This window comes from Periophthalmus magnuspinnatus, chromosome 10 (assembly GCF_009829125.3).
Source record: "Periophthalmus magnuspinnatus isolate fPerMag1 chromosome 10, fPerMag1.2.pri, whole genome shotgun sequence".
NCBI lineage: Eukaryota > Metazoa > Chordata > Actinopteri > Gobiiformes > Gobiidae > Periophthalmus > Periophthalmus magnuspinnatus.
In genome coordinates, this window is record NC_047135.1 from 26847462 (window position 1) to 26991640 (window position 144179).

Here is a 144179-nt window from a genome sequence, read left to right on the forward strand (position 1 = left end):
CCGTTGGAGTTATGTTCCACTGTGGCCCTGACTGTAATGGGTGTATGTTATCTAAAATGTATCTGGTTTGAACTGGATTTCAAGGTTAAGGATACATAGGCGTGGACCTCAACTTGTCTACACGGCTGTGGAATTTACATTTGTTTTTGGTTAAAATAGCTGAATTGGTATGGTAGAATAGTCCCTCTAGCGTGTCCGGGGAAGACCCTGGAGGGACTATGTCTCTCGGTTGGCCTGGGAACGCTTTGGGGTCTTACCGGAGGAGCTGGAGAACGTCTCTGGGGTGAGGGAAGTCTGGGAGTCCCTGCTTAGACTGCTGCCCCCGCGACCCGGCCCCGGATAAACAGAAGAAAATGGATGGATGGTATGGTAGAATAGAAAGTCCCTCTAGTTAGCTTTTTGTCATTGCAGCATGTTATTATAATTCTATGAAGATGCCGGTAAGACTTTATTATCCCTGTCAACCTGTCACTGAGCAAAATCCTGTGTCTGTCAAACAACTAAATTAAGTGCAATAGTTTAGATATATTTTGTATTTGATTTTGGGTTTATTTTAGCACAAAAAAGTCCTATCCACTGCCTGGGTACCTGCTAACTAGTCCCGGAAAGTTCTCATTTTGCACTTTTCAAAATAATGACAGAGGTAGGATCCTTTTTCACCAATTATTCTGGTACAATGAAGATAGGACAAAATGAAGAGCCCTGGTGAAAACAGTAATGCAAAATACATGTAGTGTAGATAGGGTATAGGTTATTTTTTTTTGCATCCAAGTTCATGGAGTATAAAACAATATTGACAACACTGACAGCATTAACAGCGATAAACGTCCCAAGAATAACACAGATACGAGCCCGGTGGCAGCATCTCCACAATGGTCCCGGGACTAGCTGGGCATGTTTACGTTGGCTTTAAGTTTGCTGCACTGTAGCTTCGGGACTGGGGTTACGTGCTTCCGGGCAACCAAATAAATATTTACAACAATAAAAACAGTGAATAATGAATGCTAGTTGTACAGATGCTGAAATATTGTTATTTACAGTGAACCCAGATTGTTTAATAAATGTGCAAGTGCTATACAATAAATTACAGTGTTAAAATGACGTGCTGGCAACACTTACGGTACTCTTATAATGTATTGATTGTATTATTATATTAAATTGTAATTGTATTTAAAATTGTCCCATTGCATCAGCAGCACATTGTATTGCTAAATCTGATTGCGATTTAAATTGTGGATTGTTATTTTAAATGACTTTGTTCAGCTTTTGTATAACAGTTCTGTTGTTGTGTCCTTAGGCAAGACAGTTCACCCATCTTGCCTAGTATAAACGTGGTGTGTGCGGTCGGTGAGGCCGATGGCACAGTCGGCCTAACCTAGTCCCGCTGTGGTTATAATAGTAGCTTACCACCGAGTGTGGAGTGAATGAAAGGCTTTATATAAATCCAATGCATTACTTACTAAATGCAACTGTTATTAACTACACATTTTTACTTTTCCGTCCACTTTTTCAATCACTGTGCTCATATATTTATTTGTTTAATGTTACGCTAATCCATAAGTAGCATTGAGAATTCTTCCGGAAGCATTTGTAACTAATAAACTCGCTGTCATCTAAAACCAAGTTAACAGAGATAATAATTAGAAAACGACGTAACCCAGATTGATAGAAAATGTGCATTTCCACTGCACATTTATGGACTGTGTTTTCTGAGCAGCCCTCACAAGTCACCTCTTATCAATATACTCAATCATTAAGTGTTATTATTGGACACTTTTAGCTTGGCTGGAACTACGTGTGAAATCCTATATACTCCTAAAGCTTGCGTATTCCCAGTGAGACCGCCGTGCATGCGACTGAACGGAAATGTCTGACACCACTTTTGGACAGCGACATCAGAACGATCGTTTTTTGTCATTCGTTGGAGTATTTGAAAATGGCCCATTGTGGAGTTGTGGTGCGAGTGTTTGCTGACGGATTCCATAGTGATGTCTTGTTTAGCCTCACAATAAAAGTAAACAACAAAGCTAGCCAAAAAGAACAAGAGAGCTCCAATAGAATCACGAGGGGATTGTAAGAAGATGGATGATATGTGACAGACTGTTGGATACATGACAACGCAAGCAGAGACTTTGCTTCTGACACGGTTTCCAAATGCTAAGTTCCACGAAACTGCCCAATTTTTAAATAAGCTTCATTTTGGACTTTAGTAACCTGCCAGGGAGCTTAAAGATGCATTGTGGAACTTTTTTTGGTGGAGGTGAACGCAAGTGACATCACCAAGCCTATTTAAGGGTCAGATCTGTGGAGAGATGAGCATGCTCATAGTAACAATAGAAGCTTCTTGTGCATTTTTTAGAACAATAGAAACATGTGTATTTGAATAAATGCAAAATGGATATGTTTAATGACATATTGTGAAACATTTCAGGCAAAGCAATATTATTATCAGTTGTGGAGATTTGTAGTAGTAGTAGTAGTAAAAGTAGTAAAGCACTGTACTTAAGTAAATTTACAGTGAGTACTTTTTACTTTACTACATTTGAGAGCAGTATCTGTACTTTCTACTCCACTCCATTATTTAACTGGACTGAAAAGTAAACAGTACTTTTCATATGATTTGAGAGGTTATTTTTACTTTTTACCCTAAAAGTACATTGTTAAATGGGTACTTTCATACTTTTACTCAGTAAATTTTTTTTCATGTGATATTTTTACTTTTGTATCTGTACTTAAGTAACAAAATTGAGTACTTCATCCACCACTGATTATGTGTCGTAATGACTGACAGGGGGATCAAAGAGACAGGACTTGGGGAAAGGTTTAACAATATTTATTCACAGTTTTTAAATGTGCAAATGAAGGTAGATAGAGCGTAGACAGAGCGTGGTCCAGGGGTAAAGCGTCAGCAGCCAGGGTCAGAGACGAAGTGAGCAGTACCCGTACCATCTTCTGACCCAGTAGAGATGGACTGGGTCAGAAGATGTGAGGTTTGTACCGGTCATGGAGAGCTGAGTCGGAGACAGAGGAGCTGAGCGGGTCCGGGGAGCGGGATCTGACGAGGAGCAAAAATATCCAACTTAGAACGAGTAACAAAACGCAAAAACATGAAACTGAACAAAGCAGAGTTGTACCACGGTGGATACGCGAACGATCTGGCGCTGAGTGTCAGGTCCTGGCTCCCTTTGTCCTCCCCAGGTGCAGCTTGATTGCTAATTAGATGCAGGTGTGGACGGTAGGAGCCCAAATCTCCGCCCAGCTCCAGGCTCAGACACAGAAGGGAGGGGGAAAACAGTACAACAAAAGGCAGGACAGACTGGGATTTTGACATTGTTATTAACCATAGAGAAGCAAGTGGCAGACTCTTTACCAGATATGTTACATAGTATGCTTTTAACTTACGGTGAGTGTCTTTGTGTTTGTTAAGTGGGTTTTATTGGGCAGAACTATATGCAGCTTTAAATGGCGGTGAGGAATAGGGAGCGACATGGCCATCCTGCAGCACAATCTTATAACAATTATTATTATATCATATCGTCAGTGGCTCAAGCGATAGATGACATACCAAATAACTGCAACCTCTGATAATTGCTAATTCCGAGCGTTCATATCTCTACTTCAATTGGATATGATTCAAATCCCTTTATTTAGCCAAATGGGTCACTGTAGGAGCCAACAGAAATGCCATTTCTTGGAATAGAATTACACCAATCCATAAACTAGTGATGATGTGAGAAGTGTCCTACAAAAGTGTCCTTAAATCTGTCGTAATACTGCAAGCTAAAATTTACACCACTGAATAACAACAGCAACTAGCAACCAAAAGTTACAGAAGTTGCAGTTCTAATGATGGTACAAATGGTCAAGGTTGGTGTTACAACCAGGAACTCATTTAGGAGCCAGAGCAGAACTAACAGTGTTCAGAGTTGACGAAAATGTGTGAAAGTGGTCATAGGGGCAGGTAACCAGGAAATATGCTGCCTCCAGCTGGTCTCGAAGGACAGAATGGACTATTTCACTAGTAAAAAAAAAACCATAATACTGTTCACTTTAAGTGCCAAACTGAAGTTAATATTTGTATTAAAGGCCAGATAACAGCTCTTCAATTTGACATTTAATGCAGACCTATTATGCAAAATACATTTTTTTGAGTGTTTAATTGTAGATATAGTTGTTTCCCCTTCTCATTCTGCCGCTTGAAGTTGTTTTTGGAGTGATTCATGCATGTTTAAGTAATCTTTTTTTTCCTGTATTCAAGATTTCATTGCTCCGATCAACCCCCGTTTTCACCTCCACTGGCATACGCCCTCTGCTCTGTGCTTACTTCATTCTCCAATTATATTTTCTTAATCTGTGATATGCGTAGGATTTGGCGTTGTCAGTTTCCAGGACACAACATTATAAGAGATTAGAAAACAGCATAATATGGGCCCTTTAAGATTTCATGTATGTTTTCATCTCGGTCAAAGTTCATCTCATCTATGTTCTTGTGAAACGTTAAGGATAAAATTCATTTTCTCTGCCAAACCATAAAAATCTGTCTGTCCATTAGCTTGAATACAAAACAGTGCAGTGTAATCAGTTTAGCAGATTTGTAAAATGATACGCAGGAAGCACCACAGCTTGAAGGGAAATGAATTTGAAAGGAAGCAACGCAAGGCAAGTTTATTTGTACAGCACAATCCCTACACAGAGTAATTCCAAGTGAAGTGTTTTACAGAATAAGAAAGACATTAAAATCCCAATACAAGCAAATCAAAGCAAAAATAATCATCATAAAATTAACATTAAAAGAGAAGAGTGCAGAAAAAAAATCTTTCAGTCACATATGCACGTTTCTTCTTGAGTTAGTCTGTAGATTTCATATTGTGATGCTTTTTATTGTAATTTAAATATGTATTAATCTTTTAATTGAACAAGTCAGTTAAATGTCTTTTTTATTGTTTATTTGACAGATTAACAGCTCAGTTATCTGATGCAAGTATCACAGTGTTTATAGCCTTGGCTAATTCGTAAAAGACCAGTCCAGAGAAGGGCTTTAAAAGCTGTTCAAATTTCACAGAAAAACAGAGGGATTATTTGTAGAAAAAGCAACAGACACAGTGAAGAAAATATCAAAATATCACACACTCATGTTTCACTCTTTGTCAGCCCCCTCACTCCACCCTGTCCCCAATACTCTCTCTCCACCTCTCTCCCCCCTACCCTCCATACTTTACCCTTTCTTCCCCCCTTTTTTCCATACTCTCACCTTTTCTCCCCCTTCGCCCCATACTCTCTCCCCACCTCTCTCCTCCCTGCCCCCACACTCTCTTTTTCACACACACAATTTACCCCTGCTCTCTCATACTCCCCCCATCCCGCCATACCCCCATACTCTCTCCCCCCTTTGCCCCCATACTCTCTCTTTCCCCCTCTCCCTCCCCTTTGCTCCTCATACTCTTGCTCTCCCTCTTTCTTCTTCCAGCCTCCCATACTCTTTCGCCTCCTCTATTTCCTTGCCCCCTAAAGTCTCTCTCTCTCCCCCTAGCCTCCCCATAGTCCCCATACTCTCTCCCCACCTTTCTCCCCCTGCCCCATAGTCTCTCTCTTCTTCTCTCCCCCCTTTTACCCCATACTTTCTCTTCCCCTTTCTCCCTCCAGCCCACCCATACTCTCTCTCCCCCCTTTGCTCCCTATACTCTCTCCCTCTACCCCCCTCTCCCTTTCACACACACAATTTACACATGGTGACATTGCTGCTGTTGCAAAAGTCAGGATTTTGTCTGTTTTTTGTTGTTTTTTTAAGTCAGGAGGCCTGTTATAATGCACATAATTCATGCAATATCTTAAAATACCACAATAATTACTATAAAACAAAACATAGCTACCAAATATCAAACAAAAACTATCTATGACCTATTGACCTTACTCTGCCCCGCCCACTTTTGCCTCTATGGTTGTAGTGTACAGAGCAAAATTTGCAAAATATCGAAAACATATCATCGTTTCTTTGGCCTTTGGAAACATTTCAGGATACAACCTCACTACAAAGCTTCACCTCCAAGCTGACAGCCCTGACCCCCACTCCTCTCCAACCCCCATAATTGCACAGCCCTTGTACCCTCCACCCAAAATGGCTTCTGTCCAAAACAATGCTATTTTGGTGCTTTTGGAGACCCTGTAATTGAAGTGGGCTGGTAAGTGATAGAGGCGGAGTAGTACTCATCTCTCTGTCTGATGGATTAGACGTATGACCAGCGTGGTATATGAGATGGAGGAGAAGGAAAATAACATATTTCGCTCAAAACTGTTGCTATGATCTGGTTCATACAACTTCTCGAAAAGAAGCGTGAGACAAATGTTAAGTGAGTTTAGTAAGAACATAAGAATTAACGTACTTGTGCAGGGAGAGACCTCACACAAAAGCAGTAACGGCTTGTTTGTCTACGTATTTATTTTCCAAATGTATCGAAATATGTTATTGCTCTTCTAAGCTGATTTGAGGGATACACCTGACATCTTCTGATCAAAGCATCAGACACTGCACTTTGACTAGAGCCATTTTAAGTCAATTCTGATACCATGTCTGTCTCTAATTATATATGTATGTCTGGCTACGGTCACTGAATACAGCAATGTGATTGGCTGATTTGTGTTAGGCCTGTATGCAAAAATCTCTTCCCACCTTTATGCAAGAAGCTGCCAAGAAGCTGCATGCAAACAGTGGTACGTACAGCAGTCAGACACACACACATAACCACATTATGTCTTATGACGGTCCCCAACGTGACCTGTTACCAACACTGTGTTTTTGTCCAATGTTTCTCCCTGGAGTATATTCTCTCTGTCTCCACACTCCATCCTCTGGTCCGTCATTATTGTTTTTTTTTATATAAAGGACGTAAAATGGTTCAAACATCGCTGCTTGTGTCCTCTCAGTTCGTTGTTGCGTTGGGACGACCACACCGCTGCAGTGAATGGAGGCGTTATCGTTATATCCAAAGTTTCGTGTCAGAGATTCAGGTCCAGTCGGGAGTGCGCTCAGGGATCCGGAGATGTCCACCTTTTTGTGACCTATAGGTTAGAGATTGATGTGAGAAACTGGAGCACTGACAGAAAACCCATCCAAAAACCTGAAAACATAGAAAAGATCAGGTTGAAATGCCAAACTGGGAACCTTTTTGCTGTAAGGCGACTCTGATATGACCCGATTGCTTTGTTCCGTCCATGACACTATAAATAACACCTTCCTTAGATACACACTTGTCTTGTTCTTGTGAATAACAGGTTGTCTGTCAGAAGGACACCTGAGAAGATCAGAACATAGTACACCTTTGGATAGTGTTGAACAGCCTCATAAACAGGCCTATCTCTTAAGTCCCAGCTCTGAACTATCATCCATCCCCGCTGGTTCAAAGAGACACCTATGCCTCTCTATAACTCATGCACGCCCACATCAGACAGTGCGTGTGCAGCAGACAAAGACAAATGAGGAGTCTGGGGTGTTCCTCCTCCCCCCACCCATCTGCACCCCCGCTGTGGCACCCTACCTCCACGGTCAAAACAACCCACTCATCCCGCTATAACAAGTCTACAATGGCTTTCATCTGCGGCCCGGGGAGGTATAGATGTGACGAGGGGAGGCCAAGGGTTCACGGAGGTTTGTTGGGGGATTTCGGGATGGGGGTGCGGTGTGGTGCGGTGGGGTGGGGGGTGTCAGTAGCGTTGCATCCGTTCGCCGTCATGAAATATGTATAGACGCCATGCCGTAGACGGGACATAATTGATCCGGTAGACGGCATTAGCCCGGCACCTGTGAACCCCGCCCCCCCCATCACAAGTACAGATCCCGCCCTCAGTGTTAACGAGAAGGAGCGAGAGACAGAGAGGGGGAGGGAGATGAATGATGTAGACACGCCCAGTAGCTCAGGGGTATAGTAGTGGTAATAATTTTATGTCAGCGTTAGCAAGCAGCTATTAGCATGTTTTGAAAGCTGGGTGAAGGAACTGAACTGGGGAAACAATTTGAGGAGTGGAATTTGAAGTGGAAAATTGAGTGTTTCAGTTTGTTAGGCCTCAAAATAAAATTTGGATGAGAACAAAAACTGGAAGAGTTGGATATTATATTTGAAAGCTAAAATCGGAAATGAATAAATGTAAAAATCTATACATATATGTGAAATAATGGGGGAAAAAGTAAATGCACTTGTTTCAACTTTTTAATATCTCTTATGCTTGTTTGGACTTTGGTTCTAGCGGGACAAGACACTCTGCATCCTTGACAGGTGATACAGAAAAAACAGATATGTACATGGGCCTACAAAAAAAGCTGAACATACGCACAACTGAATAAGCAACTGATTAAAGTGAGAGTGTGTAACTTTCTGGAGATGGAAAGTTAACCTCATTATTCCATGGAGATACAAGTTAAAACCATACTTAGGAACATTCTCCATGCAGTTTTATGCCATAATTTGAAGTATCATTGTCAAAAAAAAAACATTTCCATGGAAACAAGCAGAAGGAATCTTCTCCAGGCCAAATAAGAATTAGGTTTGTGGAGATGCAAGCCTGCTCATGGTAAAGATGCATTTTTTTTTATTTTTTTGGCTGCAATAAAAACCTCCATAATAACCTCCATAATGAAAACAAAACAAAACAAAAAAAGACTAAAAGTTACATACTATGCCTTTAACAACAGCAAATAAATGTAACAGAAGTTGCAGTCTTAGCCACAAAACGAATGATAAAAGTTCCAAATTCATTTACAAGTCATTTACAAAGTACCAGAGCGTGAACTGTGATTAAAAATGGTCTAGTCAGAGCTGAGAAAACGTGTCAAAGTAGAAAGTAATGCAGGTAACCATGTCATGTTCTTGACTGAATGCATAGACTGTTTATATAAAGGGACATTGCTAACCTGCTAATCGCCGTGTTCCAAATAGGAAGTAAGCATGGGTGGTTCCAGCTCCATCGACGCTGGCTCCAGTTCACTTTCTATTATGACATATTTTTATTTTATTTTGATTATTTATGAAACTGTCACCCCTCTCTCTGTAACTGCTGCTGTCAGACTCATTATTTTGGTCTTAAAATGTTCATATTAACCAGCTCTACATTGTGAATTGTGGTATTCTTATTTCGTTATTGTGTCCGTAATCAAGATATGAACATTAATAACAGACAAATCAGATGCCTTTTTCACCCAAGGTCACTCCTGCCAGCGTTAGCAACAGGTTTAATTGACAGTGTTGCTAAGCGCCCACTCCCAACTAAACGGGGGGGAAGGGTCGTTAACTTCAACAGCCTCGCTCTTTTTAGCGGCTATGATGCTCGTGGTCGGAATTCCAAAAATAGAACTTCAAATTGGCCCCTATAACTGCTAGCCTCGATAAGCTTCACTTGACTGGAGCCGAACGCTATGGGTGACGTCACGCTCACTTAGTCCCGTTCTTTATACAGTCTATGATTGAGTGTCAGTGAAAATATGATTCATCTTTGATCTTCTGCTCAAACTTCATTATTGGTGAATCAGGCACAGTAATAAAATGACATTTGAAATCACACCGTTTCCATAGCGTGTCTTGCACATCTTATTGCGGTGACATATATAAAAATGCAGATATCCAAATCAGAATAAGTTTGCTGGTTATTGACATTTTCTCAATTTTGATCATATTGAGAATGACATTTCCATGCAGACAGAAAGCCGTTTATGCATATCCGATAAACCACAATATGCCACTTTATGATTGCACCATCATATTTGCACAGGTGGCTGCAGTGTTTAAATTGTATAACAGCTTTTTGATATCTCATATAATCTCTGCAGCTCTAACTGGAGTTGTTTGCCTCCCCGTGTACTCACAAAAATGGCATAATTTTGTTCCTTTGTTACAGCGGAATTAAAAAGCTTTAGAATTCAGCCAACGTGTTTGCTGTTTTCCGGCAAAGTTGTTACCCAAGAGAACGCTTTGCAAATCTCATAAAAGCAAGTTTATTTCACAACATGACCAAAACAATATTTCAGGTGTTGAAAGTAGTTTATTTGGAACTTAACTGTAGAGACATATCTTCAGATGGGTTCAACAGAAATTGGTAGGTTTTTAAAACTAAACGTAGGATCATTTGTTGGCAGGTACTTAGCCTAAGTGTGTATTAAAGGGGAATGGAAAAGTTCACCAGTCGTCTTCTAACAATTGACTCCAAACTTTTATGATTATAACATCTTAAAGGTGCTGTACCAGATTTTTGCTGTCTTAAAAATGTGGAAAAAACAGAACTAGAACTTTTTAGCATAAACCGCATATATCTCCATGGAGGATGTTCTGAAGTATGGGTTTCTATTTCTATGGAATGAAAAAATCGTCAATGGTCATATTTTTACATAGCACTGTTCCACCTTAATGGCAGACTTTACATCAAGAAACCACTCACCCATTCACACACACATTCATATACCGGTGTACACAGACACTGGAGGCGCGGTGGGTTAAGCGTCTTCAGTCAGTCAGTCAGTGGATCTGACCGCTCAACCAATAATGTTTGCGTCGAGAGTGAGATTTGAACTGCCAACCTTCGGATCAGTGGACAAACCATAGACTGTATATATAAATGGACATGGCTAACCTGCTAGCTGCTGCATTCCAAATAGGAAGCCATCATGGGCGTGCTTCCAGCTCCATCCACTCTGGCTCCAATTCACTTTACATAGAAAAATTGTCGGCCCTCTCTCTGTAACTGCTGCAGTTCATTTTGGTCTTAAAATGTTTGTATTAATCTGCTCTACAGGATCCTTTTGTTTTGCTTTTTTGTCCGTGAATCAATATATGAACATTAATAACAGAAAAATCAGGTACCTTTTTTTTCTTCTGATAAAGTTAGCAACAGTTTATGATTGACAGCATTGCTATTTGGTTGCTATGGTACTCACGGTCAGAACTTGGCTCCAGATTCGCCCGTATAACCGCTAGCCTCGATAAGCTCCATTTGGCTGGAGCTGAACACAGTCCACTTCTTCATTTAGTCTATAGGACAAACAGTCTACAAACTGAGCTAGTCACCCGGAATCATGCAAGTGACATGCCACCTCCAGAAAGTTACATACTGTACCTGTAATAATACCTTAGCTCTGCTCCTATGTCTGCATCTATGCCTATTTAAACCTTGTATAACATTCTGACTTCCTGAACACTTAGAACATGTAGAATTCTTATAAAGTTATGTTTAAATATTGCTGCGCCCCTTTCCTTCTCTGACCAAATCCTAATCTACTTTGGTAATTGACTTTTTCCTGCTTTCCAGTAGAGTTAAAATGACTGTGTACCCATTTACTAAATCCTCACCAACCCCATGCAGAGTTAGGAATGTAATCCTATACATAATTTTGTGGAGCCGGCATACACGCTGCCTACTGTTCCTATGTAGCAGTCTCTTTCTGACAGCTCCTGGTGCAGTAGCCTTAATTACACTGAACAGGGTACATTTTGTTCCCACTGGGGGCCAATGTGTAGACATGGGGTTGAAAATGTCCCAACCAACCCCCAAAACCAGATGATATAGTACATTTCGGAAGTGTCTAACAAAACACAATTAATTCAATTCAAACTACTCATTTACATTTTAATATGGTCACAGTGCTACTTATTACCCTTTCCCAAATGAATTCAGTAGTCATTTATGTAAGCGCATAATTGAAAAGCCAGACAGAGGTGCTTATTCAGAATTAAGATGCCAGTTGAGCTTAATATATGATTCACACAATACATTTTGAATTGTTCTCAAGCAGTACCACGAAAGGTATTTTAGCTACCTTTACTCAGTCACTATGGAAACCTATGGGAGCGTGGTTTGATCTGGAAAAACTCAGAGTGAGCTTTATGTATAGAAATGTCGATAATGAGCTGGGTATTGGACAATAAGCCTGGATTTCAGCAGTTTTCTCAAGAATAGCACATATGTAGACAAAGCATTTTATAGCAACTTATGGTTAAAAAAAAAAGAGTACTGCCATCACAACTGAATCTGAGTAGCTAGTGCCTAAACCTGCATACATAGAGCACTCAAAATTTATCTGATTCACAGTATATGAACAGGCAAAGTCTCACGTGAAAGCTCAGAAACGTCAGAATTCACTCACTGAGCTACAGAGGCTGCACTAGCACTGAGTAATGATTGGCTGCATTCGCCAGGGTTTTATTTAGTGAGGATTCAGATCAAAGAGAGTCATTTTAGGTTCAAACCAGAGACTAGACTGTATATATAAATGGACATAGCTAACACACTAGCAGGTTTTCAAATAGGAAGTTCCAGCTCCATTGACTCTGACTCCAATTCACTTTACATTGAAACATTGGCGCCCTTTTCTCTGTAATTGCTACAGTGAGCCTCGTCATTTTGGTCTTAAAATGTTCGTGTTAACCTGCTCTACATGATCCTGGTGTTTATGTTCCACTATTTTGTCCGTAAAAGACAAAGAAAGATATAAACATTCATAACTATCAAATTAGGCTCCTTCTTTCCCTGAGATTGCTCCCGCTAGCGTTAGTAACAGGTTTGATTGACAGCGTTGCTAAAGGGGCCTCGCTCCGGATTGGCTCTTTGGTTGCTATGATACTCGAGGTCAGGATTTCAAATATGTAGCTGGGCTTCAAATTTGCCTCTACCTCTAGCCTCGATGGGCTTCATTTGACTAGAGCCGAACGCTAAGGGTGACGTCACACTCTTAGTCCACACTTAGTCCTCTTCTTTGGTCTATGGTTCAAACCAGCTGGATTTCAATATTGAAACTGGTATCCTAAATGAGAGATTGGATAATGATTTTGAGAACCATAACCCCAAATTATTAGATAAACAAGTTGGACGATGTTTTTGTAAATAAGAATAAATCAGTATTACAGTTGTTCTCAGTAAAAGCTATATTTGATTTGAACGTGTACCTTGTATCTGGGGACACAGGAAAGTTACGCATATGAAAATTAAAATCAAAATGTTTCATACAGCCCCTTTCGATGAACTACCAGTATTTTCTGTCAAATTTAATTCTATCATTATTGAATTCCAAATAAAATATAACGCCTTCTCCTTAGAGTCAAAATAGACTTTGAAATGTTAATGTGTTTCAAATGACAACACTGAAACAAAACTGAGCTCACTCTGTCGTCTTTAACATATAACTGATGTGCCAAATCACTTCATCGCAAATAAAAGATTGTATCGTTCCCTCATTACCTCAGAGCAGCCTTTTGTGTCACCTCTTGTGCCGTGACTATCGGCCCTGTGGGGGAGGGCATGTGTGCAAAATGTGCTGCGTGTATGGCCCACTGCTGAGAGGATATTGATTGGCTCAAAAATTATGGAACCCCCCGGAGTCCGCACGGGGCTGTTGCTATGCTGCAGAACTCAATTTGAGACCACTGTTAATTATTAATAAGGATTTTTTAATAGGACTCATAACAAATGTCACTGAACACACTTATTAAAAACCGTACGGGAAAGAGAGCAGCTGCTACACGGCGCGTTTTGCTCCTCGCTGAGAGGCAGTAGATTATATTTATGGTATCCGCTGGGACACAACAAAGTAAAGAGCCAAAACAACTTTGTACAAACAGTCTACATTGCTTCGAGTTTGGAGGGGCAGAAAGAGATATTGCACAAATTACTTTTATATTACTATTTCATACAATTCTTCCAGGGTATATTACTAAGAACAATTCAACGTCAAAAAGGTAACCAGAAGGAATCACTTACAGCCCTGAAATCAATGTTTAGTCATTTCAGCCTTGATATTCAAAGGTTAGGATTGAATCAACATTATGCAAATCCTTCAAAAGGCCAAAAACTCTAAAGGTTCTTCGCTTATTCTTGTTGTTTGCTTCTCCAAATCTTGTTTCCATGTCCATATGGCTCATCAGGGCAGATAGACTGATTGATAAAATTAAGTCAAATTGGACAAGTAAGGTACACTTTATTGTCCCTGTTGAGAAAAAGTTCCTCTGCATTTGACCCATCCTTCAGTGCTGCTGGGGTAATCTGACCCATCTCCAGATCATGAGCTAGTCTTGATGAGAACTACTTTAGCAGAAAGAGTTGATCTAGTGTGAATTTTTGGAGTTGATAAGGGAAAATGCACAGAAAGGCCTTCTCATTCAGTCAAAATTCATTTCCGATGACGTGAAATATTGGGGCTATGTCTCACGGCTGACCTGGGAACGCCTTAGGGTCCCACCGGAGAAGCTGGAGAACATGTCTGATGGGGGGGAAGTCTGGGAGTCCCTGCTTAGACTCCTGCCCCCGCAACCCAGCAATGGATAAGCGGAAGAAAATGGATGGATGTGTGAAATATAAAGCATTAAAAGTTAGATGCTTGAATACGGTGACTCTTGAATCAGAAAAGAGTTGTGAGTCTGTGGGCCTAATGTTTCTAAGGGTCTCACAACCCTCTGTGCAGCTGGATAACAGACACAATATTTGCACATATAGCCATAAAGCACAAATATGGTCTATGTTATTTCCCCACTGTGGCACGAATAAATGTTTATCTTATCTCACTTGCCGTTTCCAGGATGCTGTAATCCCTTATGTCTTCCAAACTCCTTCAAGTTAAAAAACATATATACCAGTTTGTTTTATTTATTAGAGCATCAATACACTTTACCACCGCAGTATTTAACTACTAATTAGTAAATATTAAAATAGGAAGAGGTAGGAGTAGGAATTAAAAGGGCATGAACAGAACATAGCGTGGGCTGGCTCATTTGGGTACCTTTCTTTTCTGTAAACACTGCAGTTCGGCTTTATGTTGTTGTCCATTACAGCCTGTGGTGGGGGGGGGGGGGGGGGGGGGGATATAGATTCTTCTGCTCTCATTGGTCATTTGTTTGACCACGCTGGCTAACACTAAATGGGGTGACGATGTGCAACAAAGCTAACCGGGGACGCGAGTGGGTGGACTGAGAGCCTGCTGCAGCCCTTACCTTGTTGACGTGACTCATTAACGTGAGCAGTTTTGAGTGGGGGTAAGGTACAACAATAAGCAAAATGCCAAATACAAATGCTATGGACTGCCTCTGTAAGCATTTTATGAGGAAGGTGATGTAACATGTTCATAATTAGCCTATACGTTTAATGCAAAATCGCTTTTTATTTTTGCTTTCCACTATGTTATAACATTGTTCCCTCATTAGGAACATGCCTGAAGAGGTTTGAGATGCCATCTGTGCATGTTTCAGTCATTTATCGATCTCTCCCTTCTTACGATTACCTGTAAGATTCTGTTCAATGCTCAGCTCACAAGCCTACGTCATCCATGATCTCACACGACAATTCTCCATAAATATACAAAGGCATGATACAAAACTGTACTCAACAAACCTGATGCAATGTGCAGTAGTTTCATTAGTGTGATCATGCGGATTGTGTTGTAGTAGAGCTCTGAAGGGGGAGTGAGTTAACGTTACTGATTCCCTGACAGTAAAACACCATATAATCAGATGCAGAGAGTACACAGCACATTTAGTTTCACCTCAAGAGCTGCTTATGCAATATATATGAGACAAATTTTGCTCAAATACATGGAAAAAAATACCAATATTGCGCAAAAATTGCCTCTTGTGAGTTTTACGCCATGTTGGAATGTTGTTACCTCATCAAAAACATACCCGGAGTTGCGTTTCATTCACACATGTTTGAGTAACCCTTTATTATTAGTCTGTCTATGTATCCAAAACTCATGAAGTTTGTAGTTTTCATCTTAACAGCTGCCTTATATCTTTTGTTCAATAGCGATTGAAAATTCCAGGTCTAAAATGATCCAAATAATTCTAATGGAGGTGTGGGAAGTTTGAAAACATACTGAAGCACTTGCCTGTATTACCACATGACATTACAAGTTGGAACAGAGTGTTTTCAGCCTAAATTTGCAGGGTTTGTGCCAACTCCTGGTATATTTTTGATGAGGAAACAACATTATAACATGCATACATACAAACATCAGAGAATGGCATAATATGGACCCTTTAAAAGTACCTTAAAATGTTCTATTATCCTTTGTAACCTACATTAAGATGTTTTGAATTCTAAACATTTGCTACAGTGTGTCCCACTTGCTTCTACTTGCAGGGGTGTAGCAACAAATTCTGGGCCCTGGACACAAATCATGATGGAGGGCCCACACTACATGTCGCTCATTATTGACTGTATGAGGGGCCCCTCTCTGCACTGGGCCCTGTGTCAACATTACCTTTTATCCCCCAGTTTGACACCCCCGTTACTTGGCAAACCTGCTTAACGTTGTTTATTTCTGTGATTGGAGATAAAAATATAGTAGAAGCAGCTATGTTACTGCATTTCATAATTATAGTCACTCTGCTGCATGTTTACTACACATCTATACTCACCGTGCCAAGAACAACTTTGGTAGGCTACATGGCACTATACTTTGCTTTCAGTATAAAATTCTTGTATAAAGCTTTTCACTATTACATTTTTTGTAGTTAGATCTTCAGTTGCAGCTTATCGGGGCTAGAGGTTACAGGGCAAATTTGGAACCAAGCTCCATATTTGGAATTCTAACCGCAAGTATCATAGCAACCAAAGAGCCAATCTGGATGAAGCTTTGGAAGCTAACGCCTACTTAGCAACACTGTCAATCAAACCTATTGGTAACGCTAGCGGGCATGACCTCTGGGAAAGAAGGCAGCTGATTTGTCTCTTATTAATGTTCATATCTTGCGTTACCAGCACTATAGCGAATCAAAAAGAACATGGTACCTAGCAGTTTAGCTATGTGCATTTATATATACAGTACATGGTGGCTTTTTACAATCTAATTCCGTATTTGATGTACATAGTAAACTTCGGCAAATGTGGTTTTGATCTGAAATTTGGCTTATACATTAAAAGCAAAATGACTGAAAATCTTGTGAGTGTTCTGTGAGGCAACCGCCACAACATCAAGCAATTTTATGTCATTATTTTGCTCCAAAATGTGCCTTCCATCTGCTTAATCTCGATAAATGCAGTCAGTGTTGATAACGACAACTGCTGCGACTTCTTACCCGATCTGACCTTCATATATAACTGCTTGTTGAATAGTGTTCAGTGAATAAATTGTTTGTGGTCCTTCTCTTTGGCACAAAAAGTTCTAAATAATGATACATTTCATAACGCTCATTATACAAAAATATCTAACTCAAACTGTGGAAAGTATGAAGGAGGACTATATGTGTTGTGTAAGATTGGTGGTTCAACCTTAAAGCTACAATCTCTGAGTTTATTTATTTAATTTTTTCCAGTAGATGACAGATGTGAAACCTGTTCCCTTTTCCCTCACTTGGCCTTTGTTTAAGCTCACCTAATATGCTCTCTGGTCTGGTTTTGTCAGGCCAAAGCTGAAACACTATAAGACGGCAGTAACGTAGATAGCATCTAGTGGTGATATGTGAGAATACAACAGGGGAGTGTTGGCTAATATAATTACACACTGGAATTTAAGCAGTCACTGAGCATCATCACATCAACAAATCCCCAACAAACTATTAATTAACGGATGAATTTACTGCATTGTATTGAATTATACTAGTATTAGATGTAAGAAATCCTATTGACCTTATTCCGCTCCACCCACTTTTGCTGTAAATGCTACTAAACTGCAAATTGTTTGTGGTAGCACTTCCGGTTAAGCACACAAGGTCTGCTCTTTTCCTCGTCAAAACTGCTAAGGTTGCAATCCGGGCTATTACACACACCGATAATCAGTTACATACAATTTTATACATGTATGATTTTAATGTGGAGTTAGGGGATTTGAGTATAGAACCAGGCATCAACGTGAACTGCATACTCATCTTCTTTTTTTTCGTGCCTTGTCTTTTTATTACATATTCATTTGAGCAGGTATCGATGCTAAAAAAGCCACATTTACAGGACAGAAATGAACCTTTCCTGAATAGCTTTAGAATGATCTTGAGCTGTATCAGAACAAGTATAAGACATCGCCTAGTATTCCATGGACCACTATGGAACCTACCTGGACCACTGAGGGACCGGATGGTGACATAAAAGAAAGTACTACGATTAAATGCTTAAATCACACGAGTACCAAGTCTATTCCTTTGTATCTGAATCGAGTTTGAAATTTTAGCACTGTGACAAAACGCTATACCATTTTCGCCTTTTTGTTGTAAAATTGGATGTACGTAATCCGCGGTTCAGATACTTGAGAATACACGGACACAACTGTTAACATGTAGCGCTCATTGCTATCAGAAGAACTACGGTGATCTGCTGTCTTTCGCTCCATGCTGACAACTCACTCGCCATTACCATTCACTCCATATGATAATTGCAAACCATTTTCAATCACAATACTGGGTTCTTATCATACTCTCTAGTCCTTTGCAATGTTCCACAAGCCTTTTCCCATTTGACACATTGTTCCAGACTAGGATCAACACATACGGTCTTGAACCCAATTGCCACCCCCTCTTCTCAGGATCTCCAACGCATGTGGCTAGTGATTTTAAATGAATGGGAGTGAGTGGTTGTTTCATGCGTTTCTATTTATATGTTAATCTATACGCAGACCTTGGTTGTGAGTGTGAGCGGTTGGCGCGGAAGTCGGTTACGCACGAATCTGGATGTATTGTGATGCCTGTACGGTTAGCTTACGCAATCACGTGGCATCGCAACCATCCATCATTCTCAAGGTTCAAGATCGCTCTCTATTAGGGCTGATTTAGAATAGGTATCGAATTGTGATTTTTCTGACAAGCATTGTGATTGTGATTAGATTTGGACGTTAAGATTTGGTAATAGGTTCTGTTTACATGTTACACTCATCCAGAAGAATTGATAAAAACACTGAAATATGTGACAAACTAACATAACAACCTCATTGCAGAACATGTTTCCACTACCACGATGAACTACTTACCTGACCAACCAGAAACACATGCTTTGGCAAAACTTAACAAAGACGTGTTGGTGTGGAAGCGGATCCTGTCTCCCTGATTTCAGACGGACGTGATCAGAGAAACACATGGTCCGTTCGTGTCAAAACAAACAAAACTTACACATGAAAAAAGGAGGAAAATAACGCAGAACACTGAGAAACAGCATGGATTTCTGCAGAATCAACAATCAAAGCACTTATTTTGTTCTGAATGTTACGAGATTTTACAGCTTTTTATATACTACAAATTAGCAGCTGTGATTGGAGTGAAGGTTTAGTCCAACTCGAGACCTTTCTGGGTTTGAACAGAATGTAGAAGGGACTGGCTGGCCAAGCAAATACGTTACAAGGTTAGCAGTTCTTACGCCAAATAAGACATGATATTTTGTTGTTTTGACCGAAATTAAGATACTTAAAAAGGTGCAACCCTTGTGATTTGCTAATTGTGTCCCTTAAAATAGCTAGTTCAGTTTGATTGCAATGGATCTTGCAGTCTTCTAAACAAATGGGAAGGTTTAGGGCTGCAGGTAAACAAAAAAAAAATCAGCTGAATAAACCAAGCTCCAAGGCCAGGCTTTGTTGTCATAAATTCAAAAGATGGAGTAAAAATCTACCCCAAAGTGATGGACTATACTTTCTCCCCATTCACTTGGACACAAACTCCAAATGGCCGACTCGCAACGAGAAGAACCAACAAGTGATATTTCATTGTGTGGAAATGTAAACACTAGCAAGCGCATAGCCAGTGAAGGGTGGCGTGATAGATGGAGCCATTGTCCAAGAGAAAGCAGTGAGGAGAGGACTGGGAGTTAGGTTGTTTCCAGAGGAGAAATACAATGTGTTTTTTAAAAGGTGTCAAGTAAAGTAAGAAGCTTTTTTTGTTGGGTTTTTTACAGGGCAATGTGTAAAAGATATTGGATGGCGTTGTCTTGCCAATCCACTAGTCCAACAAATACAGGAAGGCCGTAAAGGTAAATGTAAACTCGGAGCCTTCAGAGACGACATTGCCTTGTATTTGAATTATCCCAGAAAAATACAACAATTTGAAGGAGAACAATATAGATTTTTATAGTCATATATTATAATGTTGGCACTTAATGACAATAAATGATTTTTTTTTTTCAGGAAATGACAATATACCTAAGTCCTTTTTAAAATGCAATAGCAATAAAGTTCATTTTAACAAGGCCGTTCAATCCCTTTTATTAGAGATATTAGCTTCCACATTATTCAAACACAGGCTAAATGTTGAAAGAGCTTAGTGAAATCAAAATGCTTGTTAACCTTTTTAACCCTTTTATCTAGTCCCAGAGAAAAGGACAAAGACTATTTCCACCAGAGACCCAATTACTAACAATGACCTTGCTTACTTATCTAGTTAAAGTGAGGTATACACAACTTTATTCTTTTAACAGGGTACATTCTGTTACTCCTCCCATGGATATTGTAAAATCAGATCTTAGCATTCGAATTAGACTGCTCTGTGCTGTCTGAAACTAATTATAAATTGTGTTATTCTCAGAGAATCAGGACATACAGTCTTAGCATACTAATTTCAAAAGAAAATATTATTCTGTCAACTTAGCAAAAGTTTTAGGATGAATACATTTCACCACTCATCCAAGAGCCTTCTTCAATTAGCATGCTAATGTTTGTTAGCATTACTGTGAGAGCAAAACTCCGCTCTGGTCTCTGATAGACAGAAATGCTTATAAACTCATTGTGGTGAATAATTAGGATTCTCAGAACGAAATGAGGTAAATTTAAAGTTAAGCTACACTTTGTTGTCAACTTAGGGAAATTTGTCCTCTGCATTTGACCCATCCTTCAATGCCACTGGAGCATCTCTTCAGGAGCAGTGCAGTGCTCGGGGACCCATCTCTGCAGTGTTGTCGCTAGGCTTGGTCAGGACTACCTTAGTTGAAAACTAAAATCTGCTAATGAAGCTTTAAGACAACAGCAGCTCATAAATCAGACGTCTTTGTGTAAACCCCAAATGCACTCTCTTAATTACAGCACTTGGCTAAATTATCTTTTTACAAGGTGACATAAAAAGCGAACTGTGTTACATAACCAATATTGAAGCCATTTGCACAGCATCCCCAGTACTCCTCAGAATTTTTCTAGGTCAGTCGAGTTATTAAAAATGCATCACACGCTGCAAATTGGATATATGTTGAGCATAAGGATTTTAAGTTAATCCAAATCTAACCTGACCGTGAAAGCACTACTAAGCCTTTCTCAATAGAAGCATCTGGCCCCAAGTGGCCCGCTGACCTGGCCATTCACGTCCGGTCTCCTCTGGCTGACTGCACTGGCTCCTAATGAGGTCAAAACTCCTGCTCCACTGCTCTCCTCTCCAAACTTGTGCAAGCTAGCGCAGCAGGCTAAAAGCAAACATACAATTGCTATCACGGGCTGGGGCTAAGAGGATCGAGGTGCTCTGCGGAGGGCTTTTCGGTCTCGTATTGTCCGGGAATCATGGGTGCTAATGAGGGAGAGGAGGGAGAGGGGCAAGGGGAGTCCCGCAGTTGTAAAAGTCACGCCTTGGTTGTTCTGAAAAGAGTTGCATATAGCGAATAGCACAGTAACCAGTCGTTTGGATCCTGCTGGCAGAATGAAAAATGGGCATCTTAGTCGGCAACTGTTTTAATCCGGTGCTGCTGCGATGTGGAGCGTGAAGTTTGGCGCTGGTGCGTATTAGCAGTCTGGAAAATGGCAAACAATGAGCTATTTGCAGGAGTGGGTGGAACTTAGTTATATTTACTTGAGTAATTTTTGAATAAATTGCGTTAAGGGTAGTTTTAAGATGCCATACTTTTACTTCTATTTGAGTAATATTTAGTTTTAGACAACAATATGTAGAGAGGCACTATGCGATTTTTCTGGTGGAGAGTCCGCTACATACTTGCCTCCATGGAGAAGTTATCACTTTGCCTGGAATGTTCCATGGTATGACATTAAACATATCCATCTAGCATTTATTCCTTATGGGTGTTTCCAATGCTAAAAATACAATAATTATTTCTGTAAACGGGGGCGACTCTCCGCAGATCTGAATTGTAATGTAGCATAGTGCTGTTACCTGCTTGTCTCCTTTGTGATAGATAGGTTTAATCAATACTGTGGGACATTACAGACAAATCAATAGCATTTCCATGGAGACAAGCAGGTGGCAGATCCTTCAATAGAAATGTTACGCAGTGCACTTATAAAGTTTTTGGTTACTTTTCCCACTGTAAGTCTAAACTCGAACAAAATATATGAACAACATTTGTATTTGCATATGAATATATATATATATTTTTTTTTCTTTATGTCCTTCCCATTACATTAACTCAGATTTAAGTTTCTCCAAATCGTTTTTGACTATTGACTATTTGGGTCATTACTTTGTACTTCTACTTTTGACTACTCTTCCCACCTCTGTCTATTTGTCATTCAAGACAAATTACCTATCAGAAAACACAAAGCTAATATGTTGAAAAACACTGAAATAGCCAAAAATCCATCTACAGTGTTGGCCGAAATCTTATTAAGATCAATTTCTAGCATACAAGATTTTTAAGCCAGATGGATAAACTGGCTCCCAATATAATTCAAGCCATCTGAGTTCACATGTGTTTCTTTAGATGTTTTGGACCGATGTCTCTGTCCAACTACTAGGTGAGCTGTACATACCACCAATACAAGATTTATTCAAAAGAAGAAGTATTACAGGAAACACAGCAATTAAAGAACTTGGTCAATTTAGGGCTAAAGCAAAGCAAGTTTATTTCTATAGCACAATTTGTACACAATGTAAGTGCTTTACAGAATAAAAAAAGACATTAAAATCACAATACGACAAATCGAAACATAAATAATCACAAATAATCATCATAAGATTTTTTTAAAAATCCTTTCAGTCATATGCACAGCTAAACAGCTAGAGGCCTGTCTCTCTCACATCTTCAGGAAGACTGTTCTGGGTTTTAGCTGCATAAAACTGAAATGCTGATTCCCCATGTTTAGTCCTGACTCTGTGCACCAGTAGGAGGCCAGTCCCTGAAGTCAAGATGGTTCATATGGCACTAACATGTCGGAGATGTACTTTAATGCTAGGCCATGGAGAGACTTGCAGAGCTGCTTTAAAGTCTATTCTCTGAGCTACAGGAAGCCAGTACAGAAACCTGAGCACAAAACTTATGTGCTCGTACTTCCTGGTTCTAGTCAGGACCCGAGCAGCAGCGTTCTGGATGTACTGCAGCTGTCTTAATGCTCATTTGGAGAGGCCAGTGAGCAGGCCATTACAGTAGTCTAACTTACTGGAGACAAATGCATGGATAAGTGTCTTCGAGTCTGGTTTTGACAGTTTACCTTTGATTTTTGCAATGTTTTTTAGATGGTAAAAAGCTGCAGATGGTATTGATTTGATGTGGCTGTTAAAGTTCAAGTCTGAGTCCATTATTATCCCAGATTTCTAGCCTTTGATTTGAAGGTTTTAGAGTGAGACTGGAGGTGACTACTAACACTACTAACATGGTGCTATAATTGACTTCTACTACTGGACATGAGATGTGCTAAGCTGACGTCCTGTTCAGATTTATTACAAGCTGGTTTTAGTTGTAGAATTTGGCAACCCAAACTGAGGAGCTCATTCTGCTTTCTGATTGGATGATTCCCTCGAAAACCAAATGTAAACAAATAACTTGTAAATCATGTAAAACGGTTTGTAACTGTGAAAAATATTGAGTGTATTAGATGAGTTCTTAAAGCAAATTGAAGTATTTGCGAATGTTTATCTCCCACCGTGTACGGCCTGGAGCAGTGTCAACATAACCTCCAGATGCTCTCTTAGTTAGCGCTGCAGATGGCGTTCTCAGATGTAAACAGCCCGTTAGCTATACACAGAAGTTAGCGGTTTTGTCCTGTTCCACCTTCAAGTTCTCAGTACACAGAGGTGAATATGTGGCATCCACCAGAACATGACAAGAACAAAGGTGCACTATGTAACTTTTCTGGCTGAGGTCTAGCAGAGTTATTGCGTTGCATGTTGTGATGAGCTATTGTAATGTTTCAATCTCATATCAAGTACTACTATGGCAAGTATCGCAATGTTAATCTAATACCAATACCAATAAGCTTCTTCATATGTCTTTGTTTGATTTTTTTCAGATAACAAAATATATATATATATATATATATATATATATATATATATATATATATATATATATATATATATATATATATATATATATATATATATATACACAAATACATTTAAATATAAGCAATATATTTAGTTTTATATTTTTGGGAGAAATTTTAATATTTTTAGCATGAGAGTCCCCTCCTTAAAACGCCACCTTAACGTGGTGGAGGGGTTTGAGTGCCCAAATGATCCTGGGAGCTATGTTGTCGGGGGCTTCATGCCCCTGGTCCAGGGAGATGGGACAGACTAAGAGCGGTTCAGAAGCCCCTTATGAAAAGAGAAAAATCAAGGCTAGCTACGTCGCCCGGACCGGCGTTACCGGGGCCCCACCCTGGAGCCAGGCCTGGGGTGGGTGCTCGACAGCGAGCGTCTGGTGGCCAGGCTTCTCCCCACGGGGCCCGGCCGGGCTCAGCCCGAAGGAGTGAAGTGGGGCCGTCCTCATGTGGACCCACCACCCAAACAGCAGTGCAGAGTACCCGGCCTTCTTGGAGTCCCTGGGAGGGGCACTAGACAGTGCACCGACTGGGGACTCCGTTGTTCTCCTGGGGGACTTAAACGCCCATGTGGGTAACGACAGTGACACCTGGAGGGGCGTGATTGGGAAGAATGGCCTCCCTGATCTGAACCCGAGTGGTGTTTTACTATTGGACGTCTGTGCTAGTCACAGTTTGTCCATAACAAACACCATGTTCGAGCACAAGGGTGTCCATCGGTGCACATGGCACCAGGACACTCTAGGTCGGAGGTCGATGATTGACTTTGTTGTCGTGTCATCTGATCTCTGGCCGCGTGTCTTGGACACTCGGGTGAAGAGAGGGGCTGAGCTGTCAACTGATCACCACATGGTGGTGAGTTGGATCCGCTGGCGGAGGAGGAAGCCGGACAGACCTGGCAGGCCCAAGCACATTGTGAGGGTCTGCTGGACTCCGAGTGGGCCATGTTCTCCACCTCTATTGTCGATGCGGCCCCTCGTAGTTCTGGTCGTAAGGTCTGCGGTGCTTGTCGCGGCAGCAATCCCCGAACCCGGTGGTGGACACTGGAAGTAAGGGATGCCATCAAGCTGAAGAAGGAGTCTTATACAGCCTTGTTGGCTCGTGGGACTCCTGAGGCAGCCGATGAGTACAGGCGGGCCAAGCGTGCTGCGGCTCGTGCGGTCACAGAGGCAAAAACTCGAAGTTGGGAGGAATTTGGGGAGGCCATGGAGGAGGATTATTGGACGGCCTCAAAGAAATTCTGGCAAACCGTCCGACGCCTCAGGAGGGGGAAGCAGTGCTTCACCAACACTGTTTACAGTGCGGGTGGAGAGCTGCTGACCTCGACTGGGGATGTTGTTGGGCGGTTGAAGGAATACTTTGAGGATCTTCTCAATCCCACCGTCACATCTTCCGAGGAGGAAGCAGAGACTGGGGACCCGGAGGCGGACTCAACCATCACCCTGGCTGAAGTCACTGAGGTGGTTGGCAAGCTCCTCGGTGGCAAGGCTCCGGGGGTGGACGAGATCTGATACCTCAAGTCTCTGGATGTTGTGGGACTGTCTTGGCTGACAAGTCTGCAACATCGCGTGGCGGTCGGGGACAGTACCTGTGGAATGGCAGACCGGGGTGGTGGTCCCTCTGTATAAGAAGGGGGACCGGAGGGTGTGTTCCAATTACAGGGGAATCACACTCCTCAGCCTTCCCGGTAAGGTCTATTCCAGGGTACTGGAGAGGAGAATCTGACCGATAGTCGAACCTCGGATTCAGGAGGAGCAGTGTGGTTTTCGTCCTGGTCGTGGAACACTGGACCAGCTCTATACTCTCCATCGGGTCCTCGAGGGTTCATGGGAGTTTGCCCAACCAGTCCACATGTGTTTTGTGGATCTGGAGAAGGCATCCGACCATGTCCCTCACGGTGTCCTTTGGGGGGTGCTCTGGGAGTATGGGGTCCGGGGCTCTTTGCTAAGGGCTGTCCGGTCCCTGTATGACCGGAGCAGAAGCTGTGTTCATTGCCGGCAGTAAGTCAGACCTGTTCCCAGTGCATGTTGGACTCCGCCAGGGCTGCCCTTTGTCACCGGTTCTGTTCATTATATTTATGGACAGAATTTCTAGGCGCAGCCAGGGGCCGGAGGGGGTCTGGTTTGGGAACCACAGGATTTCATCTCTGCTGTTTGCGGATGATGTTGTCCTGATGGCTTCTTCGAGCCAGGACCTGCAGCAGGCACTGGGGCGGTTTGCAGCCGAGTATGAAGTGACTGGGATGAGAATCAGCTCCTCCAAATCCGAGGCCATGGTTCTCGACCGGAAAAAGGTGGTTTGCCCTCTCCGGGTGGGTGGTGAGTCTCTGCCCCAAGTGGAGGAGTTCAAGTATCTCGGGGTCTTGTTCACGAGTGAGGCAAGGATGGAGCGTGAGATTGACAGGCGGATCGGTGCAGCGTCTAGAGGCATCTCAGACCCGGAGCGGTTTGTGGAACCAAGTGAAGATCTCATGATGGACTCAGGAGCAGAGGACCTTATGTTTTGATGGACTGGATGCTGTTCCTGATCGTTAAGCGTGGTTTATTCTGCTATTGACTTAATTGTGGGCCAAATGTGTATTATGTGTAATCATTAGTATTAGCTAATGCCAATCTGTGCCCCCCGACCACCATCAATTATTTACGCACACACCACTTGGGTGAAGTGTCTTGCCTAAGGACACAATGACAGAAGTTGGTCGGGGACTCGATCCTCCAACCTCAGTCACAGAATGACTGTCACACTGTCACATGTGTATTTTTAGTTTCCAGTGTGTTTGTTTACTGTTTGCAGTGTGTGGTTTGTAAATATATATTTATTTTGACCCATACCACTTGTTTTGACTATATTTTATATACAAATACACATTTTATATTGTGTTTTGATATGATATTTAAATGTACAGTAATAGAGCAGCTGTGCAGATACAGATTCCTCTCAGTGTGTGTTGGTCATTGACTGTCACTAGTTCATGAGTTGTAAAAATCAAATGATGGTGTCATATACTGAAAAAGAGTTACCGGACTGTCTCCCAGACACAGTAGGACAATCTCACTCAGTGCACAAAGCTTCACACAATGGCTTATGCTCATAATACAAGTCAGAGCTTTATCATAAAAATGTTAAGTGTGTTTTCAACATTGGAGTTTACAGTTGTCTTGGTTTGGTTGGAAGCTCATGTTTTGCCATAGTTAAAATTAAATATTTATACTTCCAATAGCATTAACATACTACACAGGTCATGAGCAAGATTTTTGTCATTTTCGTTGTATAAGTGGCTAAAGCACTTAATTAAAAGTCTTATAACAGAAATGTAAATGTGGTAATTTGATTCTTTTAATAAACCATTTAACTTGGATGGATGCGATGCAGCATGACCACAGTGCACAGGTCTGATGTCGCTCACAGTGGTCCATGGGACCGCTCAGGGAGTTTGTGTGTTTGCTCAGACTCGTGAAAAATTAGAGGGAACATTGCTTGTTACCCTCCATTAGAACAGTTACATAGTGCATCTTTAGCTTGAACTACACTATCTTAGCCCGATCTTTCTTGTATAGCATGTAAGCAAATAAACCATAACTGTTTTGAGAATGCAATAACTAGCCACCAGTGTAATTTTTGGTTGCTGTTTTGTATCAGAGCTGCGATTAACATTTTTTAAGCTTTTTTTAACGCCAAATCTACCATGGATCTGGATTTGTATTTCATCAACATCTACATTTGTATTTGTTTCTAGAAATACGACACTAAACGCAGATTTTTAGAGATATTTAGCAAACTTCCATTGAACATCTGCTGCATGAGTCAAATTAGGTCAAGTATGCAAAGCACTCAAATCTCGGTTAAGCGTAACGGAGCAATCAGATCAGAAAATTGCCAAAAGGTTGACATCTCTGCCAATTTTTCCATTTCGGCTGTTCGCTACACTAAACTGTAGCCATGTAGCATATCATGTGACATCTTTGCTTCTGTGCTCTTTTCCTCTCTCTCAGTGTGTGTCCTCAGTAGAGTTCATATACAGTGGCTTTTGTTTCTTTTTGACATGCTTGCCCTGATCTCCACGTGTCCCTATTCTCCGGTTTGCCCTGTGGTCCCAGCTAGGCGAAGGACAGTGTGTGTGAGAGGCAACAGCGGCTTGTCCTCAGATGAACTCTTTGCAGATGGAAAGGGAGGAAACAAGCTAGGGCAGGAAGGGAGGGAGACTGAGCGAATATCTAAATGTGACAAATCAGAAGTCTAACAGAATTTGAAAATGAGAAAATCGGGTTCAAGATCTCATCAGAGACTGATGCAAAAGAAAGATGATGAGATTTTAACTTCTTTGGCAATATCTCTGGTTGTTTTTGCTATGGAAAATGAGCAACTTAAACCAAGAGCATGTAAGATTTTAGCCAGAAAATAGACTATAATCAAATTGTAGTTGTGTTTATTGCACTGAAAAACATGCATCGTTACTCTGAGAGGGCTTGCATCTCCACAAACCTGACTCTTTCCATGGAAATGTTGTTCCTTTGGCTATAATATTCCACAATCTCCATGGAGATTGTTTGGAAGTGTGGTTTTAACTTTCCTTGGAATCATGCAGGTGACTTTCCACTTCCAGAAAGTTACATTTACAGTACTTTTTAAATAAAAATTGTAAAGTAATATATTCTAACATATTCGTTTCAAATATATAAAAGAACATGTACAAAGCTCCTAATTAAATTGGAGGAGGCAATGAATAAATAAATGCAACCACAGTAAAATTGAGATCAACATTATTTCATTAAAGAGAGGGTATTTTACTTCTATGGGGTATGAGCTGCTAACCCATAACATATTGAGGTCACCATGCTAAATGCTACATTTGCCAAAAACAAATATTAACATGTTTTACAAGTTTCGTTTTTGAAGCTCTGAATTTCCCCTCCTTTTGATTTCTGTGTTAAGTCACTCCCCCTTCACTATCACAGCACAATCATCGTGCATGCCGCCAATGAAACTAACACACATTACATCAGGCTGGTGAAATTGCTGTGTACAGTTTTGAATCATGCTTTTGTATATTTATGTAGAATTGTCGTGTGGGAGCATGGGTGATGTAGGGTAATGGGCTGAGCTTAGTCATAAGGAGGGTTTGAATAGGGCCCGGGAGAGATCGCTAACACACTCAAACATGCATGGATGACATCTAAAACCTCTTTAGGCATGTTACTGATGAGGGAACAACATTAGAAAGCTAAAGGAAAAGTCTATTTTGCATAATACTCCCTCTTTACCATAATCATAACCATCCAAATGAATCTAAACAACACATAACAATACAAAGCCACAGTACAATAAGCTCCAAAAATATGCCATAAATGCCTTAAAGCAGATCTATTATGCAAAATTGACTTTTCAGAGCTTTTAACAATGCTATAGTTGTTTTCCCTCACCATTTACTCACCTGAAGTTGTATTTGAAGTGATTTGTGCATGTTTGAGCAATCGTTCATCGCTTAATTTCGAGACACCATATTGCCGATCAGCCCGTTTTATCACCACCGGCATATGCCCACTGCTCTGCGCTTACTTCTTTTTCCACTTTAACTTTTCTTAATCATTGATACTCAGAATTTGCAGCATTGCATAGTCATTTTACTCGCTAGCATGATCTGCAGCTATCCATCAAAGGCACCAACTTTTTGTTGTGTTGACGTTTACATCGTCGCTAGCTCCCAATGGACACTGGAGTTTTCTAATGCAGAAGTCAGTGGATTTGTTTCTTTTATTAAGTCATTGAGATGAATATTGTGAATTAAAATGTGCAAACTATGACATAATGATTCACAAGTGTCATAGATTATAGCTATAGAGCAGACACGAGCAGAATAGGTCGTCTTTAAAACAGCATACGGTATGCTGCAAATTAAAGGTCAAGTATGTAACTTTTCTGGTAGAGAGTCTGTCACCTCCATGTCCCGATGGAGTAAGGCTTTCCCTGGAACGTTCATGGCAGTAAATGTGTCTAGTTTACATGTTTTGCAGAAATACCCATAAAAACACGCATTGTTGATGTGAGTGGGTTCATCTCACCACAGATCTGACCTTTGGCTTGAACTTGTAGCACCACCTGCTTGTTTCCATGACGATAGATAAGCAGATGGCAGAGTTACATAGTGTACTTTTTCTTCCATGTTGCACAGTATGCATCCAGCAGCCATTAGTGGAGCAGTGTCACCCTAATCTCCTGATGCTATCTCAAGATGCTATCGAACAATTTATATGGGCCCAGCTAGAGCTCTCCAAAACACATTTACACCTTGGGTATCGAGGCTTAGATGACCCAACAGTTTCGGATTTAGTCAGACCAAAAAACATAAGCACATAGTGAATAAATTGATTTTTCTTTCATCACTCTCTCAACAAGCGTTAACTGCAGTAAATGTAACACTTGAAACAAAAAATAAATGAAGGTCATTTTAGAACATACAATCTGAAAAACTTTGCTTGCAGTTTACCTTGGCTGATTGTAACCATTTCCAAAGTAACATCAGTATCTTCTGCATTTGACTCATTTTTGTACATCCAAATTGAGGTTTTAATCCCTAATTTGAGGATTAACCATTATTTTTTGTTTTTCAGATTGATTTTGGAAACATGAGACACAAAGAGATCATTTAAACATATGGTGCGGAAATGGAATACTTGACCACAGGGGCGTGTGATTAATCAAATCACGTTTGTCTTTTTTAATTGTCAGTGACTGGCTTGGGTCTATAGCCAATCTTCTGGAAAAGCATGCGGTTTGGATCAGAGTTCTGACTTAGTTCAAGGCAAGGTAAGTTTATTTGTATAGCAGAATGCACACTGCTTTACAGAATAATAAAATTACAATATAAACAAATCAAAACATAAATAATCATGAATAATCATCATAAGATTAAAAGAGAAGAGTATGGAATAAAAACCTTTCAGTCATATGCACAGCTAAACAGAACCGTTTTGAGCCTGGATTTAAACATTGTCAAAGTAGAGGCCTGTCTCACATCTTCAGGAAGATTGAGGCTGGTCCCTGAAGTCCTCAGAGTGTGAGATGGTTCATATGGCACTAACATGTCAGAGATGTACTTTGGTGCAAGGCCATAAAGAGACTTGTACACAAACAGAGCCTTTAAAGTCTATTCTTTGAGCCACAGAAGCCAGTGCAGAGACCTGAGCACAGGACTTATGTACTTGTACTTCCTGGTACTTCTAGTTCAGGAATAAATTTGACTAATCTGTGTTAAATAGCAATACTTAAAAGTCTGCATGCTCAGGAAATTAATATATGAAAAACATTGAAAAAAAATTGTAACTATAATTAGGAGGGGGAAATATTTTATTTATTATTATTATTATTATTATTATTATTATTATTATTATTATTATTATTATTATTATTATTATTATTATTATTATTAATAATAATAATAATATTACTATTATTATTAATATTATTATTATTTTTATTATCATCATATTGTCCAGCCCTGCAGCATCATCTTTCTTTCAATCAAAAGAGTTGATCACTTTGCAATTGCTCTTAACATTACACCTGATTGCTTTAGTCTCTTCAGACAACTCTTGAATAGGCCCCATGGCTCAATAGCTGCTTCAGTGGCCACTTACACAAACACAAAATCCCTCAAAACGAAAGAACAGAGGACAGATTGACATAAAGGCCGATGAGAACCAAACATGAAACGCTAGATCAACAGGAAGTTCACTACAAAAACCAGAAAGGGAGAGAGCCCCGGCAGGAATAGACTTTTCAGACACTGCAAACACTTGGAACTAAAGAGGATAAGACAAACAACTTCAATAGAGATAAGCCGGAGCACAAAAGTCAGGAAAACAAAGACGCAAGAAATATAGCAATAGAGAGATAGACGGCGCCAGTTTGAGAGAAAGAACGAGGTTTACAATGGGCAAAAGACGGCTTTGGCGAGGTTTTGTAATGTCCATATAACTCCGAGCGATAACAGAGTGGCATAATAAGGCCATTTAGAAGCTTAGCACCAATAAAACAGCCAGGTGCTCACTTTGCTCTGATAGAGGGACCAAAGCTGCCCCAGGGAGGATTATTCGGTTGTTCATTACAGCTGAAGTCCGTTTGGTCAAGTGAAATTAGAAGACCAGTTTAAAGGTTTCGTCATGGGTCAATTTAGTCTTGTCAGTTTTTCTTGTCTGAACGGTTTCATTCAATTGGTGAACTGTTCCCAGAAAGTTTGAAATGATTTATTAGTTTCACTGTTTCTAGAAAAATGTCTATGTTATCAAAATGGATTCTCGTGAGCTTTTAGCAATAGAACGTTGTTACTTCATCAAAAACAAACCTGAAGTTGTGTTTTGTTCCATTCATACGTATATTATTATTATATTATTCTCTGTATCTTCATCTCCAAAGCTCAAAATGCGTTGTTCCACCTTATGATGTCATGTTGTGGCAAACAATCTTTTATCTTTAGCTCAGTAAAGATTGGCAATTCCAGGGCTGAAATCATCCACATGATTCGAGAGAAGGTGTGTGGAGTTTATAAACACAGTGGAGCACTTCCTGTATTACCACATGACATCACAAGGTGGAACGGAGTGTTTTCTGTTTGAGAGAAGAACTCAGCCGAAATATGGAGGATTTATGTGTTAAATATGTGTGAATGAAACAAAACCCAACCCCAAGTATGTTTTTGATGAGGAAACAAGAACCAGAAAGTAGCGTAATATGGGCCCTTTAAATAACTGTATGCTATGCTTTCTAAAAATCTACAAGCCACATATTTCATTTGGAAGTACCTAGTTGGAGGATTGTCTTTTTGTGTATGCTTGATGCTGTGGAGACACTAATATTGGCACAAATATTTGCAATGTAGACTAGGAGTATAATTCTCTCATTATTATTATTACATTATTTCTACAGAGGGTCACCTATCATTGTGAGCAAAATGCTTCGATCACTGATTCTGCAGAAATCCAAGATGTTTTTCAGTCCCTGGTGATATTTTTCTTCATAAGCAGCCATTTGTTTTGATACGGACGGACCATGTTTGCCCCTGATTGGCTAATTCACCTGCTAATCACACCCATTTGAATGTTTATGACTAGACTCACTCTTCAAGAACTGAAAGTGTGCGTATTGTGGATCGCAGGCATTGAGTGTACATGACCACTGCTTGAAATGATGAGATTATTCGGTTTACTGGCTTGTTAAATAGCAGTGTTTCTTCTCATACTAATCATAGCACTAAAATGTCATATTGTGCCATCTCCTGTCATAAGCCACATGTGCTGTCATTGACCGGGATGGGAGCATTAGCCATTATTGACATTTTGCTGAAGCTAATCGTCTCAAGTTGCAAAACATTCATTGTATTCGGGTTCATTTGGCATAAAAGTTTGGATGTGTCATCATTCTGAACGCACTGTCATAATTTTGCCAGGAAAGAACTGAAAAACTATTTGAAAAGAGAATAAATGAATACAATGGCTATGATGTGTTTTTGAGCGTAATAAGCACTCGGCAAAGACTTGTGATGCTGCATTGGGAATTTAAAAGAATCGACGAACAATAATCTCTGTATTAGAGTGGGTCCAGCCTCAGGCCACAACTGTAAACCCAAGAGGACGGTTAATATTCCAACTCTTCATCATTTTAGCTCATAAAAGATACACAGAAACACATTCTCAAACACAAGTAAACAAAGGGTTTGCAGAGCAGTTTAGGGAATACTTTTTTGGGACTTTTATTCATCCATTATTGATTATTATTGCAGTCTGCTGTTCCCTTTAAATATACACTATGTATTGTGCCCAGTCCAGGACTTAAAAGTGCAATATGTAACTTTTCTGGTGAAGGGTATGCCATTTGCTTGTCTCCATGAAGATTTAATTGTTTTACCCCTGTATGGAGTTAAACCTTTGTATTGGGTGCTTCCAATGATTGAAAATACCTTAAAAAACATGCATTCATACTCTGAGCAGTAGCCTCTCCACAGACTATAACCTTGTCTGCTGGTGCCACCTACTTACCTCCATGGAGACAGTTTAAAAGCCATACTGTGGAACACTGGAGATAGCAATTAAATTAAATTCAACTTAATTTATCCCAAGGTGCAATTTAAGCACATTGACCAGTTAAAAGACAATAATTATACATGCTGCAAACAAAAGGCTCAGTAAAACTTAACAGATGGTCTGCAGACATAAAAATAAAGCCCTAATCTCTTTGGAGACGAGCAGGTGGGGATAACTCTTAAAAAAAAAAAAAAAAAATCTCTCCATGACAATTGAACTTGTATTCACTGAAAGGCAAGATTACTTAAATGTTCACCACCCACTTAGTGACATGATGACATCACACATGCACAATTAAAGAACACAGATTATACATTCTCATTTCTTTGATTTCCTTTTAAACATCACTTTTGGCAACCTTGGGTAAGTGTTTCACATTTTCTAACTTAAAATAATGTCTGTTTTTAGTAGGCATTTAGCTGTTGGAGCTCCCTTTGCTGTCAGTAACTGAAATGAACAATTGAAGTTCGTATCCCCTAAAAATGCTATGCTAATAGAGCCAACTTCAGATATATTTTTAATAAGGGGACAACAATATAAGATGGCTAAAAGGTCACATATTGCATACTGCATATGTGTTCTTTTTGTGATGATTTATGGACCTAAACCTCTACCTGTGACATAACAATACTGGAAAATTTCAAACAAACTGTTTTGTGACAACTCAGGGAGAGCAGACTTACTGCACTTACTTACTGCAAGATTCATCAGACAAACATGATTGAAGCAAAATACAACTCCAGGTAACATGGTTAACAGCTCAAAAGTCAGTTTGGCATAATATTTAATGCTCATAGCAAATAGTCTTTCTGCTGTATATGCAGTGAACATGAATAGCATTTTAATGTTGACAGTTATTTAGTAGTGTATATGCACAACAGCTGATCATGGACAATAATTCATTGTTGATCACTTTGCAGCTTCTGTGGCTCTCAGTCACGCTACACTCCTGGGGCGGGTGTTGGAAATAACTTGTGTGCACATCAGAGGAGGTCCAAACCTTGTCAGAATACAACCATTGAAAAGGAGGATTACATGCCCGAGGGATTGGCAGAATTCTTTGACCTCCTGAGCTCGCCAAACTTTCACAGAATTATTGAAGTGGATTGTCTTGGAGCTATGAAGCACTTTTTCCTGGTCCCTGAAAGGCTGACATTTCAGACATGGCACTGTTTGCACCAGAAAGTACAGATTGAGCTGTGGAGTTTCTAAACTGGATGATTTTTTCTTACTCTGTCCAAAAAAGAAACAAAATCAAATCACTCCATCACTATTTTGTATTATCTTTCTCATTTAAAGATACCATCTGCAATTTTATTTTTTTACCAGTAGATGGCAGATGTGACCTCCCCTCACCTGGCCTTTGATGAGGCTCACCTGTGCTCTCTGGTCTTCTTCTATCAGGCCAAAGCTGACACAGTATCAGACTGCAGTATCTTAGATAGTATCTAGTAGTAATATGTGAGAATACAACAAGGCTAGGTTGGCCAATCTAATTACAGATGGTACCTTTAAACTCAGGTTGCAATTGACCAGCTAAATGTAACAATTAAATTAATGAATTAAAGTATTATGATAGTTGAAATGTCATAAATGATCGTTTTTACTACACGTAGCTACTCCAGTTCTGTTCACCACATCCTGCCGGTCTACTTCATCATCCCTACTTGACTGCCACATTAATAATGAATAACGTTTATAATTGCTTGAATTCACATAGATTCTTTGAAGATACTGAAAGCCCTATATATTTCATTATTAATTCTATCCATGCATACACTTCCGTAGCTATGACTGCCCTTGGGATATACCGACAGAAGTAATGCTGCCTATCTGTGCCATCACCTACTCCAACCAACACCAATCACTCATGCACACACTGCATTCATTCTAAGCATCGTGATGGGCGATACCAATGATTTTTGTTTTGATCCAATACCAAGTAATATTATGGCAAGTATAACAATATTGATCTAATACGGTTACCAATGAGTTTTGTATTAAAACGCATTGAAACTCTCTACTCTGTACTATAATACTAAACCTCTACCAAGAATAATTTTACCTTGGTGTTATTTTTTTTTACTCCATCCAAGCTTTCATTGATCTAAAATTAAATATATGTGCAGATAAACTTTTTGAATGTGAATCAGTACTTTTTGATATATGGTCAGTATCCATATATTAGTGTTTTTGTATCACTCCATCACTTGTGAGTGAAGTGTCTGGCCCAATGACGCAATGATAGCCTGCACTTTGAGTTGTTTAACGAGCACTCCAACCACCGAAGCCACTGTCGCCCATAGCACATCAACTGCATTGAGCGAAAGTAGAAGGAACACCTGTGTACACCAGTGCAGAGCTTCAAAGAGGACTACTTTTCCACCGGGACCTGATGAAAGCTATTCATTCTTCCTGACGAGCGCCTATACATTATGTAAACACACAACAAAGAGCAATATACTCTTCATAATCTGGCATTCTCCGGTGATGTGGGCCTTTTGTCTGCGCTCAATTGTTTACCTCTGCTTGAAATTTGGCTTTTTATAACTCTTTGCCTATTTTTTCCTTTACTCATTCCACATTCATGAAAGTAGTTTATGTTTTCGACCCCACCTGTCGCTCGGAGGAAAATGGCCCTCAACTCAGCTCAATCTCCCTGGATGGATGCCAGGGAGGATAAAATAAAACTAGCTCGTCACAGTAGTCTTCCAATGCTGGTTGTTGGGGTTGCAAAAAGTCAAACAGTTTTATAAGGCAATAACTTTACAGATTTAAACCCTGCTGCAGTTAAAATCTAAAATATTAGCCCAAGAGGATGTGTTTTTTCAATCAATAGTCTTGTGGCTGTGATGAGAGGTTATAGCTTGTCTGGCATTCAGTCGCAAATCGGATCACTCTCGAAAGAAAACATTTGTCATTCATGAAGCGATGGTTTTGTTGAGTAATGTGGAGCATATAAGAGCAATTGTTCAGAGATTAGATGAGAACGGCTTATCTTGGCAAATGTTTGGACGGTTAAAGTTTGTCCTGATTTGACTCCTGACTCCCACCAAGAGACAGATAACCCCTAAATGAATAAGTCGGACTACTTAACCTTAAACAAAGGCCTTCAGTGAGTTGACTTGGAATTGCTCCCGTTTTTACATTTGAGTGAACAAAAGTCTTGGAGATACACCACCAGTCAAAAGTTTGGACACGCTTTTTCACTTATTTTTCTTCTTTATTTCCAAGCTTATTTAGATTGTATATTCTCACTTAAGGCATCAAAACTATGAATGGACACGTGTAGACTGTAGTAAACAACAAAAATATCCCCGAAATAATTCAAAAGTTGTTTTAGATTTTTTTTTTAAATGGCTGCTCTTTGTTTTTAACCTTGGTTTGCACTTTAGTCATTCCTTGACCCTGGCATGGCACAGCTGTGAAGTGAAAACCATTTCAAGAGACTTCTATATGAAACTCATTGAGAAAAGGCCAAGAGTTCGCAGCGATGTGGACAAAGCAAAGTGTAGCTACTTTGAAGATCCTTCATCCTTCCCTCTTGAACTCTGCCCTCTGATGTCACAAACTGGTGGAGCGAAGCTGTCATGCCCGGACGTTGCAAGGCCTCAAGTGGACCGCAATTAGATGCCCAGTAATTGCATAGAGTGTCCGGGCATCATGGGCGTGAATGGGAAATCCTTGTCTCATCAACAGCCAGTGTGAGGCTAACATGGGTTGTGTTTTTGCATCCGTGGCTCGGCGTTGTTTGGGCAGCGTGCCGCGGTGACGTTACCTCAGTATGTCACTACGCTTTATTTGGTGTTGCCTTGTTAAGTGTAGTTTTGTATTGTATGTTAAATTTAACTTATTGCGGATGAGTTCCCCCGGGCATGTCCTGTGAGGAAAAGACCCTCACAAGGCACGATGTTAACTGTTGTAATGGTCCTAAGGTCTACTATTTTGTGTGATTCATGCATATTGGAATGATTCTGTATTGTCTTACATTTAAGGATTGAGTGCTCTATAAAAAAATTATTTCACCTACTCCCTATCCGTGGTTATAGTCCAGTCTAGTTACTTGCAATGTTCAGTGTTCAAAAATCTAGCGTAGCCGTTTCACCAACTAATCTTGTCCTTACTGCAATGAAAAGCTACTCTGCAAGGCCTTTACATTTTAAAACCATAACTATAGTTTAAACTGTAGTCACTGGCACTTTCAGTTCCAATACATGACAATGGAACTATTGTATGTGTACTTTCTCGTAAGAATATTCTTGTTGTTTTAGCCAATCTTTTAGCCAAGTTGAGCAGCAGCTGTTACCTGAGAAGAAATAAAGTGCCAGTTCTATTCCTAGATCAGTGTGAACAAAGTCTGGTCCAAATCATAATCAACCACTTTTTAAACCTCTAACACAGCCTAGCACTTCGGAAACACACTTAATGTCCTTTGCAATGACATAGACTGTTTGAAACATGCAACCAGCTGATCCCAACCGCTCAAATTGCGTCCATTTCCTTCTTTAAATTGCCTGGTAATTGCAGCGAGTTTAAAAAAACCCACTCCCCACGCCCCACGCCTTGGCATATAGAGGTTCGCTAGTCTTATTTAAAAGGCAAAGTCTGATGAAGAGCTCCGCATGGCTGCCCGCGACGCGTGTCATTATAAAACGGACACATTTAATTCAAGTGTGGTAAAGATTTCTGTGCGAGCTTGCCACTTGGCTGCTCCGGAGATGTCACTGCAGCTAGCAAGACTCGCGTGGAGGAAAGGCTGTAACCATGCCAGCTAATAATATGTCTTCTCAAAATAGTCGGATGAAATGGTATATGCTCTCTATCGACAAACTGGAAGATGTAGGAGGACACTTGCAATATTACTCATTATTCAAAAATATATTTCATGAGTTTAATAGCGAAATGTCTTCACTCCTACAACTTTTTGTCCAGTTGACAGACTTGAATTTTTCTTTTACTATGGTTCATACCTGGACGACTGAGGGATTACGTAGACATGGGTTTAATGGCAGTTTTCAGAGTTGGGTTAGATTTGTCGAATGCATGCATATAGTGGAGTTTAAGAGAGTGGCGTTGGTAAGTTTGGCTATTGGTGGTTTCCAGATTCAAGAATGTGATGATGACATACTCTCAGATGAGGGACAAGAGCCAAATTTTCCTTGATTACATTGTACTTTGCCACGAAATATCCAAAAGGTAAATTCACAAACGTTGAACTTGATCATTTCTATCGGTGTCTAGACCCACAAACTCACAGTATTACAACACAAATCTGCATTTGAACAAGATTAATCTGACCTGTCTCCCATCTGTATTAAATAATATTGGCCTATAGGATGTTGTGTTGTCATCAGAAACCCAGCAAAACCTGGCAAGAAACAGCAACTCTGGTTCCTTTTTCAAAACGTGATCCTATTGTGTTTACAGCAAGAGCTACAACCGATTTTACATATTATTCAGTGTTGTGATGCTTGATTGATGACAAGAGGGACAAGAGGGAGACAAAGGAAACAATGGAGCGATGATATGGAAGACTGGACCAAAACATGTCTTAATTGTACAGCCTTGGCACTGGAGTCTGTGGAGGAAGCTGCTTGAGATGATCCCCAAACGTCAAGAAATTAGGATGGGAACAGTCATGCTTGGTTGGGACTGAATTGGTCTGTTGGCTTAGGAAAGTTAGATTGTGTACAGATATTCTTTAAGTTCAACGATTTACATTACATGCTAATTCTCTATAGCTAATACATTTTGAGGTAAACACAGACAGATGCTTCCCAATTCATGAAATTAATTTAACATAATTGAAAGTGGGGCAAATATGGTACAGGATTTTGCATGATTTTGTGCCAGATTTTGAGCTAGAAAGGACATCTGGCGTAGATACAAAATCACATGTGTCTTGTTTCTTTTAACAGCACCAACTGAAAAGGAAAATAGACAATCCTGATACCAATTGTTTATAAACCAGAGCAACCGATGGGCGATATGATCTGCCGATATTTGTGGGCTGATATGAAAGGTAGATTTTGGTAATTTTCCGTAAATCTTCTCATTTAAATTTAGTACAAGCTCATCCACCATTTTCTTTTCCTTTAGAAGCTGGATAAGAGAACAGTGTAGTAACGTTTTTGCAGCGCTCTCATTGGATTAAAGTGCTCAAATAAAGTTTTATGTGTATTCTTTAGGCTGCTGATTAGCTCATATAAAATATTGGCCTCTGCTGGAGATTTAAGGCCGATAGCTGAAATGCTAAATAGAGGAAATATTGATCAGATATATCAAACAACCAATATATCTCTCTGTCTCTGATCTGAAGTAATTTTGCATTGTGTCGCACTATTTTTTTTTTTTTTTACAATTCCACACGCTGTCTGCATTTTTCTGTTGTTTTCCTTGAGTCTGTATCCGTAGCCTGTGATCATCAGAGGGAACACTGCATGCACTCCAAGGTACACATCTCTGCCAACTGCACAAACACACTATTATGTTAGCATTCTTGTTAAGTGTTTTTCTCTCCTGAAACGAGCTGGGAAGGCGTTCTCTGCAAGGACACGCGAGAACCAAGCATTTTTTGGTTTTAATTAGACGACATTAGCCCGCTCAGAGCCATATGTTAGCAGTCTTTCAATGCAGCAAAACAACCCAGCTGACTTCACTTATGTGTAGCCATTTTCAGCAGTGGGCGAAGTCTTCACATCTTTGCAACTGCACAATTAAACGCTCTCAGAGACAATACTATCCCAGTGCAGGTTTTCAGTGTGTTGTTACAGTAATTGAAGCAAGGTAAAATCTATTCTACTTTTTACCAGTACTAATGCCTGAGTTAATGAAGCAGCTGCTATAAAAAGTCACTTATTACTCCTTTCATTACTGACCACTACTGCTGCTACTTCTGTATCCTACTAGTACTTGACAAACCAAGTCTGGTAACACTTAATAATAACTGCATAACTTCAAAAAAGAAGACTTGATTCATAATGAACAAATAGTATATTAAGAATGATTTAGGCCCACTAACTAAATGAATACCCAAACGTCTGAATTAAAGGAACTGTACAGAAGATTTAGATTTAAAATTTCATAAATATCACCTGTGTCCCCAGATGCAAGGTAAACATGTTCCAGTCAAATAGCTCTTAGTTATAAAGGTTCTAAGGTCAGTTTATTCTCAATTACAAACCACATTGGACATGGTGTTTCATTTATTTATGTTAGTTTTGATGATAAAACAATCCATAAAACAGAAAGAGCCTCACATGAGTCTCTGATTTGGACTACTAATGCTTAAACCCAGTTGGTTTATTTCTCACTGCCTAAACCCCAGCACCTGCAGCCAATCATTAACCAGTGCTAGTGCAGCCTCTGCAGCTCAGTGAGTGAATTCTTGAGGTTCTGAGCTTTCACATGAGTATATTGAGAACCGTGTGTCCTATTATATGCATATTTGGCCACTGGCAACAGGTTCAGTTGTGATTGTAATACCTTTTTAAAAACGGTAAGAGCACAGGCTACACACAGTTCCTTTAAGTAATAAAAAAGATTGAATCATTCTTAGTCAGCTATTTGTTCATTGTGAATTAAGTCTTTGTTCATGCTTTAATTAGACTAATTAAATCTTCACTGGCATGTCCCACAGGGAGAAGGCCCTGAGGAAGACCCCAGACACGCTAGAGGGACTATGTCTCTCGGCTGGACTGGGAACACCTTGGGTTCCCGCTGGAGGAGCTGGAGGACGTGTCTGGGGTGAGGAAAGTCTGGGAGTCCCTGCTTAGACTGCTGTCCCCGCAACCTGCCCCCGGATAAGCAGAAGAAAATTGATGGATGGAAGTCTTCACTGACACTATGTATGTAAAGAACATTTTAATAGTAGGACTAAATAAATTATAGGACTAAACCATAACATAGCAAAGCCTAATTCCACACGTGAGTGTCTGACTTTAAATAAATTAATAGTTAAAAACAAAAAAGAGTAAAATCAAAGAAATCACCACCTGAATTCAGTCACTGATGGAATCTTGATTGTCACTCTTTTCATGGGACACATCAGGTAGCCACCGTGCTTAAGTAGCGGTCCATTAGCGTCCTTGCTCTGCTTGTATTGCGTGGGAGCCTGTTAGCGCTGTATCCAAAACAAGGGCATGGGAGGAGAAGAACCAGATGTGTCCACTGGCAGTCTCTTCACAGGGACGTCTTCCTCCGCCGAGCCGGGACTCTGCATGCAATGACCTCACAGCCACATGCTTTAGCTATTAGCGCCCACCCTCCCAGCAACACACAGGCTAACCACTGACTCTTTTCTAAATATCAGCACAGAACTTGAAACTAAGTCCATCGCTACATTAAATGCTTCCAGTTCAGGTTAAATGCATGAAAGCTAAAGATTTTTATTTCTCTGTTGTAAAGATCCAGAGTCATAGCCACTTCCTGTACATATGTTTTGCAGCCCTATAGCTTTACTCTTGTATGTCTTTTTGTTAGATCTTATGATTGCATGTCCTTATTCTCCTACTGTTCTTTGACCTTTGCATTGCAACACTAATTTCCCCACTGTGGGACAAATAAAGGTTTGTCTTATTTCTTAGCTATTGATCAGTAGCAAATAAGTGATACTAGAATAGACAATTTAAGGATGCGTTCACAATCACCACACAAAAAAATTGACTAAACTAGGACTCAACATAGTCCTAAACCAAGACTAGACCAGGACCAAACCAGTACTAGAGTAAGACCAGAGAACTCGAACTGGGCTAATACATTCTAAACTCTGGAATGGAAGCAGCTGGAGGCAAAAGTGAAGTGAAATATAATGTGATTTAAATGGAGAAATTCGGATTGGCCACAGAATATCATAAAATGTAAAAAAAAAAAAAAAAAAAAAAAAAGATCAGGACTTTTTTGGCGAAGGAAAAATACTCTGCTCTGTGTAAGTTATATCAGAGCCTGGTTATAAAACATTTAACAACATTTATATATTTCCTGTATTTTGCTTATGAGGCAATTATTTTACACACGTACATTTTTTTTACAATGACAAATCTTTAATTTTTAAGGTTTTACTGGAAATGTTGACCCCACAATAGTTTTTCATTATATCTATATATTTTTATAATAATAATAATAATAATAATAATAATAATAATAATAATAATAATAATATTATTATTATTATTATTATTATATTAGAGTCAATACAAGCAATAAAAGACATTAGACATATTGACTTAAGGGAATAAGGCTTGCATACATCCAGGTTTGAAAAAGGTGATGAGTGGGTGTATCCTTAAGTATAGTAAGGATTAAATACAGTAAACTGCGACAATAGTACTTTAATGATCCTTGTTATAGAAATGCAAAGTAACTAAAATGTTAAAAGGTTTGGAAAATACAATGACTAAAACTCAGTCATATTTAGAGCAAGTTTCAGTTTATGATTGAACATGTATTATCATATTTGTTGCATTTTAAGGGGTTTTATCTCATAGACCTATTGTTTTTTGTTTTTTTCAGATTGTAGAATGTAATGATGTCCTACTTCCAGCAGGGGGGCAAGAGCCAGTTCCCCTATTGATTACGCTGCACTTTCCTCTGAATTATCTAAAAGGTAAATTCACAAACGTTGAACCTGATCGTTTCTATTGGTGACTGGACATTACAACTCACTATAGTACCACAGGAAACTGCATTTTAACAATATTCATTTTACTATCTGTATTAAATATTACTGGCCTATAGAATGACTTATTAATGATTTTCCAATTTAACCTTCTCATGTTTATGTTTATGTCATAGAGTAACTTTATAGGAGTAACTTTGGGCGATGTGTTCATAACTGCAAAACTATGACCCTATTTAGAGAAACTGCAGTTACCAAGTAGTATCAGAGGAGGTTAAATGAGTACAGTATACTGGTAATAACCCTATTTAAACCATTTGATTTGTTAATTTCCGTCCAAGGTAATAACTTCATTAGGAGGAGGACAATTTCCATCTGTGGAAGACACCAATATAGGACGGTTTGAATATAGAGGCACTTAATCAACCTTTATCACAGAAATATTACATCTCTTTTTCTGCATATAGCTTACACAATACACTGAGCCCATTCTGTGTCCTGGCATAGCAATTACTAATGCATTTCTATCATCGTGCTTGATCTCTGGTCTCTGATTTGGACTCACATGAACTGGGTGAACTAAAAACGGGCCGCTGTAGTAAATACTGGACGGCTCCACTTCACTTTAATCCATTTGTTTTGATGTCTGCGCTGAACCGGTTCTTATGCTGGTATTGTCGTCATGCCCTGTGCTTTAGCTGCCCTTTCACATTTTACACAAAGGCAACCACCATTTACAGATTCCACACTGATGCACATGTAATATGGCTGATCTAATGTTACAATAGGCAATATGACCTGGCCATTGTGTGGACATCAGGCCTACTCACCAGTACACAGAATATTACACCATCTCTATCAAAATGGGATGTATTGAGTTAGATTTAAATGAGCTGTTTGGCTAACACTTTCTTATAAAACGGTCTTGTAACAGGTATTTACCAAAGTAATCTATTTAAACTTTGCTGGTGGAGGGTCTACGAACTGTGTCTCCATGGATTTGTTCTTACTTTGCCCTGAATGTTCCGCAATATGGCATTGAATAAATCTATCTCCATGGAGACAACGCTACTGGGCAGAGTTACGGGTCAAAACAAGATCAGATATTAATGCAATAGCGTGGTGCTTTTCAGGCAAAGTGATAACATCTCCATGGAGACAAGTTGACGGACATCATTCATCATAAAAGTTACATAGTGAACCTTTAAATTATGATGCAAAATCCTACAATATTAGCAAAAGATCTCCTTCTGGGATAGCAAAGAAATTCACTACTGTATTATAATATAGCTTCTTATAATGGCCTGGTAATTATGCACTTAGTTAATTATGCACTTAGTTAATGATTGAACCCAGAGGTACTGTTAGCAATATTGAATAAAGGCACTACCTTCCAGCAGTAAAGCAAATATGTTTATTAAGCACTTTAATATACATCAGAAAATCCCACTTCATATAATACAGGAATTCTTTTTAACATGAGACTTCAATGTACATGGTAAGCTATTTACAATCCAACCACTGACAACTCAAAGGTGGCAGACACATCGAACAAACATGATATTTCCAATAAGACTGTACAGTATGCGTTCTCCCTTCGCAGATCTAATTCTGGCCTGATTTCCTTCCGTTGACCCTTCACAACCTTTCGCCATTGTCACTCCGGAGCTTCGGCTACGGCTTACGAGTGTTTGTGCACGCTATAGACATTTTGCTCCCCTCCCCAAAATCCCAGAACTTGGCAAAAAATAGCTCACTGTTAACATTATGAAAAGCCTGCAAAAATATGACACAGCCCTGTAAACGCTAGCACAGCTCCACGCAGTTCATGAGAAACAGATGTAGAAGTTCTCCCAGCCTCCCTCCCTCCATCTCCCCAAAGGGTTAAGTCCGACTGAGCGAATATCCAGGAAGGAGTGTGTATAGAGTTTGTCGCTTCAAACTTTGGCTTTGGAGCTCTGCCTTTCCAAAACCATGACTTGTCTTGGTGGTTCAGGCTGTTTTTAGTCGTTCTTTTGTCATGCCTCCTGAAAATCCAGCAGGAATTACGCAAAATAACCAAAACTAGACTAAGCTGGGGCATCTTGCATTACAGTAGGTTTAACATAGAACTTTTATTAGTTATTTTTGAATCGCAAACAGATTGCGTTCACGTCCTAGAATTTTATGATGACATTATTTTCAGATGGAGGGCAGGGGCCTAGCTAACTCAATGGGAGATTCATAGTTTTGGAAAAAATCCAAACTTATGATCCACAAATGTTGCACCTTGTCATTATTTGTTAGCGATTGGCTCCACAAACTTGCAACATGGCTTACAGTCCTTTCAACTGACAACAATCACGTCTTTGGAGTTGAATCATGGCACCACTTTCTTAGGCTATTTTGACAGGCTATTGTGTTTATTTATACTGACAGAGAAAATGTTGAACTTTGTACCAGTTTTTGTTTCATATGGACAGGCCCAGTAAGTACAGATATTAACCATAACCAGGTCAACAAATATGAAATATGAATTCTGACCCGTCCTCCAGCTCAATGTTGTGATATCACGTGAACACAACCTACTGCGTTTAGCACTAAACTTTTGCAGAAGGTACACAATGGGTATTTAAATATATATTTTTAATACAGAAAAACATAAAATGCACAACTCATAAAAATCCCACAGGGACAAAATGAATAATTTTTAGTTTCAGTGAAGCCTCCCTCTGAGATACTCATATTAAGTCATAACACACAAAGCCAAAAAAATAGGGAGTCTAAAAATAACTGCAGGCAACTTCTGAACACAGCACCATGGTTGAGTGTAATGCAACCCAAAATGCATCAAAAGTGGCTTGTTTCCAAAAAAATATAATAAATATGCTTGCCTAAAGAATGTTGCCACAGCTATAAACATATTGTCACAATGCAAGTTTAGCACACTGATAAGGTTAACACAGATTATTTGGGGTCTCTAGGAAAGGCAGACTATCAAATCCATTACCATGACATCAGCTATTATGTCATGTTTTTGTCACAATGCACTCCGTGGTGCATCGCAGTCAGTGTCAAATCAAAAGTTGCCAAAAAGACATTAAATAATAAAGCATTGGTATGTTTCATCAGTTACTCAAATATGGATGGATACAACGTGATAAAACAAATACATGACTGTTGTCTTTTAAAAAGTGCATACACTGTTCATTAAATATCAATACATTAAATAAAAAAAATGCATTTGCATGGATATATGAAGTAGGCTGTAACAGATGTAGGCACATCGAAGTATCAGTTCACATAAGCCTCAGGCAGCAATTGTCTTCCCCACGGGTTTTCTCCAGGTCCCCTGCTGATGAGCACAAATGCAGGATTTTATGCAAATGAAAAACAGTTGCTTTGGCACATTCCCTCTGATGTCTGCACGATGAATGCATCCATGACATCTGAAACTGAAAGAATCATCTGTGTTAATGCAAATAAGTCAAAGTCTCCTAGGAGAGAAAAGTTCTGATTTATCAGGACTACACAGTAAAAAGCACAATAATGAAGTAAATATTAAGAACAAAGTAAGAGAATGAAAGTGTGCCTCACCAGCTATAAAGGTGTTTCCTTTTTGTAGTTGAAGCCCGGGTCAGATCCTTCTATCTGCAGTTTAAGAGCCTGTTTGAGGTTCAGCTCTGTCTCTCCAATGGGATAATTGTCCAGCACATCCTGGTGACCTCTGTTCTGAGCATTCCGGGGAACGGACACCCTCCCCAGGAAAACCTGATTACCCTGTAAGTGATAGTTCGGGTTGGTCATGATGCCATTTCTCTTCTTTTCTGCCAGGCTCTGCTGCTGGATGAAGTACTGATCTTGGTTGGGCTGGATGGGACTGCCAATCATGATTTTACAATGAGGATCCTTCACTGCAATGTTTGCAACTGTTTTATTTAGAGCTATTCGCTTATCAAACTGAGTCATCTCATACTCCAGAACTTGGTTTGACCCATTATTCTTGTTTTTCTTTTTATCTCCCAGAGATGTTTTACCATTTGAAGATGAAATTTTATTTGCCTTTGAGGCCTTATTAAGACCTGGTTTTAACTGTGACCAGTCAAAGTCACTGGCTGGCGAGGATGGCTGCTGGCCAATGGACTTTGTTGTAGAAGAAGGGGATACAATAGACTGTCTACTGCGACTGCGAGGCAGTGAGTGCTGCTGGATCTGTTCTGTGAAAGTCATTCCATGAAAACTGTCAATGGGCACAGTCTGAGCAGTGGCTGTGGAGGATGTGGTTCTCAGGGAGGAGTTCTTGGAGCTCTTTAGGGAGTTATTAGAGAGGGAGGATTTCTGCCTGTCGACAGTAGAGTCTGGAGACTCAGAGGGAGAGCTAAATGCATGGACAGGTCCATTGGTGAGACATCGGCCGGATGACTGCATGTCACCAGCTCCTGTGCTGCCTGAACTGCTGGATTTGATGGTGAGGGACTGCATTTTACCAGTTACAGAAGATGTTTTTTCTTCCATGGTATGCACAGGAGAGGGGTTGCACCCGTTCAATGTAGAGGCTCCATATTTTTCTAGCAGCTTAATAATCATTGCATGACCTCCTTTAGCTGCAACTCTCATTGCTGTGCGCCCAAACTGGTCAGCATGGTTTGGGTCAGCACCATTCTCAAGAAGGATTTGAACAACATCAATATGACCCTCCTGGGCAGCTATGCCCAGCGCTGTAGCTCCCTGGTTACATGTGTGGTCTACCCGGGTGCCATTTTCTATCAGATACTGCACCACTTTGGTATGGCCTTGCCACGCAGCAGACTGGAGGGCAGATCTTTTCTCATTGTCACACGCATTTACATCAGCATGGTAATTAATAAGCAGTCGCACCATTTCAAGATGCCCTTGCCAGCAGGACACGTGGAGAGCAGTTCTACCCTCTGTGTCACAAGATTCAACATTGGCACCATTTTCAAGAAAATACTCCGTCATGGCCAGCTGATTTTCAAGTGCCAGAATGTAGAGAGTGGGACGTCCATCTGCATCTTTATAGTCTATATCAGCCCCATGGCTCAGCAGCAGCTCCACTATGTCCCTGTGGCTCTCCAGAGCTGCCACCCTCAGAGCGTTCCTCCCATCATATCCTCTCTGGTCCACAGGGGATTTGTTTTCCAGAAGAATTTGAACACAATCATAATGTCCTTCTTGTGCAGATAATATTAACGGTATTCGACCGTCATTATCAACTTCTGTGCAGCGAGCGCCTTGCTCAATGAGGGCATCACACACCTGTCTGTGGCCTTCGAAAGCAGCCATGTGCAGTGGCGTCCAGCCTGCATCATCCCTGTGATTCTCATCCAGACCTCTGTCCAGCAGAGTCCGCACCACTTCCACATTTCCCTGAGCGGAGGCAATACTCAGGACAGTCCTTCCCTCACTGTCAATACTGTCGACAGCTGCGCCCCAAAACAGTAATGTGTTGACGACAGACGCATGGCCCATAGACGCAGCAGCCAGCAGAGGGGTGCGGCCATTGTTGTCTGTGTGATCCACGTCAGCACCACCTTCTAAGAGCAAATCCACTACATCCACATGTCCTTCATAGCCAGCCACAAGTAGAGGGGTCATGCAGTCTTTGTCACAGTGGTCAACCTCCGCCCCCCTTTCGATCAGGAGGCTTACTACTGAAGCATGGCCCTTACTCGCGGGGATGCAGAGGGCCGCCACTGAGAGCGCCGTCCTCCCATCCACGTCTTCATGGTTCACTTCAGCGCCATGGTCGAGGAGGTGCTCCACGATCTCTCTGTGCCCCATGTACGCAGCTGCAATCAGAGCCGTTCTTCCTTCATTGTCCGCCTTGTTGACCTCCGCGCCGTGCTGGAGGAGGTTCAACACGATGTCTTCATGACCGCCCCACGCAGCTGCCCTCAAAGCTGTTCTCCCGTCTGCATCGGCACAGTTCACTTTGGCGCCCGCGTACAGGAGAGCCGATACAACTTCCGAATGCCCACCCCAAGCTGCAGACCGGAGCGCTGTCCATCCATCATGATCTGTGTGGTTGATATTGGCCTCACAACCTATGAGGCAATTGACGACTTTAGTGTGGCCTTGCCTTGCAGCGAGCGTAAGTGCTGTTTGTCCGTGGTTGTCTTCTAACTCCATGTTTGCTCCTCTGGAAATGAGCAAGTTAACTACATCTAAGTTTCCACTGTATGCAGCGTTAGCCAAGAGAGTTCTGCCACTAGAGTCATATTGATTTACTGAGGCGCCATTATCAAGTAAAGTCCTTATAGAGTCCTCTCTCTCTAGGGCCTGCTGTACAATGCAGGAGGCGTGGTCATCTTCGTTGTTAACATGAGCTCCGGCTTTGACTAAAAGCTGCAGTACTTCCTGTTCTTTTGGTATTGAGATAGACAGGGCATCTTTAGCCGGGGTACCATTCCAAACCATCCACAGAGCCAGATTAAAAGGTTCAATTTGCAGGTTTGAGTTGACGAGGTGCAACGCGAACTCCTGAACTTCGAGTGGTTTGAGCTGTTTGGCCCTACAAGTGTAACTCATGGCTAACATCCGATGCCCCTCTGCAGCGTTGCACAAGTACTTCTGAGTGCAGTGCTTAACATCGAGCAACCACTCTGCGAAACTGTAGTGGAAAAGTATTTTTGTATTCCCCAATCCTTCCACCAACAGTTTGGATAAAATGTCCATCTTTTTCTGAAAATCCTCCATGGTTAGTGTCATGTTTTTGGTCCAGACTGCATGGTACAGTTCTTTGACAGTGAGTGGGCGGCACGTTGCCAAGATTACATTGAGAATAGGCTGAACTTTGGCAAACTGTTTTCTGACAAATAGTCTCTGACAGAGCCACAAGTAGAGGCCGTTGAGTGTGCCAGGGATGTCACGGATCTCGCGAAGCATGATAAAGTTCTCCACCACTCCATCCAGGACGCGTTCCAAGTAGAGGAAACAACCGCTGCTCTTGATGTGGAGTTGGTTGAGCATCTCTGCGGTCTCCTTGGTGAGATGTTGCCTCAGAGCCTCCTCCTGGTCCAGCCGGTGGAGGATGTACTGCTGCACATCTTTGACGATGTAGGCCTTGCGCAGATCGTCCAGGCTGATTTTCCGGAAACCTATGGGGACCAGAGAGAACACTACATTAGTTAAATAAAAACAACAAAAAGCATAATAAATGATAATAATAAACAAGATGGCCACCAGAACATACTAGGTTTTGACATAATTATTACAGAATTATGATTAGATTTTTATTTTGTGATTGTGCGGTTCAGTTCACTATTTTGGTCTCAATTAATAAAAAAAGGACAACTTTATCCAAGCCAACGTCAAAACAGAAAAATTCTAAACTTTTTTTTTTTTTTTTTTGTGAATATAAATTTGCTACATTTTAGATACTGATGGTATTTTGTTCTATAAATTTTGTTTTAGATTTAAAATAATTTCTTTTCACAAAAAGTCTGAATAAACTAGCTAAGACTGCTAAAGCTAGTGCAGCCTGGTGCACCTTTAATGACGAGCTGCAACAAAACAAGTGCTGTGGGTTATCAGTACATACAGGTTCACACCAACATAATTTGCCCGGAGCTGCAAAGAAGTCTCTGAAAGAAAATAATTTCCTTCGACGCGGGAATCTGATTAAAAGTTCATTCATAATTCTCACTGACTGACTGTAAAGGTCGTTAGGATCAGCAGGTGCAGTTCTTCACTGCGAGCTAAATAAGAGTCAAATGGATACCGAGGGAGGCTTAATTTCCTTGTCTGCATCTCTTGAATGGTCTGATACATCTCTGCGGTGACTTTAGAAAATGGCCTTGGAAAACATATTATCGCAGTGGGTCCTAATGATTGGTCTTAAATGGTGGTGAGGCACTGAAAAAAGTCACTAATGATTTTCTCTAATGGGCATACAGTGACTAGTATCTATGCGAAAACACTCGACACTCGAGTCTGTGACCCAAGAGCGCCGGAAGCTATTTAGCGTACGTTAATTTACATATCTTAGGGTTACAGCCTCTCGCATTATTATGGATATGCTACATTTTTCAAAGAAGCTGCTGAGGTGGTAGCGTATTATTCAACAGAAAGACAGGTTTTGAACGAATGCAAGATTCCAAGCAGGGATCCAGTTATCAAACTACTCATGTAACAGTAGCTCTTTTCCCATTTAGTTTTTATTTGAGATTTTTTTAACTTTATTTTTTCATATTATTGAATTTTCATGAAGTGAAAAATAACAAAAAAATGATTGGTGTGGATAGTGCTCTGTTGTTGCTAAATGGAAAAAAGCATTTACTCCAGAACTTTAGCACTTTAAGACACTTTCTGTAAAGACAATATTACCACTGCAAGAGATAGCGCCATCTCCTTGGCAAGTTGTCTACTAGGAGTCCTTCTAATTTAAAGCTTTGCCTGGAACATTCCACAGTACGGCATTAAACTCGTCAATATTCTAGACTACTTACAAATCAGATCTGTGAAGAGGTGACCCCACTCACAGTAACAATGCATATTTTTCAAGTAATTTTTCAGCAATAAAAGACAAATAATGTAATCTATTCTAAATTCTAGATAAGTTTAATGGCTTACTATGCAACATTCCATACTCAGAAATAACATCTCCATGGAAACAACCACGAAACCCCCGCAAGAAAAGTTACATCGTACTCCTTTTTGCATCACACTGAATTTCCCATTTCAAAACCTCTCATACCTTTAATGTACAAGTCAAATCCGAACGCTTTGATTATATATTACGTTTCCCCGCACATAATATAGCTCACGCTCTTAGCCCGAGGCAGCTCTGTGTTCATCTGAGTGCCATTATGTGGGTAGAAGAAAAAAGCCTGTGAAATGCTATTCCGCAGAGGGGGCTAGCTGCTAACCACACCTGCACACCAGATAAGAGAGCCAGATGAGGGTAGCTGGCGTTCCCAAACAGCCACTGACAGTTTGGACAACAGATGTAGGTAAACACAAAAAGACGCTGCAGTGGGATTTCTTTATCATGGGACTCTAGGTTTGTTTTAGATAAGAGCTCCTACACTCACGGCCCGGCACAATAATGGCTTATTTTTTGCCGACCTTGAGGGTTCGATGTTACAATCAAACTAGTGATAAAAGACCACCAATCGACCGCAGCCGAGTTCAAATAGCATCACTATTGTGTTAGAAAATGTACAAAAAAGAAAATGAGAGTTGAGGCAATACTGTAGTTATTTGGACTGGTGGTATCAGTGTCAGGTAATCTCAATGAAAACAAGCAATTCAATGGAGAAAAAGTAGATTATATTATATTTAAGAAAAAAAAACAGCTACTACTACTGTTACTGCTGCTTTTACTACTGCTACTGCTACTACTACTACTACTACTACTAGAGAGTAAACTGCAAAATTAAAATGCATAAACTCCGATTTCTGCAATGGGTTGGGCTTTGGTCACTAGTGGAGTTTGATTTTCAAAGGCACAATTCCATTAGAGTTTTACATTAGGGTCAGGTCACTATTCTATGCTTTTATGTACTGTATATATGTAACTGCAAACAAGGTTACTGGAGCATACCTCTTTACTAACAAGATTTTAGCCATTGTCATGAGCATCGACAAGGGACATTAGAAATTTAGGTCAAGCCTTTTCAAGCCTTTTCTATCTAGTGTGATGTGCTGTCTTTACAAGTCAACAGAATACAAATGTTGAGGTTAGTTTAAGCATTTGATAGTATGTGTAAATATTAAAGGTGCTAATAAAATGCTAAATATTGCTGTCTTTCTGTAAAACTTACATTACTAGAAAAAAATATTATGGAAAAAGTGTTTGTATGATTATTTTGATCATAATTGAAATGGCGGTTATTACTTTGAAAATAAAGTACACCACTAGCAGGAGGGAATTGATTTGTACTGTATTTTATTAGTCAGGTTTTGTGACTTTAAAACACTGTATTAAACACTGCTCTGGGTTTTGGGTGGCAGAAAAAGCTCCTATACCATTCAGAACAAAAGTTAATGAACTGCGCTGTCAATAAATACAAACATTTGTTGAGTAATAGATGGAATCATGATTAAAACTGGATTACTCGCACAGCCTTAAGTTTTTCAGGCTCCTTGCAGTCAAAATAGTAGCTACATTGTATTAAGAACTAGGGCTGCAAAATTTATCGAAAACCAATCAAAATGACAATTTGAATGGACACAATTAGAACATTGAAAAGTACCATAATTCCTCCACAAACAACAAAATATCCTCTTATTCGGCCTAAAAGCTGCAAACTCTGTAGGTTAGATCTGTACAAACATGTTCTGAAATGTGATTCTTTGTAATGTATTTGTTTGTCAGTTCATATTTTAGCCTTTTTGTCAATTCTTGGCATGTTAAATGTGAACTTTGAACAGTATTTTACTATTTAAACATAATTCTCCAATCTTCAAACCGTCCGAAAAATCTGAATTCGATATTTTTCCCAAATTGCTCAGCCGTTTTAAGAACCTCACCATTTCCCACCTATACTTACTGAAACTACAAAACAAATGCACAAATCACCGAGCTAGCCTTTAGCTCATTTTGCCCATTAGCTTACTTGCAGCTAATACCAACACTAAGCAGATTTACGAGAGACATTACCGACAAACTATGCAGTACTGGCTAAATCTCCGAAACACTCAACGGAAACTCGGCTTTAAACTGCATCAGAGAACGCGGATACCGGGCAGATGGAAGAACAATTCAACCAGTTAACATGGAGATTTATGGCGACGCCTTTGCTCTCTATCTGCTGTGCGTATGAATCTCTGCAGGTGTCGTTTAGTGCATGACTTAGGCAGCTGTGCAAAGAATCTATCTAATAAAACTGTAGCGCATTACTATCCTCTAATGTACACTGTATAATAGGCTCTGGTAGTAGCAACAACTCAATGACCCCAGCTCCTCATTGTTCGGAGTGGGGTTGTCTCTGCAGCCTCCCTCCCCTCTGCAACTTTGTGACCTCCCAGTCCAGTTCCCACACAGCTAGAGCGAGGCAAAACAGACAGTAAGTTTGCAATTCATAGGTCACTCAATGGTGGGTGATATTGTTTTTGGTTTTTTTTTTTTTTTTTTTTTTTTTTACAGAGTTTGTACAAATACTATGACCTACTATAACATCATGGTGATAACGCTAAGAGTCACAACTAGTTCCACTTGGAGTACGCAGAGATGCTAACTGGTCCTATATCGCAATGTTAAATAAAGTCTATTATGCACAAAGCTGGATCTTCTAGCTCTGGGCTTAATACTTGAGCCATTAAAACTATTGCTGCTTTGCCTGAAATTGTTCCGCAGTATGGCATTAAACGTATGTGTCTTTCATGTATTCAATTACCAGTGTTATATTGCTCAAAATACTTTATTGCATTGTTACTATGGGGATTCGCCTCGACATAGATCGGACCTGTAACTTGGCCTGGTGGCATCGGTTGCTTGTCTTCGAGGAAACAGAGACTTTTAATGTCATACTGTGGAACATTCAAGACTCGCTCATAGTGAAGTGATATAATTGTCTTAATCTATGGCAGAATAACAATAACACAACCAAGAAATTACTGCCACCTGGATTTTTTAGAACAACGTGGCTAGCAACACCTTTTTAAAGCGGGACGTAGCACCTAAACCCCTCCCACAATCACATTTTAAAAAGGGCAACACCTGTGGATAAAACGTAAGAGTGAGGGGGAAGGAGGGGCGTGGTCTGAAGGTATAAAGAACATTTGATTGGTATAGCAGGTATCCACACTTTAAACTCCGCCTCTGAAGCCAGGTGCTTGTACTAAGAAACACCTGGCTATTGCTGATGTCACCAACTACTTGAAATTGCAGTGGTCTCTAGAACCAGGACACAGTTTTGGACAGAAAAGTGCACTAAAATCGCTAAAAAAAATGACTAGGAACAGTAGATGATGCTATCTAAATACCATATACACAGTTTAATAGCAATTTTTAGTTTCACTTCAATCAAGCTAAACCCATTAACCTCACTTCTAACATGCTAACTTTTGTCGTCTTATCTCACCACATTTTTCTTAATCAGCGCAATGGAACTTGATGAACTTGGGGTGATGGGCGAAAAAAGAAAGAAAAGAAAAGTAAAGTCCCCAGACACTAACTGTACAAAGGGCAGACATTGTGCTGGTGATGTGACTTTCTCATGTCATCAACCCACATTCCCCTTCTGGACCCAGTCTTTCTGGGACAGGAAACTCACCAGCACAAAGGGGAAGAGGCCATTAAGGGGGAATAACCAGGGCACATGAATTGTACAGTAGAGGCAGGACCCAAATGTCACATAGAATATCATGGAAAGAGTAAATATAGAAGTCGCAATCAGTTTTCCGTAGAGCGCATAATCCATACATCAGGGTTGTTTACGATGAATGGAAAGGCATATAAATAATTAGCTGGGTTAAAACCTGCCAAGGTCATCCTCCTCATGTGAATGCTTGGCTCTGGATCCACTGAAAAAGCGTAACGGCAATAAGCATATACCAAGCATTTCATTAAACACATTCTCTCAGGAGATAATCCAATACATATTTATTTTGCTGTTTAATCATCACTACATCATTATAACATCATTAATCTTACAATAACAAAGCATTCCAACATCTCCCACTGGTTTATCCCTTGCTTTCCTTGAAAAAATTTTGGAATCTTTGTTTGAGGGTTGAGCGAATTGGGAAAAATATCCAATTGTGATTTTCTGACAAGACTTGTGATTTGCAATTTATGTTTTAATAATACAATTGTCTTTAAAGTTCACAATTTAAACGCCTCCTAAAGAATTGACAAACTGATTGAAATATGAACTGACAAACTAATCCAAAAATCACGTGTTTTGGAATGTTGGAACTACTGGATTAGCGGTTTTGCTACAACATAAAACTGGATATTTGGTTATTTGTGAAGGAGAATAACTGTACCTGTACCTGTCATGATAACAAATTATGCAGTGCGATATATTGCTGCAGTCAATATAGGCGCTAAATGATAATATTGAAACCAAATCTTATCATACTGCAGAAAAAATACCCAAATATTTCTCTTTACTGCAAAGAAAAAGTCCCCATGATAAATATTGATAAACATAACATTGGTAAAATTTTTATGCAGGGGTTTTCCAACGTTAAGTCATTTAAAACACTTTACATTAAGGAACCACTCACCCATTCACACACACAGTCATACACCGGTGTACACAGACACTGGGGGGCAAAGTGGGTTAAGTGTCTTGCCCAAGGACACAACAACAGAAATCATCTGTTTGAGCTGGAATCTCGGCACCAGCCAGTAACTCAGTGGATCTGACTGCTCAACCGATGATGTTTATGTGCGGGAATTGAGCTGCCAACCTTCGGATCAGTGGACAAACACTCTACCAAATGATCTACTCTCGACCCCTGACCCGCTGACCCCCCAAAAAATGATTGTTCCATTTATAATATACTAAATATGTATAGTAATTACTGTGACAGGCCTATCTACGTTTTATAATAAGAAATAGTTTAAACACATTTTTGGCTACCAGTTAGTTTCCACACACAAACTGCACCAAAGTGTGACACCCAATATATTTGCTCAATATTTCCCCTACATAAGCTGGTTCAACATACTGCGTAAAAAGGCCCAATTATGTAGATAGTTGCTTTTCCTTTTCTCGGGGGAGCCAACAGTAGCGTGCTTGTGAGGAGTTGCGTATGATAAACAGTTGTCTTCTGCATTCCACGCTCGCTTGACACGCCAATTATGAAGATAGAGAAAAGTCTGGAGGAGGACACAAAAGATTTGACTGTCGCGCCTCTGAAATACCGCCTCAGTGGAGATTAGCTTTTTAAAAATACAATGTAACACTCAAAGAGGAGACTGACAGGAGTGCAGGACTGTAAACGGAACATGCTAAAAAGATGCTTTGTGTTAGCATCGGAAAGCCTTTCATTGGTCGATACAGTTTTTGGTTGCTAGCGTGGAAGTAGAAGAGTCATTGTTCATACCGTCAAGCCCTCAAACCACGGGGTAAAGCTTTTTAAAATGCATGGGATGGTTGGTGGAAAAGGCGCTAAACGAGAATGAACTTGGCTATAAATATCAAATACTACTCAACGATTTTGCTTAAAGATTCACTATGTAGCTTTTCTGTTGGATGGTGTATCGACAGCATTGAGCTTTAAGTGCATTCGATAGATGAATATATTTTTATATTATTATTTTCTATTATTAGCCTATTTGGTTTGGTGGGATAGTACCTGATAGTACCTAAAACATTGATTTAACAAAATAAAGGTGTTATTCTTTATTTTTATTTGTTAAATCAAAAATCAGAAATATGCAAGATTGATAGTAAAATCTTAAGTATATTTATGGTAAGTATGTTTTAGAGAAATTAGTAGTTGTATACAGAAGTTCATACATAATTTATTTGTACGTTTGCCTGTTTGCGTTACGTGCTTGTCTCCATGGCGATGCATTCGTTTAATCAATATCCCTCGTGGGACAATCAAGTTAACTTTACTTAATGCCATATCGAGGAACATTCCATGAAAAGCAATAACATCTCCATGAAGACAAACAGGTGTCAGGCCCTCCACCAGAAAAGTTACATAGTGCACTTTAAGTCCAAAAGCTGACATTTCAAGAAGCACTGTTTTTTTGGCAAGACAGTAATTCGCAGCTTGGACAGTCTACGGGACACCAGCTAAATGGCTTTATCAAGCTTTCGAGCGGTGTCCAGAAATGCCGATTTAGCATGTAAATGAAGTATAAACTATTGGCTACAAGTGCCCAGTAAGTTTCCAAGGACAATTTAACTCTTGGCCGAACCAGAATAGTTTAGAGTTGGCTTGAAAAGGAAAAGTTGAGGCTGGCAGGCGTATCATCAGCATTTGAAGTGAAGGGCTAGCCAGCAAGCAACAAATTCAGTATATAATTTAGCACATCTGGGTATACAGTGCTATGGCTGCATTTTAATATTGTGACAGTTTACACAAGGAAAACTGGACTCCACAGAGAAACAGCTGCAAAATTGTACACACCAATAAATTATAACAGTGATGTTAAGAGAGCTCTATTATTTTGTGTGATCTTTGTATAAAAACTGGAATGGCAAAGAACAAACTTTATTGGCTGACTGATAGAAACTTTTCTCGCATTATGCTAAATTAGCCAAGTCCGTCGTCTGTTTACTTGCAACGCATGGCTGTGGTTCCGTGTCATTTCTCCTGACAGCCTCATCGCCCTTAATGGGATGCTTTGCGATGTAAAGTTGAATTCCCCCATGCGTGTAAAACCACAACATGTGCACTAGTCCACTTTGATGACCAAGACTGACCAAGCTTTCCACTTTGTTCAAACAGCACTACACAAGAACACAAGTCAACACTATCGAGTACAATTTATTTTTTACTAGTGATGGACGAAACCAGTGATTTTTTTGTTTTTGTTTTGATCTGATACCAAGTAATACTTTGGCAAAATTTGTATCAAAATCCATTGAAACTCTTATCATAAAGAATTTGATCTTAGTGTCATTATCTTTGCTCCATCTCCGTTTGAACTGATCAAACTCAACTATATGTTTAACAGATTTTGAGAAATATTGATATTTCGGTATGAGAACTGATCTTGTACCTTAAAATCTTGCAAGATAAAATATAAAAATATACTGTGAGATTTTTGTCCAATTTGGTTTGTACAAAAAAGTATTACTCACTGGTAAGTTAGTCATTATGAAGCTGTAGTTCCAAAAAGCAGTGCAACAATGACAACAAAACTAACATAAATCTAAAATTATTATTACAAAGTATGCCAAAATTTCATCTTGTCTCATTTCCGTTGACCCAATCTCGTCTCTCGCCTTATTTTATGAAAATTGTGTCTCGTCCTGCCCTAATATCCATATTTGAAATAGATCCGCCCATCGCCACTTATTGCAAAATGGGCAGCAGCAACATAAGTCAACTTTTTTCCAAGCATGAGAGGCTAGTTGAGAATCTGAACAAAAGCTAATGGCAAACAAGCCACAAACGTCACATTCATCGGCACGAGGGATGCAACTCCCAGTGCAGGCCTCGTCACCAGCTGCTGCTCATTACCCAACTGGATACTAGCCACCAGAGACGCACCGGCGTACAAAAGAGGGACTGTTCGCCGTCTAGATTAATATTTCAGATGACAAACGAGGCATACATGTGTCCAACAACTAGGGGTTGAAGATCGTGGGGCTGAAGTTGGGATTGTGAGATATGGTCGGAAGTTGTGGGATCCTAAAAGTGCATATGGCTGGTTAAACTACTCATTTCACCAGAACACAGTTAAAGCAATTATATATTTACTTCCTGATTGGACATGGGCAGTGGATGTAACATATGTAGAGGCTTACCTAGCAACAACAGGAGCCAAAACCTGTCTAAATTATATAATAGTTATGATTAGACCAATAGAAATAGATGAAAGCCAAATCAATGGTTAATCTCTGAGAAAAATGTTCCCTGTCCCTGCATTTTGGATCAAAATTTTAGTGTTGACGATCTCGGTCACATGTGTCAAACTCAAGGCACAGGGGCAAAATCTGGCCCGCCATGTCATTTTATGTGGCCGCGACAAGGTAAATTAAAATGTATGACTGTCTTAAAATGTAAGTTTATCAGTAGATAGGCAGTTACACAGTCATTTTTTATGTATTTTTTTACATCTATGCAAATTGGCCCTCGGTGGAATTGAGTTTGACACCCCTGATCGAGGAATTCATAGGATAAAGGTATTCCATTTTAGGACTTTTCTGCACTTCCTGTATGTTTCTACTTTTGCCACTTAACTGATGTAAAGGAATGATAAATATTTACCACTTGTACCATCCCACCAAGTCAAGTAATTCAAAAAACGTGAAAACCTATGCACTTTAAACACAACAGAAACCCAAACCCGAGTAAACGTGTAACGGACAGCTGCACGCCTCCCCACTCCCAAAAACACATGAGCGCTAAGTATGTGCACAAGAGTCGTCTCCAGCTCTGCAAATAACAGCTCTCCACAAGCTCGCAGTCATTTCAGCTCAGACAAACACTCCAGCACTGTTGTTTCATGCCTCGACTCTCAAGGCTACAGGCACGCGGATTCAAGTGTCTCAAGTGCATGCAAGCTGAGATTAAGAATAAGGTGGAACATACGAATTATGGCATCGAAGTACAAACAAGGAGTGTACTCATAATACAAGTACACGTAAATTCATGGAAAAGACTGGATAGAAAAGTTTTCGAGCTTCAAGATGTGCCACAAGATCTCGTAAACCTCGTAATTAGGTTTGCCACCAAGCTGTAACTGATAGGTGATATACAGAGTGGAGTTATTTTACATAAAAAGGAAGTACATAAACAAAATATATGTACTTTTGGTGTGATTCAAGTCAAAATCTTATTTCGTTGATGCAATTTCGCATTCCTATTAATGTTAATGTTGCATAAAAGACTTAAACTCTCCTTCAACACCCTGCATTGCTAAAATACTCTGTACTGATGATGCTTTTGATGAAAATAGATGCATCTTTGGGGGTCGGCCAAATGGTTGTCAAAGAGATATTCCAGAAAATAACACGAAACGCATCTATATCCATTAAGAGAGCAGGTTGATACCACCAGACCGGAGTTACAGGTCAGGTCTGTGGAGCGAGTTGCAGCTCAGGCCCTTTGAATGATACTATTTAAAAATTGTTTACTGGGATTATTTTAGATTATTGTTATTGTGTCGAAAGAAGTATATTTTTGCAGCAATATATCGCACTTCAAAAGTTTTTCCCGAGACAGACCTGGCGAGAATGCATGTTTTTAAAGTTATTTTTGAGCAATAAAAACACCTACGTGAACCAAAGCAACAAACAAAAAAGAAAACAAAAGTGTAATGCTATATTGGGGAACATTGCAAAGCAGGCAAAGCAATAACTTCTCCATGGGGACAAGCGGATGGCGGAGCCTCAAACGGTACAGTTGCGCAGTGCACCTATACTTACAGATACATGACTAACCCAGCCCACATTTTTATTCTTACATTTTCACAATGCTGTCCTGAATCATGCGCAACTCACTCATTTGAACGCTCCGCTGCGCCCAGAGACTATCATTTCTGCCTCCTCACAGGTCTGCGCACCTGCTGATAGCCAATTAACACTGTCAGAATGATTAGCAGCACCCAGCCACAGCTCACTCCGTCTAAAATACAGACGCATAAGGTAAACCATGAAGACATAAATTACATGGGGAATTTCAACTAAGATCAAACTTGAAATATTGTTTTCAGAAGTCTCCAAATACTGCGGGTTGGCACGATATAAATCAAACCATAAGAGCCTTGGCTTAAATGCATTGTTTTGTTGCAGCGGCGGCTTTAAAACAGATGGAACTACATAGACCATGATCCTTTGCTGTTTATCAGTGCTGACAACATGAATATATGACTTAACTCTTTATAGCATGACTGTAGTGATCAAGGGCGACAGTAGCTCAGTTGGTATAGCGTTTGCTAACTGGTCCAAAGGTTGATGGTTTGGATCCCCCCTCGATCAGCAGTAGAGCGGTCAGATGCACTAACCCATAGGCTGGCGGTGCGATCCCAGCTCCCACAGATGAATGCTGTTGTCCTGTCCTTGGGCAAGACACTTAACCCACCTCACCCCCAATGTCTGTGCACACCGGTGTATGAATGTGTGTGTAATCCTTGACGTAAAGTGCTTTGAGTGCCTTGAAGGTGGAAAAGTGCTATATAAAAATGTGACCAAGATATTTCAAAAGGAAAAAGGACTGGCCCTCAGACCAATTTTTGTTGGCTCTCATGCCTCCTACTAAACTGGCCCAATTGATCAGAAAGTATTTTTAGTACAAACTGAAGCAATTCTACCTCTATAACCTGAATAATATCATATTGCATTGTGACAGAGACCTAAAAATAATCCTCAAAGTCTTATTAAAGGTACAATGTCTCTGTCAAACCTGTGTTAAATGCAGCATTTGACTCCCTGTTTCAACACTGGTCTGTGGCCCTCCGCTTCAAATATGTTTCAGTATGCGGCCCTCGGTGAAAAAAGTTTGGACACCCCTGCTCTACACAATATTGCAATGACTATTGTGTACTGTTAAATTTGCTAATCGTTACATCCCTATTTTTTAATCCAACCATACTGTACAATCATTTATATCAGTACCTTTCTCTGCACTGATGTCTTGCTAAGTGGCCACCATGGGAGACATTAAAATGATTACAGTTGAAGAATTAATTTGTGTCAAGCTAGAGGCAAGTTACAAGCGAGCGGCTGTGCCCGGACATGCCCCTTGTTGCATTTCAAAAGGGCTTCCAGTCAGACCTGTTGTGTGGATTCAAAAGGACAGATAAAGACGGGGGAAGGGTGAAGACAACAGCAACAATGTGTAACCTCCTGTCTAACTAGCTTTTTGTTTATAAAAGACATTACACCGTATACATGTAGAGCTTCACAATATATCGCAATTGGATCAAAAGCTGAATTTCAGTTGGCGCAGGTACAAAATCATAGGTTTTATTTTTTGGTCAATAGAATGTCCTCTACGAAAAAATAAAAATCCTGTTACAGAAAAAAGGCTTACTTCAGATTTAAACCTTCACAAACTGCTGTGAAATGCATGGAATCCTGTATTAGCTTAAGAGTTCAATTTTTCAGTCTGGTCTCAGATATTACTGAACGTGGACGTGCACAAAATTCGCCCTGTAAACAGAATCCCAATTGTATAACATCATTTGCCAATCTAAGTGAGCTAGTGATACAGCATCCCCACAGGCTTAAGTTGTAATGTTGTTTGAACTTATTTCATTATTAATTTATGTGGTAAGAGTTTCCATTTGATCAGGTTGTCTCCATTTGAACAAGCTTTACATGAGTTCTAGATTCAATTTTGATATCTGCTATGTTGATATATATATCACCATGCACGTTTTTTGATTAATTTTACAAAACTACGGCGTAAACTTGTGTGATGCAGTTTTGGTAACTGAACAAGTGTATTTTATAAAATGAATATGCATGTTGGGCTTTAAAAAAAGTAGTGTTTGTCTAAAAACATGGTAAAAGAAAAATTAAAGTTAAAAAAAAAATCTAGTTGAATTGAAATTTTTTGTTACGGTGGATTAAAAATTGAAAAAAAAAAAAAATCAAGTTGACAGATTTGCATTTTTCTGTTACTGTAGATCAAAAATTCAAAAAAATAAATAAATAAAAACATTCAAGTTGACAGATTAGAATTTTCTGTTACTGTGGATCAAAAAAAAAAAAATCAAGTTGACAGATTTGCATTTTTCTGTTACTGTGGATCAAAAACAAAAATTAAAAAAAATTCAAGTCGACAGATTTGAATTTTTCTTTTGCTATGGATCATAACAGTGATCTATTTCTAGACTATTAAGCAAAATACTGATTACTGCATGTATTGCCATATCGTAATGTTGTATCATGAGCCACTATGTGTCTTATCGTGAGAAAACCTGAGAGCCCTATCTTTTGTCTAAAATATGCTCTAACTTGTTTTTCACGTCCATACACACTGGTTTTATTTCGGTTCTAAAATTGCCTTTCACAAATCGCCAATCTGCTAGCATTACTTTGATAGTCAGACATGCTGTTTTCACCATTCCAGACACCTAATCCAAGCGTTCAATTGTAAAGCGTTCAGTACAAGAACACTCTAATAATGTGAATGAAATGCGCGTACAAAGATAAGCCAAAATTATTTCCAAATCCTCAATAAACCGTGATAAAAAAGCACCTGTTGTGTGTGAACGTCAGAAATTATTGGGTTTCTGTGAATGCAACTGCTGATTTACTCGGTGTTCTTTGAAAGACAGGAGCTCATTAGACTGCTGACAGGAGCCTGAGTCATGAGGCGCTGCACCTGGCCACATCTGTGCGTATCCCACAATGCACCGGGCCACTCAGAACAGAGATGTCACAGTATATCAAGGAGCTCCGTGCAGCTGCAGAAGCCTGGGAAGTCAGTGATTCCAAAAGAGGAGTCAAATAACCAGCAGACAATTTTCCACATCTAACAGTTATGTGAAATGATGTAACCGATACTGATAAATGAGTACGACACAGAATGACCTCGGCTAAGGCACGACTCTTGCAATGGTTGAAATGTAGTGCCCAGACTTTGATTTAAGCCGGTAGTTTTCAGTCTATACATAAAATGGTTATAACATTGTTGTGTCTCTTTACTTTTAAAGGGTATATATTATGCAAAATTGACTCTTTGAACTCCCTCTGAGAACTAAAAAAACAATGCGATTTTGAATTTCCCAGGATTGTTACATCACAGCTAAAAATCTAGAGGTCTCATGCACTGTTTTAAGTCCATAAATCATTGCCAGACTCTTTCTAATCTCTTTCTGCTGTTGAATTGCCTCACATTACATGACAACTGCATACTTCTGTTAGCATGTCATAAAAGTTGCTAACCCTAGTTGTTTTTTTTTTCAATGGCAATTCCCTCTGCTGCCAGTAGATGGTCCAAACACCAGATCCCAGTAAAGGGAGTCTCTGTCCGTATGAACAGATGCACTAAGGCAATAAGAATGTCTTTTCCCAATGGCTGAAGCATTGACCACTAACTCAGATCCAAAGTTACATTATTAATAATCATTTTCTGTTAGTAAACTGTATTGGATAGAAACATTCATAGTGACAAATGTGTTAGTGCACTGCCATGACAGATGACAAAAAAGTTTTAAAACCAAGATATAACTTAATAGTGGTACAAACTGCATACCAAACCCTCTTCTGTAAGTGTATAAAGGCTAAAACAATACTGAGTGTGTTGTTGTGAAGAAGCAGCTTTTAAATTGTCTCCAACATCTTAATGGACTGATTCAATTTGCTTCAGTAAACATCGCAGAAAATGGAAGAATCTGTATCAAATGGCTGGACATAAAATATTTTCCCTCTATACAAATTGTGTTCCATACCTAATAATTTATAATGGGGTGGCGTGTACATTATCTTATCACGATGACAAACTGCATGCTCATTTTCTACGTGTTAAAGGGCCTGTACCTTATTTTAATTTACACCATGCATTATATGGTAAAAGCTGCTAAAGAAGAAACAAAAATGAGACAATAAAATATAATTCATTAATTTTACATAATATTTTCTCTAGCAATAACTAATACAGCAGCTACTGACAGGATCAAATTTTTTCGTCCAATCAGGCACATTGTTACTAAGAATCATAGGAACTGCTCTGTCATGGTGCATTTTCAAGGGTGGCAAAAAAGCAATTAGTAGGCAGAGATTGGAGAACTATATGGGAACTAGTTATATTGTGTTAGTGCAGTGTTAAAGAAAAAGATAGAAGAAGAAGATAGAAAAAGATTTGGTTCTTTTAAAAAATGGGATCAGGTTCCAACTGTTCACGTGAAGGAACCGTTCAAAAGAGCCGACTCATTCACAAACACCGCATCACTAATGGAAACTGCTGCATGACGTGATCCCAGACCCTTGTGTCTGTGACGCGGTGCAATATCACAGCAGCAAAGTAGGCGGAGCTAAAAGTTCAAACTAAAACATGTTCCTGACTCGCGTACAGACCTTTAATGGCAGAGATAGCACTGCCTCCCCCTTTAACTGTCATGCTACCTTCCAGATGATCGCTCACCAAAAGTTCCTGTCTGAACATGGCCCAATTTCCTTCAATTTGCACTCATGCTTCTCCTAGTCATTACACGGGCTGACCCTGCGGTGACTCCCTTTTAATCACAGGTCCACATGTTTCCATTCACCTGTACTGAGTTTAACGTGTCAGTCATGTTTTATTAGCCATCAAGTTCAACCAGCCTTATCTGGTATCAAGGACCGGGGCCAAAATGTCTGGAAAAGTTCAGACCTCTTTACAGTGAGGAGACGGAGAGCTGAGGTAACTGCAAAGTCATCCCAGGCATCCAACATTCCGAATACCATCTAAATATAACGTAGTACTTTTGCCGTGTAGCGTATACCATGTCATTGATTTGGCTTATTTAATTGCTTCATACCATATTTTAAAATGTATTGTGCATAGGATGATAATGATTAATCGCCTTAAACTCTTCAAATTGAAAGTCAGGAATAATAGCCAATCAGATTTTTGTATAGATCTGAAATTCCTCCTTTGGAATAAGCCCCTATTGGCTGCTAGTCCTGCTCTTGTTAGCATAATATCTGCATCCACAAAAAGTATTTTACAGCTAGGCCTGTCACAATAAACGTTAATACTGAAACTAATTTATGCCACTGACACAATAACCCAAGAGCAGATTTAAACCATAAAAACTACAAATCTACAGTATTGTTAAAAAGCCATGAGCTGCAATAAATAAACAGCAGAATGAAACACTTGGTTTGCATCTGTAAAGAGTCATAGAAGTTATTTATTCAACATTCTACAGCTCAAATCTTATCATATTGCCAAAAAATAACCAAAAATGTTCCCAGTGCCGCAAAGAAAAAGTCCACACGATAAATACTGACCGCCCCAAAAATAAGTCGTAGTAATTATCATGACAGACCTGTTTACAGCACAGCCCTGACAACAAAATAAAAAAATTAAAAAAATGTTGATGACATTTGGTAATTATTTAGTATTATACCACATTTGATCAATTTTAATATTTTATTTTTAATTAATGTACATATGTTCAAATATATATCATATTAACACCCGAAGTATTTGCTTTGGATCAACATAAAATGTACATGGAAAAAGCTGACAAAACGTGGTGAAATATTGCAAACTTGATTTTTTTTTTTATGTCTACAATTAGGTCAATCATCAATTTATAATCTGAGACGTTATGGAAATTTTATACTACCTAATGTTCGAACCACTCCTAAAATCTTTTGTGAGACTGTATGTGGGGTGAAATTGTGGAATGCTCTTTATCACAAAATCAATGCCAAAATATTCATAAATTTAAGTTTTCATATAAACACATGGCCTTGTCTGAACACACAGAGACCTGTTTAAATGTATTGTCATATTGCACTTTTTCTTTATCAGTGTTGATTCTACTTTATGCTTAATGTTTCCTTACTTTTGCTGGTATGTTTTCTTTTTGTTGCAACCTAAAAATACCTAATGTCACTAATAGTAACACTAGCGTAAATAAGAAAAAATATGTGAAAATGTCTATTAAGAGTACCGAATACATATATACTGACTTCTGTTCATGAATCTGCTCCAAAAAAAACCCCAAAAACGCCTGAAAAATGAACTAACTTGAATCTATCCAATACAACATACTTGGTACGTGGCATGTAAGTTTTTAATGAAAAAAAAAAGTAGTATGGTGGGGTGGCTATAATGTTTAATGTGAACCCTTCGTACCCTTTGTAACAACCATCTTTTCTGTAATTCCCCAAAAATTAACAGTACCATCCGAACAATGCCAAGAATCCCACAATTTACACTTTTTCATTAACCAACCCATTCATTAAAAACTGACAAGTCTTGCTCCGTGTCTGCCTTGCCCAGAAAAAAAGAAAACCTGTCTATAAAACTTCAGATAGGGGCACGCCGCATACCAAAGGGCATCACCTGGCAATGAAAGAGGCCAGCGTGCTTGAGCCGCCATTTTTGGGCATCATGTTACCGCATTGGAGCACAAGGTGTAACACATGCAGACATGGAAGACCTGTAATTTGCCCAACTGTCAGACTGCTCCATGGTAAATTACTGTTCTCAACCTGGATTACAGTCTACAGCCCATCCAAAGAGCGGCTAAGCTTTCGACCTCACAAACGGCATCCTATACATGGATATGGATATAAATAAATATGAGAAGTGCAAAGTTACGTTGGTGTTCGAGAATTTGATGTTATAATCTAAGTTGGTGATAAGGGCGGTTTACTGATTTTGAAATAGAAATAGAAATCACAAACATGAAACCTGGTCAGTATTTGTTAGGGATTGGGTTAAAATATTGTTTTCTCATCAAAACCAAAGCTGGAGTTGTGTTTTGTTGAATTCACACACATTTAAATGGTAAATGGTCACATTTTATATAACGCTTTTCCACCTTCAAGGCAATCAAAGCTCTTTACATCAAGAAACCACTCACTTACAAACCCTGAATATTTAGACTAAGTTCTTCTCTCAAACAGAAAACACTCTATTCCACCTTGTGATGTCATGTGGTAATACAGAAACACCTTCACTAGAATCATTTGGAGAATTTCAGCCCTGGAATTGCCGATTTCTACTGAACACAAGGTAAAATGCAACTAAAATTAACTTAAGCTACAGGTTCGTGACATCACAAGGTGGAACAGAGCATTTTGAGCTTTGGAGATGTGGAGGGACTAATGAGAAAGAGTTACTCAAATGTGTAAATGAAACTAAACACAACTCCAGGTATGTTTTTGAAGAGGTAACAGCATTTTAACATGGCTTAAAACTCACACGAGTCAATTTTCATGTAATGTAGGACCTTTAAAGTCCTTAAATACTTCACTTTTGTTTAGTGAAGTATACCTATGCCATTTTTTTGTCTCTATCTGTGGCTAGGACCAGAAATTACAAAGATATTAACCATGAACCAGGTCAACAAATCTGCAATCTGACAATTAAACATCAAAAATCTCCATTAGAATTAGACCTCCAGCTCAATTTTAAACTACAGGGATTCCAGACTGTGGTGATGTCATATGAACCCAACCTATTTCAGGAACTGCAGGATGTATGCTAATCGAATATCGAGGTTTACAAAGTGTTAGGTGGTTGTAGAGGGTAGCGCAAAATCAATAGTGAAGATTCTCTCCATTAAGCTCTTCCACTGGTAGTTATTTGTTGGATGTGTTCTCAGGAGATACGCTATTTCGTTTGCTGTTAGATACAAGTGCAGGAGAGCAGAGAACTGGATGTGTATTTTTAAAAGGAATATAGTCAGTTCTGTTGTTCAATTCTTACATAATACAAGAACCATATTATTGGAAGCTGCCACAATGCTCTGAACAGAAATAGAATGAGATTTGATGGGAAATATATAGACCACATTTCAAAACGGTTGGTTCATCCGGCAACTGGCAAACTGCAGTGTTTGTACATTCAACTGATAGTGAGGAGGATGGTATTTTTGTTGTGTGAGAAAGCATGAAGCCTGATATTTTGACCACAAGTTCACCATGGTGTTGGTCCCAATCTCAGAATGTTAATGTTGTTAGTACCTGACCATGAAATTAATATAAGATCTAGACACACAAGTGATGTAGTTAGGGCTCATTTGCAACTAATTTTTCTTTACATCAAATATTTGTAGAATTCACATTGTAATTCTAAATATTATTTAAAAAATCTGTCTTTCACAATAAATACTGCACTCTATGGGTCCTCTTTATTTGAGGGAGTTACTGCAGCCCTACACCCAGAGCCCTGAGGTCAGCTGATCAGCTCCTGACGGTCCAGACCAGAGGCGACAGAGCCTTTTCTGTGGCAGCACCCAGACAATGGAACAGCGCCCTCTGCCTGTCAGATCCTCTCAGTCTTTAATGCAGTTTAAGACTAGACTAAACCCACCTCTTCTCCCTGGCATTTAATACTCGATAAAAAGGATATCTTGGTGTTTTATTGTTCTTTGCTTATGTATTATATTATCTGTATAGTTGTTTTTGTTGACTTTTTATGAAAAGCACTTTAGTCAGCTGAAGTTCTTTTAAAATGTGCTGTATACATAAAATTAGTTTGAATTGAATACAATAAGTAGGGCTCAGAATCACAGTCCATCACAATTCGATATTATTCACAGCTCATGATTGGATAATCTCACAGTTTTGCAATACGTGCAATATATAATCTGAAATATATCACTACTTTTGAAGAACCAAATACATTTTAACAACAGCATTTCTTTTGTTTTGTTAAACCACTACCTGAGCAGAAGTTTGCCTATACTTTCTATGTAAACACACAGCCAGACAATGGTCAGCCAGCTCACAATAGGCCACCATTACGTCTTTTCAAAGTAAAAAACTGTGTCTTTTTATACTTTGTTTAGGCAGCGGCGTTTTATTTCACTGTTTATTCTCAAACCCGGCCTTAGTGTTCACAAACCTCCGCATGCAGCAGTCTAATTGAACCCACAGAATGTCATTTAGTGGAGCACATCTCAGTCTCCCCTCCACACAGCAGAAGAAATAAACTGTCTGTCCGGCTTTACGGTCTTGTTTTGGTTGTCTCGGGGCCAGGCGTTTTAGCGGTGGCTGTGCTGAGGTCTAGCGCCGGACCAAAAGAAAGCATACAAACACATGTTCAAAGTTGGGTGACCTTTTCGTGGCGGTCTGGCTCACTTCGATCTACCAGCGCTCTTGGGACAAAGGGTCGCTCTCAGAGGTGGGGGTAGAGGGGGGCGCTCTGCTCTTTTTGGGGTTTGTCGTAGCCGGCGGTAAATCAGGCCTCTCTCATGGTAGGTGGGCATAAAAAGAGCTATTCATGGCGAAGCAGAGGTGGGATGGGTTGGGAAGACTTACTCAGCAAAGGGGCAAGAGGACCCTATACTTTGGAGTGGGTGTGAACTGTATAGGATTAAGTACTTACATGGACTTTGCTGAACAATATGAATAGCAATTGGGGATTAGGGATGGGGTACCGGTCCAATATTGGGCATATTGCAAATAATTGGCACCATACCTTTCCTGCACTGCCCAATTCCGTTTGTCCTACACAATCACGTGATATAACTACGACTTAACAAATCCGTGGTTCTTGTCAGAGATTTCAAAAGCTTAAAACCGATAAAGACAAATATTGGCCAAAACAGCAACACAAATATCGATTATTGGTATTGTCTCAAAGAAAGATCCATATCGAACCATCCTTACCGCGTATATACAAGATACAAAAGCCAGTTCTAAGTCGTATATTCAAAGATGGTGACAGAATTAAGGCGTCTGATGTAAAACCTATACTTGCAGTTACTCATGCATGCCAAATTTATTGCTACGGTAACTGAACAATGATATTTTGAGCTATTTTTATCTTCCCATGCTAACAGTATCACTTTTATATTACAAATTACAATGCTAAACTAAGCGAAATTATACTTATTATGCTAGATAGACGTTATGCTACCACTAATTTGGTTACATTCAGTACTTAGCTGACGCAAACGGAAAGTTGGTTTCCAAGTTTTATAAATATTGAGCTGGTTGTTTGGGATGTAACCATGACAATTTATTCAAGTCGCCAAAAATGACCACATTTTGTTTATATGATAGATAATTTTTTTTCTTTTTACTTTTTTGGAATTGGTTAGTTTAACTTTTTTCATCTGACCTTCTATGTTGCAATGAAACAAGCATTATAATCCCAAATATTCCCCCTAGATTCTTGGAAGTTCTCCTCTTTGAAACTCACTTGAATCTATTCCAGATTTGGATGAGTCAACATTCTTCTACAAGGACCCTCCTCAAAGTTCAACCACTTCCTCCAAATGCTGCTTCTATTATAACTAAATACTTTGGTTTTTACAACGTCTTTTCGCTAGCCCGCGCGCCATGCTATCCGACCCCTTGAAATCCTAGGTAGCATGTGTCATCTTAGCAAAGGAAATGACTAAAAAGTATTTCGTGCCACCTCTACAAAGTGGTCCAAGCTTGTGCATTCCTAACACTAAGCCAAGAATACCACCATCTTAATTACACCACATTATACGGGACGTTTTATGGGCGCTTTTGTGTGGCTGGCTTTTTTTGGCATAGTCACCCTAACCCCCTCCTCCCCGCCTTGGTGCCTGCCAAGTGCCCCCCTGGGACCAAGTACAAGAATTGAGATAAAACTGCCAAAGAATGCAAAATGATGACTGCGTTTTCATATTATGGTGTAACACAGTGGAGGTATGCAACTGTTTATGGGAACTGTAATCTTTCAAGGCCCCACTTTCACCTGTTTCTGTATCACTAAAAGTACTGCTTTAGACTTCAGGCAAGTTGTAAAGAGACAGTGAAATTGTGTGTTCTGTCATTGTGTCCTTAAGCAAGACATTTCACCCACATAGTCTAGTATGAATGTGGTTTGTGTGAGTATTGGGGGTAGTCGGAGGGGCTGATGCCGCAGCCTCGCAGTCTAACTTCTGTCAGTCTGCCTCAGGACAGCTATGGCTACAATAGTAGTACCACTGAGTATGAAGTGAATGAATAAGGCACAAAATGTAAAGCGACTTTGAGCGTCTGGAAAAGTGCTATCTGCTGCAATGCACTATTATAATTATTCTCTATATCTTATTATAATTTGATGCCATTCTTGTTCTCTAAAACTCTTTGAATTACTTTCTAAAGAAATGACCAAAGCCAAAGCCCCAAAGTTTTAAGTTGATAGGAGAAGAAATCCACCCAGATTATTGAGTATTTATTTACCAGTTAAAGGTGCACTTTGTAACTTTTCTGGTGGGGGGTCCACTTGTGTCCATGGAGATGTTATCGCTTTGCCCTGAATGTTCAACAATATGTCACTAAATGTGTCTATTTCCATAAAGACAAGCAGGTAATGCCAAAAGGCCAAGTTACAGGTCAGATCTGTGGAGAAGTGACCCCATTCAATGTAAATGCCAAGCTATATTTGAGCAAGAAAATCCTGTCATTAAATAAATGCAAAATAAATAAGTTTGATGTCATACTGTGAACATTCTAGCTAAAGCAATAATGTGTTAATGTAAACAAGCAGGTAGCAGGCAATCCCCTATAAAAGTTACATAATGCACCTTTAAACCTGGTTCATATGACTCAAAAACTCAAAGCAAAGACCTGCAGCCAAAGAGAAAGAGAGAAAGAGAGAGAAAAGAAAAATACTCTGAAATTTGGCCACACATTCAATAACACAATCTCTAACAACAACATACTGACAATCATGCTTAATAAGCAATATGATAGAATATGATAGCTAACTAATCTAAAATACAGAAAGCATGAGAGGTATCCAAGAAGTAGGTTACATTTAGACGCCCCGCCCCCATTTCCAACTTCCCCTACCCCTTACCCACCATCCTGCCTCGAGCTATGGTAAATTGGCACACATTCTAACTGGCTTCCAACCTCAAAATCGCTGCCTAAGTGTTTCCACTCCAGTTGCCCTATGCATCTGTACCCACACTATATAAGAAAAAAAAAAAAAGCTTGCCTTATGCCACATGGGACATTAAGCTTACACTACATGACCCACAAGTATGACCTGCATTCATTAAGACAAAGCGTAAAGCGTGGTTTCAAAGAGGAAGAGACTTAATCATATAATGTGAGTCAGTCAAAGATAATGTCCAAGTTCTCCTCCTCCTCCGCTCACACAGAACACTCTTTGTTTGGAAGGAATTAGCCAAACGGATGCTAGTCAGAGTTCGAGCAGCAGAAGTTAAAATGCTTGGGTCTTCCTGCTCGGTCTCAGAGGTGTTGACAACTTCCCAAAGCACATTCCATGCCGTGAAACACACAGAAAATAACATTTGAGAAAAGAGAGTGGAGTCTGCTCCACAGGAATGAGTACACGGGTGAGTATATGGGCTGTGACTCAACTGAAGAACTCGCACTGTTGCATTTGAATAAACAGGCTTTGTATGGATCTGTATGGACATTCTTTTGACTAGACTAAAGTAAATAGAAATTCAAAAGTTAAAAAAATAAAAAAAACTTCAAGGAGATTAATTCAAACTAGCTACACGTTTCTGCCGTACAAATTAGCCATGAGTAATAGATCCAAGCACATGGGACATACTGCATACTAGGCTTGACAAAAGTATCGAAAAACAGATACCAATCGCAATCAAATCAAAACTAGATACTCGTCTGAGCAGGAATCGAAAGCAACGTCTCCTGATTAGCTTTTGAATGATCTTGAGCTGTATCAGAATAAGTATAAGTACCACAGAGACTAGTATATGTCCGTGGACCACTATGGAACCTACATGGACGACTGAGGGATTATACAGATATAAGACTGCCTGGTAACTTAAACAAAGTACTATGATTTAATGTTGAAAATGACATTCTAAACTAATAAAATAAAATACTATTATCATCGTGGTACTGGAATCGGTATTGAGTATCGAGTCTATTCCTTAGTATTGAAGCTGACAACACTAATCCAAGCACATGCGATACACTACATACTATGCAATTCTGATCTGTCCAGGCGGGTTGGCACTATGGAGAGATTAGTGCTTGTGTCAGATGTCCTGAGATCAAAACAACACGAGATTTCTCTACCCTGTGGAAAAAAAATATCTCGTCATGTTTTTGTTTAGGTTACGTCTAAATCTTTTCTCGTTTTGTCTTATGGAATTTGTACTTCGATCCACCCCCACCAACCACTCAAAGAACATATAAGTTTCAGTAAGTTTTATTTTAGGTCACAATAAAAAAAATCTGGCAGTTTTTCAGTCTTTCTTTTTCTATTATCCAGTAAAATTGTTACTCTTGTATACGTGCATGTGTATCCTAGTATTTATCACCACTCTGAGTCCTATTTAATGCATTTATTTCATTTTTTTAAACAGGGAAAGCCCAATAAGTGTATTCAGACTCTCATTTTCATGGGCACCCTATTTAAAACATAGAAAGATACAAACACAAACAAATACCGGTAACTACACAAGTCAATTTAAAACATTAAAAAACTGGCGCATGTGTGAGTATAAATGCTTATCACCAGATTATCAAAGTGCATTTGTGGCACCAATATATACAGTTTTGCATGTGCTTGTACTATAGTAAAATAACAATACGCTTTTTCCCCATTTCAGTTCTAATTTTCTAATCATTTCAGTTTTTAGACTCAGACAATCATGAAATCTTGTACCAAAGTTCAACAAGCAAGTGAGATATTCCTGCAGTCTATGAAGTATTCCCTTATAAATACATTTTATACAGTGTTGTTCTGTGCATGTAATACACACGGCTTTCTTCTTTGTATCAATATATCACTTATTATGTAAAGTCAATAGTTAAATGTTAGGAGTGGCACATTTGCAATCAATGACGACACTGTGATCGAGAGGTAGAGCGGACAAAACCATCCCATATTCAAGTCGATCAACAGTCAAAATGCCAGTCTACATCTCCCCAAATAAACTTCAGTATTGACTTCTACGACTGGCTGAAAAGTTGCCTACTTTTATGGATGACATCAAAACGTCGGACAAAAGCCACAACAAAGCCTGAGCCCAAATTGCCGTATTGATTTTTTTTTCTTCGACAAGTCCGAAATCACCTCACCTTGTCTTTTTAACTCCATTTTAAAAGCACACAACAAAACATCAATTCCAACTTTGCCTTTTTCAAGCGGCCTTGCGGTCAGCAGTCTGTCCCTTACACTTTATTGACACTATTTTGACAGAACCGCAAAGTTCCCATCCAAAAGTACACTCGGAAAGCCATACTGCCTCCGCCCAGACAAAATAGACTTGGTTTGGCCTTGCTAGCCCGGTCGCTGGCATTTGTGGCTTGTAAACAATATGGCGGATATTTTTAGTGGCACTGCAATTGAATCGAAATTGCAATTTGAAAGGGTTTACCATAATTTCCTCCACAAACAACAACATATCATTTTATTCAGCATAAAAACGGTTCTGAAATGTATTTCTTGTATTAGTTTGTCAGTTCATATTTCAGTCTTTTTGTCAGTTCCTCTGGACGCGTTTAAAATGTGAACTTTGAGCAAAACCTTATTATTAAAACTTGAGCAGCAAATCTAATCGCAATGCAAATAATGTCAATAGGTTGAGTTCACGTAATATCCTAGGAATCTCGAATCCTGACTGAGCTGGAGGACAGATCAAAACTCTATGGAATATTTAATAAAGATTGGACTGAATAGTACATTTTTTTAGGTGTTTTTAAATTAAAAAAAAATAAAATAAATAAATAATAATATATATATGTACGGCCGATTTTGATTATTTTCCCCAAATTATTTATGTAATTTAAATTTACTATAAACTCACCCACAGACCAAATCTAAGATAAAGCCCTATGCATATTCTTTCAGTGCCAAGACGGCCAAAACAAAATATCGACCTGTGATGGGGATTTAAGACCAATACTCAATACGCTAAAAGGGCAAACATCGGGCTGATATATCGCTATCTCTACTGTTTAACTCTCAGATTGCAAATTTGTTGACCTGGTTCAAAAGTTTGTGGAGAAAATCCGTAACAAATGTAGCTAGCGTCAATTCAGCCCGGAAGACCTAAGTCCGCCTTCTCTCACCGCTTCTCCAGAGTTTACCTGCTCCTCAGCCTTCATCACGTCCTCCTACAGTATTACTCCTCACCACCGCTTGCCACACCTCCTCTTCTTCCAACCAGCACACAGTTTGCCAAATTTAAACCCCTATTGCGGACGCCACACCTCCTCCCCAACACCCCTTCGGCTCCCCATCATCTCATCATCTCATCGTCCCTTCACTCGCCTCTGCCTCACCTCTACCACTTCCACAGTCCAGGGCCCAGAGGGAAGATATCTCCTAATCGTCCTTTAACTTGCCACGCCCCTTCATCGCAATGTCTTCTGCCGGGGTCTGAGCACCAAAGATAACTCATTCAAGCCTACTAATATTTCACTTCCATTGAGTTATATAGGCCCATACCCTCCAATATCCAAATAGATATATATAAATTATATTTTCCAAATTGCTCAGCCCAACTGACACTTACTCTTCTGATTCTGAGAAGCTCTATTTGCAATGCAGCGCAAATAAGATGTGAACGCTATGCTAAAAAGCTAATGGAACGGAGAAGTACGTAGGTGAGTGTTCGTGGCTATCTGTGAAAAGGGAAAAAAACAACCAGTCTTGCAGAAGAATTTCCAGCGCAGAACTAAAAGCGGAGAAGTGAAGTGAAGACAAAACAGGAACGGCGCTAAAAGCATGGCCCGAAGGAGGAGAGCGGAGGGTTATTGTTGGCCTAAAGGAGTCGTAATGCACAAACTGAATGGAACCGGACAAAGGCTTTCAAAAGTGCAGCAAATAGGTTGATGGTCTAGAATGTCCCTTGAAGAAGATAAACAAGTGGATTCAAATGAGACATCATGATAATTTCAGTAGTTTGAATATGTGAAGTTCGAGTTATACAACATTAGGAAGTACAGTTAACTTGAGACTTAGTGGATATGATTATGTAAAATGTTTTTATTTGATGTTCATTCAAAGCAAAGTTGAGTTTGAAGATGATCTATTTCAATGTCCAAATGCCCAAAAAACATAAAATATTTAAATGGGAAAACATGACAATTTATTTATTTAAACTTTATATTTATATCTTGAGTGTGATAAGAGAAAATAAGCAAGTAAATGTAACTAGGCCACATCCAGCTAGGGTTGCAGTATCGCTATAACTTTAATCTTGCAGAAATAAATGCGGAGTTTTGCTGCGACGTTACAGCTAACAACAACTAGCATGCAAACACACACTTCCTGATTATCGGACAATAGCGCACGTTAAAATTCGATGCAGACAGCACACCGCAGACTTATTTTTACCTCTGCTTATGCAAAACATCTGTACTGGGGCTAGATGAATTTTGTTGAAATACATGGGAAAAATCAGATACAGGGCCAACTGAGTGGGATAACTCAGTAGTAAGGTAACACAATTATTCAAAATGTAAAATAAACAAAAAAAAGATAGCATTATTAAATTGAGTATTCAGTAAGAAAGCCAAAAGCAAAATAGAGTTGATATAACACAGCCTCCCTCATGTCTTTATTTTAACCAAATGTCAGTTTACGACAAGATTGGAAGTGCTTTACAGAGAAAAGAAAAGCCACAATTTTATAATTCCATTTTACAATCCTCTTCTGAGTGTTCCTTGTCAACCAGCCAAAACAAAACAATGCAACGTCTTAGTTCCAGCACTTAGTTACAGCTCTGGATGTTGTTGAAGCAAAGAGCGTCCAAATATACGGTACATTTCTTGCAACAAAAACAATGTCTACCTCAGTGGTTTTCAAGTTACTTTCCCTAAGAAAACAAAAAGTTCAATTCGACCAATCGTAACGAGAGACTGGCTATCATTAAAGTGTCTGTAAAAAGAAAATTAGCAAATTGTTTCAAGATTAATTTTTAGCTTTTTTCAAACTTTATCAGACAAAAAAGGCAGACAGTTTATTCAGCAAGACGTGCAAAAGGAAACCAGGTAATCACAGAGCTCCCCTGGTAATACCTGCATGAAAGCGCTGACAAATAAAAAAGCAAAACACATATTTGCATATCACTGATACCAGTTCTCTAAAGGCTAAGCTGTCACCTCTATGAAGCTTAAATACATCCTGACAACTCACATAGCTGCATTGAAATAGGGTTTAATTCAAAATCCATTGAGAATAGATTGGGTTTAAGTAACATGACAACATTATAAACGGTTCATAAGCTAAAATTGTGGTGGGTGGTAGGTCGGAATTGTGAGGTAGAAACTGTCTTTAAACTGTAGGAACACAGATGTTGCCTCTGCCGTTACTGGGTCTATCCACTTGAAACCAAAAAACAACAACAAAAAGTTAAATATCTTCTTTATCAGCAAACTAAAGCAATGTTTTTGACTACAAATAAAAGGTGGTAGCTAAGAATGGACTTAAAACCACAAGAATAATGTCAAATATGTGAACTCAAACCCAATTTTACGGTATAAAGTTACATAAATCCCTCCCATCCATCTGAAATTATGTCATCCAAATTTAGAATGCCACGCAATCTATGCATGGGTTTCATAATGATCAAAAATTAGGACCGTTACCATAGCGATTAACAATATAAACCTAAATATTACATCTTTTGAATGGGAAAAAGTTCTTTCAGAGCTACATTTAACAAGTAGCTGTAACCCGTGGATTGATTGCTTCTACTTAGTGTTTACAGGCACCATTTTGAGTACCTTTCACCAAGATAAGATAATATGTTGTTGTAAATTAAAAATCGCTACGACAACGTTGCTAATTTCTCAACACTCTGACTTCCATGGCTACTTTCAGCATACTGTAAATATACTAGCTTAATATTTTGAGGGGGAAACACCAAGGAAATCTTTGCAGTTTGGGTATTATCTGGCTCTTTCACACAGACTTTGATGTTGAAGAGGATGGAGTGGGCGCCCATGTCTGAGCGATTTGGGAGTAGGCAGCTTGGATCACAGTTGGTTTGTGGAATTCGATGCGCGACATCCCACGGCACGCTCTGAGCTTGCAGCGCTGGGCTAGTGTCAGCTAACATCACATCCAAGCCACACTTAGGCCGATCTGACAACCACAAAGCACTAAGGATTTTCTATTTGAGACGGCAAGGTAAATGGTAGTAGTGGTTGCCTAAAGGAGACGTGCTAATGGTTAAGCAGAAGTGAAAAAGAGATTGCTTTGTCAGAGCTATATTTTTACATAACGATAATACACTTGGTTAAGCATGACTTTCATTTGGACATTTTGTTTCAGGACAATGGCAATGCACAGGGACTTATTAAAATAAAACACAGCAGCTAGACCATTTAAAGCCAGAGTGTGTCATTTTTTAGCCAAAAAAAACCCCAACAAAAACAAAGACTAAAATAAAAACATGTTTTTTATCATTTTGGTTGTTTATTGCACTGAAAAACATGCAGCCTTACTGTGAGCGGGCTTGCATCTCCACAAACCTGACTCTTATGTGGCTTGAAGAAAGGTGAAATAATCTTACCTTTAATGTTTCAGAGTATGACATAAAATTTAAATATATCCATGGAGAATGTTCCGTAGTGTGGTTTTAAATATTTGCCAGTTTGCCATGTGCCAGTCCAGAAAGTTACACACTGTGCCTTTAATTTATAGTGTCTCAGCTTAAATCGTACATTAAGCGGGAAATGTTTTTATTAAACTAACTTAAATACAAAACTAATGATCTTGATAACACCAGAGTTTGTCAAAAAGAATCACAAAGTTCTATACATGAATAAATATTGAAAGCGAGGAATAGTTTTTCAATCGTTATTTATTTTTTTTAGTAAAATCCAGAACCCAAGTAGTGCTCTGTATTTCATCAATCTTTCCTTTCTATAATGCCCCATTAACACACCCAAAAACAAAACGCTAACTAACCCCCCCACACCGCTCTATAAAATCATTAAGAGAGGAGCCCAGCTGGCCCGGCCTTGAACCTGCATCTGCTGCGGATACGATTACATAACGATTTACAAGGCGTTCCAAGGTCACGAGCTCCCACATCAACGCTTCCCAAAAAAAAAAAAAAGAAAAAGAAAAAGAAAAAAAAAAGGTATAAAGGGATCACCCACGAATTGTCCGCCCTCGCAGTCGAGCTTTGATTCATGCGTTGCCAGCTCATCAGTGCGTAGTGGGCACCGGGCCTGGCAGCAAGGTAAAGTGGTATTATGGGATGTCCAAAGTAGGCAGGGGGTGGGAGGGGTGGAGTGATCTAAGCAATGACCCTAATCCTTATGGGCATGTCCTGATGTTGTACAGCCGTTTCAATTAGCACAGCTGAATATGCATTATAATGGGAGTGAGGGAGCAGAGTGCAGGTGAAATGGATTGCATTCGGAAGGTAGACAGACGCGCAGAGTGGAAGTGACAAGTGCAAAGATCGCATTGTATCGCGGTGTCGACTCATATCAGATCACTATAAGGCAGGAAGCAAATCAGTCCCAATGTTTTTGTCTTTTACACTATTTGATTTCTTTATGAAAATGCATTCAAATGATAATGCGCATATAAGGCCACAAACCTGGTCATTTTTGTAATTTATTGGTGTCACTTTCCTCAAATTTGACTATTTAAACGTACTCAAACGTAGAAGATTGGTGACCTGATTGTCTCCATGATGTTTATTGCTTTGCCTGGAATATTCCACACTATGGTATCTAACGGCACAGGTCATGTCTGCGGAGAGGCGATCCCGCTCACTGTAAAAAAGCATGTTTTTCAACTCAATTTTCTAAGATTGAAACATCTGGATTTGAATAAATACATGATGGATATGTTTAATGTCATGCTGTGGAACATGCCAGGTGAAGCCATAACATCTACATGGAGACAAGCAGGTAGCAGACACTCCACCAAAAAAGTGACACTGAAAAACTTTAAAAAGACATTGCTATTGTTCATAAGGTTGTCAAAAGTATCAAAATACTAACTGATACTACAACTAGTGTCGAAACTAGAAACTGAAAAAAATCATATAACTGGAACTTCATCTTGAGTTTCATCAGAACTAGTGTAATAATAAAAAGTAATTGAATAATGTAATAATAATAAGTAATTGAATAATAAACTTTTTTGTGTTGAAAATAATTTTTCTCTAGTAAAAGACCTTTTAAAATGATTACCGTATTTTCCGGACTACAAGTCACACTTGTTGTACGGAATGTGGAATATAAATCACATTTGACTATATAATTTCACATCTTCGTTACAGTCACACTGACAACCAAATTTTTTCTTCATTATTATGTATTTTTTAACTTTAACTCCAGAGTGACTTATAATATGGTACTTGTGCATTAAAATCCATATCGCATTTGGAGTCTATTCTTTAGTATCAAAATCCAGTCTGAATTTTTTGTATCTTGGCAACACTAATTGTTAACAAAGCACAAAAATGAAAAAACGAAACAAAAACAATAATAAACCAGCTTATAGAATAACCATATCTACCTGTGAATAACTTGGTGATGGCCTTGTTCTGCCTGCGTGCCGAGCAGATGAGCAGGAGCCACGGGGGCAGGAACTCATGGTGAGCGGCCAGCAGCTCGGCAATGGTCCTGGGTGAAGCGGGGGCGGTCCTCTGCTCCCCGTCCCCCAGCTGACAGCCCTCGTCTATGGAGTCCACCAGCAGGAAGAGGGCCTGTGGAGGAGGCTTCACGCTGAGCAGGGGCACCAGGACACATCTGAGAGAGAGGGAGGAGAAAGAACAGTCAGCGTTAGCACCACAAAGTCTGTATCCACATTTGTCCTTGTTTGATCCTGTTGTACAAATGTTGTAGTCCTGGTGTAGTCCTGGTGTAGTCCCGGTTAGTCCTGGTTTAGTCCAGGTTTATTGCCAGGTTTAGTCTCAGCTTTGAAGTGCAAACAAAGCTGACAGGATTGTATTTTCAACCTTCTCCCTGCTCTTGACACTTATCTGGTCCTGTCAACTATCATAGAATGTTAACTTCAGCTCTACAACCATTCATAAAAATGCACTCTCTCTCACCAGTATTCAACCATTTTAGCTATATATCTCCACCTATACCTCATTTCCATTGCTGCAGCAGAACCATCAGCCTCCTCAGCCATTCTATCCCCATCTCATCACCAGTAGCGTCTTGTTATATTTAACAAATCCACCTTACAGAAATGTTTTGAAGTAGCTGTAGTAGTTGTTGTGGTGTCGTCACATCACTAAAAGATCAAACTTGATTTCAATAACAAAGAAAAGGCTACTGATATTTTTAAAAACACAATTTTCCCATTTTCAACACAAAGTAATGCTATTGATATTTTGCAGCTGATGTCAACAACATTCCCTGGGTGTGTCAAGCTAACTGTAGGCACTGCTCCAACTGAGGCTCTGTTACTCATGTTCGACATTATCTCAGCTTTCTTTAACACAATTTGACAATAAACTGAATTAGCTGGAACTACAACACAAGGTAAGCTGATTTTAATACAGTTTAAACAAGTCCCTCTGAAATTCCTCTTGAAAATGTGTTATCGTGACAGGCCTGTTTGGCACTTGTTCAAATGAATATCTAGTTTTGAAAGACGTTCCTTAGTCTGGGTATTGATGTTTATATCCTGCGTACTTGCTACTTAACTTGGTTTTGTGCCATTTCAAGACAAACCCGCTTGTCTCTTCCCTAAAGAACTTAACTGAACCCACCGCTATCCCTCACTTTGCTCCAAATTGCAAAAGAATTAGACCGCTGTCCGGCCTTCCTAAACGCAACAAGATGTCCGACTGTGCATTCTCCAATCTGCCTCCGTCTTCTCCGTGTTAACCGTGCTTATCTCTTGATGTTGCCTTCTGATAAATCTCGCCTGGCGTGATGCAACACCCCATGGTCGCGCTGAAAACCAGAATGATTTTCCCGAGGCGCGCCGCTGTCAGTTCATCAGTCTCAATTGAGGGGAGTGCGTAGGCGTTTAAATACGATCCCATCCAAAATGCATCTATTAGCAGGGCCAGGGATATGAGCTCTGAGGAAGCATTTTCAGAGGACACACTCATTTATAATTCACAAGGCCTGTTTGACAAAAAAATAAAAAGGTTCCAATCAAGTGTGATGTTTAGCCTTGGGAGAAGGTATAAATAGCAACCGTGCGACTCCTAAACAAAACTCTCACTGCTATTAAAATCTTAACAACAACCTTATTCCGAACATCTTAATTAATCACCATGATGAGTTTATAAGTGCTTTTCGCAACTTTCAGAGACCAGTGGAGTTTTGCCATCATGGTGAAGCAACAACGCAACAACAACTAGCACGCAAACTGCACACTTCCTGATTATCATACAGTAAAACGCTTTATAATTAGATGCAGACAGAACACGGGACGCAAAAATAACCCGCAATAGGCGAAAACCGCTAAGTAGTCAGCTTTATTTTTACAATTGTTATATGTTTTGCAGCTGTAAAACCCCTCACCACACACTTTATACACTTTTCTCAGACAGGCGTTCACATTTTCTCACATTTCTCTCTTGTTTAAACACTCGAAGTTTAAACCTTCGTAGGCGCCTTTGTCGGTGCAGAACGTTTCATCGACATTGTGGGTTTTGTCGGGGAGAAAACTTGCACACAGCACTTCAGAGTCACACTGCGATCCAACATTTATGTAAATTTGGCAAGCTGAACGCATTCTGCAATCCACGGAACAGTGAGGCCGCAAAAAGGTGAACCGCGATATAACGAGGGACAACTGTATTTGTACTGGGGAAAGACAAATGTTCTAAATTTCGCATATGCATGTAAAAAAAAAAAATGTGTACGGGCCATTTATTGTTAAAGAAAGATTGGTTTGGCTGGATAGTTTCACAATCTGTTTTTTAAAGTGCCATCAATACCCAGCCAAGTGTAAAAATGTAGCGCTTTAAATGCTACATTAACTTCTGTCGATGCGCAACACAAGCCAAGCAATGTTTAACTTTATGGACAAGGCAACAACACACATTTCTTGAGTGATGTAGACGTATTTTATGGAATAGTATTTTGTTGGTTCAGGTTAAATCCTTGTCCTCCATTGTGATGATGAAACCAGACAGTACCGAATGCATGAGTGGCCAAAACGAAAGGAAAAATAAGAATTCAGCGGATCTGAACAAGCTAATTACCAAACGCCATTAGTGCTAACTGACCTTTTGACCTGTGGATTCACAAGAGTATTAGCAAGTGGGTGTACATGTGAAGTTTTTTTTTTTTTTTTACAATGCAAAAGCCTACATGCTGCAGCTCAACTTTGCTCTTGCTATGTTTTTTCAGCAATAAAAGAGGGGGTGTGGTATTCATACTGGCAACTGAAACATCGAACAACAAAAACAAGGAAGTTGGACGCTTGCTAAGTGGCATTTTATCAGCGTTAAAATAAAGCCAAGAGAATTCTACAGGCTCAGATAACCACTTTTTGAGTGAGTTATTCTGGATTGCGGAGCCAAGAATGACAGGAAACCGCTGCTAAAAGGTGGTCCGTGCAAAAAAGGCTTACTTAATAATTGCGTTGTCCAAAGGTATTCCTCACTTTCAGGCTACTAATACATTCTTAGAAACTTAATCATTAACCGCAATGAGTTTATACGCACATTTCACAAGTTTCAGAGGCCAAAGTGGAGTTTTGGCTTCACATTAATGCTAACAAAAACACACTTCTTGGTTTGTAGGGGATAAATTGCTTTGTAATTAGTTGCAGACAGCGCACAACATCCACTTTAAGAAAAAACTAAAATACTCATACTGTTTGTTAGTTTTAGTTACGCTGCAAGTCCAAATATCAATTGTTTGCATAGGGCAAATCTTATGTTTGTTTCAGTGTAATCATAAAGTCCACCCTTTTGCTATGGGATTAGTTTCATTGCCTTAATTAAACCTAACCTGACCTGCTCTTGCCCTGAAGTGCTCCAATGGAAACAAAGCAGCCCTAATATTGTCGACCGCCTTCAGCTCATCTGGCCATGATATTGCATTTCAGAATCTCATTTTAATCTGGCTGTGGGGTCATTAAACATTTAAAAGTTGTAGAACAATTCAATTAATCCGTATGAAAACTGCGCTGCGTGGAAACCTCTGGGGCATCCGTAGCTTTTTACAGGCAAAACAGGTCACCTTCCGCTTGATGGGACAGTGTCTTTAACTACCACTCCTCCCTAATGGAGCCCACACTGCTTGTAAACGTTGTCATAAAATACTTAAATTTGGTTTTAATGAGAGTTCTTTTTGGATGTTCAACGGCCCGTTGCTAACCCTGTAGCTCCGAAAGCATTTTCAAGCTTTTTAGACATCTCCCATTTTCGGCATGCATTTCAGCGAGTTCATTATCCTTAAGTACATGAGGAGTCGGCCTAGCAGGGAGGTGCACTCAGCCCAAAGTATAAGGATGGCAATGCAATTTTTAGTTCTAACTTTTCGTGAGATGTGCAAATTTAATAGCACAGGAGGCTGAATGAGTAGAGGCTTAAAAACAGCTATCACCTTGTGTTCGAGTCTGTAATATGAGAGTTATATCACTTTTTAAATGGATTATAATCTTTGAAATGTCACTCAAATTTGCCATAATCGTAGACTGTGGTGTTCAACAATCAACAATTAACTTTACAGCAAGCACACAGCTGATGTAACATACTATTTTGTCTCACTTTCTTATTTAGTGTGTGTTTGTGAATGGGTAAGTGGTTCCTTGATGTGAAGTGCCTTAAAAAAACCCTATATAAATGTGACTATTTCACCATTTTACAAAGAGTTCATTGTCCTCGTAGGTAAATGTGTCATGCATTTGACCCATCCTTGAACCCGTGTGTAAGGAAAACCTGTCAGAAGCAGTGGGCAACCTCAGTCCAGCACCCGAGAACCTATTTCTAGAACTTAAGCCTGGTCCTTGGTCGTCAAGATGGAATATTAGCCTATAATAGTGTTCATGTTTTGATGGGTTGAGAAAAGAAAACTCATCTTCTTGCTATGAGGCCACTGTGCAATGACTATGCAAAATCTAACACAGAATTATAAAACAGCTCGCAATTACACGGACACATTAAGCTTCCAGATCTGCAAATGCTATGAACTAAACTAACATCACTAAACATTTGTAAGATAATGAAAAGGTCACAAGTTACTGCTATAAATTATGTTCACGCACATGACACATTTCACATAAGTTTGTATTTCTGCAAAAGCCGAAATGAATTTACAAGTTATGACAGAGCACGGTTATGTTTCGAACAGCAATTTTCCCATTTCGGCTTCTCCTGTTACAATCTACTGAGACATTCCAAAGTATCAGTATTGAAACGTCGCTCAAATCTGATCATTTCTTTGACTCAAGCAGCGAAATTTCACCAGCTCAGTGGGAAAATCTTGAAATGACTTCTATCCAACAGAAATTGATTTTCGTTCCAAAAAAGGGAGAAAAACTACGCAATCTTGAAATCTTTGGATGGACAGTAAACCCTCTTCATCAAACAAGTACTCTGTCCACTTGTCCAACCCCTCCATCAAGCTTCAGGTCTGGGTACAGAAAGTGAAAGTAGCCTCAGGAAAATCTTTCAACCGCAATGATTCATGCTTCTGCTGCTTATTCTCACACACACCCCATCAGCCTTTACTGCCCACAGAGAACCTGCTTGCACCATCTGGGAGCCCTGCCAAAAGACGTGCCCATCCGAAACATGAGTGTGAATGGAAACCTCTTTGCCCGAACAACGTCACATACCGAGACAATCAAATCGACTCTGACAGCAAGACGGCCAAACAAAAGGTCATTCTTCTCTGTCAATCTGGTGTTTTTTGGGACCGGTGACGAATCAAAAGACAAAGATGACCGACAAAGGGAAGTCAGTGGGAAGTCCAAAGAGGTTGTGTAGCAGTTTGGCAGAATTTAAGTATGTTATGATCTCAATAGGCCTGTCACGATACCACATTTTGAAGTTTGATATACTGAAGAAGAAAATATAGGCGATAGGTGATAATACTGAAAGTAATTTATGCAACACAATAAGTCTAATTTAGGATTATCCCCCGAAAACTACTATAAATATACAAGATCCTTAAGAAAACATGCATAGTAGCAGTAGCATAATGTATAATGAGTTATTTATTCAGCTCAAATTAAACAAAAGTACCCAATATTACAAAGAAAATGCATCCACGATAAGCACCAACCCCCAAAAATGATCGTTCCATCTGTATTGCATGATAGATGGATATAGTTATTAACATTACCGTCCTAGATCTTAAGTGTATTTTTGTTTTGACATATGGACAAGTGTTTGCCAAGTGCTAAGTCCAGAATAGGGGGGAGGTAGGGCAAGGTTTTGGATGCCATCTGCAGTGTAGTTGGGAATTTAGTGAAGACGTCTAAAGTGGGCACCGCAAAACTGGGCACCGTTCCAGTAATACACATTTTCACAGCTCAGTGGATATACTGGTAACTGAATGCCAGTAAACCAATTTGAAACATGCACGTAGGCCTGTCGGAATAATTACTATACTGACTTATCGTTCAGTATATGTTAGATGGAACCTTAAGTTATGGAGGTCGATATTTATCATTGGGACTCATTCTAGATTGTGGGATAGTATTGCAGTTCATGTGTTGTTTTTTTTCAATCAATCAGTGTTTTCCTGTATCGTCTATATTTTCTTCAGCAATATATCTCACTTCAAAATTTGTTATTGTGACAGCTCTACATGCTCGCCAAACATGCATGGCTAAAAGCTCGGTTGAGTACATCTAAGAGTCCCCCAGTTGATTTGTAGTCACGGATTTTCACTGTCAGAAAATGGAAAATATTGACACATGCGCATTGGAACAGGCGCAGTACATAAACGCAGTAAAATTATTGAGTCCGGTTGAATAGGTGTGTACTTACTGGAATAGGAGATTGACTTTTAGATGGATTATTAATGTCCTATGGTGAAACTAAAGTGATATTTCAATTCGGCTACATAATGAATGCAATATAAAGAGTATGTTTCCCCCGCTGTTCACATTGTAAATCAATCAACAGCCTTTAAATGCCATGTGAAACAGTCTTGCTCGTGGCAATGTTAAAATTACTATTAGTCATCAATGTGAAAAAAAGTGAGTCGGTGTTTGTTTTGGCAGAACATATGCCTTGAACAGTATGTTTGAAGACGGGCGTATGTCTTTATATGATGTCTTTATTATTAGTGCTGTAGGCCTTCAGACGTAACCGGTCGATGGAGTTTTAGTTGACCAAAATTACTACTAGTCAACTAATTCTTTTGTTTATATATATATGGGACTGCAGCAGAAAGGAGAAGGCATTGAGTGAGTCAGCTGAAGTAATGTTCACGTGGTCACATTTTTATATAGTGCTTTTCCACCTTCAAGGCACTCAAAGAGCTTTACATCAAGGAACCACTCACCCATTTATACCCCAGTGTACGCAGACACTGGGGCGCGAGATGGGTTAAGTGTCTTGCCCAAGGACACAATAACAGCATTCACCTTTCGGAGCTGGAATCACAACCTTCACATCAGTGGACAAACACTGTACTAACTGAGCTAATCTTTTTATCTGTATAGACTTTTTTTTTTTATATAAATTGCTGTTTTGTAGAGTTGAGTCAGATACAAAGAGCTACTGGACAGTTTTGAGAGGTTTTGACATGCCCCCTTTTTAGTCAACTAAAACTAAAATTGGCAGGAAATGTCTTGAGTCGACCAAGAATTTCTTTATTCAACAACAGCCCTAATGTTTATTTAAATCTGTTCAGACATTTGCAATAAATCTCTCTTGTCATTTTATGTTTTACTGTGTCATATTTTTGGTGAAGGGTTTGCCATTTAGTTAAAGTCTCAAAGTTATTGTTATGTCTGGAATGTTCCACAGTATGGCATGGTCTACAAGTTATTTATCTCCATGAAAGCAAGCGAAACCAAGCTACTGGTCAGATCTGTTAAGAAGCGAGCTGACAACTGTAAGAATGTGTGTTTTTCAAGGTATACTTTGCAATAGGTACACTTGTAATTGAATAAATGCACGTTAGATACATTTAATGAAATGCAGAGGAACATTCTAGGCAAAACAATCCCCATGAAGACAAACAGGTCCACCCCACCAGAAAAGTTACACAGTAAACTGTAATCAAGGTGGCATTAGCAAGATAAGCAATCAGTCTTTAGGTTAACAGCGTGGCAATCATGCTAGCAGCTGATAAGGTCTGTTTGACAATGCAGTAGCCATACAGTAGCTATGCGTTAGCTGTTAGCTCAGTGGGATTTGTTATCACTGTTTGCATCTCAAGCTTCTGCAAACCATTACGGCTTTGGCTAATAGTTGTTCTTGTTTTCACCTCATATCAACTCTTCCAACTCTGTCTCCGCTTATTTCCCTGATATTAAATAGAAATGGCAATGCCTATATTAAAAAAATCCCCAAGAACGTCATGTGCAAATGTCTTCACTTGAATTGCTAAGAACACTGTTTGAGAGCGCTCCAGCAACACTCACGTCCCGACACCCACTTCCAACGCTCTCGCAACTTTCTATGAGAACTATTTTTGCTTACTCGGGGAAAAAGTTGCTCGGAGAGATGGTCCAGAACACATTTACATAAAGGCTTGTATGCTCCATCTGCGGCGAGTGTGTCTAAGTGATTGGATCTCCCTGCAGCCTTCACTCTGTACATTAAGGCCAGCCACTCGGTCAGCTCCAGGATCATAAATGGAACGCACTGACCTTTTTACACGTTTATGGGCAAAGAGAGGTTGTTACTGAAATGAACAAAGCTGTTTGGCGTAGCACCTCGTACAAAAATTGACTATGCTATATTCCTTCTATAACTGGGCCTGTCATGATAATTACAATATTGATTTTTGTCTGTGTAATCCCTCAATCGTCCAGGCATGATCCATAGTAAAAGAAAAATTCAAATCTGGCAACTGGGCAAAAAAATAGCGAAGAAAGAAGACGTTTTGCCGCTCATCCAAGCCGCTTCTTCAGTTCTGGTCAGATTACTGGTGGACACTCTCTGAAGGGAGACGTTAACTACACTGAAACTAAATCTAATCTATGAATCATACTTAGCATAACCATTCAGGCCCCTAATGGATGCTCTCACACATATTAGCATACTGGCGAGCCCTATTGTTTTCCTTGTTTTGATTTAGGTGTGAGGATAGCGTTATAAATAGGAGATAGATGATGTCTAAAGCTCCCATTCCTGTTCAAAGAAGGACTGTCTTTCGTAACAAAAACTGTTATCATTGAATGCATGATTTATGGAACAGTACGTTTTGGGGGGGCAATATTTATCATGGGTATTTTTTTCTTTGTAGTAAATAAGTAAGGCATTTTTTGGCATTTTTCTGTTCTACGATAAGATTTGAGATGTCGAGGGTTGAATAAATAACTTTTATGACTCCCAAATATAATCTAACTACCTATGTATTTCATTCTACTGTTAATTTATTGCAGCTCATATTTTTGGGACAGTTTTTGGGTATAATGCTGCTTTAGGGTTATTGTGTCAGGGGCATAAAGTAGTTTCAATATTACATCGCCAATATATCGCACTTCAAAATTTCATATCGTGACAGGCCTATGTAAAACAGAATTTCCCTTAACCTATTACCCTGCTATTCATGGCCCCGTAGTAGGATTCTTCACATTTTAAACACGTCCAGGTGCATCAGCATTTGAGAGAATACTAAAATCCGAACTGCAAAACGAATACAAGAATCCCATGCATTTCAGAGCATGTTTGTAGATGTTTAAAGTACAGGCTTGGCAGGTTTTAGACATGATTTTGTTGATATTATGTTACTCAAATAACTGCGTTTCTTGTGGTTTGCTAATTGTAACCATTCAAATTGCGATTCCGACTTGCAGCATACATGATACCTTGAAACCCACTGTTTGCTTTCACTGTAAATAAGCCCCATCTTTTCCTTTAGCCCAGTCGATCCGCTGGAAGCCTGCTCAGCATCTTTGCATAGTCCGAGCTCTTACAGCCACTCTGACAACAGCTGACTCATATGCCCATGCAGCGCCAGCCATATCTACCTTGCTCCACTCTCCAGACAGAAAGCATTAAAGGCGCTGTACCTGATTTTTACTCATTTAAAACGTGAAAATAGTTCACTTTAAATGATTTGCAGTGGTCCAGAGTTATTCCTCACTTACCTTATGCATTCCGGGCATCTTAATTACTCTCAACGATGAGTTTATAAGCGCTTTTTCCTGATATTGGACAATAGAATAATTAGGAAAACACGCAGCGGACATATTTTGACCTCAAGAGCTGCTTATACAATATCTGTATCTGGACTGAGGCAAAGACAAATTTTGCTCAAATACAGAAGAAAAAATATCTTCCTGCATACTGCGCGCTCCCATTCTCGTTCTCTCTATCATCATGACTCAACTTAACATAAAACTTCAAATTGAACTATCTGAATTGGCCATTTGAGTATAAAGCTTGATTTCGTGTGCTTTCAACACATGCAAAGTGCACTGTGGAGTAGATGGGGCAGAACAGAAGAGGAGCTATGCCAGCAGCGGACAGATATTTTAACATTCATTTTGTACTGAAAGGCTTTCGTTTAACTGATAAGCACTTCAACCTTGCAGTAATAAATTAGTTAAAGTCAAAAACACAAACGTGGCCATTATGTTCCATCAGTTCAAATGGTTGAGTGGAGAATTGGGCAGCGTTTGAAAAAATATAATTAAGTTCACAGAGTCCGTTTCGGTACTGAATGTAATATTTCTTCATTACCCGTAGCGCATTTATCTGTGGTTTTATGGGTTTTATATCTAACAATGCTTTGGTGACAGAAAATTGAGTTGGACATGGAGGAGGAACTTCTCTTTTGTGTTGTCTGCGGGCTTTTAAATGCAAATGTATAGAACATTAAGATACACAACTGGCCCACAGTTATGCAGTAATTGTCATAGTCATGTGTGGGCATGTGATGCAATACTTTCACTGTGGTTTGTAAGGCAGAGCAAAGTAGACAGATATGTGACAAGAAATACAGCAGGAATAAAAAAAGTGAAAGCTAGTTGGCCTGTCACAATAATTACAATATCTACTTATCGCTATATATGGAAGCTGGAACGTGTGCACAGTTTCTTTGCAAAAATTGGGAGATTTTTGTTATTTTAGTTGTAATACGAAAATATTTGAGGTGTAGAAGGTTGAATAAGTCTAGACAAAAGGTGCTGTACCTGTTTTTACTCATGAAAATACATGAAAAACCAAATTTGTGGGTCTGCGGGTATTATTTTGGTTTATTTTAATTTTAATCAGTAACATTAAGTAGTTTCAATATTATCGTTTATTGCAGTTTTTCTCTGTACCGATGTATCGTGCTTCAAAGTGTGTTATCATGACTACATAAGGTATAGTTGTTAATACAATATGCAAAAAAAACCCAAAAACCTGCATTTCAATTTTCTTAGACTAAATCGCAATCATTCATTTTCATTATCTTGAAGTTCACACTTCCCTGTGATTGGTCAAATCCACCTGTCACTCACTCAGATCATGACAAAATCGGACCAATAGAGTTCAAAAGTGCCCACCCACGTTGAGGTTCAGGAAAGAAAATTGTCACTTTTTCCCCATAGAATTCTCAAAACCAATTATTTTAGTAAAAAAAAATGGTTGAAACCTTCTTATGTGGTAACTAACAACCACAGTGCCTATAATTTTATTTCAAATCTGGTTCTGAAACTGTTGCGTTATTAAAACATTAGCAGAATTTTAACTTTTTTGGGGGGGACTGGTTTTAAACTCTTAATATTACATTTTTCAACAAGTCTATGGGGAGTGGGTGGGAAATTATTTTTTTACAGCTGCAATAAACAGACTGAGCGCTGTGTTACAACATATTGATATCACCATAGTAGCACAGCATCACAGGGAACAAATCACACACTTTTACTGTCATGTCGCCCCCCCTTAAGCACTGTATTAAGGGAAGATAATCAACAAAATCTGTGAATTAAACCAAAAAATCTCTTAAAAATCTCTACATCACAAACTCCAAGACTGCACCACTAACACAATTTGGCATTACAAGGTCTTATGCAACCTCACGCAATGCTGAAAAATACCGTACAAATGGAAAAAATAGTGGACTTGCATGTATTTTTTTAACTGCACTGTAAAAATCTTTATTGCCACAGCCTAGCTTAAAAAATTAGCAACTGCTTCCAACTGCAGTCCCCACCTCAATCACTGTCAAAGTGGGTGTTTCCACATTACATCATACAATGACATCAGCACAGTAAAGCTGGTGCAATCGCATTTGAACAGGACTGAAAAGTGCTTATTTGAGCTATTCTTTAAAGACGCAGGACAGTGGGAGAATTTGATCTTCGACTAATGGATGCGCTCGATCAATTCTGCTCGGGGACTTATAGCTCGGCGATGCCCCCAGCAGACACAGAGAAAGAAAGAAAAAAAAACTGCCGTAAAGTCTGCTGGCTCAGGAGAAGTTAGAAGTTAGAAGTGAGAGGCGCGATTGTCTGGTACACAGTGACCTTGTTCCAGATTTGGATAGTGGTAAAGCTTCACTAATTTTTTGGAAGGTCTTGTGATGATGTTGATTACGGAAAAGCTATCATGGGACTAGCAACACAGTTAAAGCATTATTTGAGTGTAATTTATTTTTACTTGTTGTGATTAAAACTGTACACTTGGATAACACAAATTTATGTAAACCTATTTGCCAAATTGTTAGCTCCAAAGAGAACCAGGCTTGTATTATGAATTTTTAAAAATGGTACAGACAATCAAGGTTGTGTGCTGTCAGTGAGTGGGTAGATTACATTAGCAGTTGTTGAATTTTTGACAACTGAATTACATAATCAGATTTACATTTTTCTTACCTGACTTTTTGCCGTCTTAAAAACATGAAAAACAGTGAGTGACTTCATTTTAAACAATTTCCAGCAGACCAAAGTTATTCCTCACTTTTCCTAACGCATTCCTTGCTTCCTAATTACTCAGAACGATAAGTTTCTAACATAAACTGTATAAAGAAGTGGACTAAGTGAGTGCGGTGTCACTCATAGCGCCCTGCTCGAGTTAAATGAAGCCCATCGAGGCTAGCGGCTATAAGGGCTAATTTGGAGGGAAGTTGCATATTAGGAATTCCGATCGCAAGTATCATAGCAACCAAAGATGTCTGTGTAATCCCTCAGTCGTCCAGGTATGATCCATAGTAAAAGAAAAATTCAGATCTGTCAAATGAAGAAAAAATTGTCTATTGAGTTTGAAAAAGTGGCTTGGATGAGCAGCAAAGCGTCTTCATTCTTATAACTTTTTGTCCAGTTGACAGATTTAAATTTTTCTTATACTATAGCAACCAAAAAGCTAATCCAGAGCTTCCTAATGGTTTAGCAGAGAGTGGGGGCTTAGCAACATTGTCAATCAAACCTGCTGCTAACGCTAGTGAGAGCCAACTATGAGAAAGAAGGCACTTGATTTGTCTGCTATTAATGTTCATATCTTGAATTACGGAAACAATAGCGAAATACAAACACCAGTTTCACATAGAGCGGGTTAATACGAACATTTTAAGACCGAAAGAACAAGGATCACTGCAGCAGTTACAGAGGGAGGGGCAACAGTTTTTCAATGTAAAGTGAATCTGAGCCAGAGTCGATGGAGCCGGAAGCGCGCCCATGATCACTTCCTATTTGGAATGCCTTGGCTAGCAGGTTAGCTATGTCCAATTATATATGCACTCTATGGTTTCGATGTAGTTTTCACAAATTCCAGAGGCCAGAGCAGAGTTTTTCCTTCACGATAATGCTAACATGCTAACAACTACAAAAATGCATCACTTACTCGTAAACGTAAAAAGGTAACCATTAGTGATTTCCAGTAGTACAATCCTTCCTAACACCTTGTTTTTAATGTTCGCACATACTTCAGATAACTCCTCTAAATCCCCCCCAGCTCTGCGTCTTGTGCCAGAGACGAGGTGTGCATTCCTGGTCTGCTACCCCAACGGAATCTGAAACTTCATCCTTTCGGTCTCCCTCCCTCCTCTTCAGCGCACGACCATAGCTGCTTCCATAGCTCTCCTCCCTGTCCTCCTCCATACACCAGGAAACTGCAATGTCCATCGGCGCCTGCGATAAATCTACGCTCGCAACAAAGACCATGATTCGTTTTCAATAGCGGGTAATCTTGAGTACATGGCTTTACTGTATGACTAAATGGTATTCAAATTTCAAACTCCATTTCGATAGTAAGAATTTGACTCAATACTCAATACCGATTCCAGTACTACGATAATAATTTAAATCTCTCTTTCTTTAGCCAATATAATGTAATTTTCAACATTAAATCACACTTTCTGTTATATTCCCATGTGGCCTTATATCTGTGTAATCCCTCAGTCGTCCAGGTAGGTTTCATAGTGGTCCATAGTCCATATACTAGTCTTTGTGGTCTCAAATGACTCTCTAGTTTCAAATACGAGTTTTAGTATCGATACTGACAACCCTAAATGGTATAAATGCAATATAATGAATGTATTAGTATGTATTTTGTTGTATTGTGATTAACATCTGTATGATTACCACAAGGTCATCATGGATACCAACAATTTGGCTGGATTATATATATGGGTGATATATTTGTATTTTCTAAAAAGGCAGACTATGTAACTTTTCTGGTGGGGGGTCCGCTACCTGCTTGTTTCCATGGAGATGTTATTGCTTTGCCTGGAATGGACTAGTATGACGTTAAACACATCTATTTTGTGATTATTCAGTTATATGTGATTTTAATGCTCAAAAAATTCCTTAAAAAACATGGATTCGTACTGAGAGCGGGGATTTAATGCTAAGAGCGGGGATTTAATGCCATACTGTGGAGCATTCCAGACTAAGCATTGTATATCTCTAGGGAAACAAGCAAAACAAGCCTTTAAAGGAGCATAAAGGCAATTAGTCTTTTAACAAAATGTATATATTTTGTTATAATTGTTTTTGTTGTACTGTCAAAGTGAAAAAAGAGCAACGTAGGCGAATACAATTTTATATTATAGAATGAACAGGCTAATAATAAGATACTGTACAGATGCAGTTACAAACATGTTTTGGTGCAAGGATACAGGTTGTGTGGGTGTTCGAAAACATCAACAAATGTAGGATCATAACAAGGTCAATATGGATACAAACAGTTTTAACAATTGAGCTAAAATTAGAGCCGGCTAAATATTTTCACCACATCACCATGACAACAGCGGTGTTTAATTGCGCTAATTAATTGCGTTGGGGGCATAGTGGTTACAGCGGCCATTGACACGAGATCAAATGTATTGTTAAGTTGCCGACTATGCAGGTATATGATGACACAGTATTATCTTCCTTGGTCCGTGTTCCATTGTATTCAGAAGTAAGTTGTTGGTGAAATTTTACAGTTTTAATTTCACTTAGGGCTGGGCAATAAGACAAAAAATAAATGAAAATGGATTTTGTCTAATTAAAAAACAGAAAGATGCCTGGTATTAATTTCCTGGGCATAAACAATACAGACTTTTAATAATTGCTATTTAACTTAATGAAGTCTGAACTGTAAACCATTTGCTTTTACTTATAGACGGTTGGCAGTGGACCTCTAGATTTAAAAGCCCCAACACTATCCTTGACAGTTTATCTACAGCATTTTTATTTGCTTCTGAAAGCTGACCAATGGAGTTCAAAAGTGACCGCCCACTTCAAGGTTCAGAAAGGAAAATTGCCCATTCATTATTTCCCATAGACGTCTCAAAACCTATTAATACAGTAAAAAAAAAAATTGACTTTTTTGAGTTTTTTGCGTATCAGTATCAACATTAAATCTCTAACATAGGCCGATATTTTGTTTTGGTCAATCTGCTGCCCAGAAAATACACACAAAGCTTTATATTAACACTTTAATGCAAAGAAAGAGCTGCACAAAACATGACAACACAGCTCTCTTATAGGTTTGTAGTAAAAAAAAAAAGGTTTGGGGAGTTTTTATAGTGAATTTAAATGCCATAATTTGGGAAAAATAATCAAAATTGCAAATTTGGTTTTGACATGTTCATAGTTTGAGCAAGAAAGGTATACAAATAAAAACAGCTAGGAAAAAAATATTGATTCAGTTGTTTCTGTTGAACAAAATTCTGCACAAATCTTTATCAAAATCACCACATTTGAAGCTTTATTTGATTTCAAAATCTGTGCAAAATACTTACTGGACTATAAGTGGCACCGGACTATAAGTCGCACCAGCCAAAAAATGCATAATAATAATGAAGAAAAACATATTTTTCACATATAAATCACATCTGAGTATAAACTATGAAAAAAGTGTGACTTGTGAAAACCAACAACAAATACCTATATAGAAGCCTACCTGCGTATGACCTTAACCAAGCCATAACCTCTTCAACCAAGCGACGATAACTATGGTTTAATCCGCTTCATGAATGAACTCCCTATTACACAACCATTGCCGCAAAGCCCTCTACTCTAAACCACATTCTTTTACTGACAGAGGATACGCCGTGGACCTCTCAATTCAAAAGCCCCAACAATATCATCGACAGTTAAAAATGACAGAATTTCTATCTTGGTTAAAATTTGATTAATGGCACAGGCCTAATTTCACTATGAGACAAAAAAAACATAGTAGTCAACTTGTCAACTTGCAAATGACTTGAACTAACCTATAAACCTTACAGCCAGGAGCATTAGCAACTTATCTGGGGTAGATAGTACTCAGCTTTCACAGTACTTTTCTAGCAGCATTCTTTTACACCTACTTGGGTAATATTTTTATTGAAGTAACCGTAATCTTACTTGAGAAAATACGTTAGTTACTTTATCCTTTATGTTGACAATATGAAATGATTTGAATATTTGTGTTTCTGGTAGAGATAGATGGGCAGATATTTGCACGTTGTAGCTGCATTGGCTGTCGGCCTTAAATCTCCAGCACGGGCCGATATTTCGTTTTGGCCGAGCTGCAACTTAAAGAATACACATAAAACTTTATTTGAACACTTCAGTGCAAAGCGATAACTGCTCTCTTATAGGTTTGCGGTAAAAAAAAATGTCTGTGGGTGGGTTTGTAGTAATTAAATGGCAGAATTTGGGGAAAATAATCAAAATCTGACCAGCATATCAGCCCAAAAATATCGGCAGAGCATATCGGTCGTTGGCTGCTCTGGATTCCAAACAGTTGGTATCGGTGTCGGCATCGGCACTGGCCATGGAAAAACACATATCGGTTGATCTCTAGTTTCTTGCATCACTCTTTCAGATATGATTTAGTTTTGTCTCATTTTTGGTCTATCTGTTGAATGCATAATTTAATAGTACATCCTTCCAATTACATTAACTTTAAATTATAAATCAGACGTTATGCTCCGACAGTTACTCCTTAATTTATCGGCCCTTGTGTAATGGTTTTCCCAAGTACTTTTTTACTCTTAGTTGAGTGATTTCTTGGACCACTACTTTATACTTCTGTTTGAGTAATAGTATTTTGAAGTAATGGTACTCCAACTTTTTGCCTACTCTCACAAATTGAACTCCCTATTGCACAACCACTAGCACAGCCCTCCACCAACTATTCAACTGGCGAAACTGGGGCGCAATTATTATAAACGACTCGTATGTATGCCCACACAGGCACGTAGGCACCGCCAGAATGCTCTTCCGTAAACACACACACACAGCAGGCAGCCCTAGCGTTCGCAGCGGTCCTGTGGCGAGGATACAAAAGCTGGCCGTATATTGCTGAGTCATCTTTGCAGGTCCCAGTGGTGCTGCCACCCCTGCCCCCCCCCCCACCACCACCACCACCCTCTCCTCTCCTCTGGACCTGATGCGTCACCCCGGGAGCCTTATGTACACCTCTTTAAGTCCTAATCTGTGGTGAGTTCTTTCCACAGCCGTGCACCACATGAAAAGAAAAAGTTGGGTTTTCGTTTGGGTCTAATTAACAAGGACGGTCAATCAAAAAGTCAATGCAAAACCGAAAAAAATGTGTGTCGCTAACCAAAAAGATAATGACTTTGAAGAATTTCTTTATTATATTTTCTTTATTTTTGTTTACTTTTTCTAATCATCCTTATTAATATTATTCAAATTTTTATTAATATATCTATTTTTCTTTGTCTTTTACTTTCTCTTACAAATGTATCTTCTTTCATAAAATACTGTGTCAAGCTCAAATGCCAAAAGAAAGAAAATAAATAAATAAAGTAAGTTAAAAAAAAAAAAAAAAAGCATCTGCCAAGCCATCAAATTGTTGGACTTGTTCAGTTCCATAAGCTTACACAGCATCTTAGAGTGTCCATGTTTTTCACAGTGCCACGTATATACTGGCATATATATGTAAATAGAAAATGTTTGTGCACAGTATACACTTGTTTATGTAGTATGTATGAAGCATGAGTGTGTAAATGTGCAAGGGTATATGTTTTATGTGTGTGTGTGCCTATATTTTGAGTCTCATGTCATTATATCCCTGGTATTGCTGTCCAAGCTGGTGCACGTATTCAGGAGGAGACAGAAAGATAAGTTTAACACCTGCCATTAAAAACCAATAACTAAGACGGAATTACGGCTGTGTAATTAATAAAATTTTAATTGACACAAATAATAAAGAGGTCTAAAACAAATCCGCTGTCAGTAAAAGCACATAATTTGGAGCAGAATTTAAATTTTGGAGGAAAAATAATTGCAGTTTTTTGGGAGTTTTTTGTGTTTACTGACGCGGATCTGTCTTGTTTATGTTCATGAAATCAATCAAAGGAATAATACCAATCAATATCAATCATCATATGCGAAAAGATTCGATTTTTTTTACGATATTGCCCAGCCTGAAAAAGAAGTTACTTTCTCTAGTTTCTCTACCATCTATTTTCTAACTCAAATATAGATCTGTACGTGTTAAATTCAACATTGTGAGAAAGGGCCAATCAGCTGAAGTCAATTTACTAATGTTATAATCAATTCTCAATCACTCTAAATGATCGAGAATTTACCGTTTTTTGTCCATGTCTTGCCTCAGTATAGATAATTGAGGTCAAAATAAGTCGCTGTCTATTGTCTGCATCCAATTATAAAGCGTTTTACTCTCCAATAATGGGGAAGTGCACTGTTAGCATGTTAGTTGTTAGTTCTGTAAGCTGCAAAAAGTGCTTATAAACTCATTGTGGTGAATAATTAGGATGTTCGGAATGCATAAGGTAATTGCAGAATAACTTTGGACAACTAGAAATAATTTAAAACAAACTATTTGTTTTTCAGTAAAAATCTGGTACAGTACTTTCAAGTATGCAGAGTTTTGCTGACAATAATACCTTTACTTTCTATCTAAGATCTGAAAAAAATGTTTTGTAGTTGTTTTCTTTGTAAAAATGTGTACAATTTTAAACCCATTGATCATAAACATTGCAAAACAGCTTGAGAATAACAACAGCAACAACATTTGGAGTTTGATGAAGACAGAGCGCCGCAGTGTTCATGTCATGTGACGTCTAGACAGCTATCTATCATGGTTTAAACCAAACTAAGTAAGCTTCTGTATACGGCCCATCAGACACCTCAATTGTCAGTGTGACCAAACTCTATCACCTGTCACTTTGCAAAATTCAGTATCGACCTTCTTTGATATTGCGCGCAGAAATTCGAATTCTCATTGGTCTTCAAGCAAAAAAAAAAAACATCAGAGCATCAATTTCCTCCACTGACAGAATTACACACTGCCAAGCAACTTCAAGTTGCGTCGCAAGTTTAATCTCAGGCTATTCATCATGTCTGAAGGCTGTGCCCTTTCAAAAGATAGAGAAAACTTGTCCAACTACATTTTTACAGCCTGATTCTCTGCAGAGGTCACCATCTCAACACTTGGGTTAAAAGGTGACTTCGGCCCTGTCAGCAAAAAATACCAATGCCGTTTGCGCTTGACCCCCACCGCGGGTTAATTCCAACCTATTTAAAGCATTGTTCTGGAGGTGCAAAGTTGGGTTAGGGGGCTGGGGGAAAATGTGCACAGTCAAAATTAGGGCTGAACAATTTGGGGAAAATGTGCAATTGTGATTTTTCTGACAAGCATTGTGATTAGATTTGTGATTTGTGTTTTAATGATGGGATTATGCTCAAAGCACATTTTAAACATGTCCAAAGGATGAGTGAACTAAAACAAGATTCACAAGTATAACAGAACATGTTTGTACAACTCTAAACTACAGGGTTAAGCCCGCCACACTCTACAGGATCATTTGAAGCGCTCTTTAAGAGTAGAAAGGCAAGATTAATTCCTCAAGTGTGTCTGTTTACATAAATCCATTCACCATGAATCAGGGTGAATCTGCTGCTACAGTAAACACTACTTCTTGTGTAGTTTATCGCCTGCTTTCTGCACATTAAAAGGATTTATCTTAACTATAGCACTGCATTTCACAAATAATAACACAATTTTGACAAGCACATAAAGCAGAAGTACAAATTCTCTGATCTTTGGAACATTTTGAGTCTCAAAGTCAGTAATTTTGCTGTGAGTAGGAAACAGCTGACGGAGGTGTGTAAAACCTTTAGCTTGTGGTGTCCTGTCTCTTCGCTGTCATATTGCGCTGCAGTTTTTGCACTTGGAGAATCATACAATTCTCCTCATGCATGCGGTGTGCACTTTTTATCGTATGTATAGAAATCATTTAAAACTGAAAAATCCTGTAGTCCGTGGTGGGCTTTAACCATTTTTATGCAAAATAAGACAAGATATGGGGTTGGTTGTGAAGGAATTAAAGGTACTTGAAAAATTGAAGCCTTGTGATTTGCAAATTGCGTCCAAATTCAAATTTCAAATCATTTGCAATTAATCTTGTAACCCTAGTCAAAACATTGCTGATAAGAAAACGGTCTGCAATAAGGCTGCAAAATTAATCACAATCGAATAACAATTTGAACAGACACAAATCGCAAACCCTGCTGTTTTTGAAGTACCATCATTTCCTCCACTAAAAACAAAATATGTATAAGTTAATGGGTTCATACTTTTATTTTGGAAACTCTTCTGGACGCGTTTATCACAGATCTAATCACAATCGAAATGGTTGTAAGAAAAATCACTATTAGATATTTTTTCCCAAATCCTGCAGCCCTACCCCAGTCAAAACATTGCTGGTACAAAAAAGGTCTTACAAGCCAACGACTGATGTGATAACCTTCGAGTGGCATTGACCAGACAGACAAGTATCAAGTTTATTGTGAAAGAGCGAACGCGACTTGAACTGGTGCTAAGCTATAGGGAGGAGAAAGGCGAGCTGAAAGTTGAAACTGGCTTTTATCTGGAGAATAGCCGTCCGTGACCTTTGCTGGCAGGCATCTGTTTGACTAATGAATCAGATTACAACTGCACTCCAACTAGACAAGAAAACTTTCATCTCCAGACCGTGCTTTCAGAAACTTTAGAAGATTAGCTTTAGTGACGTTAAGTTGAATGGTTGAGGCGGGATGTAGAGGGAGTTGGATAGTATACAATGAATTACAAGGGATTAAAGAAGGGGTATAATCATTCTTTTTTTTAGCTTTCTGCCATGTTATAATGTTGTTCCTTCATCAAAAACATGCCTTACAAAGTTGTAGATGTCATCCATGCATGTTTCAGTAATTGAGCAATCTCTCCTGGGACCTATTCGAAGCCTCCTTGCGGTTCTGCGCAATGCTCCGCCCACAAACCTACATCATCCTCGCTCCCATGTGACAATTCTTCAAAAATATACCAAAGCATGATTCAAAACTGTACACAACAACTTGACAAACCTGATGCGATGTGCAGTAGTGTCATTAGCGGAGTGCGTGCTGATTGTGTTGTGATAGCGCTCTGAAGGGGGAGTGACGTGGCATGGAGAGCAAATGGAGGGAAATGGAGACTCAGAGCATCCAAAGCAAAAGTGAAATTTATAAAACATGTGAATACTTTATAGCATTTTCAAAACAACCCCTTCTTTACACTAAAGTTTTACAAAGTAGCAAAATAGTACCCTACCACCAACCGTAATGTAAAAGTGTGTTGCGCCATGGTCAAAGTAGGGCCGGGCGATATGCCAAGAAGATTAATCATGTTTTTATTTTCCTTGTATAGAACAATCCCCAGCTATGATTTAATTTTATTTTGATTTATTAAAAGCTAATAAAATGTTTTTCAAAGTCAATTTCCTGGGCATAAACAATACAAACTTTTAATCATTGCCAACACAAAAAAAGCTGCATTTCTTCCTCCAAAGTCTGAATTCAAACCACTTTTACCAACATCACTGGCTGTAGACCTCGCGACTATCTGCTAAATCTCAACTATAAAATCAAATTGGACTAATAGCACAACCGAAGACTAAAGGGTGAGGTCACGGCACACGCGCTGGTTTTCTTTAGGATTCGGTGGCGCTGAATGTCTCTACCAACTCTTCACATTCAACTCAAAATGCTAACAGTCTTGTCTAATAAAGCTGAATGAGCAAAACAATTTAAAGTTACTGGTAAACATTCTCCTTATCTTTCACAGCTTTCATACTTCATACAATATTGCTGCAGATTCCAGTTTTAAGCCAAACGTCATATAGTCTTTTGTCGTCACTGCAAACTCACGATCAAATGATTTACGTTGGAATATGTTGTTTACCATTTTGCATTTTGATCACAGCTCAGGACAAGATTATGCATCATTCCAGACGATTATGGATTCAAACCTCAATCTCTCAAGTGATTTCCAGACGACTAAAAGTACATTTTCCAGTCAATCCGCAATTTCGAAGTTAAGTGCACCTGCAATCTTGATAAAAACTTGGGCAATTTGGGCTTTTTCAGCTCAAACTTTTCAGTCTATTATAACCACAGATAATAATAACTTCTGTTGAAAGAGAGAGATAAAATACTGATATTTTGGTGAGCAGAAACATTTATGGACAGATTAACAGCTCAATACAGCACCTTGTGAGAAGCAGCTATTGACCGCTATAGCCTCGATCCAAAGTGTCACTTACACGCCAGCGCTGGTATTGATCTTCTACTATGAATAGTCGATACTAATTGTTGTAAAAGAAGTGAGTCAAATCAGATGAAATTATCTTAAAAGCCCTGTACCTAATTTTATTCCATGCATTTGAGCAAAATTTGCCTTACAGATATATTGTATAAGCAGCTCTTGGGGTCAAAATAAGTCCACTGCGTCTTGTCTGCATCTGAAAGCACCCATTACCTGAAGGATTATGCAAAAATATGACTCAGTTCACACAAACAGAACCTGCAAACAATAGTGCGTTAGTTTCCTTTCAGATACATAAAAGGCAGTGTCCACCAGCGATCTGACCAGAACTGAAGAAGAAGACAAAGAAGAAGTAGAAGAAGACGAAGAAGACAAAGAAGAAGATGAGGAAGCAGTAGAAGACAAAGAAGAAGAAGATGAAGAAGACGAAGAAGCAGAAGAAGAAGCAGAAGAAAAAGAAGAAGACAAAGAAGAAGAAGACGAAGAAGAAGATGAGGAAGCAGTAGAAGAAGAAGAAGATAAAGAAGACGAAGAAGCAGAAGAAGAAGAAGCAGAAGAAAAAGACAAAGAAGAAGAAGCGACTTGGATGAGCAGCGAAACGTCTGACAGATTTGAATTTTTCTTTTACCTGTCTGCATGTAATTATAAAATGTTTTGAGTACCAAGAACTGTGCAGTTAGCATGCTAGTTGTTGTGCTCTACTGTCTTGTCTCTGAAAGTTCTGAGAAATGCTTATAAACTATATACGATATTCCAAATGCATAATGTAAGGGTGGAATAACTCCGGACTACCACGTTTTCAAGACAGTAAAAATCATGTACAGTTTATAGCCTTCGATGTCTATGATAATAATAATACTGTCAGTTTATAGATGGTGAAGTGGTTGGAACAGTAGCTATTTTAGATACCGGTGTTATTGCAGTAATGAACCAAGCTATAGCCTCTTTTTGGATAATTCTTTGTAAATTCTCGGACAAAATTTCCTAATTACAGATTTGGTCATTATTCCTCCCAACCACCGTATGATGACGTGTTTTTCTTGAGCGTGTCTAAATGTGTTGTTGCTAAGTAATATAACAAATAGAAAATAGTCGTAATTATTAGAACATGGGGATCTAGTTGTGTGGTTAGTGGGTGCAGCTTTGAAACTGCCCAACTTGCTAGTGCTTAGTATTAATTGTGTATCATTATCATTTGGGCACTGCTCAATATCAGTTAATTTGGGCCCATAATGATTAAAGTAAAAGCTTTTAGTGTCGAATAATTTCACGAGCTAAATTGAAAAAAATTGAATCTAAAATGGTTGTGGTCTAATTTGCTCTTTAAACTCATTCATTTCTTGCAGCTACAATTAGATCAAAGGTTCTGTACCCAATTTTTCCCTATGTACGTGAGCAAAATTTGACTTGCCCCAATGCAGATATTTTGTATAAGCAGCTCTTGAGGTCAAAATAAGTCAGCTGCGGGCTTTCTGCATCAACGTAGAAACTGTTTTATTGTCTGATAAGCTGGAAGTGTGTAGCATGCTAGTTGTTCTTAGCTTTACTGTCACTCCAAAACGCACTGGTCTCCGAGCGTTGTGAAAAACGCTTATAAACTCATCACAGTAAGTAATTATGATGCTCAGAATGTATAAAGTAAGTGAGGAATGCCTTTGTACCACTATAAACTGTTAAAAACGAACTAGTTGTGTGTTTTCTCGTTTTTAAGAAGTAAAAATCAGGTATAGTGCCTTAAACCAACACTTCTATGACTTCTATGGGAAAGGTACACATAGAACCGCTTGACTATTATCATTGTGATCACATTATCACACGTACACTGGGCTTAGTTGGTAATGTTTGTTGCATTTGTTAAGCAGCTGACTAAAATCACAGCTCCAGGGTGTGTTCTTATAGGCCTTTATAATCCTCGTAAATGTATCATAACTTCTTAAAGAGGGTGTATTATGCAAATCCGATTTTTTTTTAGCTTTCTACCATGTTATAACGTTCCCTCATCAAAAATGCGGTTTTTAAATGTCATCCATGTGTGTTTCAGTGATTTAGCGATCTCTGCTGGGCCCTATTCAAACCCTTTTTATTATTATCTGTAAGATCCTGTCCAATGCTCCATGCTCAGCCCAAAACTCTACGTCATGCATGCCACCACCAGACAATTCTTCATAAATACACAAAAGCATGATACAAAACTGCACACAACAAGCTGACAAACCTGATGCAATGCAGATTGTGTTGTGATAGGGCTCTGAAAGGGGAGACTCAGAGCGTCAAAAACGAAAGTGCAACTTAGAAAACATGACGCTGTGGGCGCTGCCATCGCTATTCAGGTTGTATTATTTTGCATGGGGCTCCTGATCTTGACAGCAAATCAGTTCTACGGGGACTAAAAAGCCGTTTTAAAGCCTCCCAGAGAATCGGTGCAGTGTTGACTTGCTGTTGCACATAAACATGGAACGTTTGACACAAATCAAACTACTTTATATCATACTTTAGCACCGAAACTTTTCCCAAATTCTTAATAGAAATTAATGGGATTCCTGCTTATCTGGATGAAAGCACGGTTTAGTAGCATTTACGGCAAAAGGGAGTGGGGAGGAATAAGGTCAATAGCATTTTCAACACAATAAAAGTTAACATGGTCATCTAAATATATATGCTAGCAGTTACCCCATACCCCATAGAAGTAAATGACCCCCTCTTTAATGCAAGCCATATACAGCCCTTCCAGTACCGTACTGTGTTCAGCTGAATTCCGCACCCCTCTGTGAATCTTTATCCCCGATGCAAATTAGGGGCTGTAATGTTGGAATAATAAACGTTTTACTGGCCTTCTTTCTCGCTCGCTTTTTTTTGGAGAGCGAGAAAGGTTGCTGCCAAGACAATGTGTGCTTTGTGGAATCAGATAGCATCTTGAACAACAGGGGAGCCGTTGAGATTTGTGTACAACTGTTCTTGAGACGCTTTTACACCTGAGAGATGGTGATAAAGCAATAAGCTCGCCGTGAGTGGAAGGCAAACAAAGCTCGGAGTGGTGACATATGTGTATGGAGAGAATATTTTCAGATTTAGTAAAGAAATGTGGCACTTGGCTGACGGAACTGGCAACGATTAGGCAACAACTAATGAGTATTTTAGGAGTAGAGTAGTCAGCGATTATAGAACAACCAATATGGGTTCTTACATGGACGATCCAATACCGATGGTTTAGAATCCAGAGTATCCAATGGCCAATAAGAGCTGCAGGTATTTTGAGCCGATATGTAGGGCCAGTTTTGATTATTTTCACAACATTCTGTCATTTAAATTTACTATAATCTCTATCTCTTTGCAGTGTTCAAATAAAGCTTTATATGGATTCTTTAGGCAGCAGTTCGGCCAGAATAAAATATTAGAAATTTAAGGTCGATACCCAATTTGCCAAAAAATAAATAAATAAATAAAAAATAATTAAAAATATAAATAATAATAAGAATAAATCAGCTCAATATATTGGCCAATCAATATATTTTCTATCTCTATCTTTTTTTATTATTATTCGTTGTACTCTGACTTTTTAAATGCATAATCAACCAAATAAAAGTTGAAATATGTTGAGAGTGAAGGCTAGCTTTATTCTTGTTGACATTACAGTTTAATAATGCCACAGTCTGTTATAAAAAGGTCTTTTCGTACAAACTTTAAATTCTGTACAGTCCCGTTAACTGATAACCGATTAGGATTATCAAAATATGACCAAATATAATGTTTTATTATCAACTAGTCATGATTAATCGGCAAACTGTCGAAGTTTGAGTACATAGATTTAGTCATGTCTGAAAAGCCTAGTCAGATAGCCGTGTAAGAGTACCACGGCAAAAGTCAATCATTACCAAGACACAATAGTACAGGCCATCAATTCCAACCTCCATTTTAGACCCTGACTCCAAGGTACTCCCCCTCTATGTACAGAACATGGACAATAGCTAGAGACGTGCCAATATGAAAGTCTAGTGTTGTGTTTATTGTGAGAAGAAATCATGAGTTAACAATTATTTGCCATTAGTGAATCTAAGACCAAACAACAGTGATATTGTTCATTTTCTTTCATAACTCTTGTGTAATGGGTTGTCATTCCGGAAATATGTGACCAGCTCTAAGAAATTTTACTTTCTGGAATATAAAGTAACGTTAATATGATATAAACCAACAGTTAAAGAAGCTGAAGCCATATTTTAGGATTTTTTTTTGTGCAGAATGAACTAGGCCTGTCACAATAACATATTTTGAATTTCAATATAACCCAAGAGCAGATTTAAACCACAAAAACAGGTCTAAATCTACAATATTAATAAAAAGGCATGAGCTGCAATAAATGAACAGCAGAATGAAACACTTTAGTACTTTGTTTGCATCTGTAATGAGTCATAGAAGTTATTAATTTGACCTTTTACGACTTAAATCTTATTGTATAGCCAAAAAATAATCCAAAATGTCCCAGTAGTGCAAAGAAAAGGTACACATGATATATATATATATATATATATATATATATATATATATATATATATATATATATATATATATATATATATATATATATATATATAGTTCCAACTTTCATATATAGAACAATAAATCGATATAGTAATTATCGTGACAGGCTAACATTGAATTGAAATGATTTATTGCTGGAGGATCAAATTAACTGATACATTAATAACTGGTCAGACTGATACTTTAATATGTGAAGTGGGGTTAATTCATTATAACTGGACAACAGCTTAAGCCAAATGTATGTAGACAAATCAGAAAAGAGTTCATTTTGTGTTCGCTCATTCTTTCCATGCTGTTACTACATATATATTTCGTTGGATAATGGCATATTAAAACAGTAAACATGACTAAAACAAGAAAAACAAGGTTACAAGAATGCACCTAAACATGAGATAATAATTCTATCTCAGTAAAAAATGTGCAGGACATCCTCTGCTATCGGTTGTTTACTGCACTCAGACTTCCGGGTTAAAGCTTCCGATGCAAAACTTTGAGCTAAGTAGCCAATTTTGCAAAGCTTATTGTACTGCTCCTCATCTTTTCATCAAAAAGATTACATTCATTTACTGAATTGTGTAAGAATGTTAACTCCCAAAACCCAATTTTCGCCAGCATTTTCTTCTTCTGCCAGCTTGCCAAAGGTCCCTTGCAAGGCTTCCAGCACATAGCAGAGCTGCAGTGCGAACCTACGCCTCCTCTCCTGGCTCTACTTTCTGTTTACATCCCTTTTGATAACCTGCCTTTTATCTGCGAGGGTCAGACCGCAGCCATCTCCAGAGACCGCGTGATTACGAGCAGATGACAAGACGGAGCGCTCATTTCCTTGGGAACTAGTTCTTTTCAATAAGCCATGTTGACTCGGGTAAGCATTTCAGCGATGATTTACCTAGCTGAACGTTTGACCTACTTTTTTCCCCCCCTCTTCTGTTCTGTGTGAGGAGGGATACGGTGCGATGAGCGTCACCAGATGGCCAGACGGAACAGAGAAACGTGAGCGAGTGTGCGCGCCGCTTGCATTCCTGACCTATACAGTGCAGACAAGCCGTGCCGCTAACCCAAATGCGCACACGGAGGGAGAGCCAGCCCCCGGGTTTTTAAAAAGCAACTGCCTACAATAACAGTTCGTCTTGATCAAGTTACAGGCTCCGGCACGACACTGGAAAGTCAACTGTACCTCGATCTTTGGATATATTTACTGCGGCAAAGTCAGCGAGGTCAGACAGGGCTTTTAAACATGACATTGACAGGAAGTTAAAACGTAGCGAAGTAAAAATAGAAAGTCAAGGTAAACTGACCACTTTACAGATCTAGGGAAAAAGGACAGAACGACACGATAAATACTATATCGACTTATCGTTCAATACATAACAAATGGAGCAATAGTTTTTGGGGGTCAGTATTTATTCTGGGTACATTTTCTTCATACTAACTGGATGTTTTTGGTTATTTTTCTGTACTACACTGAGATCTGAACTATCGAAATTGAACTTTGAACATCTATGGCTCATTATAGATACAAACCAACCACTTAACTGTTGCGTTCTGTCATATTTTTTTAACAAAATTGCACATTTTTTGGAGAATAATTCTGTTTCATGGCTCAGTTTCAATATTATCGTTTATCGTCGTAGCGTATTTACTTCAGCAATATATCGCACTTCAACATTAGTTATCGTGACAGGGCTAAACTAGACAGAACAGAAATGTATTTGAGGCAGTAGAGAGTTGAATTCAAACTGTGTAATCCAATCGATTTAATCAAAGATGCATCTGATGTTGAAATTCTATCTATTTATTCTTGCAGTTCAGTATTCACTTGTTATTCGTTGGTTTCAAGCTACAGCAACTGTCCTCTGTTACCATAGCAACTAAGCAATTCACCTTTATTTCACCAGGCAAAACAATGAGAAGAAATTCACCGCATCAGCCTGCGTATTCAAATCAAAACATTATGGCTTTGTAATGGGAAGAGTCCTCAAAAAACTTTCCAATAAGGAGTATTTTGCCTGAAACCCATGAATAACAGCTCTTAATACAAAGGCAGACTTCATCCAAAGAGGCATTTTTTGTAATGGGTAACTTTCAAGGACATAATATTGACAGATGTTCAGTGATAGTTCCACCATGTGCTGTAGTGTGGTTATTGTGCAAATGAAAACGCCAACTCCAGGTTTGCAATTGAGAGAAAAATATTATTGTATATGGTGCGTCTGTTCTGACTAAGGCTGTCAAAAGTCGAAAATCAGGTACTGGAGGGACTATGCCTGGGAATGCCTTGGGGTCCCGATGGAGGAGATGGAGGATGTGTCTGGGGGGAGGGAAGTCTGAGAGTCTCTGCTTAGACTGCTGCCCCCGCGACCCAGCCCTGGATAAGCGAAAGAAAATGGATGAAGTATCGAAACTAAATACTTATTTGAGCAAATGATACTGCAAAAAAAGCACATTAACAGAACAAAATTTTAGCTTTTCCTGAACAGTTTTAGTTTGATTTGAAGCTTTTTCAGAACCAATATAAGACTTCACGCTAAGATAAAGAAAGTACTATTATTTTGTATATGAAAATGACATTCTATTACTACAAAAACAGCATTTTTTTCATCTTTATTGTGGTATTGTAAGTAATATCGAGTGAATTTCTTAGTGTCGATATCAAGTTTGAAATTTCGTATTGTGACAACACTAGTTAGGACTCCTGAATCTGATTTGGACTCTACTTTCTGTCTGTTCTCTACCATCCCAGGCATTCCCAACTGCTGTGGACGTGAGCTATCTCCACAGTGCCCCATGTTTACGCTATGACCCCAAAATTCAAATTCATGACATTCTTGTAATTATTAGTCAATATTTCAGTCTTTTTCCAATGCTAATGGTTCTGAAGTGTCTTTCCAATGTGTTTACTGAACAAAAACCTCCTGTTCACTATGCAAATTTCAGTTTTTTGTTAAGTTGTAGGTAAGGTAAGGCTGCAAATACAAAACTATATAGACATCCCTTGACTTCTGTCCCTTTTTGAATTGACAGCCTCTAGACAGTTCAACAATCCAGCAAATTTGCGTTCCCCCACTGCTGCGTATCGTGACTTTTACCACCCAATAACAAAATAACCCCGGGCTTATAAGATGAACCAGGTTTTGCAGTCGATACTTCAAGTTTCCTTAGACGTGTCCTGTATTCTGGGCCAGGAGTCGAAGAGCAGTGACCGGGCCATAGCTCATGTAAACAAGTGTGTCCAGCCACAAAGAGGAGTGCGTGAGTCATGCACAATTCAAAGCCCTCTTCCTCTCAAGTCTGCAGCCACCTGAGCTCAGCTGCCACTTCAAAATAACCAAACTCTTTTCATATCAGGAGCCAAGCCGAGACAGCCCCACACAACTTCCCTCACCAGGGGGTAAAATCAACAAAACCCCCATGACCCGGGTTGCCAGATTTACTAAGAGCAACAAGCGACCAAGCCTCGGAAAAGAAAGACCAAAACAAGCGATCTCAGCCCCACAAAAAGGTTTAGGTTTAAAAAAGAAGCAACAAGTAGAAGTGGGAGAAATACTGAAAAATGTAAATAGTATATTGTCTATAGTTTAAAAAAAAAGTTAAATTGCCCCAAAAAGAAACAGTGACATGTAGTGAAATCTATCAAAAATATAAAGTAATATTGCTGCAGTTTAATGGTTAATTAGTTAATTAGCGATACTGAAATGTCAAACAAGACATTTGCAGGCACATTTTAGCACATTTCTGATGCATTGTTAGAGGATATTCCACTGAATATTGTAATCGTGATAATGCAACAAAAACACTTGTTAGCAACCTCATTTTTATTCTTTACTGGGTTTATTACCGTGAAACAGACTTGTGCTGAAAAATCTTTTTATTAAGTTAAAGTGTTACCCGGGAACAAGCCCAAACAATTGCAACCAGCAACAGTCAAATTTGGTAAATGACTTTCTAAAATAAGTAAACCCAAAGTTGCTACAAAGAAGCAGACTTGGCAACTCTGGACAAAACCAACAAAACCACCATGACATCAAATAAGTGGAGAGGCAGTGGGAGGGGAGGGGTTGCGGAGGGGGCGGGGCTATAGCAGGAGTGTGAGCAGTCATTAAAAAGTCCAGGGGGGAGGGGTGAGCCGGGGTCAGGAGGTGAGGGGGAGGGGTCCTATGTGCATTTTATGTTTCAAAGCAAATGGAGTTCCTGGATTTCTAACACCTACGTGCACTAAACGAGGACAAAAGCAGGACTAAACCAGGACGAAAGCAGGACTTGGGTGAGGCTAAACCAGGTTTACACTAGGACGACGTCAGGATTAATGTTAATTTAACCAGGTAGAACAATCAGAGCAACACAATGAACAAAAAAATACTGAAGCAGGTCAGGCCAGGTCTTAGTCTAGGGCAGGGCGATATGACAAAACATTAAATAAATAAATACAAATACTAATCATGTTTCTTTCACATTGATAAATCGCAATTTTATTTTATTTTGTCTTACTAGAATAATAATAATTTTAAAAAAAAACATTTCAATATTTACCATTTAATATTTTGCCATTTAACCAAAAAATAGTCCAATTTATCCAAATGTCTGAGCTGTTCTCCAAACCACATGGTTTTACAGAGGATTGGCTGTAAAAAAAATAAAAAAAATCCAAGCTGACCACTGGCAATTAGAAACTAATCAATTTCAACTAACTGTCCAGCCCTATCTGAAACCAGACTAAACCAGTACAAAACCAGGCCTATATCTTGACTAACCTAGAACTAAACCAGGTCTGAATCAGAACTCACCCGGAACCACTGCACTATAGTTCTATCTTCCTCAACAGCGACACAATAAATAAAGCTGCCATTTCATAATAAAAGTCTCTGTAATGTTTCTCTTCACTGAACACATCTGGTTGAGGCATGTGTAGACGGCAATCAATCATGATAATTACCGATGAACAGGGTCAATAGTTTGAGTCTCACGATACCGTCTTTAAATAGAAAGCTTCACTCCACAACACGCTAACGGAATCAAATCATGACATACGGCAAACCGCAGAATTGGTTACTATAATAATTGATTGGACAAAGGTGCAGAAAGGCAATTGCAATTCACCAAATTTCACCATGGCAACGCTTACAAACACTCCCTAATATGACACAAAGGCTAAACGTATTAGCCAAACGTAGCTATTATGAGCAGTTTCCATTGACCTCTTTGCATAAATAACTCTTAATTTTGGTGAATGTCTGTGGTTACATCTGGTGAGCAGATCTGTTTCTGTTTGCCATTAATAGAGTCAACTCAAACTGCAGCATCATTTAATCAAAGGGTGGTTATATAGTTTTTAATGGCACTCCTAAAGCTGTTTAATATGTCACAACATTTGCCATTATAAATCTAATGTCGGTAGTTGATTGATGCCAACATAAATACACTTTCACTGTTGTTGCACATTGCATTCATACTAGTGCACTAAACTCTGCATGGTTATTCTGGCACTTACTAAATCTACTCATAACATAATAGTTTATCGTAAGCAAGTTTCCAACATGAGTCTAGGGAAGAAAAAAAAACCAATAATTCGGTACACAAGCAGCTTATTTTTAAAGAGCTTGTGCCCATTTTTTCATGTATTTGAGCAAAAGTTGTCTATTATGTCTGGACAAACGGACAAATCAGGTGCCTTCTTTCCCCGAGGTTGATCTCACTAGCCTTAGCAACAGGTTTGATTGACAGCGTTGCTAAGAACCCGCTCCCTGCAAAATCAGTGGTGCACGCGGGAAGGATAGATACTTTCAACAGCCTCAGTCCAGATTGGCTCTTTGGTTGCTATGAGGTCGAAACTCCAAATAAGTAGCTCCAAATTTGTCCCTATAAATGTGAAGCTTGATGAGCTTCATTTGACTGGAGCGAACACTATGGGTGACGTCACACTCCATTAGTCCACTTCTTTATACAGTCCATGGTCTTGCAGTATGGATCTAATTATAGAGCATTTTTTGTTAGAGAATCAGGAAATGCACGTTAGCACTAGTCAAAATAAGTCTGCTGTGTGCAGTCTGGATTTAATTATACAGCATTTTTTGTTCGAGAATCAGGAAATGCATGTTAGCAAAGGCAAAAGTCTGATTCGGTCCCTGAAAGTTGTGAAATGTGCTTATAAATGTATTATTGCAGTGACCTGGCTGGATGACCCCTACTCTTTGGGGTTTACAAAAATGTATTGAATTGAACTGAATAATTAGGATGCTCAGAATGCATAAGATAAGAGAGGAACAACTTTGGATCTTTGCAAACATTTACAGAAAAAAATAAAATGAACTAGTTCTGTTTTTACGTTTTGAAGACAGTAAAATCAGGTAGAGCGACTTTAATGTCAAATTAGTGCACTATTCCAGCAGCTACGTCACTTCAAACAACCAAATTGTTCAAACGGAGAAGAGGGAATCAGCATTTTGATAAATAGAAATTCGGGGGAGAAAATGTTAACACAATATTAAAGGTTGCCATTCCAGCACTACATTTGTTGGCAGTAAAATGTACCACAACAACAGTACATGATTTGGTGAGAGAGTGCTAGAAGGGTTTTGGGTAAAAGACATGATAGATGAATGAATGTTTTGTCAGTGCGGTGAGAATGTTTCTTAATTAACTGAAATGAAATAGAAAAACTCTGCTTCAATGTGTAACAACTTGCCTGGAGCCATTCAATCAAAACAAGAGGACCGTCAAAACACCCGCACAGCACAATATTTTTGTTTGTGAAGTTATCATTGCCACCATTGTTATAATCAACTCTCCCTCAAGAAACAGCTTTTTTCTCTTATTTTCAAAGTTGAAATCAGTGCAGTCATGTATCTTAGTAGTAGAAGTTGTAGTAAGTAAGTTGTAAGACATACTTTATTCGTGTGTGGGGCTGTAGTCAACAAAAGAATTCTTGATAAAAACTAAAAACATGTGCTGCCGATCGATGAGTCAACTAAAAAGGGGGCGTGGCAAAAGCTCTCAAAACAATTACGTGGATCTGTGGATCTGACCCAAAGTGCACTCAGAAGCCTGCAACTGCACAGGAGTTCATGCAAAAAAAAATATTATAAACTATTCAAACAGAAAAGCACCAGGAAATGTCGCATTTCTATGTTAAATGAAACGATTCACTCCCAAATCTTCAGCCAGCTCACTCCATAGCCTTTCCTTCCTTGTAGTATGCATATAAATCCATATAATCTACTTGTCTAAATTACCTAATAGTTGTGATTTGAGAAATAAAAATAAATTACAACACCTTTATTTGTTAAATCAGTGTTTAAACAAAACAAAAAAAAGCCTTTCGTGTGCCAAAATTGTCCCTTTATTTTGGATTATTTTTGGATACGTAGAGGGATTCCACTTTAGATCTAACTGCTCCTTCTGTGTTTTCCAACGTTTTGCTTTTTAATTTTCTCCACAAATTGCCACTAGACTGATGTAAATTGTGATGAATATTTACCTCGGGTACTATCCCACCAAACGAAGTAATAATTTGAAGTAAATATATTCATCTGTCAAATGCACTTTAAGGACTACAGCCCTAAAATCTTCCTCAACAACTTTCTCTTTGCCTTATTATGGGAAAACCTGTGTAACCATGTGTTTTAGTAGTAGTAGTAATAGTAGCAGTAGTCGTGGTTAATCCATGTCTCTACAAATGTTCCTACCTCTTAAACGCCTCAGTGGGGTTCCTCTCACACTCCCCTGGCTGCAGCACGCTCTGCACAGCCGGATCACGCACCTTCTCCTCGTAACCTGGAAGCAACCCGCTGCCGCAAATCTGAGCCACCAGCCCCCTCACGAACCCCCCCACGCACAGGGTATCCGAATCGTCCGCCCGGCAAAAGTGGAACGCCAATCCCTGCTGGTTCAGCCCCCGGTGAGTACCTTGGCTGGAAGTTGGCCAAAGCAGCTCCGTGCACAATGCTGTTTTTCCGCTACCTGGCCCACCTACTAATAACACTCCCCATGAACCAGTGGTCTTGTTTGGGTTAGCAGAAGCTGGAGTTAGGGCACCAGGCGTATTGGATGGCCCCCCGCTGGGAGCTGGAGGCTGGGGTTGCTTATTGGGAGTCAATCCGCTCAAGTTGTTGCTCTTTTCCTGGAGACAGTGCTGGATCTTATGGAAGACCCACTCCCGGCAGTAAAAGCGCTTCCCCTGCAGCAAACTGGTCTGAGCCATTTTTGATATACTGCAGCGATAGTCCTCTTCTTCATAGGGCTGTGTTCATTTTGCCCTTTTCACATTTTCAATTCCGGTAGAGGTTGGTAATAAAAGCGAACATCCATTATGCCGCGTAGGGATGACAACGGGGCGTCCTTGTGTTTATGTTAAGTTCTTGTGAGCGGCAAAACAGAATCCGTGCTGCACACTGCTGGATAACTTGGTTACAATTCAAAAAAAATCAAGCCAGACCAACTTTTTCCACAGCACTTTCAGAACTGAGCGCTCCTTGTTGGCAGCGGAGGGCAGGTTTGGCATTGCGGGGGGCATAGCAGGGCACCGGACTAGCTAGCGCAGACAGTAGCCAGCGCCCAATGCGATTACCCATGGGGAGATGGGTAGAGATTTCCGCTGATGCATTTCAGATGGTACCGTGGCGACAGCGCTGGGTTTCCATTACATTAGAGCTGAGGTTGCCAGTGCACAGTCAGTCACTCCAGAAGCATCCCGGGCTCTGGTCTGGCTCCCTCCCTGGAAAGTGGAGAGGGAAGTGAAAAGTAATTAGGTAAAAAGACAAGCAAGTTACTGGCAAATGACACTGTTGCATATCAAAACATTGTGGATTTAAAGGTGCAGTGCAGTTAAAAGAGGCATTACACGATATTAGAATTAGGATAACGTGCAAAATAAGAGGCGCAACTACAACCAAGCTATTTATGGCTTTCAGCTTTGCCATTTTGAGGACTTTTCCCATTTCAAAAATAAATAATATCGCGTTAAAATTGTTAATTGCTATGGTGACAGTCCTATTTTTATCATTCTGAAGCACTACCACTACAACAACTACTACTACTGCTACTGCTACTACCAGCACTACTTCGGCTTTTGCAAAATAAGACATTATCGTTTTAGAATAGGACCAATTACAGTTTGGATTTATTAAAAGGTAATATATATTTTGACCTGAAGTTTGCTAATAGTAAAAAACATTTTGCAATAATTCCATTAAGAGCAATAATAATAAACACTAATGTATATTATCTGCAACTTGACTGGTTGGATTCTTGGCAGGGGTCTGTGCAGTTTCTAGCCTCAACCCCCCCTTCCTTCCTCCAGTCCACATCCTCCAAAACTGGTGTGAAGACAAAAAGAAAAAAGAAAAAAACTCATAGGACCCTCTTGCTTCCTGCACTTACATGTGTGGAACTAGTTACTCACTCCACCTCAAACGCCTTGACACACTTTTGATTGAGACTCTCTATGACAGGGGCATTAGGGAGACACTGCTCGGTGCCAAAAATCCTTTAACAGACGAGGAAACGATAATCATTAAAAATCAATACCATTCTGACTTACAACTCCGGTAATAACTGCCTACTACTGAGTCGTTCCAACAGCTGGAGCGCACCCAAATCTCGCAAACCTCCCCACACCAAAGAAAACGCACGCACAGCAACAGTCTTCTTGGTTTTTACACTGCGCTGCTATACATTTCTACCTTTGTGTCCTTCCTCCTAATGCGCCTCTCCCCGGCTGCAAACCTAACCGCTTTCAGAAAATCTCTATCAAGGTTGTGTCGGGCTTTTTTTTTTTTTTTTTTTTTTTTTTTGGAGAAAGGCGACAGCGCATTGAAAAGGCAGTGACTGAGTGGCCAAGTCTTTTGTATAAGCGCACACTACACCTCACCCATTTCAACAAGAGGATACAGTTTACACCTATGGGGGGTTTTAAAAAAAAAAGAAGAGAAGAGAAGAGAAGAGAGAATGGAGCAGGAGCCACCACTCCGCGCATTCAGTCCCCCCTCCAAAAAAAGACGCAAACAAAAGCGCAAGAGCTACATGTTGCCGGCGGGTCGAAGCGATTCCACTACAACTAACTTCAATTCAGCGCATTCACAGAGCCCTTACACTCGTTTGACTCGTTTCCTCGCTGTTCAAACGCTGCTTTTCCCTCTCACTCACCTCTTTACCGATGCCTCTTGGTGCGTTTTGGGGAAAGCGTGAATGTAGTCCGCGTATCCAACACCCTTTTTTTTTTTTTTATTCCGAAATGGCAAAACCTCCCCGTGCAAATTTCGACAGACGAAGCCGGTGCTATAGGAAATCCAGATGAGTTGATTGGAGCGGCTTCATGGCTTTCTTTGGGTCGGTGTTTTCAGTTGGTGTCGGGCTCCTCCTGCGCAGCGAGCCGACTGGTGCTGGTGGTGACTCTCCGCCTCCCCAAACGCTCGCATACATTTCTCTCGCTGCATGCAGAGAGAGCGAGAGAGCAGCATTGAGAGAGAGCAGCGGGCGACGAAATGCCTTATGGGAGTTGTAGTTCCGCGCGCTGTTGATCGATTGAAGGTCTGCTGAGGTGCTGATGTGCTGAGGTGCCCTTGATGGCTTCTCTGAGGAGGTTATAGATCCAGAGGCGCTCCAAGAGAAACGAGGGGCTCACGCGTGTTGTCTAGGGGGGGCCTGGTTAGGACCTTTTTGTATTATTAAAATTAATTATGTGAAATAATGATCGGCATAAACGATAATCATTAAAAATCAATACCATTCTGACTTACAACTCCGGTAATAACTGGCTACTGCTGAGTCGTTCCAACAGCCGGAGCGCACCCAAATTTCGCAAACCTCCCCACACCAAAGAAAATGCATAAATTAAAATATTAATTAAAAAAATGTAGGCTGGAATATAACTTAATTTAGCCCAATTTGAGTGATCCTATTAACCCTATAGCGTCAGATGCTCTCGCTGTTGATAGACTCGCAGTTGTGGACTTTCAATTACCATAACTCCGTAACCAATTGTGCTTTCATGTAAATTCTAACGGCGTCTCAAAGCAGAGGCATGGCGCTATTTAAATATGTTACTGTCATTACGGTAATCTGCGTACGTTGTCCCTCGAAGATGACCAATCAGAGCGCGGGTGCTGCCAGGATTCTTCCAGTCAGTTATTCGATGTGTCAAAAGAAAAATAAGGATGGATATGTAAAATAGAGAAAGTTATGTGAAAAAAGGCAAAAGTGCATGCTGATACTTCCTTTAACATGATTTTTATGGCTAAAAAAAAAGAGAAAAGTCTAGGCGAGCTGTAGTGGTCTATAATGTGCTCAGTCCTTAAAGGGTTAAAGAAGACATATGTGCTTGTGTTTGTTACAGTTTTAATCTCATTAGGTTATAATTTAGACATTTTAAAGCGCAGTATTGATCTAAAATGACTTAAAAGAAACAAATCCACTGACGTCTGTGTTAGTTGTATGAATGTGTGTGTGAATGGGTGAGTGGTTCCTTGATGTAAAGCGCTTTGAGTGACGTGAAGTTGAAAAATCGCTATATAAAAATATGACCATTTACCATTTAAGAAACAGCAAGGATGATGATGATAAGAAGCCTAATCAGCACAACACAAAATAAAAACTATTGAAAACATATGTTGGGTTTTAAAATCTAATTTCTCATGCTCTATAAAACAGTTTGGTTTATTTGAAAGAATCTGTGAGATGATGCACAGACTAGAGGAGGAGCAGTGCTGACGTCTCTGGTGTAAACTGACACTTGTAAATATAGACCTATATGCATGTATGCAGCTTCGCCTACATGACGTGCTGCTGTAGCTCCAGGTGTAATTTCAGGATGTTGCCACTTCATTTTCAGTTTTCCAAAGTCGACAAACACAGTGTCTCTTTAGATGAAAAGTTTAATGTCAGACTGGCTTGAGACCGGGAGAAGAAGACAAATGCGAACATGAAATTGTGCTTTGTGCTGCAATGTTAAAAGTCTTATATTACGCAAAATGGACTCCTGTGAGCTTTTATCATGTTGTAACATAATGATCACACATCACACAGATTTTTTTTTTTCATTTGTGCAAAAATGGTTACGCAACTCTGTCAAATCCTGCATGTATCACCGATTAAGAACATAAAACTGGAGAATGAAGTAAGTACAGAGCAGGTTGATGGGAGCAATGAGTATAGAGATTACTCAAACATGCCTGAATCACTCTATAATAAAAACTTCGAGAGGGTAAATAAGAAGGGGAAACAATTATAATGCGGTTAAAAGCTAAAAAGTCGATTTTGCGCAATAGGTCTGCTGTAAGTAATAGCCTACATTAGAGTTTTGGAGTCGGCCTATAGCAGGTTTTTATTAAATTTATATATACAAGAATAACCATGGATGAAATTATCAGGCTAATATTTCTTTCCAAAATATGATGGGTTGTAGTAGTGGTGCCATGTTTCAATTATTCATTTGGGGTAGTGGAAGGGCTGTAGCAGTGTCTCTAAACACCATCAGCCCAGTGCAGTTACTGTGGGCTGGGTTTGTTCAGACAGACCTTCTGGCTTACAATCTGCAAAATTACTGTATTACTGGTTTATTCTGACAAACCATAGCGAAAAAGGAAACACATAAATTTAAAAAAAAAATGTAGGTCTGGAGGCTATAGGCTTGGTTTGTCAGTTAAAACTAATTATACAAATCTACTGTGCCCTCTGTTTCCTCTGCATCCGTGACCTTAGAGTTATCAGAGAATGCATTTTATTTGAACAAAACAGTGATATTTGGATATCATTTGGAACATTTGGATACAAATCAAGACATGATCCACATCATGTCTAGAAAAAGAGCTTAAAGAGTCCGTATTCCACTGTTTTCTGATCTATTTTATAATATTTCCTCACCACAAACATACCTGGAGTTGTGTTTTGCTTCATTCACACATGTTTAACACACAAACCCTGCTTATTAGGGTGAATTCTTTGCTCAAAAACACACACAAAAAAAATGTCATGTGGTAATACAGGAAGTGCTCCACAGTGTTTTTAAATTCCATACACCTTCACTAGAATCATTTGGATTATTTCAGCCAATTTCTGCTAAACTAAAGGTAAAACAAAGCTGTAGGATGAAAATTACCACTTCACGACTCATGACATCACAAGGTGGAACAGAACATTTTGAGTTTTGGAGATGTAGACAGACTAATAATAAAAGGGTTATGCAAACATGTGTGAATGAAACAAAACACAACTACAGGTATGTTTTTGAGGAGGTAACAGCATTCTAACATGATAAACGCTCACAGGAGTCCATTTTGCGTAATATAAGACTTTTAACATTGCAGCACAAAGCACAATTTCATGTTCGCATTTGTCTTCTTCTCCTGGTCTCAAGCCAGTCTGACATTAAACTTTTCATCTAAAGAGACACTGTGTTTGTCGACTTTGGAAAACTGAAAATGAAGTGGCAACATCCTGAAATTACACCTGGAGCTACAGCAGCACGTCATGTAGGCGAAGCTGCATACATGTATATAGGTCTATATTTACAAGTGTCAGTTTACACCAGAGACGTCAGCACTGCTCCTCCTCTAGTCTGTGCATCATCTCACAGATTCTTTCAAATAAACCAAACTGTTTTATAGAGCATGTTGTTCAGATGAGAAATTATACTTTAAAACTCAACATAAGCTTTCAATAGTTTTTATTTTGCATTGTGCTAATTAGACTGAAAGTTTTGGCTATTGCATGCCACGCCTTATTGTTTCTTGAATGGCGAATGGTCATATTTTTATATCGCAATTTTTCACCTTCAAGTCACTCAAAGTACATTAGATCAAGGAACCACTCACCCATTCACACACACATTCATACACTAGCATACACAGACACTGGGGGTGAGCTGGGTAAAGTGTCTTGCCCAAGGACACGACAGTATTCATCCATGGGAGCTGGAATCACACCTCCAACCTGTACGTCAGTGGATCGGACCGCTCTACCAACGATGTTTTTATGCCGAGAGTCTTCGAATCTGTGAACAAATCCGAACTGAGCTACTGTCGCCCCTTCTTAAGTTTTCCTTATTCACCTGAGAATTTTTAAAAATAGATTATTTTTTCATACCTGACAGTTTCGACTTCTCACTACCGGTGGAGGCAGGACGACAGCGCCTCCTCCTGCCTCCGCCGGTAGGAAGACAGGGCCAAAACCTGTTCAAATCAGCAGACCGGATACATCACAGCGACGTCACGTGACCACTCTGAGGAAGAGCGCTACTGAGCAGTCGCAACTGTCAGGCATGAAAACAAATTAAACCTCGATCTGAACAAAGAATCTATCAAAATAAATGAACGGAAGACCAGATGAACCTCATTTCTACACTTGGACGATTAGCTTTTCTCGGACAACCATGAAACAATTTCCTGAGATTCTGGATTTGACGTGACTGTAGTGATTCAGGTAACCTATTTTGAAAGGTTGTCAGAAGTAATTTTTTCTTATTTCCTGTCTTTCTCCAGTTGAAAAGACTGGAGACTCTTCGCTGATGCTGAAAAATGTAAACTCCAACCTAATTTGAGTGACACTGAATATACATATGACATTGCTGGTGTACAGTTGTCCCTCACTATTACACGGTTCACCTTTCGTGGTCTTGCTGTTTTGTGGATTTTTAAAATTTGATATGCTTTTTTTACAGTGTATGAACGTGCATTGTGTTCTGCGTCCTGATTGGCTAAGGGACTGTCGACCACTGTCAGTCAATCTCCTCTGTGCCGTGTCTCCTGTCCTGTTCGATCACTAGTGTGCCTCTGAAGTGCTGTATGTTTACAAGTTTACTCCCCAACAAAACCTACAATGTCGATGAAACGCTCTGCACCGACGAAGGCGTCTACGAAGGTTTGAACTTTGAGAGAGTTTAAACAAGAGAGAAATGTGAGAAAATGTTAATGTTTCTGAGAAAAGTGTATAAAGTGTGTGGTGAGAGCTTTACGGCCTTAAAACATATAGAATAATTGTAAAAAATAAAGCTGATACTTCGCGGATTTCGCCTATTGCGGGTTATTTTTAGAACGTAACCCCCGCGATAAACGAGGGACCACTGGTTTAATCGATTAATATTAAAGTTTATACACATATGTTAATGCTGTGTTTATGTGCTGCTATCACTTTGGTGTATCCCGATCTGTAGCAGGTAGTTTAAAGCTAGAGCTGCGATACTTATTTGTACATGTAAATTATCCTTAAGGCACCATGTAAATAAAATACTAACCAAAAATATCAGGGGTGTTCAACTTGGAACAACACTGGACCACACTCCTCCAAATAAGTTGTCTATTTGTCCAGCATATTTTTTTGATATCAGAATACCACCTTGAAATAAAACTCTAACATATAGCGAGTTATATTTTGTACTTTTTCGATTTCCTCCAGGATGCAATGAGGCCCCGGAGGCTCGTAGGCTGCTGTGTTTTGATCTAACCTGCTGGCGGCTCATCTTATAACTTATTTATGACTCCCCATAGGCGCACCTGTGAGAGTTTCCAATGCACCTGACTGGGTTGTAATCACAGATGTTCCGAAAGCAAAGAAGTCTATTTCCAATGGATTTCACTCACATAGGGATGATGGAGCTGGAACATGGAGGGTTTGGCTGCAGGAGGAAAATTAAAGTTAAAGGGCCCGTACCTGATTTTGAACCATGAGTCAGTTTGAACTTTTAGCCACGCCTATTTTGTCTGGGAATGTCACATGTGATTTTTTTTGCTTATAGTTCTCCAATCTCCGCCTGCGTTACAAAGAAGGTATTACACTTCTGAGGGCTACAGTTGTCCCTCGATATAGCGGTTCACCTTTTGCAGTTTTTTAGTGAACATTTTCTAGATTTTTTTGGTAGAAAATGTTAATCCCTGTCTGAGAAAAGTGTATAAAGTGTGTGGTGAGGGGTTTTACAGCCTTAAAACGTCCTCCTACTTTTTTTTGTGCCTATTGCGGGTTATTTTTAGAACGTAACCCCCACGATAAACGAGGGACCACTGTATTAATCGCTAACACATTACATATTTTGATCACCATGTTACCTTTTACTGTTTTGAAAATGCTATATTCTCTGAAAAAACATATCAACATGTTTAATAAGTTTCAGTTTTATTCGCTCTGAGTCTCCCCTCCTCTCACTCCCCCTTCAGAATGTTATCCCAATACAACTAATGAAACTACTGCACATCGCTTCAGGTTTGTGAAGTTGTAGTACACTGTTTTTAAGCTGTTGTGTACTGGAGTTGTAGCGCATCATGTTTTTGTATATTCCCGGAGAATTGTTGAGCTGGAGCATGGGTCATGTAGGCTTGTGGGTGGAGCATTGCACAGAATCGTACTGCTAACCATAAGGAGGGTTCAAATAGGGCCGAGAGAGATCGCTAGATTGCTTAAAGATGCATGGATGACACCTACAACCTCTTTAGGCATGTTTTTACATGGAACAACGTTATAACATGGTAGAACGCTCCAAAAAGTGAGTTGAAAATGCACCATGACAGAGAATCAAGTGTCTGGAATAGTCTCATGTACTTGTTTCCCATGATTCATAGTAACAATGTGCCAGATTGGACAATAAGAGTTGATCCTGTCAGGAGCTTCTTTATTAGTTAATACATGACAAAATGCTATGTAAACTGCATCTTAATTTTTTCTTATTTAGCTGCTTTCACATATACGATGCATGATGTAAAGAGCATTTATCTTGACTAGAAAACATTTAAATCAGGTACAGGCGCTTTAACAAAATGAGCTGCTAATGTTAAGATATGAAGACATGTCCTCTGTAATTGGGATCGTGGCGGTGACAGATGAAGCGGGTGAGTGTTGCTTGAGTCAGTGAAATGTGAAACCGATCAACAAACACGCACAAGAGTCATGCATTACATAATATTGCAGAAAACAACATAATCAGAAAAGTCCAATTGCTTTAAATGGCAAATAAAAATAATAATAATTAAAAAAACAAAAAAAAAAACAATATGAAGTTGGTTGCTGAATGCCCAGTTCTACCAATGCATGCTGTTGTTGTGGTTGTTGTGTCTTTGGGCAAGGCACTTCACCAGCCGTGCAGCTCAGAGTGTTTCCATACGCTATGTGAGAATCTGCGTTATGAAGAGTGACACTGGGGGAAGTCACTTTAAAAACTATGATTATTAGCCGTAATTAATTGGCAGTTTTACATTTTGTAGTAGCTTAAAGGTGCACTCAGTCACTTTTCTAGAGTCTGCCACATCCTTGTCTCCATGGAAACGTTATTGTAGTACTTAAAATGTTCCACTGTATGGCCTTAAAATGTATCTATTTATCTCCTTGCCTGGTGTCACCGAGTCAAGTTATAAGTCAGATCTGTGGAGAGGCAAAACACCTGCTAATGCTAGGATGATAATTTCAGTCGGTAGATGATTCCTGGCAAAATAATAACGTACTTCTGGAGACAAGAGTGAGGTGTACCTGTTACAGTAAAAGATCGGGTATTTTACTTCTGTGGGGTATTAACTACTAACACAGAACACAGCATATTTAGATCACCATTTCTACCTTTTATTATTTTGAAAATGCGATATTCATTTTTGATGCTCTGAGTGTTTCCTCCATTTGCTCTCAGTGGTAAGTCACACCCCCTTCAGTGTGCTATGACAACACAATCAGAGTACATCCTGCTAATGAAGCTACTGCACATCACAGCCGGTTGTGAAGTCGTAGTGCATTGTTTTTTTATCTTAATGAAAAAATTACCGCTTGGGAGAATGGGTGACGTAGGCTTGTGGGTGGAGCCTTGTACAGGATCGCTCTGATAACCGTACGCAAGGTTCAAATAGTGCCCAGAAGAGATTGCTTGATTACTCAGACATGCATGGATGACGTCTAAAACTACTTCAGGCATGTGTTTGATGAGGAAATGTTATAACATGGTAGAAAGATGAAAAAGTTGATTGTTCACTTATTTACGTAAGGCTTTAATTTTTCAAAAGTAGGTTAGCTACATCTTTTTGTACTGTGGCCAGTCTATATAAAGCTATTGGTGGTGTTCTCCATTGAGAGCGAAGAGAGTATTAATAATATATGACTCAAACGTGTTTAGGGTTCATGTACTCTGAATGTGCAGAATGTGTGCATTTAAAAAGGCTTATTTTAGCTACTGCATATGAATGTTTTCTCAGATGTGTGATCAAGTCAAATATTTTATACATTTTCCTTTTGGATATTTTGATAAATATAATGTTATGTCACGAATTATATAAAACATTTGCAGTCACACCAAGAAAACTATAGCAGAACTTCACCCTGCATTACCCAAAACGTTTGAAGAGAAATGTACTTATAATAATTACTTTTCGTTGACTTTAGTCTGTCCATGCTGAAGTGCAAATTGTGAAAAGAATGAGAAAAAGCAAAGTTGCTAGAGACCATGGGTGTCCAAACTTTTAACACCGAGGGCCGCATACTCAAACAATTTTGAAGTGGAGGGCCACAATCTGGTGGGCAATACTTCAGATGACTGCATTTCACATACTTTTGAGAGCGCTACTTTACCTTTAATACGACTTGGAACATTGATCGTAGGTCTGTGTCCAATGCTGTGTGGGTTTTAGAGGTAAATTAGTTAAATTTACTTTACAAAGCAAAAACTTCTACCTATGATCAGTTGGGCCAGTCCAGCAGAAGGTCTGAGGGCCAATAAAAAATGGTCTGCGGGCCACATTTGACCCACGGGCCGTAGTTTGGACATCTCTGCTGAAGACCATTAAAAAGGAAGTATTTATTTAAGAATGGATTATTTTAGTCTTTTTAAGGTAAGGTTGTAAATTAAACATAGCTCCATGGAGACAAGCAGGTAACACCACCAGGCCAAGTCAGATCTGTGGACTGGCAACCCCTCTCACAGTAAGACAAAGAACAGAATCACTTGTAACTGAATAAATGCCAAATGGATACTTTAAATGCCTTACTGTGGGACATTCCAGGCGTGGCGTTAACATCTCCATGGAGACAACCACAAGTTTTGCACAGAGCCACTTGATAAACCTGTCATGCCATAAGGAGAACATTCAAATACATACAAAAACAATCGCAATTTGCCTAACTTGTAACATTGCGCTGAAATCGTCTTTTATCTATGACACAGCTTATTTTCCTATCAAAGTCTACAAGTAGCACTGTCGGCATTATTGAGTTTGTAGTGGGCTTTAATGCAATAATATGCTAGTCCCTGGATTACTGGGGATGCATTCTGATGTGTAACCTGTGGTGCTAATCAGAGCTGCAGAGAGAGAGAGAGGCGCCCCCCGCAGGCTCCCAGCGGATAAACAAATCTATATATCGAACTGCGCTGCGGAGTAATCACAAACACTCATCCACCTAACATGATAGTTCATCTGCTAATGCCCGCTGCCCTGCATGAGAAACAAGAAGTACTCAAATGCTTTAAACCGGACTGATCCATGCATTTTCAATCAACTTCAACCATGTGAGAGATCAATGACTAGAAATGTTAATGTATGTGTATAATTGAACTGCTAGTCGGTTTTGGTATTAGAAAGCACACGAGCTGATTGCATAGATTTTTAGGGATTCATAAGGACGTGCGCTCAGATGATAGACTGTATAAAGTAGTGGACTAAGAGTGTGACGTCACCCATAGCGTTCAGCTCCAGTCAAATGAAGCTCATAGCAGTTATAGGAGCAAATTTGAAGCTGCGTTTCATACATAGAATTCTGACTGCGAGTATCATAGCAGCCGAAGAACCAATCTGGAGTAAGGCTGTTGAAGGTAACGCTCCTTCCCGTCCGTTCCGCTGGTTTAGCACGGAGCGGGCGCTTAGCAACGCTGTCAATCAAACCTGTTGCTAAGGCTAACGGGAGCAACTTAAGCAAACAGGCCACCTCATTGGTCTGTTAATCATGTTCATAACTTGATTTACAGACAACATAGTGAAATAAAAACACCACGATTATGTAGAGCAGGTTAATACGAGCATTTTAAGACCAAAATGCCAAAACGAGCCTGAAAGCAGCAGTTACAAAGAGAGGAGCGAGAAAGCAGAAAGTGAATTGGAGTTGAGGGAGCAGGAAGTGCGCCCATACTCACTTGCTATTTGGCTAGCAGGTCAGCTATGTCCGTTTATATGTACAGGCTATAGTTGGGACTCAATATTTTAAATTGTTCAGTTATGCTGTTTCCATTATTTCCAATTCAAGAAACTACTACTACTACTACTACTACTACTACTACTAACACGAAAACACTTCTTTGTTACAGCTGCATGTCACACTTACTCTATTTCTTCTGGAATGGTAATTTATCTGTTAGCGTCATGTTGCTAATTTGACATTCCAGCATGCTCTTGTGTCATAAAACTTAAAATATCGAGAAAAAAAAATTTAAAGAAGACTCTCACAAGCTTTAAGCCATGTAATAATGTTGTTACCTCCTCAAACACATACCTGGAGTTGTGCTTTTTTCATTCACACATGTTTGAGTAACACTTTATTATTAGTTTATCTATATCTTTAAAGTTCAAAATGCTCTGTTTCACCTTGTGATGTCATATAGTGGTAATTTTCAAGTTGACAGCTACCTTTTTATCTTTAGTCCAGTAAAAATCGGAAAATCTAGGTCTAAAATTATCCAAATGATTGTGAAGGTGAAGGTGTATGGAATTTAAAAACACAGTGGAGCACTTCCTGTATCACCACATGACATCACAAGATGGAACAGAGTGTTTTCAGTTTCAGAAGAACTCAACCTAAATATGCAGGGTTTGTGTGTAAAACATGCGTGAATGAAACAAAACACAACTCCAGGTATGTTTTTGATGAGGAAAACTTATAACGTAGGTCGGAAATTGGAGGAATATGGACCTTTTAAAAAGCACAACAAAAACATACACCTAACAAAACTTATAGAACTTCTAGGGTTAAAAGGAAGGGCGATTTTTTTGTCTTAAAAACGTGAAAAACAGAACTAGTCCATTTGAAACAGTTTGTAGCAGTCCATAGTTATTTCTCACTTACCTTATGCATTCCGAGCATCCTAAATATTCACTGCGATGTGTTTAAATAGTGCTTTTCACAGCTTCCAGAGACCAGATTGGAGTTTTGCCTGACAGTAGAGCTAATGACAATGATGCTTTTTAATTAGATGTAGACATGGTTATACAATATATCTACTGGGGCAAGACAAATTTTGCTCAGATACATGGGAAAAATGGTTAGTGGGTCTTTATTTACAATTCACATACAGTTAAATTGGAATTGTGTAAGTCATGAATGGGTTGCTGACAATATAAAAAGTTTTATTTTCAAGGCTATGAATATTCTGTAGCTTTTTTGTTGTTTTGTTTAAAAAGCAGACATGCCCAAAGGTGAGAATGGATCAAATCTTCCATAAATAATTCAAGATATACACTATTACTACTAATACATATCTTCTCAAACAAAAAAAAAAAAAACATCCTTGAAAATGCCTCAAAAATATGCCCGCTATACACTGCAATCCACTGTGTACACATTGCATTATGCATGATGTTGCCAGCTCATAGATCCAAAATTATTCTGCTCAATCTGGCAACCATTCCATTATCAGCGGGATCCCAGTTACTAGCTCACGACACCCCACAGGAAAAACTACAAAAATGTGCGTACCATGTTTTCACACCACTTTTTATGGCCAAATATTAGCAAGAAAAGTCTCCAGGGGGCTCAGCCAACATAACTATAACATTGTAGATGGTTTTACACACGATCTCACGTTTATCCACTTAAGTTTATTCAAGGAGTTTACAACATTTAGAGTGAAAATATAACAAACATAAATATGCCAGATTAAATGAATGAATGGACCATATAAAATCACTTGACATCCAAAAACGACTTGTATAGAAGCCGCAATGTTGTTCCCAATGTGTTAGATCCTACCTAGACTTGTTATTTCCAGTAGTAATCCCCAATGTCTCGAGACCTTTGCTGGCATGAAATATAAGATTCAGAATGCCAACAGAAGGCGCTAAGATTGCGAAAAAAATGTTGGCTGTTGTCAAAAGTATGAATAAGCATAATGGAGGTACAGTAATTTGAGCGCTGAATTAAAATGAGTTTGATGAAGATGTATGTCTGTGTAATCCCTCAGTCGTCCAGGTCTGATCCATAGTAAAAGCCGAAGTTAAATCTGTCAACTGGAGAAAAGATGTATGGACTTTAAAAACACGGAGGAGCTTCACTTATTCTCGCTCATTAGCTGATCATATATAGGACATAAGACAGGGCGCATAGGGGCGGGTGCGGAGAGATCCGGGTAGCAGTCGAAGGCGGGGACCTCGACGACCGGATCTCCGGACATGGAGACTAGCTCTGGGGACATGGAATGTCACCTCGCTGGGGGGGAAGGAGCCTGAGCTTGTGCGGGAGGTTGAGCGTTACCGGCTAGATATAGTCGGCCTCACCTCCACGCACAGCTCGGGCTCTGGAACCCATCTTCTTGAGAGGGGTTGGACTCTCCATTTCTCTGGCGTTGCCCGCGGGGAGCGGCGGCGAGCTGGTGTGGGCTTGCTCATTGCCCCACAGCTCAGCCACTGCGTGTTGGGGTTCACTCCGGTGAACGAGAGGGTCGCGTCCCTGCGCCTTCGGGTCGGGGACAGGTCTCTCACTGTTGTGTCGGCCTACGGGCCAAACAGCAGTGCAGAGTACCCGGCCTTCTTGGAGTCCCTGGGAGGGGTACTAGACAGTGCACCAACCGGGGACTCCGTTGTTCTCCTGGGGGACTTCAACGCCCATGTGGGTAACGACAGTGACACTTGGAGGGGCGTGATTGGGAGGAACGGCCTCCCCGATCTGAACCCGAGCGGTGTTTTGTTATTGGACTTCTGTGCTAGTCACAGCTTGTCCATAACAAACACCATGTTCGAGCACAAGGGTGTCCATCGGTGCACATGGCACCAGGACACTCTAGGTCGGAGGTCGATGATCGACTTTGTTGTCGTGTCATCTGACCTCCGACCGCGTGTCTTGGACACTCGGGTGAAGAGAGGGGCTGAGCTGTCAACTGATCACCACCTGGTGGTGAGTTGGATCCGCTGGCGGAGGAGGAAGCCGGACAGACCTGGCAGGCCCAAGCGTATTGTGAGGGTCTGCTGGGAACGTCTGGCGGAGCCCTCTGTCAGGGGGGTCTTCAACTCCCGCCTCCGGGAGAGCTTCTCCCTGATCCCGGGGGAGGTTGGAGACATGGACTCCGAGTGGGCCATGTTCTCCACCTCTATTGTTGATGCGGCTGCTCGTAGCTGTGGTCGTAAGGTCTGTGGTGCTTGTCGCGGCGGCAATCCCCGAACCCGGTGGTGGACACCGGAAGTAAGGGATGCCGTCAAGCTGAAGAAGGAGTCCTATCGAGCCTTGTTGGCTCGTGGGACTCCTGAGGCAGCTGATGAGTACCGGCAGGCCAAGCGTGCCGCGGCTCGGGCAGTCACAGAGGCAAAAACTCGGGGTTGGGAGGAGTTCGGGGAGGCCATGGAGGAGGACTATCGGACGGCCTCAAAGAGATTCTGGCAAACCGTCCGACGCCTCAGGAGGGGAAAGCAGTGCTTCACCAACACTGTTTACAGTGCGGGTGGAGAGCTGCTGACCTCGACTGGGGATGTTGTCGGGCGGTGGAAGGAATACTTTGAGGATCTCCTCAATCCCACTGTCACGTCTTCCGAGGAGGAAGCAGAAACTGGGGACCCAGAGGCGGACTCGTCCATCACCCTGGCTGAAGTCACTGAGGTGGTTGGCAAGCTCCTCGGTGGCAAGGCTCCGGGGGTGGATGAGATCCGTCCTGAGTACCTCAAGTCTCTGGATGTTGTGGGACTGTCTTGGCTGACACGTCTCTGCAACATCGCGTGGCGGTCGGGGACAGTACCTGTGGAATGGCAGACCGGGGTGGTGGTCCCTCTGTATAAAAAGGGGGACCGGAGGGTGTGTTCCAATTACAGGGGAATCACACTCCTCAGCCTTCCCGGTAAGGTCTATTCCAGGGTGCTGGAGAGGAGAATCCGACCGATAGTCGAACCTCGGATTCAGGAAGAGCAGTGTGGTTTTCGTCCTGGTCGTGGAACACTGGACCAGCTCTATACTCTCCATCGGGTCCTCGAGGGCTTATGGGAGTATGCCCAACCAGTCCACATGTGTTTTGTGGATCTGGAGAAGGCATTCGACCGTGTCCCTCGTGGTGTCCTTTGGGGGGTGCTCTGGGAGTATGGGGTCCGGGGCTCTTTGCTAAGGGCTGTCCGGTCCCTGTATGACCGGAGCAGGAGCTGTGTTCGCATTGCCGGCAGTAAGTCAGACCTGTTCCCAGTGCATGTTGGACTCCGCCAGGGCTGCCCTTTGTCACCGGTTCTGTTCATTATATTTATGGACAGAATTTCTAGGCGCAGTCAGGGGCCGGAGGGGGCCTGGTTTGGGAACCACAGGATTTCATCTCTGCTGTTTGCAGATGATGTTGTCCTGATGGCTTCTTCGAGCCAGGACCTGCAGCAGGCACTGGGGCGGTTTGCAGCCGAGTGTGAAGCGGCTGGGATGAGAATCAGCTCCTCCAAATCCGAGGCCATGGTTCTCGACCGGAAAAAGGTGGTTTGCTCCCTCCGGGTGGGTGGTGAGTCTCTGCCCCAAGTGGAGGAGTTCAAGTATCTCGGGGTCTTGTTCACGAGTGAGGGAAGGATGGAGCGTGAGATTGACAGGCGGATCGGTGCAGCGTCTGCAGTGATGCGGTCGCTGTATCGGTCCGTTGTGGTAAAGAAGGAGCTGAGCCGGAAGGCGAAGCTCTCGATTTACCGGTCAATCTACGTTCCTACCCTCACCTATGGTCATGAGCTTTGGGTAATGACCGAAAGGACAAGATCGCGGATACAAGCGGCTGAAATGGGCTTCCTCCGCAGAGTGGCCGGGCGCACCCTTAGGGATAGGGTGAGGAGCTCGGTCACACGGGAGGAGCTCGGAGTAGAGCCGCTGCTCCTACACGTTGAGAGGAACCAGCTGAGGTGGCTCGGGCATCTGCTCAGGATGCCTCCTGGACGCCTCCCTAGGGAGGGGTTCTGGGCATGTCCCACCGGGAGGAGGCCCCGGGGAAGACCCAGGACACGCTGGAGGGACTATGTCTCTCGGCTGGCCTGGGAACGCCTTGGGGTCCCACCGGAGGAGCTGGAGGACGTGTCCGGGGTGAGGGAAGTCTGGGAGTCCCTGCTTAGACTGCTGCCCCCGCGACCCGGCCCCGGATAAGCGGAAGAAAATGGATGGATGGATGGACAGGGCGCATAATAAGTTTGTCTACTTTTTGGCTCATTCTGCGGCTGCCAGTTTTTTCCAAAGTAATGTTCGTTTTGTTTTAGTTTTTTTTCACAATTTTAAAGGTGCACTACGTAATTTTCTGGTAGTGGGCGCTTCTTGCTCTCCACGGAGTTGCCATTGCTTTGACTGGGATATTTCGCAGTATGGTGATAAAATGAGTGAGCTCGCCTTTCCACAAATGTGACATGTAACTTGGCCCTGTAGTGTTACCTACTTGATTCTGTGTCGTTTAATGTGATACTGTGGAACATTTTAGGCAGCACAATAATATCTCCATGCAGATGAGCAGGTGGCAGACTCTCCACTAGAAAAGTTACATAGTGCACCTTTAATACAAATCTTCAGCTTTCATATTTGTGGAGTTTTTGCACATGAAGTCCAGAAATAACTGGTATTGAAACCACAATGTTGTTCCAGTGTGTTGTTAATGACGTTTTGCCAGCTCTAGTGCTGAGTGGTGTAACTATGACGATGTGATGGAAACAGCATGCCGGCTGCTGAGGGGGAATTTTATAGACAATTTGGTCAACAGCTACGGTTTAGCACAAGACGTCAAGACATTGTTGGATAGAGCGATTGTTCCTAATGAATGCAAAACAAATAAAAACAGAAATAGAACGAACTGAGTCTGCATAACATTCATGAGCACAGTTATACAACAGACTTCTTTTTACTGTTCCAGGAGAAAAAGAGCGTATGTCCTCGGGCTTCTCAAATATTGAGACTAATAATAACCCAACACCAGATTGATAGATGTAGCACTCGGAATTGAGTTGTGCATATCAGTTTGGAATGAAGGCGGACCGTCGTGATGATTATTTTTAAAGCTGATTGGTGGAAATGTCACAACAGTGGAACAAGTCGAGAAATCAAACTTCTGTTAAATCTTGTTGATAGAAAAGCACAGACATGTTTCCTGTATACAAATGTATAAAGCGCTTCCATCTGCATGTTTTTTTATTAACAAAATGGTCCACCAGCATCGTCATGTTTGCTTTGGTTTGGGTTCTTCACCTTAGGCCGCCTGCTTTTCCTGCTTTGCGTGGGATTTTCAAAGGTTGTGACTGCAATAGCACAGCAGAGCACCACTCTTCGTGTGAGTGTCACACCGCAACAACACAGCAGTCGCAGCTGGACTGGGTGCAGCCTGAGCGAGGAGTAATGAGTAAGACTCATTCAACTGCACCGTGCAAGAAATAGCAAGGAAAACCTGAGACGTACTGAGACGTGTACTCATTTATTTTAGATCAGCGAAAGGAGGGAGGTTTGTGTGAACTCTTGGAGGCGTCATTTATCTTGCTAAAAATGTCAGATTTATGGTATACAGTGGTCCCTCATTTATCGCGGAGGTTACGTTCTAAAAATAACCCTCAATCGGCGAAATCTGCGCAGTAGTCAGCTTTATTTTTTACAAATATTTTATATGTTTTAAGTCTGTAAAACCCCTCTCCACACACTTTATAGACAGGCATTAACATTTTCTCACATTTCTCTGTTGTTTAATTAACTAACGTATTTCACAGTTCCCTGACCGTGCCTCTTCGTCCTGGCGCCGCTCCGCTGTAGTGTCAATAGAACATTAATGTAAATTTGGGTGAACACATTCTGTACTGTACAAGAGACACGGCACGGACGAGACTGATTGACAATGGTCTACAGTCACTTAGCCAATCAGGACGCAGAACACAATGAACGTTGATACGCTGTAAAAAAGCATGTAAATTGCACTAAAAAAATCCGCGAAACAGCGAGGGCACGAAAGGTGAACCGCGATATAGCAACAGACAACTGTACAGTTGTTACCTTTTGTGGTGTGATAATGATCTTTATATTTTTCTAACCATTGTCCATGCATTTTAACTTACAAAAGATTAGTGTAAAGTGAATTTTGTGCAATTTATTGGAGTTTAATTGTATTTGTAAATGTATATATTTTTTCCACTGTTGTGATTGGTCGTTTACTCTTAAGGGGACAGTCCCATAACTTATATAAGGGGAGCGGAAGGGGCTGTCGTCACACCTGAGGAAAGTCAGAGGGACCAAAACATCGTGTGAATAAAAGTGAACCAAGACTGAGACAGTGTGCGGGGGTTTTCTTAACATTTCAGATCAGCGACAACAGAAATGATAGATCTTTCCTTGGACTAGCTGGACTAGCTTGTGTTTCATTGTTTTGGTTCACTATGGTAAAAGGTAGAAAAAACGAGCATCATTGTATTTAATTGTGTTGTTAATGAGGCAAAGAACCTGGAAGCAATGCAGTTAATAAATATCTTGAAGTAAATGAGTTGACACATATTTGAAAAAGTGTGATTATGCATATGCTGGTAACTTTTTTGGAAAATATAGCTGCAAAATTTGAATACTAATGCAAAACTAATACATACTCTTGCACCTTCCTTTGCACCTATTCCACTTTCTAGACTGTAGACTGAGACAAGAGTGGTCTGACGAGAAATCTGACTCTGTAGTAGTATTGTCTCGTTACATAGAGAGGACTGGGGTCGTCGTTACAATGCAAACTACCAGCCCCTTAATACCACATGCTAGGACACGTCTCTGCAGTACAAATACTGCATGGTAATTCTCCCAGCAAAGGCACGCGAGGATCAATACCTTTCCATTTTGAACGTTAACGTGCGCTAACTCGCATAACAGCTCCCTACCAGCCACTGAATAGTCGCTGAGTAAAACATAGCCAATCTGAATCTGAAACTCGGACGCAGGCAAGCTTTAATTTGCAATCACGGGATAGGGCGATGCAAGATTTTCCTTTTGTGCCTTTCTAACTATGAATTCAGGTTTGTTGTGGAGAATGTGAAATGACAAAATAACTCTAGAGCAAGATCAGTTTGAGTTAGGAAGACCGGCGGTAAGCGGTGAGACGCGGTATTGAAGCTGGCGTGTATCTCGGTAGCATTCACAGAGTATTATTGGGCTCATTTATTTATATAGTTATGTGGTGTAGAAGCTGTTAAAGGTGGAGATATGGGATTTGCACAAGTTGTATGGAAGCTGTTAACATAAAAAAAAAAAATATATAATGAATTTTGAAAGTTTTAAAGGCCCTGTATCTGATTTTTTTATCAAGTATTTGAGCAAAAAATGTCTTGCCAGCAGCTCTTGAGGTCAAAACAAGTCCACTGTGCACTATTTGCATCTGATTATGTAGTGTTTTTTTTTTTTTTTTTTTTTTTTCGCTCTGGCCTCTGAAAGTTGTGAAAGTGCTTATAAACTCATCATGGTGAATAATTAGGATGCTCGGAATGCACAAGGTAAGTGAGGAACAACTTTGGACCACTGCAAACCATTTTAACGTGAGCTAGTTTTTTTTTTTTTTTTTCACATTTTAGGCCATGCAAATCAGTTTGAACGCCTTTAACTGGATTGTAAAGTGGAAGGCAGTGTGACGTCACCCATAGCGTTCGGCTCCAGCCAAATGAAGCTCGTCAAGGCTAGCAGTTATAGGGGCAAATTTGGAGCCAAGTTTCATATTTGGAATTCCAACCACAAGTATCATAGAAACCAAAAAGCCAATTCAGAGCGAGGCTTTGGAGGTAATGCCCCTTCCCGCCCGACCTTGGGGAAAGAAGGGGCTTGATATGTCAGTAATTAATTAATGCTCATTTCTTGATTTACAGACACAATAACAAAATAAAAATAGCAGGATGATGTAGAGTGGGTTATTACGAACATTTTAAGATAAAAAATAATGAGCCTAAACACAGAAGTTACAGAGACAGGGGCGACAGTTTTTCAGTATAAAGTGAATTAGAGTTGATGGAGCTGGAAGCACAACCACGATCACTTCCTATTTGGAACGCAGCGGCTAGCAGGTTAGCTATGTCCATTTATAAATGGTTTATGGATAGAACTAATTTAGGGGAGGAGTTTCGAACTGAAAGTGGCATGTTGTTTACCACCCAAGAGCTTTGGGTAGTAATATGTATAATATAATAAGTCCTTAAACTATACTTCTGAGAAAAGGCTTATTGCCATATACTTTTTTTTTTTTTTTTTTTGTACCTTTACTTGCACTTGAGTAAGCAGTAACCCTGTTATGTACACTGCCTGGCCAAAAAAAAGTTGCCACCTGAATTTAACTAAGCAAATGATCTGGGGTTGCTACAGTTGGTCAGGTCTAGGTTCAGCAACAGTCTGTGCTCAAAGAATGAGGTCAGCTGACACCTGAATATACTGAATGACCAGGTTATTCCATCAATGGATTTTTTTCTTCCCTGATGGCACGGGCATTTTTCAAGATGACAATGTCAGGATTCATCAGGCTCAAATTGTGACAGAGTGGTTCAGGAGCATGAGACATCATTTTCACACATGGATTGTCCACTACAGAGTCCAGACCTTAACCCCATTGAGAATCTTTGGGATGTGCTGGAGAAGGCTTTGTGCAGCGTCAGACTCGACCATCATCAATGCAAGATCTTGGTGAGAAATTAATGCAACACTGGATGAAAATAAATCTTGTGACATTGCAGAAGCGAAATTGAAACAATGCCACAGTGAATGCCGTAATCAAAGTTAAAGGTGGTCCAACGAAATATTAGTGTGTGACCTTTTTTTTTTGGTGGCGACTTTTTCTTGGGCCAGGCAGTGTATTTAGTTACAAAAGCTTAATTTTAACTATGCAAGATTAATTTGTGCATACATATCAAGGTTTATTTTATTTTTTATATATAGGCTATCAATTGCATGAATAATAACAAGTATATCTTGTCTATATGTCTATTTTCTTAAAAAAAAAAAATACTGCAACTATCTAAAGAATCAAATATTTGCAGACAGACAGACCCCAAAATGACCTATGCCCTCAGCGGGAGGTACAGTTCTGGTTCATAGAATAATGGAACTTAAGTTGTTTTAGGATCAATTATTCAGAATTTTGGCTATGAATTTGGAATGAGGAGTTTTCATTGCAGCTGGTATCCCTAGTACTGCATGGTTTTTGGTACCAAATTCTAGTCTGTGAAAGAAAAAAAAAATCAATGAAGAAACTATAGTGTGAGTGCCTGTCAGCCACAGGCAGGATATATATTTAACCTTCAAAATTCATCGTTCAAACTCCCATATTATGTCCCTGCTGCTTGTGGGTGCATGTGGGAAAGTTGGTTAGACTTTTCTAGAATTCCTGGTTATCTGACTTGAGCAAACAACTTTATTTGAGTGTTTATGTGCCACTTCCGCCATTCACTTAAACAGTATTTTCATACTAAAGCAATACGCTACACATATTTTTAAATGTATATAAAATGCATTGTAGTAGTGTGAACTCCAGGCTCCATTACTGCCTCCGTATACAATATGGCAGGCTGTACACAAGGGGATCTTACATCTTACGCATCACATATAAGGACATTTTGCAACTAATATTTGTCTCACGCTCCCATGAAGGACATTTAAATCCTGCTTACGAGGACCAATTTGTTCTCTCTGCAGTGTGAGCTGAAGGTAAGGAGCTTCTCATAGTCATTGTAGCGGTGATAAATGAAAAAATTTGCACAAACTCTGAGTTGGTGTCCTCCACACTATTTCTACAGTTAAAGAGCCGTCTCTAGGCAACGGGTGCCTGATACAGACTGGAATTCTGCTTGATTGTTGATTAGTTGAACGTAACATGTTGGAACCTTACAATGTCCTCTAGTGTACAGCTAGCGTAAAATGCAGTTTTTAGCACAAGTACATGGGTAACTTTAATTTTATCATGTTGCATATTACCCCTGAAAAGAGTTCAAGAGTATTGACATACGCGATACATGCTCTAATGAGTATATAGCTTCAATAGATTGGTCAAACGCCTATATAACTCTTTTGGAGATGAAAGAAAACTCGCCATATGAATTTCACGGCTTTTATTCCTTTCAACTGACAACATTTTTTTATTTCACTTATGTTTAGTTCTACAGACAAAGAACATGTTGAACTTTGTACCGGTTTTGTTTCATGTGGATAAACCCCGTAATTACAGAGATATTAACCATAAACCGGGTCAACAAATCTTTAATCTGACAGTCAAACAGCAAATTCCACCACAGAATTCTAAACTATAAATACACTATAGGGATTCTAGATGATTGTGAAGTCACGTGAACCCAACACGTACAAGTTTAAGTGTTGACCAGCACTTTTTCGACAGCCCCTGTACGAGCCCTTTAAACAGTCACAGAGAATAAAACCCACTCTCCTCTGTCGTCTCTGTGTGAGAGTGTTGGTTCTGTCTGCCACTGCCAAACACACCTCCTCCGGCTGTGAACAATCGCAGTTGTAACGTGCTCTTCCTCCTCTCCTCTTCCTCACCTCTCCACCGCAGACTGTCAGCAGGGACATGAATATTTCACAGTGCTTCTGGAGTTAGTTCCGGTCCGTGGAGCCCAGACGAGCCTGAAGCTGAGCGGGTGCGGCATGAGTTCACGACCCAAGAAATTAAGTCAGAATGGAGCAACAGGGCCTAATGACTGTGTTCCTGCTGGAAATGGAAGAAGTGAGAGTTGGAAATGTGATATAAGGGAGTAATAACACCGCTGAGAGCAATAGGAGCTGTTCCACTTGTAATCAATGGTGTTGTCTTTGTCCACTGTTTATTGGGCTGGCCGCAGCTTGACTTTTTGCCCTGTGGAGATATTGTTGATTATCACCAAGCTGCTCTACTGTGACCCAAGTTATAAAAATGACGAGTGAATGGTTACTTATGATCGATGGATTAGTCCACTAAAAAGGGAGAGCGGCAAAAAGATCTCAAAAGTATTACGTATCTCTCTGTATCTGACCTAAACTGCATTCACAAGACGACAACCAAACAGGAGTTCATGCAAAAAGATCTATTTATGCAAAAGAAACTACTATATGAAGACAGATTCAATTTGTCAATCGTTAATTTAATCTGCATTTTTACAAATAAATACCAAAGAAATTACCATGTCTTCTGCGAACACATTAACTTCTCCTTTCTGCTGTTGTCCTGTATAAGCAGAGCCAGATCAGCCTATAAGCAGACTAGGCAGCTGCTTAGGGCCCCGAGGCCACCAGAGGGCCCCCAAGAGCCCATACATTTATATTGAAAATAATATAATATATCAAGTTTTATTGGACACAGGGTTTCAGGGTTTGTTTAAACAGGGTGTGTTTACAGCAGCCTAACTATCCCTCTCATTTGTTTTATATCTATAGTAGCAAAATATCTGCTGCTGCTTATGTTTGCTTTTGAGCCAGGCATAGATGAGGACAACTATGTGTTTACACTGATGCAAGGACCCTTTATAATGTAAATTTAAGCCCACTTTCGCCAACTGGAACACATTAAAATCCACCAGAAACCCCCCCCCCCCCCCCCCCCCCCCCCCCCCTTATATATTTGTCTTCTGTTCTTGTCACTATAGTAGTTGTGACACTTTGGATGTTTTCAGTCTAATGTTGGTCATATAAACACAAATACAACTGGTCGAGGTGATGAGAGCAGAGTCATAATGTTGTCAAATGTGAATCACCAATAGCTGAGCCAGGATACGTCCTTTGCCGGGGGCCCCAGAGACAAATTCAGCTTAGGGCCCCCTGAAAGCTAGGACCGGCCCTGCATACAAGTCCTTACAATCTGAACTAAGACACTATCGACTGATTAATCCAGAATATGATTAAGGGACTACAGCCCTATTGTAATGTATTCTTTGAGTAACTGGAAAACAGTTTTGCATCAATACAAGTTCCAACATTTTGAAACGTTCATAGGTGAGTAGTCTTATTCCATCAATTATAGGCTAAAATCCTGATCCTGAGGCCAAGTTCAGATACATTTTTTTCTGGATGTGAGATGATACCAACCTCAGTATTGGGCCATCCCTTAAAAAAAAAAAAAGCTGTTCTTCAGGACCTACCTTCCTAGCCTTCAGTACACAGAAACAGGGAAATAGGAGTACTCTGGAATAGAAACCTAGACCTCAGATGTATTTTGTGTTAAAGTGCTTTAGAGTGGACCATTTTTAGTCAATCATATTGTTATACAGAATCAAACCCTAACCCTAGCTGTTCACCAGTTTATAAGTGTGCTGTCCAGTACATATAAAGAAGTAAATCACTAACCCAGCCATCCTGAACCTTTCTCCTGCATTTTTTGTACATATTCTATAAAAAGCTAAGAACTTATTTATTAAACTTACATTAATTCCTTGTACTGTACATTTATACCATCAAGTAGAAGAGATGATTTGAAAAAAATAAAAATAAAAAATCTAACGTGGGAGCACTTATCAGACTGAAAACTTCTCAAGTAGCACCCGCTAATCCACTCTCGCCCTCAAATACGCCTCTGCTTAACCTCTGACCCCATCAAACCCATTAGCGTCACTACCTCCATTTGACCATAAGTTTCTCCAGCTGCCACTTCAGGTAATAATTTACAAACTCACCTAAACTTTTTTCCCTCCATAAATCTACCTAAACGACAATTTCAACAACATAATAAAAATCCATTTGTAAGTATGAAGTAGCGTACCCTGCGCGACGTAATTAACCAAGAGTTAGCTGCCTGTCATGCTAGTAGCAGATCGTATTATATTGATAAATCTATAGCGGATTTCTGCGCAGTGCAATTTGTCATTTTGTAACTTCTAATTTGAAAAGATTTCGACTGTCTTTCAAACGGGTGACATTTTAATTTGCGATCCCACTTCTGCGTCGACAGATTGCTTTCCCCTTCCCCCAAGTAAATACCTAAAGCTGATACCAGACTAGTGACATATTTATCGGCACGTCTCTTTGAAAATGTGCTCCAAAACAACATTATTTGGTGCTTTTAGACTGGCTATGGCCTTGAAGGAGTGATATGGAGTGAATCATGAATTTGCCTGTCAAGAACTGGCAGTGTTTGGGGAACCAGGAGGGTGCCCGCCAGCGATTGTCCGCTCTGACACGGGGAGAATAGTCGTTTCTGTTTGGACCTCATTGCTATGGGCTTCTCAGGCATCAAGGAAAAGGAAGATATGACAAGTTTTGTGGTACAGATGCTACATGGATTATTTTAAGTATTTGTGCCATATTTCTCTTCATTTAGTTGAACAAAAAGTGCCATAGTACAGGTATATTGTTAACGCAGCTCTTGGTAATTAGTGAGCAATGTAATTCATTATCATGCTCTTTACTGTCTGAGAACCAGGAAGTGAGCTGTTAGCATGCTGGTTGTTGGGAAAAGTACTTATAAACTCATTGCAGTGAATAATTAAGATGCGAGGAATGTGTTAGGAAAGTGAGGAATAACTAGGCCTGTCATGATTATACAGTTTTGAAATACAATATATTGTTGAAGAA

General features: G+C 39.7%; 1 protein-coding gene across 1 annotated transcript; it reads right to left on the reverse strand.

Moving 5' to 3' along the window:
* Positions 1–45211: 45211 nt before the first annotated feature.
* On the reverse strand, positions 45212–119935 carry ankrd50 (ankyrin repeat domain 50). Its single transcript, XM_033973934.2, has 5 exons — positions 119703–119935; positions 117245–118272; positions 82481–82713; positions 47393–50913; positions 45212–47250 (listed from the first exon to the last, which is right to left on the reverse strand). Exons 2-4 carry the CDS (start codon positions 117757–117759, stop codon positions 47396–47398), a joined length of 4266 nt encoding a protein of 1421 aa, XP_033829825.1. The 5' UTR covers positions 117760–118272; positions 119703–119935; the 3' UTR covers positions 45212–47250; positions 47393–47395.
* Between the last annotated feature and the right edge of the window lie 24244 nt (positions 119936–144179).

Coding starts and splice junctions, on each gene's coding strand:
- ankrd50 (XM_033973934.2), bottom strand. CDS start 117,759: ATGGCTCAGACCAGTTTGCTGCAGGGGAAGCGCTTTTACTGCCGGGAG. Junction 82,714..117,244: donor CCCACTGAGGCGTTTAAGAG/GTAGGAACATTT, acceptor CCTCTCTCTCAG/ATGTGTCCTGGTGCCCCTGC. Junction 50,914..82,480: donor CATCACCAAGTTATTCACAG/GTAGATATGGTT, acceptor TGGTCCCCATAG/GTTTCCGGAAAATCAGCCTG.